The sequence below is a fragment of the Mastacembelus armatus genome, chromosome 3, assembly GCF_900324485.2.
Source record: "Mastacembelus armatus chromosome 3, fMasArm1.2, whole genome shotgun sequence".
Taxonomy (NCBI): Eukaryota; Metazoa; Chordata; class Actinopteri; order Synbranchiformes; family Mastacembelidae; genus Mastacembelus; species Mastacembelus armatus.
The window spans coordinates 12,571,513-12,713,354 of NC_046635.1; the positions used below are offsets into that span (position 1 = coordinate 12,571,513).

Sequence of the window (141,842 nt, forward strand, 5' to 3'; positions counted from 1 at the left end):
TGTATTTAATCCTTTTTTTCCTATCATTAAAGTGTGTTTTTCATCATTTTTTATATGAGTATATACCCTATTGGTCTGTATGGTGTCAGGAATGTGAAGTGAAGCAAATGCACATCTTCATCTGCTTGGTTTCCGCTCCTTGATACTTGTATTAAGACACAAACACACATGTACAGGGATGCATGCACACACGCACCCTGGCACCTTTCTTTTTGCCTGGCTGGAATTCGTAAACTCTGAGTTTCAGCCAAGCTCCTGTTGCTGAGGGGAAACCAGCTCCACACTCATCCAATCCTCCTGCCAGCTTTCCTGCTAATGGAACAGCCCAGTGCACCCCTGTCCACCCCTGCTACAAGAAAACATTTGGTACATCCCATTGGTGCTTCCATAGCTAGTTTGTCACTGACTCAGTAGTATCACAGCAGTCAGCCAAAAGGCAGCCTGAACACACACACACACACAACAAGAGGACATAAAAAGAGAAGAAACGAAGAAGTCTTCAGCTAGTCTCTCTTCTCTCAGTCTGTTTTTGTTCTCCTGCATTCCTGATATGACCCTGTTCAGCCCAAGATGTGAGTATACCAGGGTTTATCCTTTTGTGTGTATGCATGCATGTGTTATTGGATGCTTGCATGCAGCAATGTGTTTCTGAAAGACATTATTTTCCACTGTGTCTCCCATTTTCAGCTTACCCCTGCCATTTTTATCCTTTCGATTTACAAACTTTGTCTAAATATTCAGCCTTTATTTTGATCATCTCTCTACTTCCCATTGAATCCCCTGTTCCTTTTTACTTTTTCCTTGGAGCTGTTTTCTCTGTCTTCCTCCATACATTCACAGTGATCCAATCAGGTTTGGAGAAGGGTCTGTGGAAATACCAGGGGAGTTTATGATGTAAACAGTGTGATGCATGAAGGGATCCTTCTGTCAACTTCATGCATACACCACACTGATACATATGATCAAAGCTCATCCTGATCCTCACAATGCCAAGGTCAGCTCTCTCCTTCTCTGGGCATAATAGGTTAGAACAGAAATGTCCTAAGGCTTAATTATGTTGTACTCCTGCCCTCTGGTGATGGATTAGATATATATGTGGATTTTTTTTCTTCAGATGCAGGATGAATAGATCTTTTTTTTTATATACAAACAATTCCCATTAAGAGTATTTTACAAGGCCTGCAGCAGAGTGGCTATATCATTGCATAGTGTCCACCCTTCTTTAAAAAACATCTTCTGGGAAAGCAAGATGTTCAGCAGAGTTCAATACTGTGGAAGTGAAACTCACCCTGGGCTGTTTATGTGTGGTTTTCCCACAATGTGAGATCTAAATCTACAAGTCAGTGTATGTATTGGGACGGCAGTACTACATTTCCCTCACTGTAATGCAAGAGGTTTCATTTGCATAATTTTCTGCTGCCATGATGTAAAGATCCAATCTTTCAACATGTCATCTATTCCTATCAACCCTCTCCAATCTGCTTCACTTTCTTTATGTTAGGGTTCTAATATTCTATATAATATACAAATAATAATATATCTTTTACGTGTTCTAATATAGGGTTCCATATTCACGGTGACAGTGATGCCTGTGATTACAAAGCATTTATCTCTTAGAGTGGAAACTAAAGCCTCAGGTCTGCCACTTAGCATTAGGTCTCACCTAGGGTCAGTTGAAATGCAAGAAATAGAGAAGATGTAGGATGATAAACTACCTTCTCTTCATATATATAGAGCCAGATTGTGAATAATAATAAAAAATTATGTGGCAGATAAGGGCTAAAAAAGTGTGTGTGTATCAATATGACAACAAAACAAGGATTTCTTTTCTGATCTACAAAATGTTCTAAACATCAGCAAAATGCACAACAGGGATACATATAGAATAGAATAGAATACGAAGAAGCCATTTCTAATTAATTTCAAGTTTACAGCAGAATACAGTGTAGAAATTAATTATGCACAATCTACAAAAACATTTTGCTCTTATGTGTCTGCTATTTCCAAGTGGTGTTTTGGTACTTTGCTCTGAGCACAAATGATCAAAAATTGATCAAAAATGTTTTAACACTTTCACCACCAATTAGACTGAGAGAAGAGTCAGGAATAAAGAGAAATCTAAAATACAGAAAAAACTAATGCAACATATTTCATAACAATATAAAATTGTTTCTTAAATCTGCCAATCAATCAGTCTCAGCTGTCCCACCTTAAATGATTGATGTAAAGGCAATCCCTTTTCATAGCTTTAATTTTTTGTCTCTTTGGATGTGGAAACTGAGAAAAGAATGTGAGTTTGATAACAAAGCATTGTTTTTCTTAGATTAAAATACAGCTGGAAAATACTTGTCAGTCATGAGCTCAAGCATTCGCATTTTGTTCTGAAGTTAGTTGTGTGATTTTAAATGTTGATTGAAAAATACATTAAAATGCATGAAAACCCCCATTGCATGAAAAATTAAAGAACCAGGAAGAACAAAAATGATGATAAAATTTATCTGATCATATTATCATTACATCTCCTACACGTCCTTGACTTCAAAGTGTACGGATTAAACTGGCATATAGTCTTAATTTGTAGTTTGTTATGCACATTTACTCAGTTTTGGCATGCGTGTGTGTCAGTATGGATTTCATGGCAAATGATAGTTTTAAATCAGCAGTAGTAGTATATATGTGTGTATGTGTGTATGTGTGTATGTGCATGCACTTGTGGTTATTCAGAAGACAAGGCTGCTTGCTAAAAAAAGTCTATATATGTCTATATGACATTAAATACATACGGTGCACAAATTCCCCATATTCATCTGCTTCTGCAGTGTCCATGACTGTCTTGATGTTTATTACTTGAGTTTTAAAGAATGAGTCAGCCAAAGTCTAACTACCATTATTGCATGTATAAACAAATTATAGAATGCTAAATTGACTCTGATAAAGAATCAGTGTATGCAGGGAGGTCGAAAGACAGGTTTACACAGAGCAGCTTTCCTGGAGCTGGTTAAGAATTTAAGGACACATCCCTGACTGACGGTCTTCAAAGTGCATCTAGTCAGCTGAAGCGCTTGCCACCCACTTTTCTTGCTTCCTCAGGAGATTCAGAAAGATAATCTCCACATTGTTATTTTGTAATTTTATTTTGTTCATTATGAAGCGAAAGTCTGTCTCTGATGCCAAGACACAAAGCAGTTGTGACTGTAGACCATGGCAGAGGCTGAGGCTTTATAAATTATTATTACTGACTGTGACCTTGATGTCTTCCCTGGTGACCTTTGCTCCTATTTTACATGTTGTCCATTGGATTAGACTAATGGCTTATTTCTGCATGATTTGTCATTTTTTATTTAGCAGGATTGCTGATAATTGTAAAAATCATGATTCAAAATATAATAACATGCCATTCATAAATTATACTCTCACAAGTTTTGTAACAGGGAGCATAATGCAAAATAATTTTGATGCATCATAACATCTATGTTAATGAATACTACACAAGTGCTGTCATTTACTTAGACTAGCATTTACTGTCATATGCTTTTAGACAACTGGGATGGAACAATGTACAAAAAATAATATAAAATTAAATTAAAAAGCCAAAAATGAGGAAAGAAATGCCTAGGTATTATATTGGTAAGACTTTAACATAAGTGCATAAATTGTTGGGAGAGGTTTTTTAAGAAACACTACATAATAAAAATGTGTCTTATATAGTGTACTGCAAGTCATCCATGTTTATATAGTGAAAGTAAAATGTAATTAATATGAATAATTGGTAATGAAACACCACAAGCATCAAGTATGAGGGGATTTTTTTTAACTGGACAAATTTACTTTACTCAAATCTTAAAAAACAAAAACATGTTTCTATGTAAAAGCATTGACACTGTGTGTGTGTGTGTGTGTGTGTGTGTGTGTGTGTGTGTGTGTGTGTGTGTGTCAGTTCTGCACTGGAGACACTAATTGTAGCCTATAGGATTTTGTTTACCAAATAGCAGTCTGATTACCTCCTGACATTTTGCTCCTGCAGTGCAAGACAGCGGTGCCCAGCAGCATCCTCCCCTCTCTTTTTGCGTAATGTCTTCATCATGCAGTCAATCATACAGCTGTTAAAATGCTCAGTAAAAATCAGAAAAACTAGGGATTTCTTTCCAGCACCACAGAATCCTACATCTGTGAAAATGAACAGTCCAGTGTCTCTTCTCATGAACTGTTGCTGTTTTGTCATTTAGTGAAAATTATAACGCACGTGTTTTAGACTGTTTTGCCTGAATGACGTTAATTATTTACAGTATTATTTTCTTAAATATTGCCACTTTAATGTGTTTAGAAATATTTATGAAATACCCTTATATCTGATTTCTATGCATGTGTGCATGGAAAGTAATAGTTACTGTAAGGCATCAGCAGTAGGGGCTGGATCTTCACAAGCAAAAGCACTTTTGGCTACAGAGAAACCATCCAGCAGGTCACTGTTTGACTATAAACTGTCTGAGAATTATCTCTGCTGTGGGAGGTAAGGGTGCATACACGTGTCTAAATTTCTTTTCACACATTCATACCCATACTTAATTAATTGTAGCTTCCGGCCATTTGACAGTCACGCTGTGTGAGTGTACGTGCAGCTGGCCCAGTCACACTCCATTCACCACCCATCTGTCCATGTCAGTCCGGCCTCCTCTCCTCTCCTCTCCTCTCCTTTCCTCACCTCCTCTCTCCTCTCCTCTACTCTCATCTCATCTCATTTCATCCTTTCCTCTTTTTACACTTCTCTTCTTTTTTACTCACCTTTGGTAAATTGAAGCCAAGCCACCACAGCATGTAAGGTGTACTGGTGTATTCTATAATCAAGATGGCTTCTGGTTAATTGGCTCATTGGAACATCTGTATGGAGGTGCTTGCAGGAGAGACATACAGAGACTGAAATAAATGGGGTTTGGCGCTGGAGAGTCTAAAGTTGCACCAGGATTCTGATGTATGCTTGCTATTGGGAAACAAGAATGGAGATGAAACAATCAGCAAAGAGTGTTAGGATGGATAGATAGATTGTTAGATGGATAGATCACTGAGTTAGATGGCTATGAAACAGCTGCAGTCAGTTTTAGCTGGTCTTTTAGACCTCATGTCAAACATTAACAGCTACTATAGATTAGGTTAATTTTGCTAAAATGTAGAACAGAATAAACAGACTGTGCAGGGTTTGCAGGTATGACTGCTTCTCAGTCTATACTTCATACGTCTGCTTGACTGTGTTACAATTCTTTTTACCACATCAGTGCAAAGTTAATTGGTTGTTCTTCCATCTAGACACAAGCATGAGTGGAGAGTTGAAGTCCAGCCGCTCCAGGGCAGCAAGTAAGAGAGCCAGTAACTCCACTTATGGGTGAGTATGAAATAGAGTACAAACACAGTCCCATCCCCATATACTCAGAGATAATCATATGCTCCATTATTTGTTGCAGCCCTTTATCTGTAACTCAATGGCTCCACTTCAGCATTGCAATCAATGTAGCATTATTCATTATTAGCCTCATACCAGCTGTGTAGGTAAGCTGCTATTGATTTTAGCCGAAGGTGCTGTCTCCATAAGTCAATTTTTTAATCTATCTGTTGATGTAGTGCAAACATATGATTGGAACTGATGACTGTTTATTGCTGGCGGTTCAATATAGCACCATAGAGTACACTAACAACTGCGCACTTAGATAGCTGGTGGAGGGAATGGAGGGTGGTGGGAGAGAGACAACAGCATGTGGGCCTGTTTGGATTCATTCATGCCTTCATTACTCTTACCTACAGCTCTCCTTGAACTGCATCCTTTATTCTGGCTGCACCTTGGTAGCACTGAGTCCTCTAATAAGCATAAACCTACAGAAGGTACTCTGTCTTTGTAGAGTTTGAGTAGATTCTCATTTCTTAAGTATACCCTCTTGACTGACAGTGCACTTTGTCCTGCATGTCTTCGGGAAATTCATACTGTATGTTGTCCTTAATTCAGTACATGACGTAGAAACAGTAAAAAAGGCACTTACTGTAAGATTCAAAAATAAGATTTATTGGCTTCCTGAGAAAATACACTGACCCACGTAGTGAACATAGATGGAAAAAAAATAATGAAATTGCTGTGAATGGCTTGCATCTATAGGGGCACACAAGACTTTTTGCTGACAATGAAGATAGTGAATGGAAAGATTATAGCAACCTGGGTAAACATAATAAATAATACTGAAATACTTTGCTGGATATCCACACTAGGACACCGCCATGGAAAAAGGTTAGAAATAAAAAACAAGAGTAGGAAGTTAATATTAACAGATTTGATAATATTAATGTCATGCTCAAGACTAATCAGCAAATGTCATTGTTATTCTCCACAACTGGAACTCCACATGTTTTTTAACTCCACCATAAATACTGATAATTTTTTTCCATTCCTAACAACTCTATTTCCTGTCCTTGGGTTAGTTTCAATTATATCATACAGTAGTCTGTAGCATTATAAATGATATATTATATAATACAGTAGTATGTAGCAGTATACATGATATATTATACTATATAGTAGTATGTAGTAGTATAAATGATATAATTTGTCCCAGCATGTCCTTCCGAGCAGTTCATCCAGCTCTCAACCGGTGCTCGCCTCTTCCACGTCTGCCTAACTTTAAACCCCCAAACCTTATTTACCCATTCCACCATGTAGTTATTCAACAGCATGCAGAATTGCATTAATGAGGTTAGTCATGCAGCACGCACACAAAATGACTAACCACAAGTGGAACACACCTGGGGTATCAGTGCTGTTATAACCTAGGTCTGCCTGATTTTTAACAGAAATGAATTTCAAGTGACTTTAACTGCTATTTTTTTTACATAACAGTATCAAATGACAACGTGACATTGTGAAAGTGGCAGTAGTAATAAACCTAGAGAATTATCAATGAATACACAGCCACTCTTGGCTTTTAAGGAGTTTTATATCTATTACAATTACATCTATTACAGCACGTTGTTTAGAAGTCTACAACTGAGCATAACCTGCTCTGTACTAAAAGGCAGACAGACAAAGATAGTGGTTGCCAGCTGAACATTGTGGAGAGTTTAGCACCTAAAAACAGATATTTCTTGCAGGAATCACTGGCGAGAAACAAAACTAATGTAGATGACTATTTCCCAGAAATCGAAAGTCCAGTATAGCTGAAACCACAAATGTAAATCATGGCAAAACAGCTACCGAAATTCTCTCTGTCCAGACTCCAGTAATCCTGCCTTGTTCTGCTGGTAGCAGTGTGCCTCTACTCCTCCCTCCTCCCAGTGTCCAACAAGCACTGCTGTCTGTGGCCTAGATTACTTGTGACAAAACTATCTAACCAATCTCTCAGATCCCAAAGCAATGTCATCTGCCGATGTAACATCATGTGTGTTGCAAGCATTTTTTAACTTCCTATGGTTACAAAGTTAGGTTATGAATCATTCAATACATTGATCACAAGCTTTTAGTTTACGTCTTAATGTATTTCAAGTTCTTTTTCGTTTCATGATAGCAGGAACGTTTTCTCCTATGCATTTCTTCCCACATCTACTCTTTCATATGTCTCCCTTCAGGCCATTTGTTCCAGACCAGCCCTGACAGCAAAAAGGTTTTGTCATCGCTTATCATCCATGCCTCCTGACTGTCACAGGTCCCCTCTAGCTTGGTGAGCCCCAGCTGTGGTAGGAGGGATGGGGTAGTGAGAATGGCAAACATTTCGTAGTCCAGATGCTGCTGCCGCAGCCGTGGCCTCTTTATGCTCCAGTGTACTACTACAAAAGCTCAGTGTACTGTGTGGCCTGTATGGGGAGGCTCAGGTGCCAGAGAAAGTGCCTCAGAGGTGTATGTGTGAGCATGTGCATGTACATATGCAACTGACCCATGATTTAAGAGGTATTGTTATTAAGGACAAAAGGCTTCTATAGTTCCACACTTTGTTTTTGTTCTTTCTGTCCTTCTGTCTCTTCAGCAAGTAAGTGCTGCAGAGGAACTAAAGCAGTATTAACTCCTAAAGCATATCTCAACAATCAATCCAAATAATTTACTTCAGTTCTGTCTCATTGGTGTGCAATCCCCTAACTATGGGTCCTATCCCATCCTTGTGCTAGTGCACTGAAGAGAAAATTCCCTGTCCTTGCAACTTCTGATTGGATGAACACACCTGATCCAGGTAATTAGCAGTGCAGACGGCAGAGATAGTTAGAAAACAAGCAGGACAGTGGGCCTTGAGGACTGGAGTTTGACACCTGTGGCCTTAACCACTCAGAAGTGGGCCCCAATCAACTGAGTGCCTCAATCACAACTGCATTACCCACAGATATGTAGCAGTTTGGATGGGATCTTCCCTTCCTTTTCTCTTTTCTTAAACAGCATTATACCATTCTAAAGAGAAACTTTGCTGAAGAAGACTGGATCTTGGGACAACAATGGTTCCCATATCTGTGGTGAGTGTGGTTCCAGCTATATATTTGGGGATGACCTGCATCCCAGTTGCATGGGTTGCATGGGAGCCAAGCACACTAGCATAGTGCTTACTACCCTGAGCAGCGTACACTTTCTGTAAGTGGCTGTTTCTGGAAGAGATTGTGTGCCTACCAGGGCACTCACTCACTTCTTCAAGTTGGCAGCTAATCGCAACTTCTTGCCCCCCGATTGTGCTGTGCTGGGGAAGTGAGCAAGATGGCAGGGTTCATTGTTGCTCTCTGTGGCATGCATTGCTGCCTGGTAGACCATGTTTCACAGGAACATCTGTCTGCATATCTTCCCAATCCCATAGTCAGTAAGGAGGGTCCTGCTGGAGGATCCCATCAGCCGCAATGCCCTGTTTGGTCCCTAATTTCAAGAGCTGGCGAAGGGGCTCCAGTTAATTGCTGATGAACCCAACACCACTGAGGAAATTAGATTTTTCCCTGAGGCTGAGGAAATTCTGACATGGTGCAGGGGATATATGTGTTGATATGATGACTAAGAACTGGTCTATTATTAATAAATGTTAACCTCCGCCTAAAGGGCACATTTTCCTCTTTGGTGAAGCTGGCCCCTGCTTCTCATAAAGCAGCCATGCCTTATTCACCTCCATGTCTCCACAGTTGTCTTGGCTGTTCTCCCTGGCGACCAAAGTCTGGCTTGTCTGCAAGAGGATGCTTGGTGATAATGGAGGTGGGGTCAGCCTTCCTACACCTCAACCTTTTGAAGCAGGGCTTCCCATGGGTCATTTCAAGTTCAGGTGAGGGCTGTGGAGAGGGTTCACACTATGGCTTGTGATGGACTCACACAGTGGAGGATAGACTCATCTACAATGGCAATACTATCCAGTTTCCGTTCATGTGCTCCTCCTCTTCGTCAAAGCAATGCACATCTCCAGGTAGCTATGTCCCATAGGGGCCTTTGTCAAGGGGACTGCTGCCTTCATCCAGACCTGGTCGCCCATGTGTGGAACAGATTTGGTGAGGCAGGAGTGGATCTCTGCGTCATGCGGCAATGCACACAGTGGTTTTCTCTGCAAACACAGGGCAATCCCTCTCTGGTTCGTCTTTGGGAAGATCCTATCCAAACTTCTGATATGTGGATAATGCGGATTCAATCAAGGCACGCAGTTCGGACAGTGGTGTGGTCCACTCTTGGGTGGTCATAGACAATTTACTCTTCAGTGCGCTAGCACGAGGATGGGGTAGATCCCATAGCAGAAACCCGCTGGGCTGTGCCCAATTCACAGAATCTTGAGTTAACTTACATAACCACTTTTCTCAACCTATAATTTTACCAAACTGCTCAGCCCATGTGTCTCCTCCTGCCCTCATGTTTCATGCAAACCTTCAAGGCATTCTTTGCCAACTTTAATGGGTGTTATTTAGTTTGTGGACATTCCTCTGTATAAATCCCTCGACTATGTCAAGGTTATTACAGTGCTCATTTTATCGTCTGCTTCATTTTGCATATCAGTGGAGAGAGGATGGAGCAAGGCAGAGAGGGAGGAGAGGGGACTGGCCCGTACACTGAGTGGCACAGCATACTGAGCATCTGGTCTCTGGTATTTTTGTCTGCTTCCTCAGTGTGCTTCATTCTTTTATTATTCTCTCATCTGTTTTAATTACCAGAGGGGTCATTCATAGTGGAATTTGAGTTAGGATGGAAACAATGTGGCAGAGCCATCTGTCATATAGGCTCAAATAAGTTGACATGGGGTATGAACTCAGTTGCCAGAGGCAGTGTGTGATGATGTCCTATGTGATCCAAAGTATGCCACAACTTAAAGGGTAATCTGATGGCAGATATTACAAAGCTAGATAAGAGGGTGTCAGGTAATGGGTCACATTAGGGCAACTAATGCTTTAAAGCTGTTAAAATAAACACAAAGGTTGTAACAAACAAGTATGGCAGTGTTGGGAGAAGATCTGTAAAACTACTGTATGCAGTTTCCTTTACACAGTGTATTTATAGTCACATCCTCCTCCATTTCATTTGTTTCCATGTAGGGCTCGTCATTTATTGTGAGAAATTGTACATGTGTCTAGTCAGAGGCTCAGCTGGCTGACATCTATAAAACTATCACAAGCAGAGAAAAAGCAAAGGGCAATTGGAGGCAATCTGCAGTAAGGAAACCAATGTTAAAGTTCATCCATGTTTATGAATAACCTCAATCTGCTGGACCTATCTCAGTGGCATCACTCTTATTGTCACAACACAGCTGCCTTCCAGCTGTTATGACACACACCCACAGCTTAATTTGTACACAAAACATCACAATCTTTTTTATGGCAGTTATAAACATTATTTTAAAAAGATGCAATGGACATTGCATAGGGTCACAGAGATCCATGCATTTGCTATACTGCTTGTATACTGCTCTGTACCTATAGCATGTACATAGAGCATCGTGAGGGGGCTGGTGAAGTTCCATCTGCCACTCTCTGGACAGGATGGGACTGTCAAGTAGTAAGTCATCATTATTTAGGGCATGGAAAACACATAAACAAACTAAATAGATGCAAAATAGTGCCTGATCTATACCCCCCATCCTTTACCCTCTTCTGAGTGTGGATAATAGATCATGATATGAACTGTGCATAGGTTGCTCCTGATCCATGCAAGAGTCCTTTGTGAATTCAAGACTGGGCCTGTCTGTTAAGGTACAATGACCATCCAGCAGACTACCATATTAATGTTTTTACAGGAAATTAACATAGTTGCTTCTGTGTTTGCTGACTTGGCCAAAGGTATACAGTATGTATAATGTATAATATTTGACAATTGTTAATAGATATTCAGAAAACCAACTATTAAAGGAGTGTAAGGTAAAATAGAAGAAAAATGACCTACTGCAGCATGACTGGTTTGTGTTGTTCATTTGTTTTATATTGAAAAGTTCTTATACTGCAGTTCACAGTGATGAATTTCTTGCCACTTAGTTTTTCCTCACATATAGCAAGACCATTCTGCTTGTGTCTGCACCTTGATAAAATGAAGTTAAATGAAGTGTGCAAAGAGTTCTAGGCTTGTGTGACTAATATAGCAGTGTTTTCATCGTGAGTAGCAATGTTGTTCTGGCCTTGTCAGACAAAATGTGACCAATCAGCTCTTATATAAAATAAGCATTAAGCCCATCTAGGCCTATTGTGGATCTGTGTATTCATGTCTATCATCATGGGCTTATTCCTAACTCAGCAAGGAAGAAAAACTGAACGTAGTGATAGCTAATAATGGTGAGGAACTGTGGCCAAATTCAATGTCAACCTCAGTAAAAAAATATGTCTTCTTTGTGCCTGTTTGTTTTGCTTTGCAGAACAAATAGTAATTTTCCAGTGTGCATAGAACAATTTTTTGTATCTTTTCCAAACCTACAATCCAACAATCACACCCATATTCACTCAATGGCTAGTCAGGAGGAGAGAAAGTAGGCAGAGTTTGAACTTCTCTCACACAAGTACTTGTGTGTACAACCAAATGCCAGCTGAGGAGAGCTTTTGTGCCCTTATCTACATCTGTATTTCACCCCTCTCTATGATGACAGGGTTTTCACTCTGCCTTTTAGGCATTTGGAATGGCTACCGTATAAACACTTGCCTTGTTCAGAGGACACTGTGCATGGAGTAGTTTGTCTGAAGTACGCACTGATTCATGTAGCCTCCAAAGTGTCCTCACACACTATTGGTGAGTGAGTGAGGGACTTTTTGCCTGTCCTGTAGCCCAAAAAGAACCCACTAGTTATTCATCAAAACCTACTGTACCTTCCGCTTTTACTTCAGCATCAATTTTAATGTAACTGTTGTTTTCATTTTTCTGTCCAGCTTTTCCCTCTGCCCTTCGCTGACTCTCTCTGCATGGATGCACAGGTGATGTGCTGTCTGCAGTCCATTCCTGTGAGACATGGTGGGGGCTGTACTGTAGGTAAAGGTCAGTGCAGTCAGAGGTGGATGTACTGCTGGGGAAAAGGTCACTTTGTGCAGAGCAGGGAGGAGAGTGCATCTGCTGGTTTCAGGGCCAAAGCCTTTGAGAGAGCAGAGAACAACTAAAGATAGGAGAAAGGTGGATAGAGAGAGGGATGAAGAAAGGAGGACAGAGTGATATAGTCGCTGCAGAAATGATGATCTGTGGAGATAAGGTCATGAACCAGTAAAGGTGATGACAGCAACTCTGGGTATGATAGCAAAAATGGCCATGACTCCATAAGTGAGAAAATATTTTATTTTTCTAGTCATTTCAGTGTGTGTGTGTGTGTGTGTGTGTGTGTGTGTGTGTTAGTTTACATCCATATATTATGTGGCTCTGTGCATTACAATGGTAGGGGAGTTATCTCTTCTGTCCTCTACGCTCATCATTCTACAGGGCTTGGTCCCTCTGCTAATGAAGTCATCTCTATCCCTATTGCCTACTCTACACTGAGAGGAGAAAAGTACAGGGGAGGGAGGAAAGGAGGCATGGATAAAGATTGCCACAAAAGGGTTAAAACATGCAAGGTGTGAAACAGTTGAAAGAGAGAGTAGTAGATAAGGAGAGAAAAAGAGAGGAAGAAATAACAACAGTCAGAGAGAGTGAGGGGTGAAAAAAGCAAAGGAGGGAAAGCAAGTGAACACTGCACTGTGTGTCATTGGCCCCCTGGCGTGAACAATCCATCTCAAATTGATCTTCCAGCTCGGCCCAGCAGGGCATTCTGAATCAATCTCAAATTGATCTCTGTGCCAGAGGTCGGGAAAACTAGCAGTGGAGCTTATCAGAAATATAGTGGTGCTGGGAGGATCTGACAGGGAAACTTATCACACTGCACAACAGGAAATGGGCTCAGAGCCCCTGGGGCAGCAAGAGGACGAGCCTGCTCCCTGTACACACACACACACACACACACACACACACACACACACACACACACACAACCACAAGCATACACAGATTCAATGTCTCTGCATGTACCCAACGCAACCATACACTGACATATGCTCCCCAGTGTTCAGCACAGTACAGCGAGAGTATACTGTGCATAGACACAGGCAACAAACAAACTCACTCACACACAGACACAGCCCAGGCATCAGTACACAACTGGAGGCGGCCTCAAAAAAAAAAATAAAAGGCTTGTCAGAACACAATATGTCAATATATTTTAAGTTAGACAGGTGAGATTTGATGCCTGGAGCTCTTAATGACTTATAACACATTTAATGTGTCCTCAGCAAGGCTGTGTGAAAAGCCAAAGGAAGGACAATCAATACTGGCTTGCAGTTCAGCAGTCAGCTTAGGGGAGCAACCTGTCTCTTCAGGCTTAGTAAAAAATAAAGCATATAAACAATATAATTGCTCAAAGTGACTTTCACCACACAGTATCTCTGGACATATTTTTTGAAAAAAATTCAGCCAGGGGAGTAGAAACTCTTAATGCAGGTGTCTCACTTAATGCATATATGCCTGAGCTTCGTAGTCACATTCAGTGTGTGTACACATAAAGTTGAGTAAGTGAACTATCAGCTGTCTGCTACTGAACACATTTACTAACTTTTGTAGAATACAGTGTGCTGTGATTACTGCCTAGTGGTGTTCCCATTTCTAGTGTTTCTAAGGGATTTTGGACTTCTTGGACTGTTTTTCTTACTTCTCATCACAGCCTGTGTCACCAGATTGAATCTGACAGCAAGTTGTCAGAGCAGGACCAGGGACCAGAACGCACAGAAAACAAACTCAAAGTTTATTTTCATGACAGAGGGAGCTGCAGAATGACACAGAGGTAGGATGAGCAGAATAATATAGGCAGTGAGGGTCTCAGGGACTCAGTGAGTGCAATGGAAAAGAGTGAGGAGGGAAAGGGTGTGTTTGAGCATGTTAGCATTTGTAAGGCAGCAGGAGAGCCTTTTCTGTGGCCTGGACTGGAAAAGCTCTCTGTCAGCACAGAGGGGTAATGGGGGTTAGTGGATGGGGGAATAAAGATGAGTGTGTGGGTATAAGTGGCTGCATGACTGAGGAATACTACAATCCATATGTGACCCCTGTGACCCTCGGGATTACAGTGAAAAAACTAACCACACATAATGACAGGCAACTCAGCTCACTCATTTAAGCATTTACTAAATTTAATTTTTAAAATTGCCTATATTTTTAAATGTCATGAATCCATAAATATCCCAGAGGAGGCAGCAACCAGAAAATCAACAGAATCAGTTGAATCATGACACAAAGCTAGATCATCACCCTGTTGTGGCTTGTCCTTCTTCTTGCACACGTTCTCTGATGACCAATTTATGCTAATTAATCCTTTGGTACCAACAGGCCAGACCTTTATTTGATCTTTGGCCTGTGTGTCTTTGGGACACACAAACTCAGTTTAAAGTCACCTCCCTGCAGCTTTACACTTCATTTATTACTGCAGTGTAACCTGTGATGCCTACTGATAAATGCCCTTTAAATATCACACTCCGACACCTGCCCTCATCCTGGTGTTTTATCAGTATGAGGACCATCTGTTGTCTGAAGTCATTACAATACTGATAAGGCGAACCATAACTATCACCACTACATACCAAACATCCATATTTACCGTTATAATTTTAATGAGAACCCTAAACCTAAATTTAAAACCCAAAACAGACATTTTAAAATTGACTTCAGGCAGAAAGTGAAAGAAATTTTTACCTTGTGTTATTCACACAAATGTCACAGATGAATAGTTTGTGCAGTGCATGTTTAAACACTGCAAACATCCAATGGTAGCTAGCTAGCAAGCGTGTTTACGGGAGTGTTTCTGCATGTGTTGTGTTCAGCTCAGAGCGCCACTAAAATCTAAACTCCATGGGCTAGATGCAAAAAAAAAATCTATGTGGAGTTACAACAAAATCAATGCAAAGTGAGTGAGAAACTATTGACAAATAAAATAACAAATGGGGCAGTTTTATTTTGGCCAGTCCAGAAAATTATATACTTGGCAATTCAAAATAGTTATTCACAGCAACAATTGTATCAAAATCCAATGCAGTCATCAATCAGACCATTGATCTGCAGCATTTTCCACAAGGCCCTAATCCAACTAAGGATATTAAAGGGATAGTTACCACATATGGTAGCCCTATAGACACTGTTCTGAATATATGTCATAAATTGTAATTCTTAAGCATAAGACTATTTAAAACAAGGACTATTTGGTTCTCACAAAACAAACATGCACAAGCACTCAAGATACTGTACATTACATGCTATCATATGTGATAATCATATGGTCAATCTACATGCATCTATCTGACTACTTATTTCTGCTACATAATTCGTGGATCTCCTTAAAATTCTTCTAATGCCTCCTTTTCTGCAGGACCAGACTGTTTAGTTTTTCTCTGACTGAACAAACACGGTGTCTTAAAGTCATACGCTTGTCTCCCTCCTCTTACATGTTTTGATTCCTCTGCCTCTTTCTTTCTCTATCTTGAAAGGAATGTGGCAGATACAGGAAGGTTGTTGACAGAGCATGACTGCTGTTGGCTGAGGTTAAAGTTCTGTCCAGTGAGGATCGCATATCGCAGTGTGAGGTTGACTCAGCAAATGTCAGTCCTGTCGATCACAGATAAAACCACAGACAGCTCTTCTGAGGGCTTTTCTGAATGGCAGCATATTATTTGTCCTAGGTATTCCCTAAACACTTAGATCCTTTCTTGCCGTCCTAGGAGAGACATCTCTGTCTCACTCACTCTTTCATCACACACACAAAACTTTGGTTCTTCTATGACAGTGCCTTGTTTTTTTATACTCTGTTTCTGGTAGTGAGCAAAGAAGTTAATTTTAGCTGAGTGTAGCCATGCTACTTTGTCTTTCATGCAATTGAGCTGAAATGACTTTTAGCTTTTAATTCTTTGGTAATTTCAGGACAGCAGCACAGTTGAGCCCATGAAAACATGTAGGGGCTTCACAGAGTTGAAAAGGCTGGAAGGATTAATTACTCCAGGCAGTCTTGGGTAACCTTTTAACTTTGTGTCACTTCTGACAGGAATAGTCACCCCGGTTAGAGGAAGGAAGTCTTGATATCTGTGCTCCTCATGCTCTTTGCAGGTAATGGATGGAGGGGAGGGGTCTCTGTGAGTGCCCTGCATGTCACTTGTCATCTTACTGCTGTGTAATGCTGTTAATTAGCACTAAATATCCTGAAATTTCCAATTAATGCTCCCAGCAAGACCATGAGCTTTTGATGAATGGCGCCAAGCTAAAGCAGTTGCCCCCCCTTAGAGCAAAGCCAACACACATACCTATACAAAGAATTGCATGCACTGCAGCACTAGGTAGGTGCCAAGTTAATAGCCTTTGTTTTCCAATTATTTTTTACTCCATAATGAGCTCTAACACCAAGTTTCACATACCTTTTCAAAGTAGCATAATTTGCTCATTTTGCTATGTGTTGAGTTGTGTGCAGATGGTCTTAAGTCATGCAGAATTGGACTTATCCAAGAAGATCTGGCCACATCGCCTAAGCTACTGAGGGGAGCACATTTTTACAGCACATGCATAAGCTGAACCCACAGTTATCTACAAATGCACCTTTTTATAGTGGGTAGGCATACATACACCAACATACTCTACATGTACACACACACACACACACACACACACACACACACACACCTTATACCATACTTGTATCCTAGTAATTTAATTTAAATTCATAGGTTGAAGTTTTTGGCTCTGTGGTTGATTTTTTTTTTTCTTTAGAGTTTTAGCTTTGCTTTGTATTTCTGTGTCACATAGATGTCAGGCAATTCAAGCATCTGATCAGACTGGATTATGAAAAGTGCTTTTTGACAACAAAGCATGTACATTGTTATTCATTTATTGATGCAGAAGGATATATATATATATATATATATATATATACACACACACACAACTGCTATAAAAGCTCTATGGACTTTTAATCACTGTAAACACCTGTAACACCTTCTGATTTGAAAGCCAGATTATGATAATCTTTTGTTTAGAGAGGCCATAGCCATTGACAGTCCTCTCCTCTCCTCTTAATCCTTCTCCATACTGTGTCTGTAGCATCACTGTTTCCTTGTCACTGCTACACTTCCTTTATGTTTCTAGTGTTTTAGAGCTTCTATTCTGTCTTTCGAATCCCTTCAGTTACTGTGTGATCAAAGCTATGCTGAAAATAGGGTTTAAATGTGATGACTGTCTTTTGTCCTATGTGGGAAACCATTTCAAAACAGTCTCTTATGACTATGTGACTTATTTGAATGAAAGTGATGCACTGCATTTGAGTTTACAATCAGCTGTCACTGAGGTCTGGCACACTAAAAGCACATGCTGATGTATGAGACTTGGTCATTATTTACAACTCTGACATTCTTTAGCTGGTTGGCTAGTCAAAGCGTAGCACACCGGTGCTACTCATCCCTGCCATGAGTGATCCTACAAGCCCACTGTATCAGTCAGGAATGTCCACACCCTGACAGCTGTGGGAGAATCTGACTCATTCTTCTCTCTCTGTCCCTATCCTACTTGCCTCTTTAACAAATGCTCCACTCATTTTTTTACTCTCCCTGTCTCCTCCACTGTATCCACTTATTTGAGAGCTCCTCCTCCTTCCATGTGAGTGCTAGTTTGCCACTGACGAGAACCTATGAGGTCACATAAAGTAAGGGATGATAGCCCAAAAGAAAAAAACATCTTTCTCCTATGGGACACTTTTTTTTCAATCTGCAGTTACCAGATGTGTATCTTTGTATGTGTTTTCTGATGTGTACTGCCTGTTATGCTCCAGCTCTAGCCTGCCTCTTGTTCAATGCCTTATCAATGCAGCAGTATTTCACAGCTCCTCTCTATCAGAGCACTGCTCTCCTGTTCCTCTGACTGCCGGTGTGGGTGCAATCAAACCTGAGGGAGCACCAGCCATTGAGAAATACTTAAACTAAAATTAGGACGAATAAATATAGTCAAACACATATGGAACCCCAGAGTGTTCAAAACTAAAAAAATAAATAGGACACTATGTAATAATTACTTATTTGAACAAAAAAAAAACAGATTATTTGAATAAAGGCACACAATTTTATATATGACCATGAAATTGTAAAATTGTTTTATTATGTAATTGTTTTCATTGTGCTATCCTGTTTTTTAAATTGCAGCAGGTTTTATTTCAAAATGTCATTTTACCAATGTTGACTTTTATTTCACAATATTGTTTTACCCAGTGTCCTTTTTTATTTCAGGAGAATGGCTTTGTCTGTCAAACAAGGCCAGGAGGGCCTTTACAGTATTTTACAATTTCATGGTCATATTATAATATATTGTGTGTATATAAGTGTATATTTATTTAAATAATGTGTATTTTTACTCAAATATGTAGTTATTTCATAATGTCCTACTTATTTATTTAATTTTGAACACTCTGGAGTTCCATAGACACATACTTCTTATCTATGTACCTCTATTTCTCTGACTTAATAAATTATTCTTAAGCCATTGTTGATCCTTTTTGTAGAATATAAATTTATAAGCTCATTTAGTTGCCATTACTCTAGTACGTTGTGCCATGCCCCATAACTGTATATTACTGCATGTTCTGCATGCGGTACATATACTATGTAATATTGATGTGGTTGATTGACCGCTATTGTGCATAACATTGGTTAAAGCAGCAGAGTATTTGATTGCTACAATTTATTGTAAGTAGGTTCTCAGGAAATAATAAAAAACAGGCTTCTCAAATACTCCCTCATGATGAGTAATGAAAGTAGGTTTAGGTTAGGGTTAGGGGAACAGTTGGTAAGAATAAGCCCCCCCAGTGACCCTCGGGGAGAAGAAGGTATAGCTAATGGATGAAGATGGTTACCTTCATTCTTACAACATAATGCAAAAAAAGAGAAAGTTTTGTTCCAATCTTCTGCATCTGTGTGCATATATGTAGTGTCGTAAATGCTGATAGGTGTAAATGGAGTACCCAAGGCTTTTATTAAAAAATAAAAGACTGAAGAAGAAATTGTGCATGTGAGTGAAACAGAGAAAATAACAGTGACAGTGATTAAATGAAAGGGAAAGAGGAGATAGATTGTCTCAGTCTGTCCTCTGAGAGGGTGTGAGAGGGAGAATGAGCTGCCAGCACTCCCTTCAGCTTCCCCTCCTCCCTCATCAAAGCCTCTCCACTCTCATCCTGATCATACTCACCGCTAACATCCTGTGTTATCCCTTTTTTCTCTTTTTCTCGCTGTCTCTCTACTAATTGTCAATCCATGAACACAAATGTAGTTTTCTTATTTTTTGGCGTGGCAAGAATAAAAACCCCACTGCACAGTTTTTACACACAGTAATCTCATTTCATCTTCACTGCATGCTGTTGTCAGCCTCTGTGTGTAGGTGTGGGTTGCATTCCAATGTGTTCTCTCTTCATTACTCTGAGTTGCTGTGTTTTCTGTATATTTTACCATGACTGGATAGGGGGCCATGTTAATTAGTGAATAAACTCAGAAATGCTGCAAAAGTTATCCAATTCCAGTGGTGATTTGTTACATTTTCTTTATACTGTATATGAAAACAAACTATAGTTTAATACATTAAAAATAGTCAGCAGATAAGTCACTAAATTAATACTCATATGTCCAAGCTATATAGAGAAACAAAGGTTTTGTTTAGCACTTGATTCAGCTAAGACTTAGATGAAATACCCAACATTGTTCTCACTGTAAAAATCAACAACCAAAAAGAAAATGCCACATGCCAAAATCCTAAAAAATAAAAAAAAATATATATCTAAAAATAAAGTTAATTCATATGGAATGTCAATGGAATAAGACTGAAGAAAATCAAGACCAATAAAATAGCTTTTGCTATATAATAGATTTATTTAAAAAGCAAAATAATAAATCAATAACATATTGCTTAGTCCAATTCAGGGTTACAGGGAGCTGGAGCCAAGCTGACACTGGGCTTAAATCAATAACAAATTTTAATTATTACACAAAATAGCAATAAGCAAGATTTACTTTTCCTATAGTATGGATGGTCCTGTAACAAACAGACCACACTAAACAACAGTTAGGGCTGAAACACTTTCAGACTGGCTTGACTTTGCCAACAACAAGTTACTAAGGCTGCATGCAGGTAACAGCAAGCAAGAGAGCCTGACACTACTGTGAAATAAAATAAACAATTAAGAGTGACCATGGGCTGCCCTTAACACTAATAAAATTGCAAAAAATTTTCAAGACTGATTATACAATGCAAACTGCCCTTGTCTGGGACATTTTACTCAACAGTCTGTCCAAAGGTTTCATCAGCTAGACATTTTCATGTCTTTTTGTGCTCCATTTTGACTTACACAGTGTAACAATCTGTTTTTGCTTTTACCTTTATAACACAGAAGATATGTGGCTCTGTGAGTCACTGCTGGGACTTTAAGGGGCAATGGAACATAGATGGAATGTGGAAAAGCTACTAACTAACTAGTGTCTTCATCTGCTTTGCAGTCAAATCCTGACTCGACACAAAATCCTCCTCATTATTTCAACTTTCCAATCCACCAGCATCTCTCACACATAGCCTCCTGCTGGCTGTTTATCTGTGTTTGCCAAATGAAAAATATTACCAAAGCTGCTGCACACAACTTTAAGTAAGAAGTGTGCAAATGAAAAAAAAATCAAAGCGTCCGCACATTAATCTTCATTGCAAAAGCCTAATTTATGCTGTACACTTCAGAACTTCGTCAGAGGATAAGACGTAGTACATTACAACACAAGAAACCTTCTGCACAGGGCTGAAATGCTTTTAGATGATAATTACAAGACTCATCCCAGCATTATTTGATTCTATCTCAGGATGCTGGATTCTGCAGGTCAGTTTTGCGCATAGGAAAATTAATTATAAACTATTTGCTCAGTGCAGCTAATCCATGTACACATTGTTTGAGTCCATATATCCATACAGACCCAGTTCAGGTCAGCAAGTAATACAGATTTTTTTTCTGCAGTGCTTGTGAAAGCAAATTTTTCACTACTAAAACCATTACATACAACCCCATAGAGGCAGGGCTATAATCGATACAACAGGCAATGGATAAAAACAAGCCTTAAACAGGATGATCTCATATAAAAGGTAAAGTTTTCCAAATTATAGGTGCAAAATTATTGATCTTCCTTAAGTTGATACTTGTATACAGTCCATGCAATTTGAAAATGTACTCAACTACTTCACCCTGTAGTACTACTTGATAGGTAATTATCAGAGTTCCATATTTAATTCTAAACACACCTCCTAATGGAGAGGAGTCAGTGCTGGAGAAATGTTCTCCTTGTGCTTTGTCTTTGTTAGTTTGAAGCAGCTGGAGGTGAGCTGCAGTAGCTTGGCTCAGGCAGGCATGCATAGAATTCCAGTAATCTAGGCTTGAAGACACAAAAGTATGGATTAATTTCTCAGTGCATTGAAGGAAAGAGTAAGTCTCATCTTAGAATTATTTCTTAACAGAAAAAAGCATGACTGAACAAGTTATATGTGAGGGAAGGAAGGGGGCAGTCTGCAAGGGTTTTGGGTCTCACTTTGTTTTATTGCATTACTTTTGCCAACTGTGTCTTTTATTGCTCTATTTACAGTGGAAAAAAACTTGTGGAAATCAAAGGGAGCAGAGGATTTCGGTGTTTAGTCAAAAATGCAGCGAGCTGGGGTTTACAGCAGATTTGATATAGAACAGCAGATTTCTTGGTAGAAACAGGCATGTACCCTCAGCATGGCAACAAAGCCATCTTTGTATTCACAATGGGGAGAATATACCAAATGTAGACACAACATTCACAGTCTGACTGCATCTGCTCCTATGACTGATCATGTATTCAGATGAGGTGTGAAAACAATGGCTATATTATGGAACACAATGAGGGATATGTTAACACTGGCAGAAATGCCATCGCACACATACCATGGGCCTTACCTTCATATATCTGCTACCACAGTGGGAATTAGGACCATATCCACTTGATTGTATTGCTAGAAATTAGCAATGTTCAAATCATCATTTAAATTGGAATAAAAGCCTGACTCTTTGTACCAGTTTAAGATTATAGTGATGTAATTAAAGACACTCCACCTAGATTAACAATATTTTAAACTTCATAGTTCATTATTAATGATGAATGCAATGTCCATGCCTGCATTTCATATGAGACCGCATCTGCTACAATGACCTGCTGATGCTTCTGGATTCCCTGCAGAATTGAATTAGAAAATAAAGGCCATGTAAAATCAATTTCACCCTTAAAACTGTGTTCTTAAAAGAACATAAGACCACAAAAAAAGTTATTTCTGTTTTTCACTTAAAGTAATTCCAAAGGCTAATGTAAAATGACCATCCCATTTCTGGCAGGAGGGACAACACATAATAGGTGCTGTAAAATGCTGAAAAATAACTGGAACTAATCTCTTCTTCTCCTGCAACAAACATGTTTTACATGGCTTTGTGTTATGACAAATTATATCTAATTGTAATTCAATTTTATTAAAGCCAGGAAATTGTAATGCACACATTGCTTCATGGACTGCAAAAAACAATCCTGAGCATAGAATATCTCATCATTTGTGTGTTTACATGTTGGCAATAGCTAATTTCATGCAGTCATTAATGTCAAGCTCAACATTTAGCATCAAGTACATTCAAAATAGTAAAGAGTAATAATAGTGTGTCTCCTCATTTGGATTTTATTTTTATTTTTAGGTGCAATCTATTTGTTACCAAAGATATCACCACAATCAAGAAAACAAGTCCCACATATTATGTCACATTTATTTATTGTCAGTGAGATTTCAATTGATTTTGTCAAGGCTGTAAGCCAAATTAACTGTATCTCTAATAATTAATCTTGCTCAGTTTGACATACACACCTTTGTAAATGGATGGTTTCTGTCTGGTGGCTGTTATGTGTGTATGTTGGAGGAAATCTTTGGGATGCTTTGTCCATAAAAAGCAACCTGGCCTTATGCACACACTAACACACACACACACACACACACACACACACACACACACACACACGCTGAGGCTCAGATGATTTATAGCCAGCCACGTTTAATGGATTGCTTCAGCACTTGAAAAATTATGAAAAGAAATTAATTAGCCTTTAGTGACCCTGCTGTCCAACGGCCTTTCTCTGGCTCTCTCTCTCTCTCTCTCTGTCTCTCACACACACACACACACACACACACATACAGAGCAAAGCGACCCAGGCACTCTGTTCTTCACTGTGAGTGTAAATACAGTCTAAATGGGTTGTGCTTGCCTGTCATATGAAAATGCCTATGTCATATAATGGTTGGATTTTTTTCATTTATTACAAAATGAAAAAAGTAATTATTATTCAGTAGTCAGTGATTAAGTAACAACTAATTGATGTACATGACCTTTATTATTTACATATCCTGTAGTATCAACATTCTATTCTATCTACAGAATTCTTTATAATCATTCATGTTGTGTACAGTATTATGTATTACAACACAGACATTAGTAGTAATAGTATCAGTAGTAATAGTAATAGTTTAATAGTAGCACATATTCATGAATAATAATGAAATCTGAGAATAATTAAAAAAAACAAGGATTCAAAGAATAAGTCTCAAATATTCTGCTGCAGAACACTACAGACTACAGTGGTGAAGGTAAACCAGTGCACAACAATCTGAAAGAAACAAAAAATAGAGTGAAGAGCAGCTTAGTTCCCCTTCAGTGAGGACTTTGGAGAATAACTGTTATTTTCTGTCTCTCTTTTCTGGCTGAATTCACTTGAAGAACCGAGATACTGCTTCTGTTTTCTTCTGGCTTTCTGCCTCTCTTTAACCATTACTGATGTAAACATAGAATTTCTCAGAAATACCCTTCTCACTATTGTGTCCTCAAATTTACAGGAGTCAACATGTTTCAACTGGTTTAACAAAATGAGCTAAAATAACATGTAGACCTCCTTCCTTTTAAATAAGGTAACAAAAGGCAGTCTTTAATGGGACTGAAATTGTGCTTTGCATTATTGGCAAGAGTGCAGTTCTGACATGAGCACTTGGTATAAATAATTTTGTATTTCCTGTCTCCTGAGCTCCGAAAAACAGCTAGTAGACAGAACAGAATGTGAGCGTAACACTGGAAGAGAGAATGCAGGTCCACCCCCAAATAAGCCTACACTTCACATTCACAAAATACACACGGAGATTGGGCTTTTTTGCTTCTCACAGCCTTGTGATATTTGTCTCTGTATGTTTGTGCATGTTTTAAATTCTTACTCTGGAAAAGTATTTGGTTTAGTGTCCTGCTATTGATCCTGATATAGATAAAAATCTTCTTTGAGATGAGCTGAATGTCGACAACCAAGAGAATCATCACCTCCCTGAGTGACAGATAAGCAGATGGCGGGGACTGTGGCTGTATTAGTTTCCCAAATATCTTGAAGTGTCCTGAAAAATCACACATTTTTAAGTCAATATTCTGGCTGCCTGTAGCCTATCACTTATATATGAATCATAGCAAGTCATTCTAAACAGTATCAGAGAACTGTTACTGCAAACTCTTTAATAGGTTTTTTATTATCTGTACTTGTCTTTGATCACATGACTACTTGAATGTGAAAGGTCAAACCCATATGAGAAAACAATGAAGAAATATCACTTGACTCACCTCAGCTCTACATAGGTTTGTCTATGTCTAAGTGTCTTTTAGCTAATTGTTTTGGTGTTCTGATACATAGGTAAACCAATGTCTACCTGTTTGCTCTGTCATTGCAGTAGTTTTTGGCTGCAGCATCAAACTGGCAGACAGACATGTAGTAGTTAGCAACTAGCTATTAAATGCAATGGAGCACTGAGTAGCTAAGGAGAATGATATGGTGTGGAGATCAAAACAAGTGAGTAAATGGTGAACACAAACATGACCCTAAATAGATGAGGATGCTTGAATCTGCTAGTAGAGGAGTATTATAGAGAGATGTATGATGATGGTGTATTTCAAATAACTGTAACCATAGGGTAAACCACAGTTTGCCTTCATGTTTCTGTTATTTGTGTCTTTTCCTTGCATCTTAGTCCTGCCCATATAAGATGTGAGGAAAAGATACAAGGTAATAATGTAGGAAAAGAGGAATCAAAGAAATACATTTAAAGAGACATGAAACATCCTTTCCTCTGATGCTTCATCTGAAGCATCATATCACAAATTGATTTCTAATAAAAGGGCGTGTTGATCCATTAAAACCTTTGAGAAAGGACAGTCTTATGTTTCCTCGCTCCTAGCAGCTCCAGGAGGCCTCCTCGATCCTCTACTGTCAAAGTAGAAACAAGAGATTTGGGACAGTCTTTGGGTCTAGCAATGAGAGGAGAGCAGATAAGAGCAATCAAAAAAGGGAACTAGGATTAACCCATGGGGAGAACCATTTTCACTTTTGGGCATTCTTGGGTTTGCCATCAGGTGTAAAATTAAAAAAGTGAAGGAAGTAATTTTGTGAAGAATGAAAAGAGAGCTTGAGATAGAAGTTCACATCCTGCACATGATGTTGGGGTAGGGGTGGTGCATGCAGAGCCAACAAGCACACATTGTGATTCTAGCCATTCATATCAAAATTATATCAAATACACTAACAATGTGAAAGGGGTCAATAATAAACCTGTCCCCCAAGGCTGAAGCTCTTGGTTTTAGAAAATCAATTTTATATACATAACATGGGTTATGTTCACAACCACACTGCCCAAAAATAAGTTTAAAGTCATACTCGGAAAAACATAAATACTAAATAATCACATATCTTCTTTATTATAATATATTTGCATGATACAGTAAATAAATCCTGATATTGTGATGAAAGCTTTTGAGTGAATTGCATTCACTTAAACTGCAAGACTGATTGAGAGAGAGAAATGGAGTGTGGTCAGTTTGAACAAAGAGAAGGCATGGCAGGCAAATGAAAGAATGACAAAGATGGATAGAGAGAGTAAGTCGGTGAGAGACAGAGGGAGGGTGAGCAACATGGAGAGATTATTAGCCACTCTGTGTGGGGATTAGGGAAGAATGCTGAGGTCTGACACACCAGAATGTGATCTCACTATGGCTTAGTGTCACTTTTCACTTTCACTTCCTCTGGTTTGTTCCACAGGTACACACCGGTGAACAATGGCTACCAGACCATATAAGTTTTTCTCTTGTCACATCACTCTCCTATTTCTGATTCTTTCATACACACACACACACACACACACAGACCCACACACATGCCTCACAGCTTGCTTCACCAAGCTCACACATGGAGGTGTTCAGTGGGTGGTTCAGCTGGAGCATGAGACAATTTCTATGGATTTTCCACCTTGGATGCTGCAGCAGAACAAATCCAATGTCTTTTTCCAGCTGGCTGGCGATCATGAACGCTGTATTCTTTCCAGATGAAGTGATTGCAACATATAACTGTTGCAACTTACACACACATCCTTTACACACTGTCACACTAACCAAGCTTACTGTTTGCTAAGACAAATATGTGATAGCCTGGTAAAAGTACAACATGTAGCTTTGACAAATACTTTACTAACTGCCGCCACTTTCTTTGTTTCTGTCTCCATTTCTACTGCAGATCTGAGTTCGAGCTGGACTATGACAGCTATCACGAGGACTACTATGACAGGTAATGTCAAGAAAGTTGCGTATGGCAGCTCACACACTTTGTTTGCATGTGTCACAGGAGGCTACAGAAAGACCCTAGAGCAGATTCTTTATCCCTGTTGTCTTCAGTAGACTCTGTTTCCCATCACTGTCTGCCACACAGCTGTCAATCATCTTTTCTTTGCTTGCAGTGTTGCCTACTACTCAACAGCCAGTGGCTAACACATCACACACACATATAACATCACAGAATTGTTTATACATAAACTCAAAAATCTATATTTCCACTGGACTGTTACTCCAAAAATGTAGATGTTTCTTTCAATTTTAGACACAACACATTAAACTTTACTTTCATGAAATGATAAAGCGGATATAAATGTGTAAACCGCCTCAATAAGGCGATGGGCTGCCACAAGTTTTTAGAAAGAGCTTCACAGTTCATGAACTCAACTGGAGGGTTAACCACTACATTTTCAACAGCTATTCCCTCATTTGGGGCTCTGATGATGATAACTGAAAGTGATCACTAACAGCAAATCATCCACCGTGCTTAAATGCATTATTATATGATTCTTATTATTTTTATAACCATCAAAGCAGTCAACCTCATCCCCTGTATGTGCCATGGGTCTGTTTAAGTGTGTTGACACGTAGTCAACCTAAACTAAGAGAAAACTAAAACAAAAAACAAAAAAAACACACAGTTTCTGCCTAAATAAACTTTTATTTTCAGTTGTCAACATGTAACTGACGCTAGAAGAGAAACAAACACCAGACTAAAATAACAAAAAAAAATCAGTGAAATTCAATAAAAGCTAAAATTCATTACTTTTGACTAAATGTTACTAAAAGTCAATATATGAAAAACAAAGACTAATAAAAATGAAAATCACTGCCAAACATGATTGTCTCTGTTGTGTAAAAGTAGGTTACAGTCACTAAAGGTCATTTAAGGTTAAGTTCTAGTAATTTGCAGTTTAACTATATATATAAAATGACTCTTAATTCACTGAAAGACTTCGACTGAGAACATTGTATGGGACCTATCATGTCTCATGGTTAGTTTGCAGTATGTGTTTACTGTACCATGAAGAGTACAGTCTTCTGTGGTGGGCACTTAAATGCAGTGGTTAAGTTGATGAGGCAGTTAGACTGAGCTCTATAGAGTGTCTCTGTGATATTGGTCCTCCAATAAAATTGCTCAGGGACTTTCCTAAATCCCCCAGGCCTTAGTCATAAATACTCCACTCAGCACATTTGAGTAAAAGAAGTTGAGAAAGGCAGTCACACACACACCAACACACACACACACACACCTTTCTCACGTACAGTATATCACTGTTCTGTTGCTGTGAGTATAAACTGTCATCTTTGGTTTCTTCCTTTGTTTTGCCTTGCTCTGAATGTTTCTGTCTTTGCTCAGGAGTGAACACTCACCACTGATTTAGTCTTTGTTTTTAACAAAGTGTATGATTATTTCCCATGCTGCGCTGATACAACCACTGATACCAGTGTGTGTTGAAATGAAAGTATATGTGTGCATATTTCTGTTTGCCTCTGAGCAGGAGTGCATGGGGACTGTGACTACGTGCATTTTTATTCCTGTTTGTTGTTTGTGCACATCAATGTGGAAAGCAGAGAAATGACTGTTTTTGTCCTCTGTCCTCTGCGTGCATGAGAGAAAAGTGCCTTTCAACACACAGATAACAGCTCGAGCTGACAAAGCTGCTTTCCTTGTGGGGTCTAATCCCACAGAGACAAACACACTCTCTTACTTCTCTGTAATCCTCACTCGTCTACAGTCTCTCATTGTCTGAATTTCCACTCTCTGAGATGATATTTCAAAGCTGGTGTAACAACGCATTGTCTACCTGCCCTAGCAAACTGCTCTAAAGGACTTTAAACTCTTATAAGTCTGGTCTCTGTGTCTCCCCGCAGGGGTAATGTTCAAAGCCCCTAATCTCACACACTTATGGTGGCCTAATACACTTCATCCTTATGTGACATTGTGATGTCTGTGTGTGAATAAAAAAGCAATAGGAAAAACTTTTGAGGAAGCAGGCTGCTTTTGACTGACTAAATAACAGCTCAATCAGTAAATCTACATCACCGTCTGGCTCAAAGACCTTGCAGCTGACAGCTTGCCTCCCTCTTGTTGGCTGGTGATTTACAGCAGAGGAGCTTTTTCCTGCCTGGTTTTGCAGAAATCATTTAGGCTGTGCTCAGACTGTCCTGCATCCGGATATATCCAGATTGTGACTAGATGTAGACAGATTTCTGTTTCTCAGGAGAATAATAATGCATCTATAGTGATTCTGAATACAAGTGTCTAACTATTTTGGCAATATTTTTAAACCAAATCATTATTGAAAATTTACAGCTGCCACAACCACACAGAAATATTTCTGAAATCCTTCATATATTTTGATTGTCACACAATTCCTGCAGATTTGTCCAGTGATGTTTGGTTTCAGTTTCAGCTGGTCACTGGGTCAGTTTGTAGTGGTGAGGTCAAATGTTGGGTCAAATCGATTTCTTTTTCAATCCCATCACCTTTGTTTCTATTGAAACACAAACGTACATGCACAAACACACATGGTGTTCTTTCTATAACCACCACAGAGTTTGACTGTGATACACCCCGAGTCACTAGCACTACTAGCCTGGCGGGGAGCTATTGATTGGCCTTGACAGAACCAATTACATTCTGTGACAGATAGAGACATGGAGCTGTCCACAGGGAGCAGGCAACACTACTGCACAAGAAAGAGAAAAACCTTTAAACACTAAAAGAGAAAGGAACATACAATATAACTATATTTATCTATGAACAGCTGCTTTTCGTCATTGCTGTATCTACTTCCATTCCTTTGTTTTCAGAAAGGGCTGGGTGAGATTTGACTGTTTTGATGAGTTTTGGCACAGATACTTTTTGACACCTTTAAGAAAAATATTTTTTAAATCAAACTTTTTTTTAACTTAAAAGCAAAACAAGTTAAATACAACATACATACAAGAACTGTTATATGTATAAAGGTTCAGTGTGTAATATTTAGAGCAATCTATTAGCAGAAATGTAATATGGTATTAATAAATGTGTTGTCATGTGCACCGGAAAATATTAACTGTTGCATTTTCCTAATCTTAGAATGTACCATCCCCTGCACCTGAAAACTGGGCTGGAATCTTTAGTGGGGTGCTCAGACGATTCTGTAATCTCACCAGTAGATGCCCATAAATTTTTGACATTTTACACATTGTACCTTAAACACAAAACTATACTAACTACCCTATTAGAAACATGTAAGTAAACAAGAATACTAATCTGACCTTTCTGTACATCCCTGTTTTCACCACTTGGTACCAAAAAGTAAAGTATAAAGGTTTGATAACCAGCGCCATGGATATACTGTAGTTAAAAATGAGTTGTTTTTAAATAACCACTACTGAATTTTCAGGGTGTATGACTACCAGCGTGTGCCGGCATCCCTGTCTCCCTTACCCCTTGGACCCAGTTTGGCCAAACGATCCCGTTCATCCTCCCACTCGTCTGGGCACAGACGCAGTCGAGACAGAACCCACTCTAAAAGCTCCAGAACCCACTCCACTAATTCAGCCACAGCCAAGTGTAAGTAATTGAGATTTGGTTGCACTTAAGTTGCACTTAAATAAAGTAACTATCAAACACACACAGACACACACACATGTCTTCTGCCCAGAAGAGGAAATAGTCAAGTTCTTTGAATGACAATTTCAATGCTAAACAGAAAGCATATAAAGCAGGCATGCAATACTCAATAAACAGAAACCACTAGTCATAAAATATCTTTATTTCTCTCATCCTTTTAGTTCAAAGTGATCAGATTCAAAATATGCTTATTACTGCACCAGATTACTAAAGATTTAATAAACTCTGCAAAAGCTCTTCAAGAAGAAGTAGGTCACTTCAGCTAGAGACAGTATCAAGTGTGCAGATATGAAATTGATAATAGCAGTCAGTCTTCAGAATGAATATGTATATTGCCCAATATATCAGACTATTCTTTTAAAGTGTTCTCTAAAGATATACTTAGGTTGTGTCATTTTCTAGTGTCCCTCATAGTCTCTCTCTTTCTCTCTGTGCAGTGGGCATGGAGGAGTTGCAGGTGATTAAAAAGGAGCTGACTCTGATAAAGACACAGATCGATGGCCTGCTTGACAGTCTTGACAGGATGGACACGCAGAGGAATGACCACAAAGGTGAGATGCTCATTCAGGAAGACAATACAGTCAGGTAGGTGTGAGATTGAATGATAGATAATCTATTCACGCATCAAAAACATTTTAAGGAGGACTCCAGCAATATGCCACTTTTAGATTTCTGCTTGATTAACTCCTCCAGTCACAACCCCAATCAAAAAATGATTCAGGATCTGTGCCGCAGGGAAACTGGGAGATGGGAATTCACTGCACCAGCGAAGCCACTCCTGTTTTACCTGACAAATCAATTATTTTCCTCCAGTCAGGATTTTTTTAAACGTGAAATCAAAGGCAAAATCAGCTGGAGTGGGGGTGTCTGGATTTATGGTTGTGTTTGTGAGCAAATTATGGAACATGCTGAACAAACAGTATGGTTGAGGTAACTGACTGATGAAGCTTCAAAAAACACTCCAGTACCAGGGGCAGAGAAGGACAGCAGATCAGTAAACACAGACGTAAAGCTGTTTCTGCCCTCGTGTGGTCAGTTGAACACAATACAGCATATGCCACCAAGCGCAACAGCCAGTCAATGAATGGAACAAAGCTTTATCATCCTTTCTAATGAAATGGTTTTACTGCAATTAAACTTAAAGTCAATGTACAACAGTAATTTCTTGCAGTCTTTCTTCCTCTGAGTGCCAGTTCCTCACTGTCAGTGTTGTAATGCTTCAACCTCAAACCTAGAAAATATTATCATAAGATCAGCTTGAATATACAAATATATAGTTTACTGAAAAGGGAATGTGTTCTGTGGTTAGTGCATGAATACCTCCAGAAAAGTGTGTGTGCATGTGTGTGTTCTCCACACTACTTTCAATGACCTTGGACGATTGATAGCTCTCATCTTCATATTAATTTATCTCCAGCTCCTCTTGATTCACCTGTGCCTCACTATCAAGCCGTGCTGTCTCTCGCTTCCCCCTCACTATCTCCTCATCTGTCCTTCATCCTGTCACTCCCACTCTTGTTTTCTGTCTGTCATCTATTACAAATCCAGTGGGATGTTTTTTGTCTTTGACCCACAGTAATAACAGAATGAAACAGAAGTAAAGCTTTACACCCCACAGTTTTCCCTAAACTCCATGCATACATGTGTGCACTTCGGTGTTGCAGGGTCTCCACTGACAGAGGACAGTCCAGCTGGCTCGCCGTACGCTCTGTCAACCAGCAGCCCAGAGCACTCCCTCTCTCCACCCAGCTTCCGCCATAAAATCCACAGGGAGAGCCATGACCTGAGGGAGCCTGATGATGACCACCACACGGTAAATGCACCACAAGATTATTTGCATTTGTTTTTTTTAAGGAATGATGGACATTTGCTATTATATTATTTTTAGAAAACCTTTCATAGGCTGTAATATTTCTGTTTTGCAACATGAGTGCACAACAAGTACAGAGACATACTTGCATAATAACTTAGTCATCCTGAGCTTGCAGTTTAATGAAATTACTTTTTTTTTTCTCAGTATCCTGTCTCACTGTCTGTCTGTCACAGATGAGCAACCACAGCTCTGACCCTGAAGAGGAAATATGAGGGAGGAAAATGAGAAGACGTAGAAGGTGTGGATTATGCGCCAAACATTGAGGAAGAGAACAACCACCACGCTTCACGCCATTGCCCACCAAGACACCCAGGGTGTACATGTCAGAAAACACAGTACATTAATTATATCACAGGGGCTCAGTTTCCATAACTGTACTTTACTTAAAATAAAAACGTTCATACAGATGATTTACACAATAGATTTATAGCTGATTAACAAGAATCTTTATGGTTGTCCTGAGAGAAGGAGCGTGATTTTACTGTATCTAGAGCATAATTATAAGCAGCATACTGGGGAATTTAAGTTATAATAGTGAGTTTGCACAAACAACACTATTCCAGTAATAATCAGAATATTGCTGGGTTAATCCAAAGGAGTCAATTCTCTGATTAAAATCTTTTGTAACCAGCTTAACAGTTTATCTTATTTGCATTCTGCCTGAAAGCAGACAGGATATGCCAGGATCAGAATATACATACAGAAATAATTTATGTGTAGTCATCGGGTTTTGCTAGAAGTGTGAGAATGTATTTGACATTTTAGTAGTTCCTCCAAAGAAATTTTTTAAACCTTTCCTCTTTTCAGAATTACATATTTCTGTTCATAAAGGACAACATCAAGCCAGAAATATTAATGAAGCATGGGTTTTTATAAACTATGTAGACAGCTTACTTTAATGTTTAATGTTGCCCTTTTCAGAATAAGAGTATAACCAGAATATTATGTGTATTTACTATGAAGTGAACATCCTCTTTGTGCAGCTCAAAGTTTTCTGAAATGTAAAAGAAAAAGAGATGTGTATACCCTCAGATTTGATCTTTGTAGAGTACTTTGTGTTGACACTCAATTAAGGCCTCTTTATTGTCTACTACCAAGACATTAGAATTTAATTATTCAAAACAAATTACTATAATCACTTAGAGATAAATACTGATCATTCAGGACAGAAACAGTGTGCTTCTTCTCTGCTACTTTCTCTACTTTTAATGTGTTAGAAGAATGTTACAGCTCTCTTCCACAATTTTGGCACTTTAAGACAGTGTACAAAGGCCCAGGTCAGTGTGTAATATTGTGTATTATTGTAAACTTTGCTGTAATTGTTCAGCTGTCTGATTTTAATCTTGCTTTAGGATTTCTCATATGTTTTTTAAAGAAGATAATGATGCTATCATAATTCTTATGGTGTTACGTGTTTTGTTTGGAATCTAAAGATAAGCCAAGTGGAAATACTCGTTGTCACAGTAGTAAAAGTATTTTCATACTGACCCTAAATGCAGCTCATGGTGGTGTGTTTTTATTCTGAAAATTCAAGGCAGATACAGAGGAAATGAGTGAAACAGAAAGAAACATTTGGAAATCATGGCAATTTTGTCAAATGATGAAATCATTTGACCACATCTCTGAAAAGTGCAAATTATATATTGAAAACATAAATTTTGTCATGGCAATAATTAAATTCTATAAAAATAATTCATAGAAAATACAAATGAATGCTAATAATTTCAAGTATCACCTTGAATAGTGGATCACTAAAACATGTGATCACAACTCCACGCTGAGCAAGTAGCCCATGCAACACTGAAAAGACTCCAAAAAAAAAAACACTCTATAAAAAGACTTTATTAGAATAGAAACAGAAACTTTCTTGTTTTAAGGATGCAAGTGTGAGCTTGCAACATGTCACAACTCTTCGCTTCTAGGCCAGGCTTTCTTCACCCAGGGGGTTCTTGCTGATGAAAGCAAGAAATGTCATGAGTTTAAATTCTGAATACCAGAAATTGTGTCCAAGCACAAAAGGAAATGTAGTTTCAAATCGTTTATGTTCATGCTTGAGATTTATTGACAACATAACGTCCTGGGCAGCATGGTGGTTTGATGGTTAGCCTCACAGCAAGAAGGTTCCTGGTTTGAAACCTGTCAGGGGCCTTTCTGTGTGGAGTTTGCATGTTCTCCCCGTGCTTGCGTGGGTTTTCTCCAAGTTCTCTGGTTTCCTCCCACAGTCCAAAAACATTTAGGGTTGATTGGTGACTCTAAATTGCCCATAACAGTGAGTGTGAGTGTGTGTGGTTGTTCATCTATATGTCGCACTGTGACGGACTGGTGACCCGACCAGGGTCCCCTTAAAATATAACCAGTGAAAGACATTTCACTACTTTAGGCACATTGCTCAAAAGCACATGTGAGATTCAGAAAAAACCTAGCAGTATTTAATAGTCACCATTATTTAATTTGATGAAGAGCATTGCTCTGTCCCAAAAGATCCATTCATCCATCCATTTTCTATACCCACTTATTCCTTAACCAGGGTCATGGGGATCTGCTGGAGCCTATCCCAGCTCTCTTTCGGGTGGAAGGCAGGGGTACACCCTGGACAGGTCACCAGTCCATCACATGGCCACATATAGACACAGAAGACAAACAACCACACACACTCAGTCCTATGGGCAATTTCGAGTCACCAATCAACCTGACACATGTTTTTGAACTATGGGAGGAAACCAGAGTACCCGGAGTAAACCCACGCAAGCACGGGGAGAAAATGCAAACTCCACACAGAAAGGCCGGGTTGCAAACCCACGACCTTCTTGCTGTGATGCTACGGTGCTAACCACTCAGCCACCATGCTGCCCCGCCCCAAAATAAACCTCAAATAAAGACAAAAAAAACATAATATTAATAATCAGAATGAGAGGCTGGGGTGTGTGAGAGAAGGTAGAACACAAACTGTATTAATCTGTGAAATCCAACAGGAAGTTGTAGGTTTGTTTTTTATCAGAAGATTTAAAAAAAGACTTTGTTCTTTTTAGTATTATTATTGTACTCATTTGCATGAGTCTGAACCTCAGAGCAGTTCAATTTAATCATCCATTTCCAGAGTTCAAAGTGCTGAAAGCAAAGTGTGACAAAAGAAGCGCTTGCACAACTGGGCTTCTGTTGACAAAAAGATAAGTGCAAATGCACTGGATGTCATACTTAACAGGGCAGTGTGCAGAACTTTGTGAAAGGAACGATTGATGCTGTTAAATAAACCATAAAATTACATTTATCAGTTAGAACTGCTGGCCTAGTTTGGATTTTATTTATCAGTGCAGATGAGTGTGAGTAGACTGCAGCAACTGAAGAGTCACATTTTGTTTGAAAATAAGGTAAGGTAATTCATGTCATAAATATATTATTCATGTAATGACTACATATTAAAGTGGTTACAATAATTTGATTAATGCTGTGCATTGTACATGCAATGTGTTTTATTTCAACATACAGTACATTGTATTTTGTAGCAACTACATGAACTCTGGTGCTGAGGAAATATATTTTGTGAGAGAGGGTACAACAGGAACAGTCAACAGTTTCTTATAACAAGTTACTGGATTCAATAACTGTTCTAATTTGTAAATATATATAACAATATATAACAAATTCCAGTCAAATTAGTATTAACAACCTTGTACTGTAGCGATTAAGTGGCAACTGCATGTCCCTGTTATTCAGTCACCAATAATAAAATATGCAAATCTGTATAACAAATGCAAACAACTGCTCAAATAATGTTTCATTACATTGTTTTTCCTCTCTGTCATATTTGAAGGTTCCTGCTTTTCACAGATTTTTTTTATTACTAGCAAAGGAAGCAGGAAGCACGCTATATTCATAGATACATCAGTATGCCACGAGGTGTTGACATGGCAGTTGTCATAGATTTTGATAGAGTTGCCCTGTATAAATTTAGATGGGACTGTCATATACTGTATATTGAATTGTTCCAAAGCTATTAGCTGTTATTGATTCTCCCTGCTGGCTATTTTTGGTATTACATATTGAAACGCTGTTAATTCAATTGGTTTTGTTTAGTCTTATGATGAGGAAGAGTTAGTCACTTCTGCTAAAACACACAGCATGACCTGCAATGTGGACAGCTAATTCTTTTATGTTTCCCAGCCACTGTGTGCCTTCAAAAGCATTGCTTGTAAGTAAAGTGCTAATCTGATATTCCAATGTTTACAATAAGACAACTTAAAACATGATAAAAAAAAGTGAAAAGAGCTAATATTTTAGAAGTCTAGCTAAAGTGGTCTTAAAGAATTTATAGCAAAGGGCGAATTGATTCCTCTGTTTAATAGAAATCAAATGAGCAAGCAGAGATTGATTGATTGTGCTGTTTAATAGAAATCAAATTAGCATGTAATCATTTACAGAGTAAATTATTTAATAGAAATCAAATCTGTCTGATTTATCCTCAAGGTCATGCAGACAGGGCAAAAGAGGTCTACATTATACTGGATGACAAGAGCAACAGAACTCTAGTCTGGTCTGCTTCTTTCAATCTGTGTCAGATCAAGAAGTCAGAAACACTAATCACATACTCATCATGGAGGCTTCTAGGAGATGAGCAACTGGATTTGTAGCATAGTCTTTAGATCGTGCAAGTAGTATGATGCTTCCCACTCTTATTGAAAGCAATGACTTACCAGAAGATTGTTCTAAAATTCCTTCCCCTCAGACTGCAAGGCATCATGCTCACCTGAAATGTATTTCCCACAAAATACCACATTTGGATCCAGAAGCACAAATACTTATTTTCCTGGGACCTGATATTCTTTGTTCACATATGGTCAGAAAGCAATGCAGTGGTCTGCATAACTTTGGGTGGATCATAATAGGGGATGCCTGCCAACACACTTTAAAATAGACATCTATCATGTTATATTTCCTGCACCAGTCATATAGTTGTCAAAGAAAAAATTGCAGTGCCACATGGTTTCTCCAAGTGCCAGACCTACCTTGGGGAAATGTGCTTTAGGAAAGAGCGTATTTGAGAGAACCCAAGATTAATGGCAACACTCCCATTCAAGATACCACATCTTCCAAACAACAGAAAACAAGCAGAAAAGCTTTGTTTCTAACCTTCCTACTACACTCTCCTGCTCTCAGTCTAACTTGGTACCCATAGCTTTGAGCGTTTGTCATCGTGGGGATCCCTATTACAAGCTGTAGCATCACTATGGCGCATTGGACACCAGCACAAAACAGGGATTAATACGGCAATAGCCATGTGTTTAAAGAGGGTGCTCCTCACACTGTGGGATTCTGGATTACCGGTGCCAGAAAATCTATCCAAGGTGTGCTCCGCAAATGTGTTAAATGTATCAACCTTTGAGAAAAATCTTTGAACAAAAGCTAATTTCCGCCCTGACTTTTACTTATGTAGGGCTTGATGTGGTTGGCCCCCTTAACCATCACCACAAGACAAACATGTGGAGGCCATGCCAATAGTAAGAGGTGGGCAGTACTATTCACCTGTATGAGTACCCATGCAGTGCACATAAATGTAGGTCAATGTTACACATGAAGTCTTGTGGAACTTAATGACTGAAGTCACATCAAATCTTAATGCCAGGCCTTTGTTGCCAGTTCTTTCAGATCCTAAATCACTGATTCTGCTGATACCATCCCTCCTGTTAACATAGAAGACCTGCAATCCTCATCCCCCTCCAGGAATTTTTCATGCTCAGAACCTACCTCCTCCAGTGGAGGCAGGTTCAACATCTTAATAACTGCTTTTGGGACAAATGGAGAAAAGAAGTGCAGAACTGTGGCTTGATGGTTGCTTCACAGCAAGAAGGGTCCTGGTTTGAAACCTGGCAGGGGCCTTTCTGTGTGGGATTTGTATCTTCTCCCTGCGCTTGCATGGGTATTCTCTGAGACCTTCTTCTAATACAGTCCTGAGCACTAAAAATGATTAAGGAGATTGATTCTGTGACTGTTGGACTCTTAATATATGGTATTTAAAGTGTTTTTTCTCATTTCCAGGTGGGGAGTGTCATGTACATTGAGCTGTTCTAAAGTTATGTTACTGTTTCCCCCTGCTGGCTATTTCCTGGTATTACATACTAAAACTCTGTTAGTTCTATTGCTCTGTTTAGTCACATGATGAGGAAGAGCTAGTCACTTCTGGTAAAACACACAGCATGGCCTGCAATGTGGACAACTAATTCCTTTATGTTTCCCAGTCTTTGTGTGCCTTGTAAGTAGTTAAGTGTTAATTCTTATATTGCAATATAAAAAATAGCTAATTACAAAGCTATGTCTAAAGAAGGACAGAGCCAAATATTTGATAGAAATTGTTGTTAGTGGTTATTTTGTATAATTAAGCAGAAGTAATGGTTCTCACTGTTGGCATTCTTTATTGTTTGTTTCAGTTTTACAGGAATAGAGCTTTGCACCAGAGATGAGTGATAAACAGTAAAAACCAAGTTCACTTTACTTCTGTCTCCAACAATTTGTGCAAACATGTTTGCAAGTTCTACTAAAACAAATAAACTGAGACTAACAAACCAAGACCGATTCTGAAGATAGAGCTATTTATCTTGTCTAGTTGGAAATAAGCCAAAAATTATTTTTTGCATTTTCTTTAGATAACAGAAATGGCAGCTTCACCTAGTCCTCTGACCACCCATGTCCTCAACACTGCGATGGGTGTCCCCGGGGCGAACATGACACTCAGCCTCTATCGACAAGACCATTCCACTAATGCCTGGAGTCTGATAACCAATGGGTAATAACCTGGAAAACAGACTATAACTACAACAAAATTCACATTTTAGTTCACAGATCTTCAGTCTTAATATCTTAATGCCTCAGTCTTTAGTCTTAATTGTCTCAACAGGACCACTAATGATGATGGACGTTGCCCAGGTCTCATCACCAAACAACAGTTTACATCTGGTGTGTACAAAATGCGATATGAGACTGCTCAATATTGGGCAGGTATGGGAGAGACCTGCTTTTATCCCTATGTCGAGGTGAGGAAAGGCTAAAAAAGATTATGTATTAATATCTAGACATCATTAGCTGCAATTCTGAGGCAGAGTGCTACTTTACTTGCATGCCTATTTGTATCCTCACTTTGACTCATCGTATAATTGGGGATCTCTTTCATGCGGTTATGTTGCAGATTGTCTTCTCAATTAATGACCCTGATCAAAAATACCACGTCCCTCTGCTCCTGAGTCGTTTCTCCTATAGCACTTACAGAGGGAGCTAGAGATCAAGTGTGATGAACTCCTGAGGCCATTCCTGCATATATCAGCTGTCTCCACAACGCTGGCAGAGCCAGATCTGTCAAAAAAAGATTCATCTCAGCAGCAGACCTCCTTCATATATTGACTAAACACAATGCTATTTGAATAATTCAACATAAGTTGTTTTTTTTAACAGTTGCTTGATTTGCTAGCATAATATGTAACCACTGCTTTACAGTTATTAAGACATACAGTATCTTAATTAACCTATTATATACCATGTTTACTGCAGAATGTGTTTTTGTAATCAGCACTATTATGTACTCTGTACTCAAAAATAAACTACAAAACTCTCCTGTATAATACGAGAAATTAAATAACTGATTAATTACATCTTGAAATTTTCTTGTCTCCACAAATTAAATTGTTCAGTTCGAATAGGCCTCCACACCTTTTTTTCGGGTGAGTGGGGAGTGTGGCTCCGTGCTCGATTGCTTTAGCCTGTGTGTCCGATCAGTTCGATCTATTTTGATTACTCTCCCCTGTAGGGCCTAGCCTTCGGTTGGAGTTTAGTGTGCTTTTTATTACGTTGTCTCATCCCTTTTCGATCTTCTCGGGCTGTATTCCTGTTGTAAATCATGGCAGACGACGAATTAGAGGCAATTAGGCGGCAAAGAATGGCTGAGCTGCAGGCAAAGCACGGGGTAAGGACAAAGCATGAGTTGGGAAGCGTCTTTGCTCCCACCTTATAAGGATTTAGTGGGTTCAGTATGCAGCTAGCTAACATTAGTGTAACTAGAACCGTCATTACAACCTAACTGACGAAACGCATGTAGAGAAGACACAACTCAGTTATGAGAACCAGGCAGTATAAATGAATTGTATTGAATTCAGCAGTTAGTTCAATAAATCAAAGTAGCTACTAACTAACGTTATCTCGCTGGTCACTGCTAGTTATAACTCACACTTCTCTGGTGTTGGGGCAAAACCGACGCTATTTTGGAGTTTTGGTTAACATAACAAGTAGACAGTAAACTTGGTGGCTTATTTGGTATTTAGTATTTTTTTAATATTCTGCGACGTCCTAACCACTACTGTTGGATTTAATCTATGTTATTTTTTATATTATATAAATATAGTATATTAGTATGTTACTGGCCTTAAATCTTATAAACTATGGTCAACAGTGCCTGATCAATGAATTGGCCAGGTCGGTGTAGATCATCACAGATGTATCAGTATGGTCCTGGCTTTTTGCTTCAGGATATTATCTTGCTGACAGATAAGCCATCACCCCAGTCTCAGGTCATGTGAAATCTGGAGCCGCTTTTCTTTAAAGGCTTCTCTGTATTTGGCTGAATCCATCCTTCCCTTAGTTCTGACCAGTCTTCCTGTCCCTGCTGCTGAGAGATCCCCATAGCATGATGCTGCCTCTCCCATGCTCTACTGTGGGGATGGTATTAGCAGGTGACGAGCAGAGCCTGGTGCTCACCAAACATGGTCCTGTTTCTCCCCAAACAGCTCAGTTTTTCCTCATCACATCCAATTTTTTTTTACTTCATGCTTCAAGAGTCCTTTAAATGTTATTTGGAAAGCACCATGCAGGTTGGTCGATGCTTTTAACTCAACATGGCTTCCTTAACTGCTCTGCAATAAAGACCTGATTGATGCAGAGCTGCATAGATGGTTGTAAGCAGTGTGTGCCTTTCTAATCCATGTCCAGTCATTTTCCAGTAGACTCCAGTCCAGCTGTAGACACATCTCTCAAACAGTTAGCACAAACAGGATGCTGCCAACCACAATTTGTAGTGCCACAGCAAATTGTCTGAACACTTTTCAAAATAAGTGATTCCGGTTTTTTGTGAGTTCATTACCAAACATAAGGGAATACTGGCAGTTATGAAAGCCTCGTTTTATTAGATTGTACATCTTCCAACCTGTCTGTGACATATTATTTCAGGATGCGTCAAATAATCAGCAAGGAGAGGAGGCCAAACAAAGGTAAAATGTCTCATTCTTTTATAAGTTTAGTTATTAATATTTACTTAAATACCCTACTATGTTTATGTTTTTTTTTTTTTACAATTCTATAGTTTTTTTATCACTCAAAATACATTGCCTTTAAATGAAACTGTACTGAAACGAACTTTGTACTTTTATCTATATTTGAAAAATAATGAGAATTATAAAATAAGTTTTTTTTTTCAATTGATTTTTTTTTTTTTTTTTTTTTTTTTTTACAGAGAAACAGACATGAGGAACTCTATATTGGCTCAAGTTCTAGACCAGTCTGCCCGTGCCAGGTGTAAGTGTGCTCTCAATTTGATCTTTTAGCCTGTTGAAATTTTCCTTTAAAACTAACTCAGCAGTTCTTTCCATTTTTTCAGTGAGTAATCTTGCTTTGGTTAAGCCAGAGAAAGCCAATGCAGTTGAAAACTATCTTATTCAAATGGCTCGTTTTGGGAAGCTAGGAGGAAAGGTAAGAAAATAACATCTGAGATGAAGTGCTGTACATTGTTAAAATGTTTCCACATGCCAGCTGTGCAGTGAACAAATTTTCTCTTTTGTTCAGATTTCAGAATCAGGCTTGATTGAAATCCTAGAAAAAGTCAGTCAGCAAACAGAGAAAAAGACAACTGTCAAAGTGAGTTTCACTGAAATGACACATATGCTTGATTTGTTCTCAAGTCATGTCTTTCTTACATTTCTTTATGCTATGTACTTGTCAGTTCAACAGACAGAGAGTGATGGACTCTGATGAGGAGGATGATTACTAACTGTAAACAGAAGCCCTGGAATGAGTAATGAAATTGGGAGAGCACTTGCTTTACTGAGACTCTGATAGCATCATTGACCAGCGTGTTCCTGTTAGCTGAATCCTGGGATGCCACACCAGCTTCTGTGTCTCTGGAAACTGCATACCAAGAGGGAAAAACAATGACATAAAGTTGACATTGTTACAAATTTGCACTGCTTGTGTTTTACACTAGGCAGTCAACATTGACTCCTCTTGTCCTTTTCTCTAGGTTTTTTTTTTTTTTTTTTTTTTTCCCAACATGGCTGACTTCTGTTCTTCAAACACAGGAAGCTAGAGAAATGCAAAACCTGCTGCTGATGCATTTTGTCTAGACTGTTTTTCAGTACAATACATTGTCCTTTATTCTCATTTATTTCCCATTATCTTTGAACATGGCACTTATTTTTGTTTCTCTGATGTGTACTTTAAAGGTTTACATAAAAATAAAAAACGCCTTAAATCCATATGGTTGGTTTTGTCAGCCATTTCTAAAATTTAAGTTATGTCAAGCGTTCAGCCCAATTGAAAAGGCTCACTGAGGACACAGCTGACAGTAACATCAGCACCATCTTTGATTGCAATTTGCAATTTTGGATTTTATTTCAGAAACAAGAGTTAAACTGCCAAATGTATCCAACTACTTTTAAAATGACAAATAAAGGTTAAGAAAATGATTTTTTTGACTAAGAAATGCTTTGTTTTGATTTCAATAGCACTACTGATAATGAGTAAGCTCTGTTTTCAGAATAAATCTATAGCAATGAGCCACATTAAAGGAAGTAATTTAACTTGTTTTGGCTTTAGTTTATTAGCTGCATACATTTCTACAAATGCTATAATCTAGTGATGTGTTTTAAACTTTCTCTGAATTGTTCCTTTGCACTATTTTGCGGTTAGGTAAGAGGTAGAACAGGTTCTGCCTCAACTTGACTAGATTACTAGACAAGTTTATTCATAGTTTAATATTAAGATTTATTTATTTAATGACGCATAATGTGTGTATCGTGTTATTACAACTATAACAATATGACAAATGTACTGCAGCAATACTATATATCACAATGTATTTAAGCTTTATGCTTGTATTTCTTACATATTTCGAGATACAGTAACATTATTTACAATCCTTTTGTTACTTTTGTGTATCTTCATTTGCTGTCCTTTGGCTGTGGTAATACAAATCTGACTAGTGAGATGTTCCGAGCCAAACGCTGTGTGGGATGGTTCCTCTCCTTGCCTCAGTTTCGCACGACTGTGGTCAGATGACTTCTCATTGGCCATTTCAGCAGGTTAATGAAAATGGCTCGACTCTGATTGGTGGCAATGTTAACCACATGTTCAAAACTAGCCAATGAGGAGGCACGTCGAGAAAACGTAACAGGGACGCTATAACTGCTAAACAGGACAGCAGCCGTGTACATCGTATTTCATAACATTCAGTTACAGTTTTATTAAAATCGGCTTCTTTTACACGCAAAGCAATGCCTGGGGACAGTATGGACAAGCCAAACATAGTTACATGCACTGCTCCTGTGAATATAGCTGTCATCAAATACTGTAAGTCTCACTTCGACTTGTGTTCGTGTTAGTAGCTTTAGTGTAAAGAGACGTCCTTTAAAATCTTTTATAGCTAACGTGTTTGTTGTGTGGTGACTTGAATGTCATGTGTCACTGAATACTGTAGCAGTTATATTAAAAATGGATTTAGAGTCCTGTGCAACATCCACATCTATATTGTCCAGTTGTGTCACTGTCAGAGTAACGTTACCTCAGTTATGCACTGTGTATAAAACTCATTTTCTTTTCAGGGGGGAAGAGAAATGAAGAATTAATTCTTCCCATTAACTCATCTTTGAGCGTCACATTGCACCAAGACCAGGTATTTAAGCAACGTTTTTGTTAATCAGACTATGAACCTTTTGAGTGCAGGACAAGTCAGCGTTCTCAGTGTGCATATGTGCTTTCCTGAAATACTGACAACATACTGTACACTCATTATTTAGATTTTGGAAAATATGGACTTTTAAATGATTCCCAAATAATGGGAAATTGTATCATAGGATGTGCAGTTATGGATAGATTACTGAACTGGTCTACTTGTGCGAGTAGGGCCATAGGCCAGAGAATCATGGGGGGCTCTTAAACTTTCTGTTGGAAAGTAATACAAATGACTACAAAATCATTACAAAAATCCACAAAATGGGAAAACAAATTATGATGTGAAACTACAAAATGACTTAAAAATTAAAAAAAAACAACATTAAAGAAAGTAAAGATAAAAAAAATCACAACAAAGAGATGTAAATTGAGTACAAGTTGATACAAAACAATTACAAGACAACTCACATGAACTTAGCACAAGTTATGTGGTTGCACAATGTGTTTGTCTTATTCATGTGGAAACATCAAGTTCTCACAGGATCCATTAGTGTGCAGGCTTTATTCAAATTTGACAATGTATTAGTGATAAGACTGCTACAGTTTGATAAGATCTCCCTTGACTTACATCTGCTCTTTAGCTGAAAACAACCACAACAGTTGCAACCAGCCGATCATTTCAGGAGGATCGGATATGGCTCAATGGAAAAGAGGAGGACATAACCCATCCAAGACTACAGTCCTGCCTGAGAGAGAGTGAGTCCTGTCCGTTTTATATTTCCTCTTAAAAAGCACAGAGCAAACAAAAACTGGGAGTTAAAAAGAGTGCATTCTACAATTTCATTTTTTAATGCTCTGTATTTAGTTCGACGACTAACCCGGAAGAGGCGCAATGATGGAGTTCCTTGTTTGGATTTGAGTTGTTTGTCTCACAAAGTCCGCATCTGTTCTGTTAACAACTTCCCCACTGCTGCTGGTCTTGCCTCTTCAGCTGCAGGATTTGCCTGCCTAGGTGAGAATGTGTGTGTAAGCCATGTTTCAGTGCATAGTTGAAATTACATTAATAACACTAGTACCAATTTTATTTAAATTTTAGCATCGGCTATAAGCATAGTAGAAGAAAAGTTCAAACTATATTATGCTGCCTCTGTTAGCCCATTCCTCATTGTGGATGGTGGCTCTTTAACTAGATGAAGAATTTTTGTTATACAAGATGTAAATAACATAGGGAAGGAAATGCAGACAACTATCTTATGTTTGATGCATCTCCACTTTATCCCGGGCTCCTCTACTTTTATCCCTCTATTGTCCCTGTGTTGCAGTTTACACTCTGGCTCAGGTGTTTGGCGTAGAGGGGGAGTTGTCTGGGATTGCTCGGCAGGGCTCAGGCAGTGCATGCAGGAGTATGTATGGCGGGTTTGTCCAGTGGATCATGGGAAACCAAGATGATGGCAAGGACAGTCTAGCCCAGCAGGTGGAGCCAGAGACTCACTGGCCTGAGCTCAGAGTACTTGTATTAGTGGTAAGTTTGATTTGGTGTGTGTATGTGTGATTTTTTTTTTTTTTTTTTTTTTTATGTAACATGTAGAGTCCATGGACTGCTGTATAATATGCAGACTTGAAATGAAAATAGTAAAACATTAGACCAGGTGTAAGTCATGTGTTTTCATACAGGCTAGTGCAGAGCGGAAACCAGTAGGCAGCACCTCTGGGATGCAAACCAGTGTAGAGACAAGCTGTCTCCTAAAGGTACTTTGTTCACTCTGCAACATGCATAACAGTGCACTAACATTACAGTCATTATTGCTGTCTGAAAAAGATATTACTGATGTATTGATTTACATTGCATTTAAACACAACTGATACTTGATACTTTCAAGATGGTCAATGTCCATCGTTTCTCTGTCTGTCTGTCTGTCTGTCTGTGTGTGTGTGTGTGTGTGTGTGTGTGTGTGTGTGTGTGTATGTATGTATGTATGTATAGCACCGGGCTGAGTCTGTTGTCCCAGGGCGGATGGCAGAGATGATTGAAGCGGTGCAGAAAAAGGACTTTCCCACATTCGCTGAGCTAACCATGAAGGACAGTAACCAGTTCCATGCCACCTGCCTTGACACATACCCTCCCATCTTCTACCTCAATAGTGTGTCCCATCAGATCATCAGCTTGGTGCATCGGTATAACGGGCACTACAGGGACACAAGGGTGAACAACTTCATTGTTCTGTTGCTAAGAAAGTGCATAAAATATCTTCTTTTGGTATTAATCTGTTAATCCATTTGGACAACTGTCTGTTTAACCTTTTGTTTAAATATGCAATAAAAACAAAATAAAAGAGAGCAAATGTTATTTTCTGGTGTTTGCATGTAGTTTCAGTTATCTGCAAAACGAATAGAAAAGTTAGGTTATTCAGATATTCAATAGTTGGAAAATTGTTGGAAGTCGCATAAGTTACAGAAAAAACATGCAAACTACAAACATACTTTATAAATTCTCAATTTGTCTGCATGTGTCTCATTTTAATCCATTTCTTACAGTAAACGTGTGTAATGCAAGCCTCTGGACTTTTGTATGATCGCTACTGAGCATGTGCCTTTTTTTTTCTGTGTTAGAAATTTGCTGTTCACAGAGCAGAATTTTTCAAATGGTGTAATGAAGATATGAAACTGTTTATGTCCTTTTTAGGTGGCCTATACTTTTGATGCAGGACCTAATGCTGTGATCTTCACTCTGCAGCAGCATGTCCCCGAGTTTGTCCAGGTGCTTAAACATTTCTTTCCCCCAGAGACCAAAAGAGAACAGTGAGTTCACAGCACACTTACTTAGCCTGTAATGTTATTCAAGTAAATGTATGACCCTGTTGTATCAATTAAGATTTATTCTTTCAGTCTTTTTAAAATGTGTCATTGAGCATTTCATCCTTCCCCACAGGTTTATTAAGGGGCTTCCTGTTAACCATGCTGCTCTTTCTGAGGAGCTGAAACAGACCATTGGTTTAGAGCCCATGCCAAAGGGTATACGCTACATCATTAGTACCAAGGTACATACATGCAGATGTAATTACTCTCTGGCTCAGTTTTTTTTCATTACCTTAAATGGCAACTGAAAATCAGTGTTTGTGTTTCTTGCTATATCTACCTGCACAAAATACAGTAGAAAGACATGAAATGTCAGTTGTGAGATTGTGGTACTTTCGTAGAATTTTTTTGCACATTTTATCTAATAGTTCCTCTAATTAATGATGCAGCTCTAGAGAGACAAGCCAGTGTTGGACCTTTGAATGGTTTAATCTTACAGTACTGTTTATTTAAGTTTAGGTGTCATTACAACATGCTTTTAAATAATATTGTTTTTTTTTAGATGTCAGCACTTGTGGTCAGTGACGTGATCTTCTCTTACGTTGTTTTTAAGGCTGGACCAGGGCCATGTGTTGTTGAGGATCCTACCCAGCATCTGCTTGGATCTGATGGGTTGCCAAAGAAATCCATGTGATGTCCTGCAGCCCTAAGCAGACAAGCAAAAATCAGAAAACAGAAATCAAATTTGCATGTGTCATTTGTCCATAGGTTTTTACAAATCACACTATGTGCTCTTTTGCCATTATGGATATTAATATAAATTCCTTAATTTCTCAAACTGTGTTGTCTTCTAGTCTTTTCAAACTCCATCAAACTGTGTTCTAAAAATAAAATACAAATTCAATACAAATGTAAATTTATACAACTGTAAGAGATAAAATGGTAAGAAATGAGAAGTAGCAGGATATTAAAATGACATGGTAAAAAGGTAAACAAGGTCCATATAGGATGTGACATCAGTTTTATATCATACTTAGCAGAATGTGGGGGAGTTATACAGTTTGATGGCCACTGGGAGAAAAGATCTCCTCAATTTCACTGTAATCTGGCACAAACTGATTGGGCTCCTCTGCTCAACCAGCACAGTATGCAAGGGTGAGAGGGGTTGTCCAGTACAGAGAGGAGATTAGCAACATCCTGCTCAGCCACAACATATAGAGGGTCCACTCCAGCTCTGTGCCCAGCATAGAACCAGTCCTCCTGATCAGTTCTTCCAGCCTGTACATGTCTGCCTTTATAATGCTGCTGCCCCAACAGACCACAGCATAGAAGACAACACTTGCTACCGCAGACTCACAGAACATGCACAGCTAGCCATTGGAAGACATAAGCCTCCTGAGGAGATGGGATATTAAGATATTAAGATATTTGAATAGCTATGATGCCATCTCCAGATTAGGGTAAAAAAAAGAAAGAAAAAGGAATTAGTTGTATTAAAATGGAGTATCTCTGAAAAGATTTAGACCTCGCCCAGCGGGACTTTCATAGCATATTGTTGACGACGTAGGGTTATTAGTTTACCTGTATGGGAACTTTCAGCACTTTAGCCCCTCCTTTCTCTCTCTGTTCTGCCTCACTTCTCAGACATGACGCCTGAACAGGGACTGGCTAACGTAGGCCCTGCCTCCCACACCTCACGTCTCACAAATAGCTGTTCTTCCTCGTAGGAGCAGAGGTGTTGAGTCGTTTGTTGTGGAGCGTTTCAGTCTTCTGCAGTGAGTGTGTTCAGGTGAACGCAATGGGCAAAATAGAGTGGGCGATGTGGGCCAATGAGCAGGCTCTGGCTTCGGGACTGAGTGAGTATTAATAAAAACTTTGTCTGAAGCTGAAAAAAAATAGCGTTTACTGAGACGAATAGAAATTAAGTTGAATTTAAATACACTATTGTTTTAGTTTGTTTTCACGGCACATGCCACTCATTCTTTTTATTACAGTATTATAAAACAAAGTACTGATAAATGTTATTGTATTTTTAATAGAAACGTTTTGGGTGTAGTCAAAAGGTGCATGTTTTAATTTTACCTTCCTGTTTCCTTCTTTCAGTTCTCCTCACAGGAGGCATTGTAGGGGTGGCTGGACAGTTCAGAGGTTGGCAGTTTGCTGCTTATGCAGTGTATCCTTTGTAGTTTTCATAAACCCCTTTCACTTTTTGTACCAAAACTGCACAAGAAAATTACAGCTATACCCACTTAGTGGACTACTGGTCTTTAAATACCCTGCCATGCGGTGTAAGAATTCAAAAATCGGAAATATAAAAGCAGCAGGTGGCCAGTTATTAGTGAAATTTTGTCTTGTATTTAAACATATTAGGGCTTGAATTAATATATATTAAGTGTCAAACATGTCTGTCTCTATTAGGATACAAGAAACTATTTTTCTGCATTGGTGAAATGACAACCATTGCATTCTTGACATATTTTGCATATATTGTCCTTTAGATCAGAAACAATTGGTCCATTGATTTATTTCTTTTCTTTACCTGCTCAGTCTGTTCAGGGTAATGCATTCCAATTCACAGGTATTAAGTGACTTAGAGAAACTCTGTGATGAAGCAACCTTGACAGATAACTAGTGCAGCCGGAGTGTTTGTGTGTCTGCTCGAGTATCCTAGAAGTAAGCGGTCCAAGGGCACAAGTGTGGCGAGAACGTAAGTGTGTATTTAATGCTTTTGCAGCACATGGTCTGTGCTTTAATGGACAAGCTCTGTGATAGTTGCCAGTGAAACTTATTGCTCTCTCCTGCATTTTTTTTCCAGGGGCCAGTACTGCTTCACTGTGTGTGTAAAGGCCTTTGGGCCACTGACAAGGAACTATTATATCAGAGCTTTTTTACATGCTGCGTGAGTTCATTATATCAGCCAGTTTACTTTGTTAAACAGCATTCCTCTAACTCACAGTCTCTTAAAACAACTTGTCACTGCTTTTGCTCAAAATCTCTTTCTGTCTTTCTTAGAATCAGTGTACCTGGGGGTTTTATGCTTGCTACTGTTCTCGGATGTGTCTGCCTCGGCATTGCCAGCCTGATTTACCTTGCTGTAAGTTGGTAGCTTTTTCCACATTAATCTCCACAGTCTAGCAGGTTAAATGTTGTCACCTTTGATAAAATCTACAGCTGAGGCAAGAAGTGGCCAATGGAACAAGGAAATAGTAAAAGGAAGAGATTGTTTCATTATACTGGTACCTCTATTGAGACATTTCCCTGTAGTTTTGAAATCTGACCATGACAGGCGGGTGACAGAATTCTTCAACAATTCTAAATGTGACAACCTAAATTATTAAGCTTTCCAGGAAGTATAGTTTATCTAAATGTGATTATACCAACCCCAGTGAGAACACAAGCTAAGTGCCAGGAATATGAACAATACGTTTCAATCATGCCTACCCTCATCTTACATCTTACAGAACTGTATTCTTTTTCATCATCTTCTTGCTTTTCTAGGCTGCTATCCGAGGTGAACACTGGGAACCCATTCTTCCACATAAAGAAACCCGAAAGCCTGTTGCAGAAAGCATCAAGAATCCCCCACAGAATCCACCTCCAAGACCTCCTCCAGAGATGCGTAGGAAACGGGTGGACGACCTGGAAGGAGCAGCCTATGACAACCCTATTTCTGTTACTGCCAATGAGTAAACAGTCCAGTGCTTCCATCCTATGTATCTCTTCTCCTGCCTGCCTGAGACTGTGTGTACAATTAATCCCATAAAAATCAGTTATAGTAGGACATCGACATTTAGTGAAGCTAATAACCAGATAACATATTGGATCCACACCTTCATACCTCCGCTTGCAGAAAAATACCTTGGAAAGAGAGAAAGTGTTTCTTAGAAAGAATGAAGTGAGAACACATAGGAGATAATGTGTCATATTTTACATTTGAAATAAATTGCTATATTTACTGCTGTTATAAACCACAGCAGTACAAATGAATGTAAAAAACCAATACCTGTTTTGTGACCCGACCACTGTAAATTTTGATCTGTGTATTCTGTTGTGTTTCCAAGCAAGATCATGCCATCTATTTTGTACAGTCTGATATTAATGATTTTTAATGTTTTTTCTGTACATCAGTCTTGTAAATAAATCCCATGTGCCACCTTGATTCATTATCTGTCTTATGTTAGTACTTTCATGTCTTAGTTTTCAAGTTCCCTTTGAGAGCTATTTTAAGTAATGACTTTTGCAACTTCCTCCTTTCACAAACATACTGTATTTCAATACTTCAGAATTTCCTTTTCTCATCTGAGTATTTTGTTTCTCACATTGTTCATAAAATTTCATAGCATTGTTCTCTTATGTTAGAAAAATGTGAGTATAGTACATTTGGCTTAACTGCTCGTTGTTGCACAAGTTTTTTTTTTTTTTTCTTTTTTGGTCACAGTTGACCTGTTAAGCAGCTGGAGTCTGTGTGGAAACCACAGATGTAAAATAGTACTTCCCATTTTAGTTGGTGGGGCTGCAACATGAGACACACTACCTATGTCCAGTACTGATTATAAGTTTAATTGCTATAGTGTCTTGTACATCATCACTTTATAATTAGTCAATACAATATGATGTAATTCTCTAAATTACATTTATGTTCCATCTGCTGTGATTAAATTCATGACATTAAAGGTATTTAAAAGTTACCTGTTTTGTTCAGCCTCTTTTTGCTCAGGTTAGGTTAATGCTAACACCCCCTGCTACATGTATGATCTACAAACCGATGATATACAGAGCAGTAAATACATTGTATTAGATTTTCAGGAAAGGTCAGGCATTTGTGGTGTTTAGACAGCACCATTCACAAAACAACACAGTTTCAAAGTACTTATAGACTTTAACCATAAGGGAAATTTAAAACAATAGACTTCAACTGAGGAAGATTAGTAAGAAAAGTGGAAAAACAGAGATGAGAAAGTCATAAATTATTTATTTTTACTTAGGTTATTTTTAAGTTTTGGTTAAAAGGTCTAACATCAACATTTGTTGGTCATGTACCCAGAGAGATATTGACAAGCTTGAGGCTGACTCACCAGGTTTGTGGCGTCTACAAAATCAACCCAACCCACTGGGCTGCACAAATGATGTGGTCTATAAAAGGAAGAAATGAAGTGAAAATGAAGTTGTTTCCTTATTTCTTTTTCTACATCATCTGTGTATCAATCTTCTACTGTTCTGCTGTATATGGCCAAATGCTTTTGTGTTTAATCGTCTGTGCCAATTGTTTACACTAAGTGTATGTATCATTGACTTGCATTCTGTATTCCCTACTCTACATATTGCTTGTCTCTTTGGTGTTGTTTTACCCAACCATTTTTCAGTAGTGTTAGAAGTAGTGTTCCAAGTGTTAGAAATACCTCTGAATATAATGGCATCCAGCAAAGCAAAATTTAACTATGACCTCAATAATCAATACATAATTTAATTTATAGGCCTATATTAGAATAGAAAAGAATAGAATAGAATAGAATAGAAAGTGCTTGGTGAGTGCAAGTAGGCCTGTCTACCTGATTTATGTTGTCTGTTGTTTTATTGGAATATTAATAAATTATTTTGTATATGACCTTAGAGAAAGTAGTTGAAAATGAGTCACTACAGCACATTTATAGGGCTGTTGATTAGTGTTTATTGTCTCCCTGTACATGGACAACACTTTCAGAGTTGCTGAGGCAATATTTATAACACCTGCAGAGGGCAGTAAAAGACTCAGAGGCCTTGAAACGTTTAGAAGAAGAAGAAAAAAAACCAACGACAGACTCTTATGTTGTCATTGAGCTGTGTCTGTCAGGTAGCTACCTAAAACTGGTGTACTTGTGAATATAAGTGTGATTGTTCCGTGAGCAGAGGACAATGTCTACCCGGGCTCTGCGAAGGCTCAGAGGGAAACAGCGCGGCCAGGAGGCCTTGGACCTCGGAGATCTAAGTGTGGGTGACAGTCCGGAGGAGCAGGCTGAGGCTGAAGAGGAGCAGCTAGACACTGCTAATGTTTCTCCTCCGTCTAACAGGAAAAGTAATAACAGAAAGGCAAAGAAAAACAAGGCTCAGAAAAACTTTAGCAACATTTATGAACTGGTAAGTTGACTGAACAGTCCTCCATCTACACTTTAACTACATTCAACGTAACGTCAGTTGTGTAACAGTAGCTTTGCTGCTGACAAACTTTGCTAACAGAGGCTAGCTCAAGTCTCAGCTTATTTACCCTGCTGTTACCTTAGCTCGGTGTATTGTAATATAAGGTTAGGGTTTGCTGACAAGGTGTCATCAGAACCGAAAATCACTGGGTTTGATTGGGCTCATTGAGTAGCTGGTCTACAGCACCAGCCAAGGTCTACAGTGTGCTGCACAACAGGTACAGTTACCAGACTTAAGGTTATATACGACATAAATAAACATATAACGTATCACAGTGATTCCCCCAAGTCTGGTTTAGAAATGATTATTTACTGTATTTTAGATAAGGACAGTGTTAGACAGCTGTGTATGTGAATGTTTAAGACATAGGTGAATAGATTGTGATAAATACCTGTGATGAGGATTATATCAGTGATACTTGAAACACTTATTTTAATGAAATGTATATAAAAATAAACGAGACTTGATTTATGAAGCAAGGATCACTGTAAATCAGGACATCATCTTATTTTCATATCGAGCTGAGATCTTTGCATCAACTCTGTGCCTTGAATTGAAAACTGAAATCCCTTAGCAAAGTCATCATTCACGACTTGTTAAAATAGACTGTTCACACAGTAATTTTTGCTAATTTCACCTTTTTAATAGATATGTGATGCAGACAACGAGACGGAGGAACTGTCACCTGATGAAAAGGCAGAGAAAAATCAAATAAGTGGCTTGGATGAGAATGACAACAGTGACATTGTGCAACCAGGTCAAAAGCAACAGCAGACATCAACAGAGGTAAAGCAAAGGGAGAAGGATGTCTTTCTCTGACTTAGTTTTATCATCTCACTGTCTGTCTGATCTATCATGTGTGATCATTATCATCATTGCATTTATTGATCTGTCATCTGTCTTTTCTTTGAAAGTCTTTGTCTGCAGACAGAGTGAAAAAGAAGAAGAAAAAGAAGAAAATAAAGGCAGCGTCAGAGAATGTACAGGTACATTTTTAAGATTTATATAAAAGATTTATAAGTTTGCTTTGGCAAGATAGTTATAAACTATATATTGTTAAAACCATTTTAAGGCTAATTGCCATGTCTTGCAATTATTTAAAGTACAAGTACACAAAATTTGCTAAACTATAACTCCTTTTGGCAGTTAAACAACAGTTACATGTGGTCTAATTTAATTTTAATGTTTTTAGTGACTTTTCTTTCTGGTTTCAGGGGGCTGTACCAGATGGTAATACTGATTTACTGTGGGACAATTTGGAGCAGTCCAATGGTCTGAGTCTGCAAAATGCAGATTGTCGTGGCTGTGACAGAAGATCTGTGTTATATGTGGAGCACAGGTGAGGAGTACCAAGAATGGATTAAAGGACAATGTCCCTCTGGGCAGAGACACGTATAAGGCCCCTAATGCCCCTAATTGTCTTACACTGAGCAAGACTCAGAGTTTGAGCAAAAACGTGATGGGTAGTCAGTGTTTTCTTGTACTTGTTTTCTGTTTGTGTTTAGCCATTTTGTGTTAATTTTAACTTGTTCAGCATCTCTCTGTAGTTATTTTTTAACAATTTTTTTCTTGTTTTTTTTTCTTTCTTTAGTTCAGTGGTGGTCTTTAGTAGTCCAACCCTGGTGCTGCTTGTTTTCCAGGTATCCCTGCTGTACCCACATCTGATTACCTGGATCAGGTGTGTTCAGCCAATCAGAAGTGGGAAGTGCAGGAATAGTTGGAAAACAAGCAGGGAAGGGTGTCCTTGAGGACCAGGGTTGGGAACCACTGCTTTAGTTGTTTAAAATCTCATTGTCATCATTTTGTCTCTCTTCATAGTTTTTATTCACTCTATTTTCAGTTGTTTTCTGCAGCTTTTTAGAGGTTTTCTATCTCTTTCCTTTTTTTCTCATTTTGAGTGTGTGTTTTTATTGTGTGATTTTATTCATTTATTTTCCCACCAACCTGATCTGACTTGGGTAATAATGGACATCTTAACTCAATAATATATGTCTGTTTTTGGTGCAGTACTTCTAAAAAAATCTTTTGACTGGTGCAAGCTGACATGTTAAATGCTCAGCTGCTATAATATATGTTTACATGATTCCTTATTTCTACCATGTGGTGGCACTTGGCTCAAAGAAGAAAAGCAAAGTATTTTATTGATGTTTATCTCAGGGACTGCACTGCAGTGAATTAGCAAAAAAAGGTTAAAACTTGTTAACATATGTTACACATCTGGCCTTATGACACACAGTGATGTCAGAGCAGGTAGTTTAGGTTAGCTGTCAAACAAATCATGTGGTCATAGGAAAGCATGTGATGTTATGAAGGCATTTGTTTTCACCTGCTCGTAAGAAAGATGTCCCCAGTTTCATGTGCCAACCCAGCACAGTCACTAATTTATTGATGGAGTCTCTTTAATATTCATCCAATAAACGATTATCAAGGGTGTAGAACTGTAGTACTTTTTATATAACCACAATTCTTGTTTATTAACAGAAGATACAGTAAAATATTTTTAAGTTTTCTATGCTAACATAAAAAGTGGCTGAAATGAGAAAGTTTTGTTTGAGTTTGTACACTGACAATCACGTGATATGATGCTTGATTGAATGCTTGACTCATATTCTTGACTTACTTATGCTGGCTTTCATGTCTATGCTGTTTGCTCCGTGTGGTCACCAGCCAACTTGTCAGTGTTGCATCTCGAAAATCACAGGAATGTAATATCAGAAATATATGATTTGTTTGTATTTCTATTGCAGGGTCCAGAGCAGACACATTCTGAGACACTGATGTGTAGAATATCTAAATTAAACAGCCCCTCTGTTTCCGTTGGAATGCGTTTTCTCGACTGGTCCACATTGTCATTTATGCTGTCACTTTCTTTATTTCATAAGGAATCTCAACCCAGAGACAGAGCTGAAGAGATATTTTGGAGCTCGAGCTGTACTAGGGGATCAAAGGTAAAACGTTAAGGAGTCTTTTCTGTTTGGTTTTTTTTTTTTTGTTTATTTTTTTTAAATGAACTCACCCATGTCCCCTGTACATAATCAGACTGTTGTGCATTTTGTTTTATTTTGACAGACCTCGACAGAGAAACAGACAGTTTCACCGTAGCACCTGGATGACCAGTCCCAAGGACAGCTGGCCTCGCTTCAGCCGCCCAGGTACTTGTCATCTGAATTACTGGATATTTTAAAGGGCACTTCTGCAGAGGGGACATCTGTCTTAAGTGTGATCCCTGTCTAATATTTCAGCCTTACATCTCCGAAAATGTCGTACATTGACGTCATCGTAAAGACTGGCTGATTGTGTTCATACTGAAAGTCACCATTGATGCATTGTGTAATCTTTGTGTTAGTTAGTTATTCATACAGTGTTGAAGAATTGCTGATAATACTTGCTTTGTTAACACTGTTGATGGTACCACTCCGAACATCTCCCTGAGGTAACATTGTTACATCACCAATATAAACTATTCATTCTTGGATCTTGCTTGCAGCTGTATGTAAACACAATGCCAAATATGATGAATACATCTTCACCCTGCATCACCTTGTTATGTCTCCCCAGGAATCTCAATGACTTTACTGCAGTCAAAGGATGGCATTCACTACTTCACTTTTGAGCACAGTCGAGATTACCAACAAATACAGTTTAAGTTCTTGGATGCTGTCGAGTCTATGGATCCCAACAACATTGTGGTAAAAAGTTCACCCTCTGCTGTACATACTGGTTTCAAGTCAAGCGTCTGCAGTATTGATGTTGCCAGAGATCGAGAAATAATCAGTTCCAGGGTTGTGGAGCTGTATACACCAATCAACCATAACATTATGACCACCTGCCTAAGACTGTGCACAGGAGTCAATACCGCAGTAGGTTGACACGTATGTCACTCTGCAGCTCACTGCGTATCTTCTGTGAATCTGGTTGCATTCATAGTTCTGTTGTCAGGAAGAGCACACATCTGTCCACCATTCAATGAAAAACATATCAAAAAGAGTGAAAACTATTAGACAGAGATAATTTTTTAAAATAAATTCTCCTCACTCTAGTTGTGATGTCACTGGACACTGAATGCTTCTCTTCATAGACACCAATGTACATTATTTCAAACATTGCAACAAAGATTCACACAAAATGGGATTTTTTGAAAGGTATAAATGAAATTGGAAAGTTTAAATGACAGTTGGGTAACCTAGTCATCGGAGAACCTTGGGCAGGGTTAAGGGTGTTCACTGTTTGCCCTTCCTTAGACAACCTTTGGTTGGTACTAACCACTGCAGGCCGGGAACACCCAACAAGATCTGTAGTTTGGGAGATTCTCTGACCCAGTATTCTAGCTATCACACTTTGGGCCCTGTCAGAACCACTCAGATCCTTACACTTGCCTGTTTTTCCTGCTTCCAACACATCAACTTTAAGGACTTAATGTTCACCTACTGCTTAACCCAACACGCTGGCAGATGCCACAGTAACAAGATAATCAGTGTTATTCATTTTATTTGTCAGTAGTAATAATGTAATGGCTGTTTGGTGTAAGTGATATGAGGTGGCAAGAATGGCATTGTATGTCAATTTTATTTATATAGCACATTTACAACAGCTCTTGCTGCCCAAAGTGCTGGACAAACAGGAAAAAAAAAAAAAAAGATATGCATGTACACTATATACGTACATTACATACATACACACACATGCATGCATATACACATACATACACATATACATACATAAGCCAACATATACACACTTATATATACTCATGCATACATAAATACAATAAAACGTAAAAGAGCATGTGAAATACTAAGACCTAGTTCATTCAGCTAAAAGTCAAGCATAGCTTGCATTAAAAGCCAGTGAAAAAAGGTATGTCTTCAACCTGGATTTAAAAAGATCAATTGTCTGTGCAGATCGGATAGTCAGGGGCAGACTATTCCAAAGCCTGGGACCTGCCACAGAGAAAGCTCTATCACCTCTGGTTTTGAGCTTGGTTCTTGGGATAGATAAAAGAAGTATTGTTGAGGACCTCATTGTTTTGGCTGTGGCATATTCAGTTAGCAGCTCTGAAAGTTAAGAGGGAGCGAGAAAATTAAGACATTTATAAACAAAGAGCAAGGTCTAAAACTGCATCCTGAAACTAACAGCAAGCCAGTGTAACATAGCCAATACTGGACTTATATGATCATGCCGCTTAGCGCCAGTCAACAAGCGAGCAGCTGCTTTTTGAACTAGCTGAAGGTGCTTTAAGCAAGACTGATCCAGAACATAATAGGTGGAATTGCAGTAGTCCAAATGACAAGTGATAAACGTGTATAATCCGTTCAAAGACAGCAAGTGGAAGGTATGGTTTTACCTTGGCTAGCAATCTTAGATGGAAGAAACTTGATTGGACTACTGCACTCACCTGTCAGTCTAGCTTAAAGGAGCCATCTAGATAGACTTCGAGATTTTTTACATAAGGGTAACAGTAGGATAGTAGGTGCTGTCAACACTGACTAGAACACAAGTACTTCCAAAAGTCAGAATTGCAGTTTTCTTGTCATGAAAGGCAAGAAAATTTATGGACATCCATTCTTTAATATCTTTGAGGCAGTCCGATAGAGTACAGGTTGCTTATGGCAGATAGACCCCACAGGTAACATATACAGAGCAAAAAGGAGTGGGCCTAAGACTGAGCCCTGGGGGACACCACAGGAGAGAAGAGCCTTTTTTGAGCTAAAGAAGCCCATGTTAACAGAAAAGCACCTCCCAGATAAATAATAGCAGTAAGGCAGCAGAATTACCAGAATCAACCAATTTTTTTTTTTTAAAAAAAAAAGATCATTAAAAACTCTTAGGAGGGCTATTTCTATGCTGTGGTGTGATTTTAAACCGGACTGAAATTTTTCAGAAATATGATTATAGTCGAGGTAGGACTGTAGCTGTAAATAGACCACCTTCTCTAAGACTTTCGATAAAAAAGGAAGCTTGGAGATCGGCCTGTAGTTAGAGAGAACAGTTGGGCCAAATTATGTTTTTTAATGAGAGGTTGTACTAAGGCATGCTTAAAAGATGATGGAACACAGCCAGTAGCCAGCAAGATATTAATTAACCTTAAAATAAAACGCCCAACACTCTCAAAAACATTTTTAAACAGTTTAGGTGGAATACAAGTGTGGAAAAGAAGTGAAGAGACGTGCGCAAGTAGGTTGGAATGGGTGGAGGAAAGTGTCAGATGTGATGTGTGACAAAAGAGTGTCAGCAAAAATAAAAAGGAAGGTGTACAAGACAGTGGTGATACCAGCAATGTTGTATGGTTTAGAGACAGTGGCACTGAGAAAAAGACAGGAGGCCGAGCTGGAGGTAGCAGAGCTGAAGATGTTGAGGTTCTCTTTAGGAGTGACAAGGATGGTTAGGATCAGGAATGGGTACATCAGAGGGACAGCTCATGTTAGATGTTTCAGACATGTCCTTTGGCATGTTCAGAGGAGGGACAGTGAATACATTGGTAAAAGGATGCTGAGGTTAGAGCTGCCAGGAAGGAGGCCTAGAGGAAGACCAAAGAGGAGGTTCTTGGATGTAGTGAAGGAGGACATGAGGATAGTTGGTGTGGATGCAGAGGATACAAAGAATAGGGTTGAATGGAGGCGGATGATTCGCTGTGGCGACCCCTGAAGGGAGCAGCCGAAAGGAAAAGACAATCCATAGGACAATGAGATGGTCATAAAAGCTGGACCATATCTGCTAATTCAATAGAAGACACAGGCTCAAACTGCTTGAGGACAGCTGAGCAGACGGGGGGAATAGAAGGGTCCAGGGCAACAATGTCTGCTCTGTATTTCTTGGACAGTTGTTTTCTTACATGCAGCTCACCAGGATAATGTCTAGCAATGTCTGTGCATGTCTGAAAGGATGTCGATTCATCAGGGTTAATGTGCTACTCATTTTTCCTTTCAGTGTGAAATTCGAGTAAACAAGCTCCTTGATTTGTTAAAGTGTCGTCACGCATAACATTTAAGTTTGTTTTATTTCATGTGTAACAAACGTTAAGGTTCATTTTTGACAATAAAATCAATGAAAGTCCAATTAAACAATTAATCAAAAACATAATCAACTGATTCATTGATTATTAAAATAGTCTTTTTTTGCAGCCTATGTGAATATACTGGCAACTATGTTAGGTCATCCTAACAGAGAATATGTGAAAAAATGTTCATACCCTGTGACCATGCTATGACTAATCTATGAATATGTGAATATCTGTGGTGGATTGTATTACTATTCCTGGAGGTTCATGCACAGTGATCAATGTGTATATGTTAATAATGAACAGTTTGCAAACATGTATGTGTAAATGTACTTACAAACCTACAGTTGCAGAGATAGTTGTACCACATGATTGGGGTTCAACCCATACACAATTTCTACTGTTGACAGCATTTTGTCAACTCTTAATTTATGTCTTTGTCTGTCTCTGTAGTTTTGACCATTAACTTTTGTTCCTTTTCCCCTAGGCCTTGCTACAGCTCAACCCATACCATATTGATTCCTTGCTGCAGTTCTCTGATGTCTGCCGAATGCAGGAGGATCAGGAGATGGCCAGGGACTTCATTGGTGAGTATCATGGGCTCTTGAATTATTTTTTTCAGTATATGTTTACAAATCCATAAATGACAATGTAAAAATGTGTTTCTATCGGTTTTGAATAATGTATAAATAGTCAAAAACTGAGATGTCTCATTTCAAAAAGTATCCAGAACCTTAATTGAGGTTTTTGTAGAAGCTCCTTCGGCAGCAATTGGAGATTTGAGTTTTCTTTGATAAGCCGGTACAGGCTTTGCAGACTTAGATTTGCCAGTTTATCCCAGTTCTCAGGTTCTGTCACTTAAATCGTATGCCTGTGAACTTCATGTTTCTCCACAGATGGGATTTAAGTCAAGGCTTTGGCTGGACCCTTCAAGGACACTCAGACACTTGTCTTAAAGCAACTTCAACATTGTCTTGATTGCATGCTGCATAAATTCTGCAAACCTTTAAGGTGTTGTTATGTGTACATAGAGATTAGTTTAAATCTGTATCTTTAGAATTAACAGAGAAATCATCTAAAAACTCTAAAGTTTAAATTTAATATTATATCCATACACATCTAAAAATGTGAGCCATTCTTGTAACTGATAGTGGTGCTGTGGGTATTCTTATGTGTTAGTTTGATAAGTATATTGCTACAGAATAATACCTTTTAATCAGTATTTAAAATTGATGTAACATACAAAAGTGCTAAAGCCAAATTAGTGATGACTGGGTAATTCCTATTTTAATTTAATTTATTAGTGCTTTAGTGGTCAAGCTCAATGTACTTTTGTAAAGTGCAAATCAACAAAACTGCTATTGTTAGAAATTCAAAGTTTGTGCAAAGCTCAATAATAGGTCCATTATCACAGGTCTTCCTGTCAACTTTAATAGTTCATGTAGAAGACCAAAGGGATACTTTAACAATGAGTGTTTGTGTTCTGTCTTGGCTAATTTAATAATATGCCAATGTTTGAATTGAAGTAGGTGTATGTTTTTCATTTCTAGTTTTTTTTCTGACACAGTCCAACACCTGCAATGTTTTAGCTATTTTCCACTGCACGCCATAAATGATGCTATACGCAGCATGCGGTTACCTTCGTCAAAGCGTTACTTTTTTTGGTGTTGTGGATAGATATGAATAAAAAACCTGATTATTTGTCTCATTTTTAGGGAGGGCGTTGTACAGTTTTGAGTGTGCTGTTCATCCTTTATTCAGTCTGACATCTGGGACCAGCAGACTTGATTATCTGAGACCAGAAAACAGGTTGGGTCTTTCTCTTTTTCTGTTTTTTGAGTTGGAACTCAAATTATTATTGTTTTGTAACAACAGTTGTGTTATAAGGACTTAATTGTTGTGTTATAAGGATTTAAGGCAAAATGCAAATTTATAATTCAGTATTCTCGGTTTGCAGGGCATTTTATCTTGCTCTTTATAAGCACATGATGTTCCTGGAGAAGCGAGGATGCCCACGGACAGCTTTGGAGTACTGCAAACTGATCCTGAGGTACAATTGCTAAAGCTCTTTGAAAGACGAGCTATAGAGTTAATGAGAAACAGTGCAATATTTGTAGCACATTTTAAAACGCTGTGTATGTTAACCAATAACTTTTACCTTAGTTTCAGTTATTAGTGTACATTCTTAGTTTCTGCTTGGTTCTCATTATCTCTAACCGGCACCCTCTGTCTATAAAATGAATGAAGGTGTCAGATTGTACAGCTCTTTCTCCTTGTTATGCCTTTAGTTTCTTTGTTTGACATCACATTGAACAGTATTACATATGATCACATGGCTAGCTACTAAACAAAAAGAACTTTTATTTCACTGAATAAACAACCAGAGAGCAGACATCAGATGATGAAGAAGATATTCCTAAGATAATTAGCTTTATATTCCACCAGGGGTAATGCTGTACAGGCACAATGGGATGTCAGAACATCACATTTCATCCATTACATGACAAGGTTATAGTGTGGTGAGTTTATCTACTGATCAATGTATACAATTTTAATAAGGCAACATAATAAATCTTACTACCAGTTTCTAATGTGTGTTATATTATTGTTGATGGGGTGTTTTTTTTTAAGACATTAAAATGTGTTTCCACTTTTATTATACTATATAATGGTGTAAATGTAAGATAATGAGGTAAAATGGTGAATTAATTGACCTTGGTAGTAAAGTCCAATCAACAGTCAGTGTAGATAATTTAAATGTCATTACAAGACACCAGAAAAGCCATACCTGTTGCAGATGGCATTTACGTAACACCTTATAACCTTACACACTACTGTCCTCAGTCTGTGATAGCTTGAGCTTGAAGGCCATAAAAAATGACAGTTGCTTCTCTCCAGCCAGCAGTGACAACATCACCATTTGCTTAAAATGGCACTGTGATCGATAAAATCTTAAAAAGCAGTATTTGAAGAAATATCTTACATGCAGGCTGCTTAACAATATCAGCCTACTGTTGTTTTTCCCTTGATATATCATTGTGCATGCTCACACCATATTAAATACATTGTGCTGGACATCAAAGAAAACCAGAGCTGTTTGGTCACTCCATGTTCACTTCAGTTGGTTAGTGGCCCAAGCTTCAAAAGTTATGCTTAAAGGAAATAGAGCAGTAATGATGATATGTGTTTTCTGATATGTTTTTTAATTCTCCCGAAAGTGGAACTATTAGAATTTAAGCTGAATGTCTGTTATAATCACAAGTGCATTATGAAGACTGAGCAATGCTTCAGAAAGGTGGAGAGATGTTTTATGTTCCATCCTCAAGTGTCTGTTGAGACTGTTTGATTCAGATGTGTCTTTTTGTTTGAAGCTCTGGTGCTTGTAATAATTATTTACTTGTGGCCTTATTTTCAGTTTGGACCCAGACTCTGACCCACTCTGCATGCTTCTGATCATTGATTTCTTGATGCTGCGTTCCAGAGAGTATGAGTCTTTACTCCAGTTGTATCAGGACTGGGAGGTAAAGTGTGCTATCATGTGCATATTTTTAAATGTGATTTTTAAGTTAAAGTTTGAAGTCAGCGTTTCAGTCGGACACAGAATTGTCTTGTTTTTGTCTTATAGGAGCACAGAAATTTGTTCCAGCTTCCGAACTTTGCTTTCTCCACTGCGCTTTGCTATTTTCATCTCAGTCAGCAGGAAGATATGGACCCTGAGGAAAGTCACAAGCAAAGATGCAAAGCTGACCAGATGCTGCAGAACGCCCTCATCATGTTCCCTGGAGGTTAGACAGTCAAAACAGCACCACCCTATGAATAGTTTAAACTAATTGCCCTTCAGTCACTTTTTCACATGATTTATGGTGTGACTAAACTGACTTCTTTGACATAATAGGGGTTTCTTGCCGTTCACATTAAGGAAGCTGTAAATGTGCATTATCATGTACTTGTGTTGCTGTAAATATGTTTTCTGCAGTCTTGATGCCTCTACTGGATCTGTGCAGTGTGCAGCCAGATGCTACAGTCACCTCACATGCCTTCTTTGGCCCAAAGAGTCAGATAATGTATATAGACCCTTTGTTTTCTGCATTATCCTGCATTTATTACCAGGGCAATAGACCCTACTGATATAATATAGTATTATATAATGTATCAGTCATTGTTTTATAGCCATTAACCATAAGAAATGCAGTGTTATTGTTATACATCTTCTCCTGGCCTTTATTTTTGTCTTTATTTTGTATAGATTTGTTTTCTTTCTACTCTAACTTTAGTCGGCTTACTTTCTGTGTCTCTAGGCAGCCACCAGCCCTGACTGAACTGACAGCTCTGTATGTGGGGAGGACTTACAACCTGTGGAGGGAGGCACCAGTAATGCTTTGGTTGGAAGAATCTGTGAAAGAGGTGCTGCGTCGAGTGGATGCTAAAGACCCTATAGTGGATGATTGCCAAGACAAGTAAGAGCTCTGTGATAATTTTCCATTCTCAACAGCATTCATTAATGACAGACATAACTTTAATGCTGGTAAATGAAGCGATCATGCCATGCTGCAAACTGGGTCAAACACTGTACTTGAGTATTTAAATAAATGTTGAAGCCTTCACCTTCATACCCTGTTGTAGGAGACAGCAGAGGTACCGCAGTGCACCAAGGAACATCCATCGCCACGTCCTCCTCTCTGAAATCAAGGAAGCCACCTCAAGTCTGCCTCTAGTAAGAGATGATCAGCAACCACAATTTAACACAATAGCTTGTGCAGTGCCCTTAATTCACTCACCGGTAAATACTACCTATGTTCTCAGCATCCTCAGGGATTTAAAAATTTCACTATTAATTGTGAATCTTCAGCAAATCAATTTCCTAATATATATTTTTCCTTCACTCTCTGAAGTCCTAGTCTGAGGTTGTCTTTATACAATTTAAATGACTGTATTCTCCAGTGCCTTTAGTTTATAAATACATAACACTTTTTATAATTTCTGAGGATCAGAATTGAGATACCCATACTAAAAATTCACATTAACCATTTTTTTTCTTTTTTTTTTTCTGTATATGAAACCATTTGATTGATCACGGTGTCAGATTTGTTATGGAAAAAAAACCTTTTTAGCTGATAAATTAGTTTCATTTTAAGTGTAGTTGCTCCATACACAAAACACTGCTGCTGGACTTCTTAAAACTTCTGAAAATTGATTGGCTGGGACTTTGCAGATTTTTTGGGCTTTGAATCATAACTATAGTCACACAGGGAAATATCCCAAAGGAAGGCCAGGAAGAAGCTTAATGTAATACTGTATGCTACCAATACTGACTCACTAAGACCTTCAGACAGTCATGTAATCTGTGTTACACAGAGGATTGTCACAGTCTCCACTGAGTATATTGGCCAGTGATTCCAAATCTGGCTTTGAAAGTGGTTCAAGAGAAAATCAACAGAATCCTGATCACCTCGGGAGAATTCATGTTTCTTCAGAACTCTCTGTGGAAAAAACTATTATGTTGCTTCTCTATTTGATATCCTCAGGAGGTGACCACTCAGCCTATGATGAGCTTTGACCCTCTGCCACCACTGGACTCAGTAATATCATATACGCGACCAGAGAGGTAATGCAGTGCCCCCATATCTATTGTACAGTCAAAAATGACATTAATATCTTGGTCTACAAACAAACATAATCAAATGTGTGTTTGTGTCTCTGCATATAGGCAGCATACTGGTGCATCTACTGAGAGTACATTAGCACTATTTTTCCGGTCTCTGATGCCAAACTTCAACCTTCAGGTGAGTTGTGTAGATTAGGCATGATAGGGCTTAAAAATAAATTGATTGGGGATAACTCTGTTTTTAAAAAAAAAAAAAAATCCATAAAGTAAATGCACCATAACTGATTTAGAATGTTACAATGTGCTTTAGAGCTTTAATTATCATTTGTGAATTTGAGCATGTCCCTCTGTAACCTGAAGAATAAAGGGTTATGATGTCATCTGAAAACGAATACTGGTATGGCCAAATATCAAATTACAGAAAATCATTGTAGGACATAAATAGACTGCATAGTGTGCATAAAAGGATATCATGTCATAAATAGCTATAAGCCTTACATTCAAATAAAAGATAATTGTCTCTGAAATTGTGTGAGTTCAGGGTCAGAGATGTGTTCACTCAGAACTGACCTGCTCCACAGGAAATCAGCGGATACAAATTGTCTCCTTGATACTCTGATTTCCTGTCAGAGTCGTCTGTTTTTAAGGAGCTTCCTGTTCAACCCATATGGCAGGACCCTCCAGGGCTGGAGGATGGATCTGGGAGCCATCCTTGACTGATGGAATATTTCTTCCACATACTCATGATGGTTACCCTAAAGGGATGACAACTAAAAAGTCTTAAAGAAGGGATTTAACCTCATTCTGTCCACCATTCATTTTATGTCAGTGAAGAACAAAACATTACTCATGAAGCACAAAATAAACAGGTTTCCCTTAAAGCACAATTATTATGGAATAATATGTCAATTTTGAACGTTGCCTTCAGTTAAAAAAACAATCTTTCTAGTCAGTCTAGTGTTGAGCACATTCCATTTTTCTGTCACATGAACTACTGCTGCAATAGCCGGCCTTCTTTGTGAGAGCTGAATTATCAGATGCAAAACTGCTATGCTATGCGGCCGATATTGCATTTGGAAATATTTTTTTTTAAAAAGAAAATTGAGCGTACAGGACGCAAGCAGCAGCGTCTACCCACAGGGATTCATGTAAGGGACCACCGTTCTGGTCTGTCATTTCAACAGCAACATATGAGTGTTTGCTTTTTCCTCTAATTTGCTCCACATTATTTGCCCCTTACACCTTGTTCCCTCAAAATGGACCGTAGTTTGTCTGAGGTCATGTGAAGCAGGACAGTGAGATGTAGAGTTTTTCTTATCCCTGTAATTAACTCTTATAGTACTTGGGGTAGTAGTACTATAAGTAACAGTAGTATTGCTGGTATTTGACTAAGATTTGATATGATATACAGTGTATTCACACCCCCTTCATATTTTTCTGTTTTTTATGTTGCAGCTTGATACAATTGTTTAAATAATTTTTTTCTCATTAATCTACACTCAGCACACATAATCACAAAGTGAAAACAGAATTTTACAAATGTCTGTAAATTTCTCCAGTCGGGGCTTTGGCTAGGCCACACAAGGGCATTCACAGAGTTGTCCCTAAGCCACTCCTGTGTTGTCTTGGCTGTGTGCTTAAGGTTGTTATCATGTTGGAAGTTGAACCCTCAGCCCAGTCTGAGCTCCTGAGCAATGGAACTTTGTCCCATCTCCATAAAGGATCTCTGGAGCTCAGTCAGTCACCATTGGGTTCTGGGTCACCTCTTTTACTAAGGCCTTTCTCCCACTTGCTCAGTTTCGCCACACGACCAGCTCTTGGAAGAGTCCTGATTGCGCCTAAGCTAATTTTCACACTTAGAATGTATCTGAGTACTTATGTCAATGTGATATTTTAGTTTTTCGTTTTTAATAAATTTACAGACATTTCTAAAATTCTGTTTTCACTTTGTCATGATGGGGTACTGAGTGTAGATTGAGGAAAAAAAATGTAAACAATTTTATCAAGCTGCAACATAACAAAATTGCACCGTATATTGTATGCCAGGCACACTCAAACATCTTGCGGGTGAGCTCTACATCTTAATGTTAATGGATGGGCCCAAAGCATGCTTCCATCAGGACAGTTCCATCCATCCTAATCATGTTATGCATTTACAGAGAGGAAACGATACAATATAGATAAGGGAAATATAGTTAAGACTAGGGACGCTACTGAGTTCTTCAGTTTTATTGTAAAGATATGATTACGTGTCTAGAAGGCAACGTGACTTTATTAGATATCACAGGACACCTGCGGCACTAACCGTAAAGTCAGGGTGTAAGAAAGTGATACAGGCAGTGATGTTGAATCTTTCAGTTTGACACATGCCAAGATTGAAATCATTTTGATTCAGGACCTTTGTACTCTGTATCCATTAATGTCTGTCTTGGTTAGGGTGGACTGAGGCAGGAGGATGATGGCGAAGTGGCTCGAGCTGGTCAGGAGCTGAACCAGGAAGTAAATCGTCTGTTGGTGGCCATGAGAGACATGCTGGCAAACATCAGGTTTCAAGAGCCACCAAGAGAGGACCACCCCTACAGAGATGAAGAGGAATGGGACTGACAGAGGGATGAGTGAAGTGGTATAAAGAGGAATAATAGACACATTTTAAAATACAAATGACCTTAAAAACATGATAATATTTAATGACGTGTATAATAATTAAGAGAGGAGATCGGTAACTGAATAGTATTTTTTAAATTTGTACAATGTCAGAAGTGAAAGTAAGAGATGGTGGTGGGACTTCAGAATCAGAAAACATGTTTAGTTAATCCTGTCATGCCACTAAAATTGCCAGTGTTTAATTATAATAATGAAACATTTTACATTTTCAACAACTCATTGTCACTTGAACTGTACCTTCACATAAAGGGTGCTTCTCTCACTATAATTTCTGCCTTTGTGAGAATTTTTCATTTACCCAAGCAGCAAATATTTTCACGCCAGGTGGTGATTTTGGATCACACTCACCATTTTTGCTTGGGAACACCTAAACACACCTTTTCATTATGTCACAGAATCAGAAATTTTAATTATCATTACCTGAGATCACAGACCCTGTCGCTTAAAACCCATTGATGGGAAATCAGTTAAGCACATTGAAGTCAGCATTAATTAACTTTCAGCATCTTAAAATTGCAAACCTGAATACTGAAGCCTAATTAGTTCTGGGTAACTCACTTGTAGCTTTTCTGGATTGTGCAAAATATGTAATGGTTTCCTTTGGCACCAGTAAATCTGTTTTTTCCCAAAATAATACTGTATGGACCTGATTTGTATTGGCTTTAAAGGTGGGAATTCAGTAGATTCCACAGCTTATTTTAGCTTTTAACTGTCTTTGTCGAAAACGGTCTATAGTTCATTGATGTCCTGCTACTGAGATACACACGTTAAGAGAAATTGTCTTTATTTTTGCTGTAATCCTAATCATCTTGTACAAATATTACTGTGATGTACACAAATTTTAAGTAACTAAAAGGAGCAACATATCAACAGGAGGAAAGAAACACTTAAGGCTAAACAGGCAGATGAATCAGATTATTTTAGTATTAAAAACAATGAATTATTTATAATTACCACAAAATATTTTACTGGAAAATGACAGTCTGAAGATCTCACACGCTTTCTTGGACTGTGTTGTTTTCTTGCTCTGTTACAATATGTTCCCTCACTCTTGCTCTGTTTGGTACTGATTTTAGTTTGACATAACAGTATTTGATAATTTGTGGCTCACTCCACCCAATAATACAGTACAGAGAATTGGCTAGATTTTTTCAGTAGTCTGCTGTTTCCCATCAAGTTATATCCAGTGCAAGAGAATGGCAGATATTCTCTAAATTTGGCCTAAATTGATGTTAATATTTCCCTTGTGCTTTCTGTCAGATACTGGTAACCTCACTCGATGATGGCTGATTCGGTGCAGTTAAAACGACTTGTATTTAGGTTTTTGTTTTTTTTTTTCATTTTTATTTTATTTGATAAAGGATGCTAAGATGCATCAGCCTGATGATGCATAAAGCCCTTATACAGTGGGTACGGAAAGTATTCAGACCCCTTTAAATTTTTCACTCTTTGTGTCATTACAGCCATTTGCCAAAATCAAAAAAGTTCATTTTATTTCTCATTAATGTACACTCAGCACCCCATCTTGACAGAAAAAAACAGAAATGTAGAAATTTTTGCAAATTTATTAAAAAAGAAAAACTGAAATATCACATGGTCATAAGTATTCAGACCCTTTGCAGTGACACTCATATTTAACTCACATGCTGCCCATTTCTTCTGATCCTCCTTGAGATGGTTCTGCTCCTTCATTGGAGTCCAGCTGTGTTTAATTAAACTGATTGGACTTGATTAGGAAAGGCACACACCTGTCTATATAAGACCTTACAGCTCACAGTGCATGTCAGAGCAAATGAGAATCATGAGGTTGAAGGAACTGCCCAAGGAGCTCAGAGACAGAATTGTGGCAAGGCACAGATCTGGCCAAGGTTACAAAAGAAATTCTGCAGCACTCAAGGTTCCTAAGAGCTCAGTGGCCTCCATAATCCTCAAATGGAAAAAGTTTGGGACGACCAGAACTCTTCCTAGACCTGGCCGTCCAGCCAAACTGAGCAATCGTGGGAGAAGAGCCTTGGTGAGAGAGGTAAAGAAGAACCCAAAGATCACTGTGGCTGAGCTCCAGAGATGCAGTAGGGAGATGGGAGAAAGTTCCACAAAGTCAACTATCACTGCAGCCCTCCACCAGTCGGGGCTTTATGGCAGAGTGGCCCGACGGAAGCCTCTCCTCAGTGCAAGACACATGAAAGCCCGCATAGAGTTTGCCAAAAAACACATGAAGGACTCCCAGACTATGAGAAATAAGATTCTCTGGTCTGATGAGACCAAGATTGAACTTTTTGGCGTTAATTCTAAGCGGTATGTGTGGAGAAAACCAGGCACTGCTCATCACCTGTCCAATACAATCCCTACAGTGAAACATGGTGGTGGGAGCATCATGTTGTGGGGGTGTTTTTCAGCTGCAGGGACAGGACGACTGGTTGCAATTGAAGGAAAGATGAATGTGGCCAAGTACAGAGATATCCTGGAAGAAAACCTCTTCCAGAGTGCTCAGGACCTCAGACTGGGCCAAAGGTTCACCTTTCAACAGGACAATGACCCTAAGCACACAGCTAAAATAACAAAGTAGTGGCTTCGGATCTGTGACCGTTCTTGACTGGCCCAGCCAGAGCCCTGACCTAAACCCAATTGAGCATCTCTGGAGAGACCTGGAAATGGCTGTCCACCAACGTTCACCATCCAACCTGACAGAACTGGAGAGGATCTGCAAGGAAGAATGGCAGAGGATCCTCAAATCCAGGTGTGAAAAAGTTGTTGCATCATTCCCAAGAAGACTCATGGCTGTACTAGCTCAAAAGGGTGCTTCTACTCAATACTGAGCACAGGGTCTGAATACTTATGACCATGTGATATTTCAGTTTTTCTTTTTTAATAAATTTGCAAAAATTTCTACATTTCTGTTTTTTTCTGTCAAGATGGGGTGCTGAGTGTACATTAATGAGAAATAAAATGAACTTTTTTGATTTTGGCAAATGGCTGCAATGACACAAAGAGTGAAAAATTTAAAGGGGTCTGAATACTTTCCGTACCCACTGTAAGGTTTGTGTCTGGCAAATGAAGAATCTGTCTCATGATGTGCATATTTTGACTTCTTGTCAAACCTCAGAGAGATGTTTTAAGAATACCAGTTGCAGCTCTCTTTTTAGCCTCAATCAGAGCATTTGTTTTTGTCCATATATTAAAACAAGAGCCAACATAAGGGCTTCTCAGGAACACACAGAACATAAACTCTGGAGACACTGGGGAAGAAAGTACATCTACACATACGGTAGCTGTCCATAGTGAGCCACATGATCTGTGTGGATGTGCTTGATGCTCAAATGATGTCATTGTTCCTAGTTTACCTAGAGCTATGGTTGTGGTTGTGAGAACGTTTCATGTGATCTGTCAGCAGTATAGAAAGGCTTTTACATCTGTGTGTGTGTGTCTGTGTGTGTGGGTGTGTGGTGGTGGTGGTGGGGGTCATCTATTGACTGTCAGATGTGAATCCAATATTAACACACTACGGTAAAATTACTCACTGCTGTGTATTTAATTAAAACGTGGACAGGTAGTGGATTTTCAATTTTAATGTAATATCCTTGATTGCTGCTCCAAAAACTGAACTGAAACTCTACAGGCAGTAATTTCTGTTGGAGCATTCAATCTAATCACCCTGTCCCAGTGAGCACTGACTTGAAGTCATGTAAATAAGTGTGTGTCGGACTTGAAGTCAGTGCTCACTGGGATAGTCAACAAACATAATTGCATAGGCTGAAGCAGTTTTTAGAGGTGTTGATGTCACTAAGTTTCAATGTGTAGCAGCTACTAACCATTTCAGTTATTAAAACATTTGGTATTCTTCATTTGAATGACCACACACTCTGGCTCCTTTCAAGCAGCAAAAATGTGTTTATTGGGCTGCACAATTTCAGCTGTGGTGTCTGTGGATTATGGCGCAGTTTACACAGAGTATCTGTTTATACCCAATTGATCCTTATGTTTACACTAATATGTTTTCATGTGCGGTTAAACTAAATGACTTCTGCCCACTGGTCTGCTCTTTACTCAAAGTTCTTTAGCAGCGGTTTCAGAAAATACTGCATATTTTCTTTAAGAAACCTGCATATGTCACAGGTTTTGAAAGCGGTTACGATTGCCAAGGTTTGTTAATCTGGGGATTTTATCCATTCAAGTCACAATTTGTTAATTACTTTTATATGTGTGTATGTATGTATATACACATTAACGGTCCACATTTTGTGATAAAACGCATTGCAAACTTCAAGTCAAAGTGGTTCAGCAAAGGATACTGTATGTCAACTGTTGTTTTAGTCAAAGTGTGATCAGTGACCTACAAGGAGATTGTCAGATGAAGTTCTTACATTGTTGCGCATGGTGCGTAAAACTCTTCTTTGACATGGAGATTATTATAATTGATAAAAAAACTAAACTACATTGGTACATGTAGCAGAAACGGCTGAACATTTATTCGAACTGACATGTCAAATTGGTAAAAGATAAAAAGTGAACATACAGAAGAAAACCATCGCCGCCTCTGCTCGCTTCTCCTTTTTCTGAGACTGCATTTACAGACAACACTGAGACCAGATCGGCGAGGGAGGAGTCGCCTAAGGTCTTTCCGAATTCAGCATCACTGAGAAATGTTCAAACAAACCACTGTCTTGTCCCGAAAAAACTTTGTTCACTCTCTCAATGCTGCTCTGAACAGTCTGAACTGCTTCAAGGTGTTATGCGGATGGGCGTCCTTGGTGCACTCCAAGCGTGAAAAGGCTGTGAACTGTGAGCGCACTGTTTTCAGTGAGAAAAATATTTTTATGGACTTCCGTGCTGGGCAAGTTGCATCCATAGCAAAGGAGACTTGCGTTGAAAAGGACGCACTTATCACGCGGGCAGATGCGCCAGCTCTCTGGGACAGATTTGTCTGCTTTGTGGATAGTTTACAGCAAAATTGTTGATGGGGTCAACAACTGAACAACTTGGACGAATCGTTTGATTTCTTTCCAACTGACTGTGGGGCAACCTGACTGCATCAGCTGATACTGAAGCGTCATTCAAACGGTTTGGACCAAACTAGAGAGAAAACTAATGAAACGTCCTTTCCCTTCTTGACACTGTGCTGCAGTAAAATCCACCAAAACTGCCCTAAAATACAGTTTGTGCTCATAAAGTGTCAGACATGGAGATTACCAACCGGTCTCAGCATAATCCCCACATTCTCCATGTGGAGTTCAACCCGATTAATGACTTTCTGGAGGACAATGAAACGAACTCCACCGCCGGAGAGCGAAACTCTTTGACCTGCGTGCAGATCCTCATCCCACAGGAGCTGTTCCTGGCGCTAGGGCTCATCAGCCTGGTGGAGAACATCCTGGTGGTTTTGGCCATCATCAAGAACCGCAACTTGCACTCGCCCATGTACTATTTCATCTGCTGCCTGGCCGTGTCCGATATGCTGGTCAGTGTCAGCAATGTGGTGGAGACCATTTTCATGCTCCTCAACGACTACGGTCTCCTGGACGTGCACCCTGGCATGCTGCGTTACCTGGATAACGTAATCGACGTGATGATCTGCAGCTCCGTGGTGTCCTCGCTGTCCTTCCTGTGCACCATCGCCGCCGATCGCTACATCACCATCTTTTACGCGCTGCGATATCACAGCATCATGACTACGCAACGCGCAGTCACCATTATCGTGTTGGTGTGGCTGGCCAGCATCACCTCCAGCATCCTCTTCATCCTGTACCACACCGACAACGCTGTCATCGTGTGCCTCGTCACCTTCTTCTGCACCACGCTGGTGTTTAACGCCGTACTGTATATGCACATGTTCGTCCTGGCGCACGTGCATTCTCGGCGCATCGTGGTTTTCCATAAAAGCAGACGCCCGTCCACGAGCATGAAGGGAGCGATTACCCTCACCATCCTGCTCGGGGTCTTCATTTTATGCTGGGGCCCCTTCTTCCTCCACCTCATCCTCATCCTCACCTGCCCTGCCAACCCGACCTGCAACTGTTTCTTCAGAAACTTTAACCTTTTTCTCATCCTCATCATCTGTAACTCGCTCATCGACCCACTCATTTATGCCTACCGGAGCCAGGAGTTGCGCAAAACCCTGCAGGAGCTGGTCCTGTGTTCTTGGTGCTTCGGTGTGTGACATAAAGTGAATTCAAGAAGAAAAGCAGTCCAGCAGAAGTTATCAGCTAAACCGGCTATCCATTCTCCCTGAATGCACACTGTGTCAGATGATGCCGATGCGCAGCACTGTGCGCAACCGACCAGGACTGTGTCGCTCATAGAGACTTTGGTCAGCTACATTTGTGGCATCAGTTTCATTTCAAATTTATTTATTGTTACCTTACACTCCTGCATTTAATCCTTATATCTTAGACTCTCTTTATTAAGAGAGTCAGTAGCCTACTAAGTAATCAGCATTTAAGTCTTTTCCTGACACATTTGAAAAAATCATGAAAAGAACATTGAAAATCTATAGTGAAGATATGTTAGACTGCTATTATTATACTGCACTATCTTGAGCTATATCTCAGATTAAATTAAAACCTATTTGTGTTTGAAACGACTTTGAACAATAGGTCTGCTCTCTTTATTACACCAAAAGTTTGACCTATTTTTAGGGGAGCTTATATTTGAACTTGACTGAACCCTAAAACAATTCTTTATCGAAGTTTTAAAGGTTGTGTTACAGAGAATCAATCACGACGTAATGTTTGTTTGATGATTATGATGTAGCAGCCCTGAGACTTCCCCCTTTGTATTACTTATCGCCTTCCAATCCGTCTGAAAACTATATTTGCCCATGGTCAGAAAGACAGAAGCATTACGTTTAATGGGAGTAATGTTGACATGATTAGATTTATTTCTGTTAGCAATGATTTGGTCCGATTAATTTCATCACGTGTGTTGCAAATAGAGCATGGAATAGATGTAGAAGAGCATGTCAGGCCTGGGGCATAAGAGGATGTAAGAAAAATGGCATGACAAAGTTGGATTTCTTAAAGTTGGCAAAATAGGGGCCCTTTCTTATTAAACAGGCCTATTTGAATTATGTAGGTCATTCAAGTGAGACTGTAGGACTGAGGCTTCTAGGGGAGTTTATTAAGTGCATATTCTTTAAACACTCATTTCTGTTTAGTATATTTTTATATAGGGTATCTGGAGCATATGTGAAAATCAGCCTAGATAAAATTTCATTTCATTTGATGGAATAGTCCAGACACCTCTTATGTATTACTTATTTTATTACTATATATTTTTTGTCCATTATGTGATATGATATCCTGTATAAGGATTTGTTAAAAATAGGTTTAGGTTCTTTTTAATATAAGGTAGTTCCCAAATGAAGAGAAGAAAACTGGCAAGGTCCCATGATAAGGTCTGCCAAGACAGAATTAATGAAGCCCCCATGTTTTGACATAGTCAACGTCAGACCAAAGCAATGGATTTGACTAGATCAGCCCACTGACTTTGAAGCGTGAGACTGACTATATAAATTCATGCAGCACTGCAGCACAGCATAAAATATTTAATTAAATAGTGAAATAATTATATATTTATGTTACATAAAGTAGTTGGTATTTTAAGTAATGACAAAGGAAATTAATTTCTATCTATTTAATAAATCATTTATGTATTTGTTGCAAATGTTAATGACATTTAAATAATTAATTATGTATTTATTTCATTTTTCCACTTTTGTTTATATCGAATTTGAATTAATTGACACATTCATTATTTAATGGTGTTTTTATTTCATTTTGGCACTTTTGGTCCTCCTTAAATGCCAACCAGGTAGTGTGAAATGAGCATGACAATACTGATGATAATATAAACCAGAGGTCACTAACAGGCGGACCGCGGTCCGGGTGCGGACCCAGAAGCCGCCCCATACGGACCCGGACGTACAGCCAAAACAGAAGGTTGTGATTTAAAACCTAACGGGGCGCTTCTATTTCCACCGGAGCAGCTTTTTTAGACTTTACAGTAGTGGAAACGCACAGACCAATTGCATGCGAGTTGAGCCATCCCACGTGATACCACTCAGCCAATCAAGTCTGTGCATCCTAGGCGGTAAATATTACGACTCTACAGTGTAAACAGCGCTAGAGGCAAGTTACACATGAAAACAGTGTTGCCAACTTAGCGACTTTGTCGCTATATTTAGCGAGTATTCAGACCCCTCTAGCGACACTTTTTTTTTTTTAAAGCGACTAGCGACAAATCTGGCGACTTTTTCTGGTGTTACTGGAGACTTTTGGAGACTCCGATGTGTCTGTACTACACCTTTCTTACACTTCTCAATTTGCCGCAGTAAGACGGCAAATCAGCTGCAGCCGCGAGCCCCTCCCCCGTCCCAAAGCCTTCACAGACGGCCCAGTCCTCTTGCAGCAGTCCCTCCCTCCCAGCTGCAGTCACAGCAGGAAGTGTTCACGCCTCTGCGTCCCGACTGCAAATGAATCGCGCGTGCTATCATGTATGTGCGTGATCTGTACTATACATAGCGTAATAAAAAAATAAAATAAAATAAAAAGTTAAATGTTCTTTGTCTAAAATAAATCTCTGCATTTGACTCAAACAGCCTCAGTCATTTACAGCAAGGCAAATGTATTTATTTCTGAGAACTTATTAACTGCAGGCCGTCATGCTACATTATATGGCACAGTACAAATATTTTGAGTGTCTCTTATTCTGTCCCTTATTTCTTATAAAGAATCACAATTGTCTCTTACTTTTCATTTCTGAAGTGGCAAAAGCGTCTATCACAATTACAGCATGTGCCACGGACATTATGCAAATCACACGATGACGTCATTCAGCGACTTCTAGCGACTTTTAGGACAGCCAATAGCTACATTCCTTACTGACGAGTTGGCAACACTGCATGAAAAGACAGTACAAAGAAAAAGAAAGAGAGCGATACATGTAGAAAACAAAGGGAGAGAAACTGTAAAGTGAGACGGAGAAAGAGCGAGAACTTAGTTAATGAGAGAACATTATACATATCTACAGCCATACATATATGTTCAGTTGTATGTTACATGACAATAAATATTGTCAGAAAGTTTTTGAATTGTACTGAATTCGTTTGATTTGACAGTCAGGTATTGATTACATGCAGATGTTGATAAAACTACTAGGCTACTTAAATATATATCACACTAACTAGTTAGACATTATGGTCTTCCGGACCTTTGCTTCAAGAAATTTTCTCTAACTGGACCTCTTTAAATTTTAGTTGAATACCCCTGATATAAACTGTTGTATGTATGTGAAGCGACCAAATTGGAACTTGGACACCAGAACCAGTCACATAAGTTGGCAACTCTGACACCACGGTCCTCAATGTCAATACACATCCGATATAGTGCAGTTGAGAACACTGCAGAGCTCACTATATGACACCAATACACTTTACTCATGTAATTTTAAACATGTAAGTGAACTGTATAGCCATCCCACTATTACATATCAGGGCGTTATCAATGTTTTTCGATAATCAATACACTTATGTTATCTTTGCTCTTTATTTATTTATTTTTTTAAATTTCATTTCTTCGATGACTATCTCCTTCCAGATAGCCTGGCCAGCCAGACCCACTTTTCTCTTAGTGAAAGAATGTGGGTCTGAACCCCATGCCTTAGGGAGTCTTTTCCTCTGGCTTCAAATGAGCCGGGCCAATCACACCCATTTATCTTCAATGCTGCGCACTTTACGCGTTACTTGTGAAAAATTCGAACTAGAATTCTACATATTCATGGCAGCAGCCCACGGTGAAATGCCAAATAAAACTAAAGCCTACATACTCCACTATCTTGCAGAACGAGAGGCGATTGAAAGAGCGTTCATTAACATATGCCCCAGCGATACTGGCTGACAAGGGGGGAAGATGTAACGTTAATCACACAAGCGGAGTCGAGAGAATATCCAAAATGTTTGAAGAAAAAATTCAGAGGTATGTACGGTGGCCGACAAGAGCAAACGTGCCGCAACAGCCTAAACACATGTAAAAGAGAAACGCCGCAACAGCGAAAATACATGTGTAGATATGCAATCCGGAGAAAAAACGTGACGATGGAGAGACATTCGTTTAATACCAGAACTGAGAAACCATTGAGGCTTACATGAGTACACCTCAGAAATAAAGCAAAAACATGTAACTTTGGTACGCTCACAGATTAATTCATCAGTGACATACTGGTGTGTGGCATAGACGATGACAGCATGCGAAGAGTGTTGCTCAGAGAAAGTGATTTAACTCTGGCAAAAGCGATTATCAGTTAATCAGTGAATTAACCGAGCAGCACGCAAAAGTGCTGGCTAGGGCTGTGCAATTGATTGAATTTTGATTTTGATTTAGATTTCAGGTCTCAACAATCACAAAAATTATGTAATCGAGAAAAAAACAATTATTTCGTTTTTTAAGTTATTTTGGCCTGTGTTCTTAATGACACGCATGCACTTTTCGCCTGAACTCTCTCAGCCTATCCTACCGGCAAAACAAGCCACATATGTGGTATCTGGTGTCATTTAAAAATCACTGTGAGTGAAATGGTGCAAAGACAGTGACAATGTCAAAGACAATGTCATAGTCAGACAAAGAGTCCAAGTGCAGATCTGCATCAAAAGACAATTTCAAATCCATCAATCAGATCACAGACAGTAGCGAGGAGTCAGTTCAAAGGACTGTGTCTTGGTGCCAGTGAAATTGATTGAATCACCACAGTATGATTAACAAGCAAGAAATACATTGCAGCCTGACAGTAAATGGCAAGCCCCATGAGCTTAAAATGAACACAGGAGCCAAGTGCAATGTCATTTCAATGGAAACGTACAAAGAAGTGAGAAAAAAATTAGAAAATCAAAGAAAAGTCTAAAGCAACATTAGTAGCTTATGTAGGCACAGTGATTCAAACAACAAGGAACTGTGATGCTGCAGTGCTTGACCAACAAACAAAAATCATTTCTGGGCCTGCCAGATTGTTTAAAAATGAACTTGATAACTCTCCTCAAAGAAGTGTATGGAATTTACCTCAACAAAAATGAAAACCTGTCACAAGAAATATTTATGGAGTATGTTGACCTGTTTGATGATGAGTTAGACACCCTACCTGTGGCATATTCAATGAAGATAAACCCAGACATCACTCCAGTGGTCCGGCCCCCTTGCCAAATACCTGGGGCAATGCGTGACAAAGCACGGCCTTAGGCGTCCTCACTATCTTATGCACACAGTAGAGAAGGTAGCTTCACGCCAGCTTCTTCTCTGTTCATTTTGGCAAATTCAGCTAGACTATAAATCCTCCCTATGCACCACTTGTGTGACACCCTTAGCAGATATCACTTTCTGTGCATGCTTTCTGGCATTAATCCAGCAGCAGAGGTGTTACAGCGGGCAATGGGACAGATCTTCACAGACTTGCCATATGCCATAATCTTAGACAACATCATTGTTGGAGGAAAAGGGGAGAAACAACATGACAAAAGGGTCTTAACAGAGCACGGCAAGTAAATCTGAAACTAAACCCACAAAAATGTAAGTTAAGGCTTAAAGAAGTCAGTTAGATGGGCCATCTGTTCACAGAGCATGGATTGAAACCAGACCCAATCAAGATACAGGCCATTACTGAGATGCTAGTTGCCTGTTAGTTGCCTTGCAACGTTTCTTGGGCATGGTCAACTCCCTCTGCAAATTCATCCCAAATTTCAGTGAACTAGCAGAACCGCTTCGACAGCTAGTCCACAGAGATGTAGCTTGGTGCTGGTCATAACAGGAAGCATTTGCCATGCTAAAAAAGTGCATCGCATTCCCTCACATATGCTCAAATCAAAAAGGAGCTCAGAGACCACACTAAAAAAGACAGCTCTCCGCAAAGCCTGGCCAAAGTAAATTCAGTGTGCCAGTGCCATTAAAACCTTTCTTTCCTGTCAGGGATAAGCTCACTACTGAGGACGGAGGACCTGAGGAACTGTTTCCGGGTAAGTGAATCAATTCCTATTGCAAGCGTGTCGTGCTGCATAGTTCGTCTACAGAATAGCAACAGACTAGCTTTAGTCTAACACACCTAAAGACTAACTAATCTCTCTAAACAATTAATTAACTGCTACACATTCCGGTACTAGTCAAGTACCTTTCTATTTTGACCGGTATTTATTGCTATTCCCAGACTTAGCATTCGTTAGCCTACCAGTTAGCTTAGCTAGCTAGTAACATGGCTTCTCCCTCTCTCTCTCTTTCCTGCTCGATGTGCCACGTTTAGTTATTCATCTGCCTCCTTTACTGATAATGATACCTGTAATAAGTGCAAGGTTCTGGTAGCTTTAGAGGGGAGGATCACTGATTTGGAAGCGCGGCTCTGCACCTTTGAAAAAGCCAGCTAGCCTAGCCCCGTTAGCAGGTGTGGTGCCACCGAGCTCAGGCTCAGGGTTTGTTAGTGGTCCAAGGTCAGCCCCGGAGCAGCCCGGAGAATTAGCCTGGGTGACGGTCCGACGGAAACACACTCCTAAGCAGAAGCCCACGGCTCATCACCTGCCTGTTCACGTTTCTAATAGATTTTCCCCGCTCAGCGACACACCTGCTGAGAAACTGACTTTGATAATTGGCGATTCCATAGTCAGAAACGTGAAGCTAGAGACACCAGCACCCATAGGTAAATGTATTCCAGGGGCCAGAGCGGGTGACATTGAGTCAAATCTGAAGCTGCTGGCTAAGGCTAATCGGAAATATGGAAAAACTGTTATTCACGTTGGCAGCAATGATACCCGATTAGGCCAATCGGAGGTCGCTAAAATTAATGTTCAGCCGGTCTGTAACTTTGCCAAATTAATGTCGGATTCCGTAATTTTCTCTGGACCCCTCCCCAGTCTGACCATTTGACAATCCACAGTGGGGACCAGGACGCAGAGACTCAGTCTAAAACGCCTCTCCGCAGTTTCCTTAGAGCCGTCACCCCCCCTTCAACCCACATAGAGATTGTGTCTGCCCCACATATAAATCAAATAAATCAGATGTTAACAGAAGAGGAATAATTCATAAAAAACTAATAAAAATGAAGACCACTCCTCTTATCGAACAGAAAAACAGAACAGTCAGATGTGGATTATTAAATATTAGGTCTCTTTCATCTAAATCTCTGTTAGTAAATGATTTGATAACTGATCACCAAATTGACTTACCCTTTTCTTACTGAAACCTGGCTGCAGCAAGATGAATATGTAAGTCTGAATGAATCAACCCCCCTCAGTCATAAAAATTGTCATGTTCCTCGAAGCACAGGTCGAGGTGGAGGAGTAGCTGCGATCTTTCACTCAAACTTATTATTAAATTTTCGTCCTCAGAACAGTTATGACTCATTTGAGAGCCTCACTCTTAGTCTCTCATCTCACATCTAAACTGGATAACACAGAAACCAGTTCTACTTGTCATTGTGTACCGTCCACCTGTCTCTTACTCAGAGTTTTTAACTGAATTTCCAGACTTCCTATCTGATTTAGTGCTTAGTTCAGATAAAGTCATTATAGTGGGAGATTTTAACATTCATGTAGATGTTGAAAATAATAGTCTCAGCACTGCATTAAATTCAATATTAGATACAATTGGTTTCACTCAAAATGTTAATAAACCCACCCACTGTTTCAATCACACCCTTGATCTTGTTCTGACCTATGGCATCGAAATTGAACATTTAATATTTTGTCAGATCATTCTTTAATAACTTTTGAATTTAAGATGATGGATCATGCAACATTTGGAAGAAAATTCCACTACAGCAGATGTTTATATGACAGTGCTGTTAATAAATTTAAGAAAATGATTCCATCTTTATTTACATCAATGCCATGTGCCAACACAGTGGAGGGCAGCTGCCTCAATCCCACTCACGAAGGCTGGAAAGGAAGTGGCGTTCCACAAATTTAGAGGAATTTTATCTAGCCTGGAAAAACAGTCTATTAACTTATAAAAAAGCTGTCCGTAAAGCCAGAACTGCATACTATTCATCACTAATAGAGGAAAATGAGAACAATCCCAGGTTTATTTTCAGCACTGTAGCCAGGTTGACAAAAAGCAGCTCTGTTGAGCCCAGTGTTCCCTTAGCTCTCAGCAGTGATGACTTTATGAGTTTCTTTACAAATAAAATCACAACTATTAGAGATAAAATTCAGCAGATGTTTCCTATACCTGCAATAAATGAATCCTCTTCTACAGTAGCTCTTGAATCATCTGTAAGACCTCAGTTATGTTTAGACTGCTTCTCTCCCATAGATCTCTCTGAATTTACATCAGTAGTTGCTTCATCGAAATCATCATGTCTCTTAGACCCCATCCCGACTAGACTGCTTAAAGACACCCTGCCATTAATTAACTCATCTTTATTAGACTTAGTAAATTTATCTGTAGTATCAGGCTATGTACCACAGGCCTTTAAGACTGCAGTAATCAAACCCTTACTCAAAAAGCCTAGTCTTGATCCAAGAGTCTTGGCTAATTATAGATCAATATCCAACCTACCATTTATTTCTAAAATCCTTGAAAAAGCTGTTGCTAAGCAGCTATCAGACCACTTACACAGGAATGAACTATTTGAAGATTTTCAATCAGGATTTAGAGCACATCATAGTACAGAAACAGCACTGTTAAAAGTCACCAACGGTCTTCTCTTAGCCTCAGATAATGGACTTGTTTCTATACTTGTCCTCCTAGACCTTAGCATTCAACACTATTGTCCAGAACATCTTATTACAGAGGCTGGACCAGGTGACCTCTAATAGAGGAACAGCATTAAAATGGTTCCAATCCTATTTATCAGACAGATTCCAGTTAGTTCATGTCCATGATGAACCTTCCACATGCACAAAAGTTAGTTATGGAGTTCCACAAGGCACTGTGCTAGGACCGATTCTGTTCACCCTGTACATGCTTCCTTTAGGCTATGTCATTAGGAAGCACTCTATTAATTACCACTGCTATGCAGATGACACTCAGCTGTATCTGTTTATGAAACCTGTTAACACAAACCAGTTAACCAGACTTCAAGCATGTCTAACTGACATAAAGGCCTGGATGACCAGTAACGTTCTACTTTTAAATTCAGAGAAAACAGAAGTTATTGTATTTGGGCCTAAAAACCTCAGAAATAACTTTTCTAAAATTATAGCTACTTTAGATGACATTGCCCTGGCCTCCAGCACTACTGTAACCTGCGCAGTATTGCCAAAATTAGGAACATCCTGTCTCAAAATGATGCAGAAAAACTAGTCCATGCATTTGTTACCTCAAGGCTAGATTACTGTAACTCATTACTATCTGGATGTCCCAGTATCTCCATAAAAAGCCTCCAGTTAATCCAGAATGCTGCAGCCAGAGTCCTGATAGGAACTAGCAAGAGAGATCATATTTCTCCTATATTAGCTTCTCTTCATTGTCTCCCTGTAAAATACAGAATAGAACTTAAAATCCTTCTTCTCACATACAAATGTATGATGAAGCTCCTTCATACCTTAAAGACCATAATAGTACCATATTATCCCAATAGAGCACTTCGCTCTCAGATTGCAAGTCTACTTGTGGTTCCCAGAGTTTCCAAAAGCAGAATGGGAGGCAGAGCCTTTAGCTATCAAGCTATTCTCCTGTGGAACCAGCTCCCAGTCTGGGTTCAGGAGGCAGACACTCTGTACTTTTAAGGCTAGACTTAAAACCTTTCTTTTTGACAAAGCGTATAGTTAGGACTGGCTTCAGGTAACCCTGGAGTTTTTCGTCTCCACTGTCGCCAAGTGCTTGCTCATAAGGGATTTGTTTTTGTAAAGTGCCTTGAGATGATTTGTATTGTGATTTGGCACTATACAAATAACACTGAATTGAATTGAATTAGGCTACATCTAAAATCTCATACTTACTACTAAAATCTCATACTTACCTACTAAGTAGTATGCGAAAAGCAGTATGAGAGGCATGTAGTATGCCCAAATTCATAGTATGAGAAAAGCAGTAGGCGAGAAGTATCCGCTCGAATTCTTAAGTGTGCACACGGCGAGAGTGGAGAGGAAAAACTCCCTTTAACGGAAGAAAAAACCTCCAGCAGAACCGAGCTCAGTTTGGCGGCCATCTGCCTCGACTGGTCGGGGTGAGTGGATAGAGGAGAGAGAAAAGAACAGCAACAATAAACAACAAATAGACACTGCAGGTTGGTGGGACCAGTAACTGCACATCAGCAATATACAGCTCCAGGACCAGGGACACCTGCAGAAGGTACAGAGAGAGAACAGAGAGAGAGGGAGATAGAGATTCTTTGTATAGGTCAGAAATAGAGTTAGTGTGGCTAGAAATTCCGTGTACCTTCTGGAGGTCTTTTCTGCTATTACTTTTCTTAATCTTGATACTTTTTATATCAGTCAACTGTCCTCAACTTTTTTATAATGGTTTTCTATGGGGAAAACTTTCAACTTCCATTAAACTTTCCTCTTTATTTCAGCTTCCTGATTTGTCATGTTTCTATTTGGCTAGACACATAATTTAAACCTGAAACGGGTCGAGACCCTTTAAACTTTTAGTGTGTATGTCAGTTTTATCTTCTATACTTTTTGATTTCTGGCAGTTTACATTTTAAGCTTTGGTAATTTTTCAACATCTCCATTGAGTATTATGGAATCCTCTGGCAGGCTAGAATGGTTTTTCCTCTTCAGCTTTTTTTTTTTTGTTTTCTGTCGTTCCTTTGTCAACTTTCAGCTTTCATAAACCATTTATATATGGAAATAGTTTAGTATAAAACTCTTCTTTCATGTAGTGCTATTCTTATTTTGATAGGACTTACTGGTTTTCCACCAGGTGGCCATAACCACAGAGTGACCTCCATCCATCCCTCCATTATCTATACCCATTTATTCCTAACTGGGGTCACAAGGATCTGCTGGAGCCTATCCTAGCTTTAGGCACAAAATTAATCCATTTTTAATGTTGGTCACATCTACTCCAAGCAAGGCATGGTCAGAAGTTCACAATGAAAACTTATATTTATTTATAGAAAGTTACTGAACCATAATGATTGTTCAAAATTAAACTTTAGGCTTCAATTCCAGGCCAGTTCAGTCTCCTGCAGCATGCCCTCTCTTTCAAAATAAAATCCAATAAATGCTTTAGGCACCAGCTGAGGACATATTCAGACTTTCACAATGAAAGTCTACAGTTATTCAGAGGAAGTTACTGCAATTTTCCAAAGTAAGTTCAAAATACAAGTTCAGGTTTTAATTCAGGGTTATGTGGATGCCCAGCATTATCCTCAGCTCTCACAATAAAAGCCTCCCTGCTACACTGCTTCAAAATAAAATTGAATAAATAGTAAGATGAGCTTACCAAGCACTTTGGCTCCTGGCAAAATGCTTTATAGGCACCAATGCAGGTCATTCCTGATGTCAACCTTGTTCATGACATGACATCATGACCTCCTTTGTTTTTTCTTCTTTTTCCAACTACCAATTATTTTTATGTTTCTTTATTTTCTCATTTCTCTCTGCCCTCACTTTTCTTCCATCCATTATCTATACCCGCTTATTCCTTAACCAGGGTCATGGGGATCTGCTGGAACCTATCCCAGCTCTCTTTCAGGTGGAAGGCAAGGGTACACCCTGGACAGGTCACCAGTCCATCGCAGGGCCACATATAGACACACAAAGACAAACAACCACACACACTCACACTCACTCCTATGGGCAATTTAGAGTCATCACCTTTCTGTCTTACATTTATTCTTTCAACACTCTTTTTTTATTCCTTCTATACTTCCTTCTTCATCTGTTTCTTTGTTTCCTTCCATGTCCCTGTTCTTATGCTTACTTCTTGCCTTTTTCCTTACTTTCATCATCTTCATTTTCCTTCATTTTCTTTCAACTTTGTCAATGTCCTTGCCTCCTTACTGCCATTTGCTTTTATTCTCTTTTTTAAGTGTACATTTTTTTTCTTTTATCCATTTTTATATTTTTAAATACTCAGCATATTTTCAACAGCGTACCAACTCTCCCATGTAATGTCTTCAGAAATTACCTTTTCTAGTTTAAAAAGATATCTACAATAATAAAACACTATTGAATTATGGCAAGTAGAATCACTAACACAGTAACGTAAGCTGTACTGTAACAGTTGTCTGCTGAGTATTGGCTGCTAAAATATTGACCAAGGTGACCAGTGTTATCAGAGAATTTACTCCTTGATATTTTTCTGTTGGGTCTGAATTACAGCCACTTTGCCTTTTCTGATTCAACAATAACTTTATTATCTGTGTTTTCTTCATTTGGTATAGAGTTGTTACCAAGGATTATGAATGGACAGTACATTTGCCCGGTATCTACTACATGAAGTTTTAATAAATACGTTCTGTTAAAACTGTGGTGCTCAGTGCTTTTGACATGTCAACACATGTTGCAAATGGTTAGAGATATAAAAAAAAAAATCAACATGTAGTCCATGTTATCTTGAAACTGCAACAGGCCTGTATTGCACAGTTTCTGTATAGAAGAAAAATATATTTGAAATCTGTGAAAATGTTTACGTTATTTGTCACAAATAAATAGGCCAGAAACTTGTGCTGTATTTTTATATATGACTCTTTTAATGTATTTTCTGTGATTTTCTTTTTTTTTTTTTTTACATAACATTTTTGGTTAATAATTTGGTTTTGCTAATTAAAGGCCAAATACCCAAAGTCTTTCATTTCTAACAAGGTAGGTAAGTACACTGTAAATGATTTCCGTATTATTACAGTATTCACAACAGTTTTGTATTGTTTAATCTCCAGCCTTAATAAGCATGTTAGTGATCCGACCCATAACAGAGGCCACACTATGGACCTTGTCATCACTAAGGGTGATGATAAGGTCACTACATTTGTTCAGAAAAGACACATAAATGAAAACACCAGGACACTGTTCATGGAGATGACTAGGTTTGAAAATGCCACTTTTTCTTATGTTGAAGATTTGTTGAATTCATATACTTCAAGTGTTCTAAATGTCATGGATGTGATTGCTCCTGTTAAAGATAAAGTGATCAGGAACAGACAAAAGGCGTGATAGAGAAATGATGACTCGGTCAGGGCACAGAAATGGAGTGCTGGAAGGCTGAATGAAAATGGCGTAAATCAAATCTCCAGGTTCATTATGACATTTATAAGGAAATGCTGTGTGTGTTCAATGAAATGTAGAGAGAAATTTATTTTTCTGTAATCATCAGCAACAGTAACAACTCACGTGTCCTCTTTGCTACAGTGAGTAGATTAACAAATACTCCGTCTCCATTGCCATCAGAACTAATTTCAACGTCTAAATGCATTATTTTTTAATGACAAGGTTCAGGGTATTAAATAGCATATTAAACAAGCAATAAACTACACAACACAAATAACAACTGCAGCCATCCAGGAGACACTTGTTAGAATTGACACACTTTATACCTGTCAATGGCAAAACAGTTGAAGAGACCCTCTCTAGTCTGAATTCATCCACCTGCTGCCTAGATGTTTTACCCACTAGATTTCTGAAATCAGTACTAAGCAGTTTGTTACCACAACTCACTCAATTAGTTAATAACTCATTACAGTCTGGAATATTTCTAAGGGCCTTAAAAATTGCTGTCATCAAGCCTCTCCTAAAGAAGAGCAGTCTTGATGCCACAGTACTGAACAACTACTGGCCCATATCAAACCTGCCATTTTTAGGCAAAATCTTTGAAAAAGTTGTATATCAACCTGCCATTGATATACAACAACAACTTACTGACTTTCTCCTGTTAAACAACTGCTTTGACGACTTTATGTCAGGTTTTAGGCCCCATCACAGCACTGAGACCGCACTCATCAAGATGACAAATAACATTTTGTCTGAACACCGATGCTGACAGGGTCTCTGTCTTAGTACTGTTGGATCTAAGTGCTGCTTTTGACACAGTGGACCATGTGATCCTGTTACAAAGGTTAGAGGACTGGATAGGGATATCTGGTAATGCCCTTAAATAGTTTAAGTCCTATCTTGAAGACAGGAAGTACTTAATTGAAATTGGTAACCGTGTCTCAGACCAAATGGTGCTGACGTGTGGGGTCCCCCTGGGGTCTATCTTGGGACCCCTTTTGTTCAATCTTTACATGTTTCCTTTAGGCCAGTTAATACGCAGCAACAATGTGTCCTACCATAACTATGCAAATGACCAATATGGACCAGTCACCTCGAGTCTCTTTTTCTAAAATCTAAAAGTCAGGTTAGAAATCTAGGGGTAATCATGGACTCAGACTTGAATTTTAACAGCCAGATTAAATCAACAACATCACCAGCATTTTACCATCTCAAAAACATTGCCAGAATCAAAGGGATCATGTCTAAACCAGACTTGGAGAGTCTTCATGCATTTATCTCCAACAGGTTAGATTACTGTAACGGCCTGCTCACAGGGCTCTCAAAACGAGCTATAAGGCAGCTGCCACAGTACAGAACTCTGCTGCTCGGGTCCTGACTAGAACCAGGAAGTACAACATCACTCCTGTTCTCAGATCTTTGCACTGGCTTCCTGTTGCTCAGAGAATAGACTTTAAAACAGAACTGCTTGTGTATAGGTCTGCGTGGGTCAGCTCCATAGTACATCTCTGACATATTGATGCCATATGAACAATCTCGAACTCTGAGAACATTAGGGACAGGCCTTCTGCTCGTGCCCAGAGTCAGGACTAACCATGGAGAAGCAGCGTTTCAGTTTTATGCAGCTAAAATCTAGGAATAGTCTTCCTAATGTTAGACAAGCCTCATCTCTGTCAATATTTAAGTCCAAGGTAAAAACTTTTCATTTTAACTCTGCATATGACAACTGAAAGTGTTTGATTTGCACTCATTCTCCTTTAATTTCATTTCAAGTTAATCTTCTACTATTTGCTGTTTTTTTTAATGAAGGTTGTTTTATATATTGCAATGCTTTATGTATTCCTAAATGGATAAAAGTTCAGCATATTCGCTGGAGTTAATCTTTACCTGTTTATGACATTTCTGGGAAATGTTATCAAAAAAATTACAATGTCATTTATTGGCCTCATTAGATGTTAAAGGAACAGACTGAGACTTTTCAAGTTGGTGTTAATATAATATTGATGGGTCCCTAGGTACGTAAGAATAGGTCTTCCTGTCATTTCTCTCTCTCCACATAGTCTATGCTTTCAGCCAGAACTGCTTTGCAGCACAGTAGAGTTCTGGGTGTAAAGATTCAGGGTCTGTGTTGAGACGTTTCAGTTTTAAAACAGATTTTTTTTTTCTATTGATTAATTTCTGCTACATATTTTTAAAATTACACAATTTTTTTTTTAGGTTTTTTTTTTTTAGCAGTTACATCTTCAGTTGTTCTTTTTTATTTTATGTCAGCTAAAAAAATTATTTTATTGTAATAAATAGAGTAGTGGCACTAAAATAAATTACAGTATGAATTTCTGTGACAGTATAATATACTACTGTATTTAATTTTACAGTATGTATAAAACAATTGTAGTTTGTTTTTGTTTTACAGTAGTTGTATCGCTATATGAAATACAGCAACTACTGGATAATTATTGCCAGTAAGTTACTGTTAATTTAACAATAAACTGTTTACAGTATTTGTGGCTGTGCACACTTAGCACAGCGGGATGTTGTCACATCCTTGAACTTGAAACATATTAACATGCAACATGAACACTTCTCTTGCTTTATAAAAAAAATGCAATATAACATTTACTTTTAGCAAACAGATGGCCCATTGATAGATACACAACAGAGACATTTTGTAAATGCTCTGTTTTTTAACACATGATCAGAATCACTTACTGTGCTGTAAATAACAGCATTGTGAGGGGATTTCCAGCTGGAACAAATATAAATCCTCATCCTGTCCACAACCAATAAATTAAAGCGCTTTAGTTTTTAAAATAGTTCCACAAATTACTAGGTATAATTTAGTTCACCCTCGTGGGTATCTTCAGACATGCAGCCTACATATTATTTTTTTATTATTGCCAACATCTTTTTAATTATTACTCACTGTGTTTTGTCAATATTTTTTGTGCTGATTGCAATGGTGTGGTTATTTTCTCACCATAATTTCACCAGTTGCATCTGGGGTGTTTCAGCATAGCTTTTGTGTTTACAGTGGATTAAACAAGATATGAAAAATAAATGAATAGACCTCCAGTGTGATAATCAGTGATCTGTAGCTAAAACAATTGGTCACCCTGATCTAATAATAATTTCTAGATGTTACTTGTTGCAGGGAGATTGTGCAATGATGTTGTTTGCTTGAATACTGTATCTATCTGCACAACTAAACATCAGCAGTCCAATTCTGATGACAGATGTGTCTTGAGTTCAAGAGTAATTATACTAAATCACTACGCATTTAACTGAGTGCTTTACATTATAATCCCCAGAACTACTGGAGTGAAAACACTTGTTACAGGTGCAGTACTGTGTAAATGGGGAAATAATTTGCAGAATTTTTATTGTTTTGAAAGAAATTACTTATTTACAAGAGGAAAGAGGGAAATTCAAGTTGGTGGTTAATGCAATGGTTGATATTAGTATTCATTTTCTCACATTAATTTACAATGTTTTTCGTGAAAAATATTTGACTTTAAAATGTCAAGTAAGGACTCCATGTACTGTATCTTTTCTTTTTTTATCTTACCTTATCTTTTCTTATCTTTAATAATTTCATGTAAAAAAAATATATTACGCTATGTAGGCCTGTGTGTGTAAGTGTGTGTGCAGCTATAGTTGAATATTTCTTTTTACTCAAGAGTTAATAGTTAATGTTATAATCCTATTTGTCCTATTGTATTTTATATTATTTTATATTTTATTTTATACTTGTATCTGTGGGTTATAATGAGTTGTAGAGAGACATCTATATCTGTCATTGCACAGATTAAAGCTAGAAGCAGACTTGTCTTTTGTCTGGATATGCTTGGCATTTCTCTCAGCGTGAACACTCTGACAACACCATATGCCGCTCCATCATTGCCAATTAAGTAAATAATATAATAAGTGAGCAGACATAGACATTATAACATAGGTACTGTATGCCACACTGATTAGCCTGAGGGATGACTAGAATGTAATTTGTATGGAGCAGCATGTTTACAGTTACAACTAGGAATATGAATACTTCATTTATTTAGCTCCATAAAGCAGCTCTGTTGACAGCCAAGACAAATCTCCACAGATGCTACCCAAACAACAAACACACTCAGGTTAAACTGATTCAGGGTTTTACATATGACCAGAAACCAAAGTTCTGATCCTCAGGACACAAATAGAAAATAAGAATAGCTTTGATTAACATTTCAAAAACATAGACCTTAAACACAGGCTACCATATAATTAAAAATACTGAAAGAGAAAAATCAATTGAAAGAAGCCGAGTGTGTCAGTGGGCGATTTTATTCTGCCTTTATCTTGAGTGTGTGACAACAAATTTTCTTTTTACAAGTTTTATTTTTAACTGTTTGTTTATTGTTTGATATTTTTCAATCTAGAGGCCTACTGATCCAATATGTGTGACCACCAACTAAAATGATACATTATGCATTGACCTTTATGCTTGGGTTATTAATTTCATCTCTGGGGTTTTCCTTATCTTGACGCCAACTTGGAAAGCAGTGACTTGCAGAAACCTACTTTTATGTAACATAATATATTCTGTTATATATTCTTAGTAACACACTGAGTTGGTTTATAGTGTAAAACAGGACCATCATTCAAAAGACCAGCATTACTATAAGAGTGGAAAGAGTGGCTGTATTGAGGGACTTGAAGGTTTTCTTAGAAGTATCCCCCTTACTAGGTAAATCCAGACCCAGTTTTAATCTTATCTTCCATGGCTGACACAACTCTGATGCTGACAGGGTCTCATTTTGAATTTATGAATAAAGTCTAAAGTCCATGCTACTGAGTATGTCTAAGTAGACAGATTTTGTTGTCACACTTCCAGATGACTCGCCATCACATCTCATTACTGTTGCACAAGCTCTTTGTAGATCACCACCAACCCCAATAAGTTGTTCAGTATGTTCCATTTCAGGAGCAAGGGTTGAGTAAGAGACTATTTGAAGGACCTGGCCTTCCTGCCTTCAAGCATCTAATCTCCTCTGAGAAGCAGTCAACTTAAGTTTTCCTGAAGATGGCACTCAGGATTCCTGTAGTCTTCAGCTTCTATTTTATCTCTAGTCCTAGCTGTCCCTATTGTGATGCATCACGAAAGATGTGTGCACAGTAGTTTCATCTGTCTCTGGTGCTGTGTAGCATCTTGGCATAGATATCAGGGCTAGATTCTTAAGTTCCCACTCATGCCAGGCATGCAGTATGTCTTCAGGCAGTAGAGGGTCATCCCACTTTCTCTGTTTTGACAACAGATGCTGAATCAGGACCTTTGCTCTTGTTTTGAATGGCAGAATATAACCCAGAAGGTTGTATAGTGACCAGCCAAAACACCATAAATGTTCTGCATCATCAACGATCCATTCTCCAAAGGATGGTGGCGATAACTCATTGTGTTACGATGTTGGGGTGTGATGGTGATGAAGGAGAGACGTAGGACCCAATGCAGGACAAACAGGAATCTCTTTTATTTCCAAAATAACTTTGCCACTCGGCATTCAGGACAAGCAACAATAACCACGCCGCTCAGCGTTAAACAAACCCTTTCCTCCGGTAACATGCACAAACAAATGTCACATTAACTTCGGGGAGTGCTCCGACGAAGAACAAAAAAACACAGTTGACATAAATACATTCAGAGCAAAAGCCTAAACTAAACGCGGGTGAAACTAATCAAACTAATGAGACAAAGTCCAACCGGAACTCAGGAGAAAACCACATCATGACATCATTGTATCAGTTGAACATTGCCAGTTCCGTTATAATGCCAGTTCCTGTACATCATCATGTTTTTGGGAAAGCCACAGCTCTGTACCGTCTGATCGAGCTTCTGGTGGGAGGTGACTAACTGTATCAGCAATATTGCTTGCCAGTTGCCTAATCTCAAAACTACCATCAGCAAGAAACTCTCTCAATCTGTCCACCAGTCGCCTTGCATCTTCAGGGGATGACAGGATTACAAGGCAGTTCTCCTCTTAATTGCAATTTGCACATCTTCTTACTCAGGTTAGGTGTTTAGCATAACATATTTCTTGAGCGAAGAATGCACAGCACGTTCCAAATGGAAGAACTTGCCATTCATACACATCAGCACTTCTTTCTCCATGTCACGCCATATGAATCGAAACAGAAGTTTGTCCTCCTCCAAGAGACAAACTTGGTGGAACATCCCTTTGATGTCTCCGCTTATGGCGACATTATGCTCATGGAATCGGAGGAGGACTCCAAAAAGGTTTGAACTGAGGGTGGGTCCAGGTAGCAGCGAATCATTCAAGTTCATCCACTTGAACATGAATGAACAATTAAAACAATCCTATTTTTCCCATTATGGCAGACCATATGATGAGGGATATAACAGCTTTCCTTGCATTCTGTGACTGCTTCTGGTGATATCTTAGCTACATACTTTTTTGGGACTTGGAAGTGACTTGGAACCATGTCCCTCTTTCACAGTAATGGTGCAGCATATCTGTTAACTCCATCCACTATGATACATATTGTTTCCTTCTCCAGCAGCTAGATAGCTTCTTCGTCCTCTTTAGATTGACTTGCTTGTGTCTCATGCTGGCATGGATGACTATCTATCTCCCACAGTCTGTCCATATTATTTAACAGTTCTGCAGCGGTGTCATAAACTGGGGTTAAAAAGCGTTGTGGGCGGAGATGCTGAAGGAGTCTGGTAGGCCCCTGAAGTACTCATCCCATTTTAGTTTTCATGGCTGCTGTGCTCACAAGAGAATAATCTTCCTTTGTTGGATTGCTGGTAACACTATACAGTACAAGGAGATGCTTTCTGTTGCATGTACTACAGGGTTTCTGCAAGATACAATGGGAAGCCTGAGGGGAGCAACCACATTTCCAGCACCGTTTGTTGATTTGAAACCAGTGATTCTTCTGATCCTTAGTGAGCTGCTGCAAGTTAATGCACTGACTGAGTAAGCTTACAGTGGTATCACAGTAAGGGTGGAATGCCTTCTGCTTCGGCTGGGTTTTCCTGGATAGGAGTAATACTTACCACTGTAGTTGCCTCATTGATGCTGTGCAGAATAGTGGTAGTTTGAGCAGTCTTCTATCTGTCTTTCCGCTGGATTCCGTTCTCATACCTTCTCTGTTGGATCAGTATTACCCTGACACCATGTTTTATATTGAAGCCATTGAGAGAACACAGCGAGGGTATATACACTCCCTGGCTGGTGGCTTAGATAATGAAGCCATACATATCACAGGTCGTGGCCTGTAGTTTATATAAGCCATAACCCTCGACAATTACATAAACATCTAAATCATAGATACCAAATCCAATATAAATACTTTGCTTAGACTAAGTTGTCAATTTTCAGTCTAAGTTATTGTAGCATCTTCATGCTGAAAATACACCATGGAAGACAATATGAAAAACAGGAGCAATTTTTTATAATATAGCATAATTTTATTTAATTAACAACAGGCTACTTATTGTATTTGCTACATTGAGTTGAAATGTGTTAGTGTTACAGTCATTTAATACTGGCACACCTCTATAATGTTAAATAGTCTTTGCTAATATTAGCAGAATATATGGCTTGTGGTGCCTTCAAATATACCGTAGTAATCGTTTGATAATTCAATATAATAAATCATAGATTCCCAACATTTTGTACTGATGTTAAGGAGCCTGTCAAACCTGTTTGTCTAGGAAACACAGCCTACACCAACTAGTTTGACTTGGAATTAGTTGCAGTGGGAAGAGTTGTTCCATACCTATAAAATTTTAGACAGCTCAAAAAAAAAAAAAACTTAATAGTATCAATAAGAACATTTGTAAAAACTGTTTAATTTTAATTGGGGATGACTTTCACTAGTAGGTAGGCCAAGGTATTCTCATTTTTAGACAGACGTTTCAGTAATGTGTTCAATTGATTTTCTTGATAAACTGATAAAATGGGATAACTTCGGAACTGATGATAGTGCTACGAGTTGAAACTTACATTTTTATCATAAAAAAGTGACCAGTGCATTAAAAGAAGGAAAATTGGAAGGTACCTGCTACTCATGCATAACATAACATACATACATACATAACATTCCCCTACACGATATACTGACCAAACAGAGTAGCAGCTGCAGTGGGAGCCTCACCTAGAGGTTGAGGAGATCCTTTGTCCCCACAGCCATTAGACTTTTTAATTGTAATTGTTGATATATTATGTTATGTTATTTATGTTATATGTTATTGACTGGGTGCCTTTTTCTGTTTATTATATTTTATAGTGAAATTTCTATGTTAAAGTAAATATAAGAGCTGCTGGACAATATGAATTTCTCACATGGAGGATGAATAAAGTATCTATCTATCTATCTATCTATCTATCTATCTATCTATCTATCTATCTATCTATCTATCTATCTATCTATCTATCTATCTATACCGTTTACAGTGGAGACGGAAATACGTCAGTTTTCAAAGTAAATGCATGAAACACTACTTCCAAATCAGTTCTTATACAACCCAACGTAAACAACACAATAACACAAACATAATTATAACATTATAATTTTAATGTCGGTATAAAATGCAGATAACAGATTGGAAGCAGGCTTAATTCCTCTTTTAATTATTCTTATTAACCACGCAATGCTAACGTATGGTCGTCATGAAGCGTCTATTTTGTAAATGAAAACCGGAAATGGGTTTTTAAACGCGTAAAAACTTGACGCTTTTTGGCTTGTGATGTTGCTGATGACAGCGTCAAAACAACAGTTCATATTAGCCACACTCGTCGATCATAAATTATATTTTACAGCGGTTATTTCCATGGTAATGAATAAGGTCAACAACGGGGTAAGCTTTCAACCAGGCCGAGTTGTCAAAGTAGCTAACATCGGCATCAAAACGACTGGCGTGAGTGGTTTGTTTTTAAAGCTAGTTAGCCTGCTAACGTTAGTTAGCCTGTTGTTGACATCTGTGTAGTGTTGTTGATTTGGCACTTATTATATAGCTACAATGCTTTCTATGTTATATTCTAACTGACTGTTTAGCAGCAGTAGTCGAAGCATAGTAAAGGTTGCCGCTTAGCAGAAGACCGTCAGCAACAGCAGCAGCCCTCATTGGTTACAGTCGGTGAGGTGATGCTTCAGTGTGTTTCTCAGCCTTTGCATTGATGGCTTGCTTGACTCCATATTAGATTTCATTTTCACAAAAAGCGAAAGAAATCCTCTGTATTTAGATAATTATTTAGTAGCTAATGAATTCCTGTATGCAGCAACAGTGCTGCTTATTCATCTGAACAGAGCACACTGACATTTAACGTATTGCAGAACACTTGCCATTGATAACTATTAAGAAACGCACAGATACATGAGGTTTGTTGTAGAGAAGTGTAATAAAAGGAGGTGTCAAAATCAGGTTACTCCCGAATCTGGAGTAGCTTTGTGAAGTCTGTCATTGGGCTTGGAGAATACATTTTGTAACATAAAATCTGGGCAGACAGTCAGGATGGAAGTAAGCTGCATTTTAGGAAATGAAGTGACGTGATTCTCAAGTTTGGGCTATGCTAGGGTATATGTAGTAAAAGCCAAGATGCTGCATAAAGTTTTATCATGAGTTTTAAATTTTCTCATGCAGGTCCTACAGCTTTCAAATACATAACTAAATGTCTGCATCACTCACTCACTGACATACTGATTTTAATAAAGTAAAAGGTACAGTATCTCTGGTATGTTCAAAAGCATCCAAAGCATCCTTGAGCATATCTTTTCAATCAACCTTAAAATAAGATACTGCTTTGCATGCATGTATTTTGTACCTGTTAACTAGGTCTTCTGGGTGGAGTTTCATTGTTCTTGAACAGTTCCTTGATTGCCACAGAGCAACCATTTATCAGTCCATTAAAACATAATCATGTGCCTCCTTCCTGCTTCAGTTCATAAAAAACAAGAGAAGAGAAATTAACGAACCTCTCAGTGTGACTTTAATGCATCTTGTCTTCCTTAGATGTAGCCGCTGAAATGGCGTATGATGAGAGACTTGCACTTTTCCGCCAAACCCGCCTCAATCCTTTTGATCGTGGAGAGGAAGAAAATGGTCCCCAAGAAGGCAAGACGCCCCCACAGCATGGTAAAGTCTGCTGAAGGTTCTCTCAGGCCATCTCAAGAGTAGGATAATTTCAGTAGCTTACTTCACTGAAAAAATAAAATTGCCTTTTGCTTTCAGACAGCAACTAATTTGAGACTTTTGGGCCATTTTTGTGTAAAAATAACAAATTTTACATGCCTCCCCTGAGTAGAATAAAATACTCAGCTTTCCTTGGCTTGCTTGCTGTAGGACTACTATGATAACGATAAAATATATCTATCGATTGAAAAGAGTTGTAGCAATTTAATATATAGATTTTCTTTATATTTTGCCTAATTATGGTGACAACTATGCTGAGGCTGCTAGCATGTCATTATGGTTTACTCACTGTTGGGACAAAGTATTTCTCTCAAATATTTACACAGGTTAAACTTTTTATGCCGTCTAGAACAAGCCAAGACATAAAAACAAGCAGACTGTGAAGTAACCCTGGAAAAGGAAGTCGTAAATACTGTAGCTGACCCAGAGGAAACGAAAAGCATAAGTGTAAGCAGGTCTTCAGTCGCACTTCCTGTATTTTAGGATTTGGGAATTAAAAACACTGTTATTAGGTGACAGTAATTCTGACAGGCAAGACCGATACACTGTTAACTAAGCTGATATCCACCAGAGCTTTTTTTCTTAATTGTCCTTCATTGTCTGATATTGAGGAGCTGAATATATTCAAGATGTTTTGTTCTGAGGTGTATGCAGGTAACAACAGCATTTGTCTCTATTTTTCAGGAAGTCTGGCAAAATGTTTGATCAGCACAGTTTGTTCTGGATCATTTAAAAGAATATAAATCTGAAGCTTGTTTGTCTTTTCGAGTTTTGTTTCATGTTTTCCCTCATTTTTTAATTGCTGAGATTTGCAGTTTTGCAAGATTTTCATTAAAATGTCACACAGCATACTTAACATGCTTAATGATTAGTAGTATTACTCACAAGACTTGGTTTGACCCCATATAAACTTTTGCAAGTTTTAAAAGTTGTCTTCTTTTATGCTTCATCAGAAACTGTATTTGTACTAAACTAGTTAATAGTAGCAGCAGTAATAACATATTGCAGTGTATGATATAGAAGAATAGCACAGTGATGACAGATAGCAAGCATGTTTATGTGAGTAATGCTGTGATCAGCACTTCAAAGTTCATTCAGTTTAGTGTGTAGCAGCTTTAATCCCACAGTAGGAGTCTTTTCACTCAGCTTGCTTACACATTACCAGAACTGATAAGACGATTACCTGTGATGCCTGTAGTTCTCCATTTTGTGCTGTTTGTGCTTCTTTAAGGCTTCTTGAATGGTGAACCAGAGTGTAGGGATTATCTTGAATAACCACAGTCATGTGTGTAAAATTAGCATAGATGATTGAGTGCATTTATCAGAGCATAGTGTGTCTACTTCCAAGAAGAGCAGTGCTTTATGCCACATTACCCTCTTTCAGAAGCGAAACCTGAGCTGTTCTCTGGAAATAGAACCCACAGTTCAGATCGGACCATGGACCTTGGTCTAGCTGAGGACCATTTCTCAAGGCCTGTGGTAAGTCAAGCATTCTTGAAGTGAAAGTTAAGCACTGCTGTTGGTCTCATCTCAAAATAACTGATCACATGCACATTTAGATCCATTTGGTTGTTTTTCATCTGTTTCAGGGTTCTTTTGTTGCTTCCGACATTGAACAGCTGAAACTGGCCATAGAGGAGTGTAAAAAGCTGATCTTGGAGCTGCCAGAACATTCAGAGAGACAGAAGGACACTGTGGTGAAACTTATCCACCTTCGTCTAAAACTGCAGGAGCTTAAGGTTGGAACTGAAGCTCAGCTTCGAGAAGTTCTTAATTGACTGATTTCATCTTCATGTTTTTGCTCCTGCATAACTCACAGCTGTGTATTTGTGTGTTAGTAATGCACAAATTGCAGTTGACTATATAGCTAAAGCTTATGCAGTCCTACAAGTCTTTCTTTCATGAACACATTGGTTTTAGCCAGTTTCTTGTATAAAAAAAAAAAAAACGCCTTTTTGCTCTAACAAGCATGCCCTGAATCTAATTCTGCATTTAAGTGTGTTTGAAAAATATAAAAGTAAAGGATTATACAGTGGGTACAGATAGTATTCAGACCCCTTTAAATTTTTCACTCTTTGTGTCATTGCAGCCATTTGCCCAAATCAAAAAAGTTCATTTTATTTCTCATTAATGTACACTCAGCACCCCATCTTGACAGAAAAAAAACAAATGTAGAAATTTTTGCAAATTTAATAAAAAAGAAAACCTGAAATATCACATGGTCATAAGTATTCAGACCCTGTGCTCAGTATTGAGTAGAAGCACCCTTTTGAGCTAGTACAGCCATGAGTCTTCTTGGGAATGATGCAACAACTTTTTCACACCTGGATTTGAGGATCCTCTGCCATTCTTCCTTGCAGATCCTCTCCAGTTCTGTCAGGTTGGATGGTGAACGTTGGTGGACAGCCATTTTCCGGTCTCTCCAGAGATGCTCAATTGGGTTTAGGTCAGGGCTCTGGCTGGGCCACTCAAGAGCATTCACAGAGTTGTTCCGAAGCCACTACTTTGTTATTTTAGCTGTGTGCTTAGGGCCATTGTCCTGTTGAAAGGTGAACCTTCGGCCCAGTCTGAGGTCCTGAGCACTCTGGAAGAGGTTTTCTTCCAGGATATCTCTGTACTTGGCCACATTCATCTTTCCTTCAATTGCAACCAGTCGTCCTGTCCCTGCAGCTGAAAAACACCCCCACAACATGATGCTCCCACCACCATGTTTCACTGTAGGGATTGTATTGGGCAGGTGATGAGCAGTGCCTGGTTTTCTCCACACATACTGCTTAGAATTAACGCCAAAAAGTTCAATCTTGGTCTCATCAGACCAGAGAATCTTATTGCCATAAAGCCCCGACTGGTGGAGGGCTGCAGTGATAGTTGACTTTGTGGAACTTTCTCCCATGTCCCTACTGCATCTCTGGAGCTCAGCCACAGTGATCTTTGGGTTCTTCTTTACCTCTCTCACCAAGGCTCTTCTCCCACGATCGCTCAGTTTGGCTGGACAGCCAGGTCTAGGAAGAGTTCTGGTCGTCCCAAACTTTTTCCATTTGAGGATTATGGAGGCCACTGTGCTCTTAGGAACCTTGAGTGCTGCAGAATTTCTTTTGTAACCTTGGCCAGATCTGTGCCTTGCCACAATTCTGTCTCTGAGCTCCTTGGGCAGTTCCTTCGACCTCATGATTCTCATTTGCTCTGACATGCACTGTGAGCTGTAAGGTCTTATATAGACAGGTGTGTGCCTTTCCTAATCAAGTCCAATCAGTTTAATTAAACACAGCTGGACTCCAATGAAGGAGCAGAACCATCTCAAGGAGGAGCAGAAGAAATGGACAGCATGTGAGTTAAATATGAGTGTCACTGCAAAGGGTCTGAATACTTATGACCATGTGATATTTCAGTTTTTCTTTTTTAATAAATTTGCAAAAATTTCTACATTTCTGTTTTTTTCTGTCAAGACGGGGTGCTGAGTGTACATTAATGAGAAATAAAATGAACTTTTTTGATTTGGGCAAATGGCTGCAATGACACAAAGAGTGAAAAATTTAAAGGGGTCTGAATACTTTCCGTACCCACTGTATAAGCTAATGGGTCCAGTAGTTTTTACTTTTAGTTTGAACTTGGCTTGTAGCAAAAATGTGTTGTGTGTGGGCTAATAACACATTTTAAATAAAGGCTTTCTTCAGCTTTTATTCTATCACCTTTGGATTCTTATCCATGGCAGCGTATGATACAGATGTGAGCAGACATTGTAGACATTCTTGGAGATTGAGTTAATAAACATGTTTGTGGATATCCCCAACTTTCTGCAAAACATCCTTAGCTTCTCAAAAACAGTTTCTGTTTCTCATGATTTACTATGAATAACAGAAAGAACAACTTTACTTCAGTTAGAATATAAATGCATATGCATATAAAAAGAGAATTTTGTGATTTTATGTGTCTGTGTTTCCAATATCCAGTATTAGCATTTTTGTGGCCTATGAAGGGATTTTCTACAGGGTCAGCCTTTCAATGACATAACAGTCAGTTTATCCACATTTACAAAACCTCTGTCATTGGTAAAATTAGGAAATAGAAGTTGTCTTTTTTGCAGTAATTCATATCTTTCACAGCTGTCCTAAACCTTCTTACTACTGTGTTTGTGGTAAATGAATTTTGTGTTTTCACTGTCCCTTGAAAGGACCCAGAGGAAGATGAGCCTAATCTGAGAATCCTACTGGAGCACCGTTTTTCTAAGGAAAAGAGCAAAAGCGTGAAACAGACCTGTGACAAGTGCAGCACTATTATTTGGGGGCTCATCCAGACATGGTATACATGCACAGGTGAGAGAGACTATACGTTGTACAGCATGAGTCTAATATAGTACTGTGAATATATTTTAGTTCCACAATTGCAAAACATTCACTGTGCACAGAAAATTTTGTTTAAAGGGACTGTTCGAAATTCAGACCTCCATGCATGATCATATTAACTTTAACTGAATATCTCCGTTTTGTAATCTCAAAGCTTCATTAACAAGCTCATGATATGGTACTTCTTCAAAGATTTATCTACATGCCTAACTATGCTACAGTCTGAGTTGAAGAAAGTCATTTTAACTTACTGCCCTAATAATCAACTAGCTGGTTAGAACACGAATTTTGTGGTTTTTACTATGCGGCTATTACTTTTTTAAAATTCAGTTTACTTAAATATTTTTAGAGTTTCATTTTATTTTGTCACACTTCCATTTAAGTTTCTCAGAACTTATTTCCTAAATCTTTGTGTACTTCTCCCTGAATCTTATTAACCAGCAATTCTTACCACACTAAGTGGGTAGTGGTAAATGTGTTGCACAAAAATATGTGATTATTCTTTTCTTATTTCAGGTTGCTATTATCGTTGCCATAGTAAATGTATGAACCTGATAACAAAGCCTTGTGTGAGGTCAAAGGTCAGCCACCAGTCAGAATACGAGCTCAGCATCTGCCCTGAGATTGGACTGGACCGACAAGACTACCGCTGTGCAGAATGTCGCACACCCATTTCACTGAGTGAGTTTAAATGGACTGTTTTGGCTTAATTAAATTGATTACATGACATGGCATGTCCACAAAATTGTAAAGAAGCTTTCTTCACAGTCTTCCAGAAATGGCTCACTAGAAATGACTGACAAATATTTTTGTACATATATTTGACATGGGGCATAATTTTCAGTAAATTTTTACTTTCCTAGTTTTTAGATATTTTTTCTACAAACAAAGTTTTGTTTGACAATTTGACTCTACGGTGGCATATCTGTCTTGTAGGAGGCGTGCCAAGTGAGGCCAGACAGTGTGACTACACAGGCCAGTATTACTGCAGTTCATGCCACTGGAATGACACAGCTGTCATCCCAGCTCGTGTCATCCACAACTGGGAGTTTGAACCACGCAAGGTATCCTAATTACTACAGTGAAATACTCTCAATGTGAAAAACATATCTCTTACTTATGTTTTCTTTGTCAAGTATAAGAAAATTTCAGTCTCATATAGAAATACATGTTAATGAAAGCATCTGACCTGCTTTCAAGTTCAGCATGGGTCAGTAGAAGGATCGCAAATCCAGGTCAGATGATGTGCATTGACCCAGACAAGCTGTCCTCTAAATCGGAGTCTGTGTCAGAGTGAAAGGGCTATTAGTGTGTTGATATGGGCATATTCAGCCACTCTGTGCTCTGACAGTGTCTCTTTTGTCAGGTTTGCCGCTCCTCTTTGCGCTACCTAGCCCTGATGATGTCCCGACCTGTGCTGAAGCTGAAAGAAATAAATCCACTGCTATTCAACTTTGTGGAGGAACTGGTCGAGATCAGGGTGGGTACTTCACTTTTTTAGAGGCATTAGTAAAGACTGTCCAAGAAATTGATATGTTCAGAGTAAAGCAAAACTCAGAGGTCTATTTTTGAGAGCTGTGTTTTAGACTGGAATCAGCTGTATTTGTTTTGTCACCCAAACTGTCCTGGCACTTTGTCATTGTGTTTTGCATGTGATGGTATTATGATGAAAATAAGTATTAGTATCATGTAGCACGTGCTGTGAGAGGGAGGGAGATGAGACTGAAACGTGTGTGTGTGTGCGTGCGTGTGCGCGCACGTGGGTGGTGTGTGCATGTGTTCGCTCGCATTTACGCGTCTGTGTCGGGATTTTCCTTTACAGAAACTTCGTCAGGACATTCTGCTGATGAAACCTTATTTTATTACCTGTAAAGAGGCAATGGAGGCTCGGCTGCTACTACAGGTCAGTATCTGTTCACAATTCCGTACATATTTACACGTTTAAATGACTCGTGCTGTTGAAGTGCTATCTACATTGGCATATATATGTTGCAACAGTAACACCCTGTGGTGGGAGTAGGTTTTGCAGACTTGAGAAAGTTGCTGATGTAAAACCTGTAGGGATACTGTGTTTGTTGACATGGTAAATTTAAGTTCAGAATCAGCTCAAAAATTGATTGAAGCAATTCAGAACTATATGTGCATTAACTTTAAACATAAATGGTTTAATGGTTTTTCCAGCAAAAAATGGTACAGTGTGTTTACAAAAGTGGTTTTAGATATCAGAGTACGATTCTCATGAAAGAGTTTGAAATATTTTCCTTCAGCAAGGTGGTCTCTTATGATATGCAAGTTGCCTACATGTATTTCAGTGTGGAATGAAGCATTTTTCTAAGCAGTTTTTTTCTGTGTTTTTGTTATTCAGCTACAAGATCGGCAGCACTTTGTGGAGAATGATGACATGTACTCACTACAGGATTTGATTGACATATCCAGTGGCAGACTCAGTTGTTCCCTTACTGAGATCCACACAACATTTGCTAAACATATCAAACTAGACTGTGAGGTTAGTTCATACATAAAGCACAAAGGACAATACTGGTTACATGTAGACTGAGAGGTAGCTTATTGCCTATGTTTATGTCACTTAATAACTTCCTACAAATTTTGTCTATATGGTAGCGTTGTCAGGCCAAAGGATTTGTGTGTGAGCTATGTAAGGAGGGAGACATCCTGTTCCCTTTTGACAGTCACACCTCACTCTGCCATGACTGCTCTGCTGTCTTCCACAGGTTAGTCACCACCCAGCCAATCACATGATTGTTGAGAGTTGCTGCCAAAAATGGAATTACAGTAATGGGTACAAAATGTTAAAATTAAAACATTTTCCCCTAATTTAGGATGGAGCCACCAGTCGTCCCAAATACACCCAGCTACCTGGCTAATGTAGTCTGCATATGAGGAATTAAAAAGGCATTAATGATGTTATTAATGAAAATGTTTTTGTCACACAGCAAACAGTAGGCGGCAACATAGTACAATTTCCCAGTCACCAAAATTATCCCTGAAAAATGAAAAACTAACTAAATGAACAAATCAAAATTAAGAACACAATATGTGTCATCTTTGGTGATTGGTGTGTATGTGTGTTTTTTCAGAGATTGTTACTATGACAACTCCACAACTTGTCCACGATGTGCGCGAATGAATGAGCGCAAACAGGATGAGGTGTCAGATGTCAAAGATGCTTAACTGTGGAGCGGACTGCCCTGATGTTACTGGATGTTGCACTTTGCCTCACGATCAAGAAAGTCTTAGTAGTTTTAACTTTTTGTCTTTGTATTTTGGTTTGTTTATAAGTAGTGTCTATCTTCCTGTACACTACATTATGAAGCAGGGTCCTTAGAAACCCAGATACATATATAAATATATGTATATGTGTGTGTATATGTGTATATATATGTATGTATATATATATATATGTATGTATATACATACATACATACATACATACATACGTACGTACGTGTGTGTGTAGATAAAATTAACTTTTGAATTCATACTGAAAATGTTCAGTATACATTGTATCTGTGTGTGTGTGTGCGTGCGTGTGCTTGTAAAAATGTACAAAATAAATCCCTATAGAGAAAGGCCACCGTATCTGTAGGTGGTCATGCATGCTGGAGTTGTTTATTAATCGCTGCTCTCCACTGCATTGACTTACCTGCCAACTTTGCTGTATACAAAAGTGTATGGTTGCCATATACAAAAAAGTTCCTAAGTTAATAGATAACTCCAGCTTTTAAAGACAAAAATATATTAACTAGATATTCGCCTTTTGCGTTGCATATTTTAATTTTCAAAAGAAAGTCCTGTAAACACACTTGAAAGAGTTTTTATTGAGCTATTACTTCCAACCTTCAGTTTAGTAGGTTTGACACAACAAAAAATTCAGTGTTAATTTACAACAGGAAACTGATTAAAGCTGTTAGATCATGACAACTATTGTAACTTTTTTTTCTATGCTTTCCTTTCATCGCAAGCTCATGATCTGTTGATCTGTTTAACATTTCGTAAGGGTTTACAGAACTCTTCAAGGTCATAAACAAATAGTTCCTTTTAACATTCAGTTTTCAGCTCACTATACAGCATTCATCTGCTTTAGGGTTGTCAGTTATCCACTGGAGAAAATTCTAAGGCTTGTAATTCCCAAGACAGGTTGTATATACAAATAACAACTGAGTCCATAGTTCAAATATCAATGCAGTTAATGTGGCCACAGATATGTAGTCAAAGCATGCAGTATCAGTGTGTTCTTTGTAAGAAAACAATGGAAGTTAAATGTACTTTTCCTGTTATTCAGAACTGTGCAGCCATTTCAGACAGTTTGATCTGTGTTTAATCCAGCTCAGTGCAGTGTGTAGCAAACAGATGTGAATACTCATAAACAGTGTGCCTAAGATGTCAGGGTACATACAGCTGTTACCCAAACATCTTAATACACTTACTATTGATGGTTAATAGCACATTTTTTTCTAGCAATGACAAAGATGATTAGTGACATCTTTGGTAATGTGTAAATGTTAAAATGTATTTGTTTTAAAATAATGATTTCTGGCTGTGTTATCTTTCAGCATGATGTAATGTATTTTTTTCCAAACTAATAGCATGGTGATAAAGGCCATGCCCCATTGTAAAGTCAATGTGGAGTAGTGCATGAATAAATGAAGAACACTAGGTCTGCCATGTTACTTTCAAGTCAACTTTAACCTATTGATGGATGAATCATGAGAAATGGTACAGTCCATTATTCAACTGTCAATGAAAAGTAACTCAAAAATGCAACAGGAAGAAATATAGCAATGAAATGTTTGCAAACAGAAATGATTTGATGGTTTCCCATTGCATTTGTTTAAATTGTGTCTCCAACACATGGCAGTTTGTGTGCAGTTAGCCTGCAGAAATGTTACTACTGCTGACATTCACAGTGAATCTTTAGCAATTGAGAATTATCTCACAGCTTGTCGGTGTTAACACTGTTACTGGCTTTGGTTATTGCATCTTTAGCTTTCAGACAGTTTATTCCTAAATTTGTCCTCATGGCAGTACATGGACATACTGTAGTAGTAGTAGTGGTAGTAGTTTTTTTTTGTAAAGTGCCTTGAGATGATTGTATTGTGATTTGGCGCTATACAAATAAAATTGAATTGAATTGAATAATAAGATGACCTGTCCAAGGTGTACTCCTGCCTTCCACCTGAAAGAGAGCTGGGATAGGCTCCAGCAGATCCCCGTGACCCTGGTTAAGGAATAAGCGGGTGTAGAAAATGGATGGATGGATGAATAGTAAGAGTAATAAAGTAAGTGCACAGTGACACCTGTTGCCCAGTCACTGAACTCAATGCTTTAACAGATGCTACCAGCAGAATAAAACACATCAAATTTGGGTGTTAACTGGGTTGAAATTAGTAGTACAGTGTTGAATAAATGTTGAATAAAAGTGGCTGCACAGTGACACAAGAGACCCAGTATACATTGTTAAAAATATGTGAAAACAGCATGTCAATTTGCAGAACCAGTCATGATGGGAAAAAAAATAAACTAGCTCTGTATAGCCACTTATGTATGAGTAGCTTCTGGCTCCAGTGGAATTAAGGTGATAACATTTTCTTTAAAATCACATTTAATGATATTTAATTATAGATTTATTTGTTATATTATATATATAATATTACATATGAGCCGCACGGTGGATGAGTGGTTGCCTCACAGTAGGAAGGTCCCAGGTTCATAACCTGGCAGGGGCCTTTCTGTGCGGAGTTTGCATGTTCTCCCTGTGCTTCTGTGGGTTTACTCTGGGTACTCCGGTTTCCTCCCACAGTCCAAAAACATGTATGTCAGGTTGATTGGTGACTCTAAATTGCCCATAGGAGTGAACGTGAGTGTGTGAGGTTGTCTGTCTTTGTGTGGCCCTGTGATGGACGGGTGACCTGTCCAGGGTGTACCCCTAATAGAGAGCTGGGATAGGCTCCATCAGATCCCTGTGACCCTGGTTAGGAATAAGCAGGTATAGATAATAGATGGATGGAAAACATCAATTAGTTGTCAAAACTGTGACATAAGTAAAAATACAATTTTAAAACTTTTGATATCATATTTACCATTTGTTTAATATACAAAACTAAGCTTTGAGCTGTGTCGAACAGTGAAGTACAAAGCAGAGACAGTTTGGTCACTCTGCTACTGTTATGAGTTGGTGGTGTGATGATGAATGAGGAGTGGAGTGGACCCAAGTGCAGAACACAAAAAGGCTTTATTACCATGGACTCACCAGACACAGGCAAAAAAATCACTAACGCCACTCTGCGTTCGGGACACAAAACAAAAAAAATGGAGACGGGAAAAAGTTCTCAAACAAACAAACAAACACATGTACATTATTATAATAGATAATACAGATAATAGCTGTACATGTACATTATTATAATAGATAATAACTGTACATATATACAATGCAATGCTTCGACCAAGAACAAAGAAAAACGGGATATAAATACACTTAGAACAAAGGACTAATGACAAACAGGTGAAACTGATCAAACTAATGAACAAAAAGATACCCAAGATCAACACAGGAGAAAACAGGAAGTTAACCAAAATAAAAGTCCAAAACCGGAACTGAAAAATATACATCATGACAGCTACACATTACCAACAAGTGACAATTTCCCACTTTGACACAGTTTAGGTCAAAAGTGCAAACTTTGCTAAAGGCAGTTCAAATATGTGGTCACTTAGCACTTCTTTATCCATACAGTTTTCTATTATAATATATATATATATTCTATTTCTTTACATATGAAGTTCTATTTTTATTTACTTATATTATTTATTATTATGTTATTTGTAAGTTATTATTAGTATGATTTGTAGAATTTATATATTATTTTCTGTATTTCCCGTCCAGGTAACTTACTGCAGATGACGTTTGGCTTTCTAACATTAGCTGTTAGTTAGCTCTGAGGCTGAAAAATAAGGTTTAATTATACATTAATTATGTTTAATTGTACATTTCATGAAGAAGCATACTGTGTCTAACTATAGTAGACATTTACAACAGAAAGTCTAAAATAGATGTTTTTTGTCCAAACAGGGACGCTATTTAACAGACTCCCACACACGCACAGCTCGCGCGCGCACACAAAGAAACAAAACATAAGCATCCAAAAGACACATTTGAAATTTTGGAGCAGGATTTTATTCTTTTCTGTTATATGAATCAACTGAATTTATATCGAATAATGATTTATATTGAATATGATTATGAAGCGACGTTCGCTGGAAAACAACTGGCTTATTTTATTTTATGTTGATATTTTCTTTATATGAAAGAAGTGAGTTTTTCCACCACTGTGAAAAATTTCCAATTAATGTATGTTCCCTCAAAGTTGTATGGCAGTCAAAAGTGTGTTAACTTTAGTACTACAGCTGTATAGAGCAGTGGTCAAGGACTTCAAATTCCTTCAGACCTTATGCAACTTTTATGCAAAGTACGCATTAGAAACCAAATGAAAATATAATCATCGTGTAATTTTAGAATTCTTGCAAACGATAGCATCTTTATAAACAAGACTCAGTACAGAATGAACACTATGCACCCACCCGAAATATACCCTACGGACTACAGTTTTGTAACACTAACTCTCGCGAGACGAGGATGATTGTCGTGGTTGAGCGCATACTTGTTGACGATGGCTCGGTGAGGGCCAGTCCGGTGAAGTGAAGCCGAAGAGGAAACGGGCAGACGGGATGGGTTTCCTCTACATGAGCACCGGGCCCTTTCGGAACCGAGTGCGAACGGTTCTAACATGGAGGCGAAACTTATTCATAATTTCAACTACTTTTTGCAAGAGCTGCGCACTCACCGCGGTACGGTGATGTTGTTTTTCTTTTTCTTATTAGAATAACCTGCTGGTGTCTTCTCATACAGTACCCGAATGCACCTTTTTAAATTAGATTCATATGCGTTGGGAAACAGTGTTGCAGGAGTCTGTCGTGGGAAGGAACAGTGCTCCTCAGACAGCAGACTCCAAAGCCTCTAAACAAAAGCTGTTTATGTTTCATTCTTCAGTTTGTACTCTCACGATATGTACACTTGATAATGTTGAGTTTATACATCGGTTTCCTCAGTTTCATAATGGTTTGTTTATATAAAACAGGTTAAGAAAATGTTAAGAAAATGTGAAACAAGCTAACAAGTTTTTACTAAAACTTGTTAGCTGTTTGTTCGTGGGCATCTAAATGTAATACATTTTTGATTGGGAATTTTGATTTTTCAGTTATTATCTTCTCAATAAAATGCAACAGAGGTTCACTCTCTGAGATTAGCTATCTAACCCGTTGCTGGCTTGCTTCAGTCATTTTTATGCTTTTGTGCTGAAGTAGATTGAACAATCAAACCAGAGAAACCTGAAGATCAGCCTGTTTTTTGCCTAATCATTATGCCATAAAAGGCTGTACCTCAGTACTAAACACTGGGATCCAAGCTGTACTGCAAATATCAGATTCTAAACCTGCTTGTTATGCTGAAGTAGATGGTGAGAGACCAATAGACTGATGAGGCAGAGATTTTATGCAGAGCTCTTTCAGGTTCTTTGTTGCTGATTTACGTTACGTGGTCTATGCTCTGTAATAAGAACAAAAGCATTAAAATGGGCATCTTTGACAAAGTTTATTTTGCAACAGGAGCATATCTACTCAGATACAGCATATATTGATACATTAGCAAAATGTTTATGTGTTTGTTAAAAAAATGATCTGGTGACATTATGTCAGTATTGTTATTGGCTTCAAAAATCAGGATCAGTTGTACTGGTAGTAATGTTTTGCAGTTAAGTGAGAAAAGTGTTTTTGTGTGAGAAGAATATTTTAGCCACCTCCAGAAGTGTTGATGACCTTAAAGAATATTTTTTTATCTGTGTTTAGTATACACAGGTCACAGTTACGTAAGAAAATACCATTTGAGCTTTATAGGATCATTTAGTGTCAAGCATAAGTGAATTATCTGCTCTGACTTATTCAAATGAGGTGACAGAGTCCAGGGTGCTCAGGTTATAATAAGATTTCAGTAATTCATAATGCTGTTTGGGGAGCAGGACATGAAAGCTAATCTGCATGAAAGAGTCATATCAGCAGTAGACCTGGACTGTAGATTATCTAGGATGCGTTATCTATACCTATATCTATTCCTGTTTAGGGGCAGAGGGATCTTCTGGAGTTTATCCCAGCTGTCTTTGGGTAAAAGGCAGGGGTACACCCTGGACAGGTCAACACTCCACTGTAGGGCCACATAGAAACAAACAACCACACATGCTCACTCTCACTCCCACTGTAGGAGGAAACCAGAGTACCCGGTGCAAGCACAGGGAGAACATGCAAACTCCACACAGAAAGGCCTCTGCCTGATTTCAAACCAGGAACCTTCTTGCTGTGAGGCAACAGTGCTAACCACTCAGTCACTGTGCTGCCCACTGCAAATTATCATATTTTATTTTGTTTTACAGAATCTATTACATGTAACATGTTCATTTAATGGCTCTCTGCTGACCTGCCTCCACTGCCAACAATTCATTATATTGTATCTCATTTCAGATTACATCACTGGGCCAAAGGAAATGGGGAGGATTATATCAACACAGTTTCTCACTCGCTCGGTTGCTTAGCTCAAACAAATCACCAAGAGGTAATGTCATTCTTATCGCTGTTTCACTGTGTAATGTAGCTAAATGGGTGCATACAAGTATTTTCTTCTGTGTTTGTTGTTAGACTTTGAAGAAAAGTTTTTTCCAAAGAATGAAGAAAATGTTGGTGTCAACTCGGTTGAAGGTGAGAAAATGTTGAAATTATTAGAAGTACCACTTGTATGTTCTCTGTTCTCCATTCCGCTGCAGTGCATGCTTTCTTGTCTATTATTTAGATAAAAATACCAGAGAGAAAGTGACTCTTGCAAGGAAAGGGAGAGACACAAATGATGATAGAGATGAAAGACGAAGAAGAGGAAAAAAGAAAGATTCAAATTGGTGGACCCGCTTTCAGGTGCCAACCATGGTCAAAATTCATAATATAGTTATTGAAAAATTGTCATCCTTTTGTCAGTAATGCAATACAATATTATGCTTATAGAAGGTGAATAATTTGTGATGATAGTATTAGGTCTCTTTCCACTGTCCCACTCACTACATATCTAAGTCACATTCTCATAAAAATGTTTATGGCAAAATTAACGTAAGCTGATTTATTGTTTTTATGGGTGCTCATAATGGCTTGTTATTTCTTGGCATGCTGACAGTCTCTAACGTGATCAACCATCAACCTTCTCATACCACTTTCTTATCTATTAGCATGACTTCCCCTTGGATAAAACAGCTATTCAGAATCTTGCTGTTGGTGCAGCAGGTATGGCTTCAGCTTTCCTGTACTTTTACTTCCGAGAGACGGGGGTACAGATTTCCTGGAAGGACTTTGTGCATCACTACTTGAGCAGAGGCTTGGTAAGAGGAAGACAGTGTTTTAGTTTTGGTATGTTAATAATGTGGCTCATATCTGTATGTTTTTGTTTACATGTGAAAAAAGTGGTTCTTGTGCCGTCTATACAGGTGGATCACCTGGAGGTTGTAAACAAACAATATGTCAAAGTTCTTCCTGCCCATGGAGTGAACACATCAGAAGTGGTTAGTTGCAAGAAAATGTTGTCTTTTTATATTTTCTATTAGTCAGTGTCAAAATGGTGGGTCACGTGTGGCTTCCTCCAAAATATGTAAGGTCTGCAGTAAGGGGAAACATAGCATAGATTAAAGTTTATGAGTATATACTGTATATTATGGATGGAAAGATTAACAGATTTGAATGGATGCACAAAAACATGCATGGGCACAATTTGAGTGCATCAGTAGAGCAGCTGTGAATCAACGCAGTTTTGATAAGGCATTGGAATTTGCTTGTTAAATGTTTACATTGATAAAATCCTATCTATTTGAGTATTAAATGTTTTTTTTTTTTACATTTTTGGGTATTTTTCCTTTATTATAGAGGGCAGTAGAGAGATGACACAAAATGTGGGAGGGAGAGCAAGGGAAGAGATGCTGCACAAAGAATATGTGGCCTGGGGAGTTGAGCCACCATTGATATTTTGATTCCTCCTAAATTAAACCTACTTTACATTAATGTGCACTGCAGACATATACAATTGTATGTGCATTGTGGTTGAGCACAACAAACGTGACAGAGGGTGAGCGTAGATAGAAACTGCTTTCTGCTGCTCATTAATGAGTTAGCCTACCTGCTGCTTACAAAGTGTTAGACATGTTGAGCACATAGTTTTTCACATAGCATTTAATTGCTCCTCTTAATTTGGAGAATCCTTAATTTTATGAGCCAGGTGTATTAAAATTGTACTTTACTGAAAATGTGAAACTGACAGAGAGCACTTGTACAGAACTTATGAAAAAAGACCAATTTATGAAAGGTCTAAATTTGATTAGATTTGTAATCTTTTCAACCTTTTGTGTTGAATGAGGTCGTGATTGGGGTGGGAATTTTATCGTATCTCACTTGTAGTTGCTGCATGTATCTTTATGTATCTATGTATCTTTAATGTATCGGATCACTGACAGTGTATCAAGTTACATATTGTATCAGCCTCACACAAGGAATGCCCAAACCTACTAATTATTATTGTTTTTTCTTTTATCTATATGTTTCAGAGTTATTTGTGGTTCAACATTGGCAGTGTTGACTCATTTGAGCATAACCTGGAGATCGCCCATCAGGAAATGGGTCTTAACTCTACACACAAAGTACCTGTATACTATAGCAGTGAAAGTGATGGGTGAGACAGTAGAACTTTCATCATAAAGCAAATTGACTTGTATTCACATTGGCTTTTCTAATGTGAACTTAGGCCTAATTGGGATTCTGCTTCTTTTTCAACAGGACACTCATTTTTAGTGTTCTCCCAACCTTACTTGTGGTTGGTTTTTTACTGTTTTCCACACGACATGGACCATTGGCAGGTGGACTTGGTGGTAGTTTGCGAGGAAGCTCTTTTAGTATGAGTGAATCCAAAGCCAAGGTAATTAAAAACAACACTGGCCTGAGTTTCAAGGATGTTGCAGGCTATGAGGAAGCCAAACTGGAGATAATGGAATTTGTCAACTGCCTGAAGAACTCACGTCAGTACCAAGACCTTGGGGCCAAGATCCCAAAGGTGTGTCATATTTTCAAAATGGATGAATCATTATCAAATCCCACAAAAACTTTATGGTGATGTGTGCTATCATACATTAAAAATCTAATTCCATATACTGTACCTCACTGACCATCAGGGTGCAGTGTTAGCGGGGCCACCTGGAACTGGGAAGACCTTGCTAGCTAAAGCCACTGCAGGAGAGGCCAACGTCCCCTTCATCACTGTCAATGGCTCAGAGTTCCAGGAAATGTTTGTTGGTGTGGGCCCTGCAAGGGTCAGTACTGGGATATAAAGGATTCATATGTCTCACATGTAGTTCATGCTCATGTTGGCCACACCATTTCATAGTACTTAATTTGATTGCTCCAGTGTTGAAACCTTTTCCTCCCCCGCATATTTCTTATATTAATGCCACAAGGAATTAGGGTAACTGCAATAGTAACAACTTCCTTTCTTATAAATCAGAAAAAAAATTCAACTAATTTTCTTTGCCCTGTCCTATCTTAGATAAGGGATATGTTTACTATGGCTCGAAAAAATGCTCCCTGCATTCTGTTCATTGATGAGATTGACGCAGTGGGTAGGAAGAGGGGTGCAGGGAACTGTGGTGACCAGAGTGAGCACGAAAACACCCTCAACCAGCTGCTTGTGGAGATGGATGGTAGGCAGTAATAATGCCTTTGTGCCTTTTCAGTGTTTGGTTCTGTCTTTCATTCCCATTGTAAAAATTTTCTTTTTTTTTTTTTTTTTTTTGTTACAGGGTTCAACTGTAGTACCAATGTGGTTGTTTTTGCTGGCACTAATCGTGCCGATATACTGGATCCAGCACTCATGAGGCCTGGACGCTTTGATCGACATATATACCTAGGTAAATTTTAGCACTTGTCTGTTGCATTTTATGCTGCCAGCTTCTACCACTAACTTCCCGACAAGTTCTCATTAAAAACGCCTTTGCGCACAGTTAAATTCTATTTGAATCATTTATTTTATCCAGTCTGTTCACAACTTATTCTGTGATATTATACCACATGATGATTTCTATTGTTTGTCTCCTTGACTGATATACCTCTTGACCCTGCACCAAATATATACAGTATACAGTAGACTATTTACTTAATGAAATGAATAACTTAGTTGACATGTCCCTGTGTACTCTCTTTCTGTGATGCAGTTTTTGTTCCTTTTGATTTGACTATGATCTAATAGCCTTTGTGTAAGGTTTCCATAAATGTTAGCTTCAATCCTATTAGATTTGTTTCTGTTTTTTTCTTCTCCCTGGTCATTTGAGATCATTAAAAGCATGGTGCATACTGTGTGCTTTTATCTTGTTTATAATGTGGTTAAAATGGTTGCTCTTTTTCCTGCTTACATCTGTTTTGCTTTACAACACCAGTGCTAGACAGTGTTAGTTTTCTCTTTGACAAAGAAAACAGTGTCAAAATGAGGAGGATTAGAAGGATTAGATAACTGGGGGCCACGTGAGGAATGAAACACACTGTTCCTGTTTGTACTGTTGCATTTCTCTGTTCCTCTAGCCTTTCTTTTGTTATATGTAAAGTCTGGTAGTGAGCAGTTACTTAAAAAACAGTCAGATTACTAATTCATGTTTGATCAAAACTTAATAATTAATTGCATCACTATCACTCAATTTTAAGCAAAAATAAGCGTAGGTTTAGCTTGTGTGAATAATTCATTGTGTTTAGACATACTCATTTGGCTATAAGTTAACCATTGCTTCAAGACTCAAATGTAATGAGCATTTCACACACACTCCTATGTTTGTGTCATTCTTGTTCATAAGAATTGGTCTATAAGCCATTCACTTTTTTCTGGAGGCTAACAGTGATGCCACTGATTGTCACTGATCTTATGACTTTGCACAATCACAAAAAAACATTCTGTTGTCAGAGCTAATGCTATAGTAGAGGGGGTTTTGTGGAAATACGTTTTCTGTCATGGTGCATTCTGTCTTCCTTTTTAAATTTTTTTTTTTGTTTATCTACAGGCCGACCAGACTTAAATGGCAGAGCTTCCATCTTTCAGGTGCATTTAAGACCTCTGAAGTTAGACTCCAGTATAGACTTAGAGGCTTTGGCCAGGAAATTAGCTGCACTAACTCCAGGTTTTACTGGTAAGACCCTGAGATATGTGTTCACATCTTTGGATTCATCCAAAAATCTTTCAATTCGTCTTGCATATGTTCTTATATTTTTTTAAATTCATGTGACCAACTTGACTGTGGTGTCGTCTTGTGTGTCTCAGGGGCTGATATTGCTAATGTGTGTAATGAGGCTGCTCTAATAGCTGCACGTCACCTCAGTCGTCATATCAGCACTAAGCACTTTGAGCAGGCAGTCGAGAGAACTATTCGTGGTGAGTTGACAGCCACATTTATGCACTTATATTATGCTTATTGGATATGGGCTAAAAACCAGTTAGTAAGAAATGTGATAGTCTTAAAATACTTAGTTTTCTGTATTTGATCTTCAATTATATACTGCAGGTTTATATTGATTGGTATTTTATATTGAACATTGCATGTTAAATTAATGCTTTAATTTGAAATATTCATTCAGGCTCTTAACACACAGTGGCAACATATTTTCAGTCGGAAGTTTATGATGTACATCAAGATAACACTAATGCAGTCTAAAGTATTGCAGTGTTGAATTGTGTCATGTAATACTGAGAGGTGTCTATGCCTGTATGCCTAAAGAGCACATCAACACTGGCAATTTACTGCTTGTACAAAATAGACATATTGTCCTTTGGTAAGACATTGTCCTTGCTGTCAGGTCTAGAGAAAAAGAGTCTAATACTGCAGCTTCCAGAGAGGATTACTGTGGCGTATCATGAGGCTGGACATGCTGTTGTCGGCTGGTTCCTAGAACATGCAGATCCCCTACTTAAGGTTTTCCAGCTATTTTCTACCTGTGTTCTCTCAGACTAGTTTTTACTTTCTACAATCAAAGATGAATTTCACCAAATTATTATATTAAGAATTTCATTGATTATGATGTACTTCCTTAGGTTTCCATTGTTCCCAGAGGGAAAGGTTTGGGTTATAAGTGGTATCTACCGAAGGAAGAATACCTGTTCACCCAGGAACAGCTGTTTGACAGAATGTGCATGATGTTGGGGGGTCGAGTGGCTGAACAGGTTTTCTTTCATCGAATCACTACTGGAGCACTAGATGACCTCAGGAAAGTCACACAATCTGCCTATGCACAAGTAATCACCATATTTTACAGAAAGCTTGCTCATTGATGTCTAAATCTGTGAACTAAAGTATGTGATTCTGGGTTCAAAGAAATTTGTTGTTTTTGAGATGTAGTTGTAAGTCATTGTTGTAAGTATGTTATTGAATTACATTTACTTTTAAAGAGAAGTTGTACAAAAATGTGGTAATGTCACATATTCAAGAGGAAATAACTAAAGTCCAAGATAACAATCATAATTAGTGATTTCATTGAGAACATTTAGTGACTTTTGAAAAATGATACCAACGGTGTACACAGAAAATATGTGAAAAAGTAAACATCATGTTAGTTTATTTTAGGATTTGAAATAAACTGATTATTTCTGCAGGTGCTGAGTTAAAGCTTACTAAACAAATTTACAAGATCAAAGAATTATGTTACAAATACTAATTACAGCTACATTTTCATTATGTTGGAACCAAATCTTATTTTGCTTAGAAAATATAGGATGGTGATCTTGAGGTGAAGCAGCGCTGACATTTACATGTTACATGTTACATGTTTTGTTGCCTCTTAACATTGCTAATTTGTCTGCATATTTGAGGTTGTAGAGTTTGGAATGAATGAGGCGTTGGGTCCAGTTTCCTTTGGCATGTGTAAGCAAGGTGACATAGTATTTGAGAAACCCTTCGGTGAACCTACTGCCCAACTCATAGACCACGAAGTGCGCTTGCTCATAGATGCTGCCTTCCAACGGACACTTCAGCTTGTCATTGACAAGAAGGAAATGGTGGAGAAGGTGAGAACTATTTTCACTGAGAGAATGATGTTTGATGCAGCAACTTACAGCTCCTTTGTGGTTTGTTTAAATGATAACAGGTGAGAGGACAGTGGCTAGCCTCAGCCACCATAATTTAAAGAGGTGTTTGTTGTAATGTAATCATCAATTTAAAAATACTACTATTAGTATCTTTACTATCTTATAGTTTGATTTTTCTACCACCACATTAATATTTATTGATGACAAATTTAATTTATAGTGAGTACTAAAAAAAATAGCCATAATTTCTGGCCATGTGTTGCAGGTGGCAAAACATCTTCTAGAAAAAGAGATTCTAGACAAAACTGACATGATGGAGCTGTTAGGACCTCGTCCCTTTAAAGAGAAGTCATCATAGGAAGAGACTGTGGAAGGGTTGAGGGAATTTGATGAAGACATCCCTTTACCTGAAGGCTTAAAGAACTGGACCAAGTACAAGGAGCATGAAAAAAACAAATGATCTCTTTACCTTTAAGTAGCCCCTCAGCCTAAGGCAAATATTCCACTGGATTCAGGTGAATAACTAATTATTAGCACCATCTGACCCAGACTGCAGCCTGTCAAGGCTCTGACAGAAAACTCCCTGCTTCTGGTTACTGACAGCTGCAAGATGAGGGATGGTGATGTGTTGCACAGATCTTTAATGACCAAGGCTGCACAATGTGCTGTTTATCATTGCTGTTTTTATACTCCAGCAGGAATTCCAAAAAGTGACTCATCATCAATGTTAGGACAATTAAAAGTCAAGCTGAGCTTCAGGAAGAGTGCAGTTTGTAGCTTAGATTTCAGGTACCTTTAACATCCCTCTGGGTGCATGGGAAATTTATTTACATATGTATCTGAAAAGTCACAATTGATGTGATATCAAACGATATTACATATTGGTCAACATGCTGTGGTGGTATCACAAAGTTAAACTTTCTTAATCAGTCTCATTATGAGTATCAATGCCATTATCAATTACAGCACAGTAGGTGTTTGTCTTCTAGTCATAGAAGTCAGCAATAACTGAAGGTGGGTTATTTTAGCACTGACAGCAGCTGAGCAGTGAGAAAATATAAGCTATATATCTTATATTTTATCACTGCAAAGTAGACTGTTAACTCCCCACTCATATTACCTTACACTTTCGGTATACCGAACTGCCTCTGAAAATTCAGTAACAATAACAATAGTCATTCTACACTCTGATCATGCTAGATTTTTTCTGTTTTGTTTATGATAGGAAGTGCTTCAGTTAATGTGGATAAAACATATGAGAGAGGCTCAAAATAAAGTGAAGATTACCAGTCTTTTAGATGAATGTTATTTGTGTCACAATAATATGTATTGAGAATACATTGTAAGCTTCTTGTAATATTTTCATAACATGAAAACAAATTGCTGTTGTTCAGTCAGTCAGTTATGGGTTATGTTTCAATGTTTTCCTATGGTAACAAGCTAAGGTAGGTAGGTATTCATGCAACATTTTCACATCATGTATTTGAGAACCATTCCTTGAAGAGTTGGTCACACCCTGTTATCTAAATGGTAACAATTTCTGAATTGTTAGGCCAGTAGCTCCCTTGCTGAGTTCCTTGAGTGTGTTCCTTGCAGTATGAGTTGTGTGAGCTCAGTGTACAGTAATTTGCAGTCTGTCCTTGTACTGATACTGCTCCAGAGAAAGGTAATATAAAAGAGGCTACAGATCTATATATTTTAGGGTGGATTAAATGTTTAGTGTGTTTTATACAGAATGTTTAGGGTGTACAGAAAGTGTCTCCTCCACTGTATATTAACTTAATAAATCACAAAAACACATACTTTTTCAAGACTTTTATTTATTCTTCTACCATCCCATTGTCACCTTTTGATCCATTGTGTCACAGCAGTCAGAATTATTGGCACTCCTGGTATAGACAAGCTTAACATGAGATAAATAAATCAAGTATTCAGCTATAACATTTGTTTTGAAAACTGAAAATATTGCATCATAGAATCTAAATCTTTTGAAAGATGATTAAAAAATGTTGGCACTTTGTTGTTATTTTGGCATTCATGCAAATCCACCTGACTGGTGCAGTTCTGTCCTTACTACAAACTGCTTCAAGTATCATCCAACTACTTAATGCATGTCTCATAGTGGAATTTGATTTCCAACTTAAATTGGTTTAGCAGCAGCAATTGTGTCAGACATCCTTTTCAGGAAATGACAGGAAAATGTCAAAAAAATTGACAAAAAATATTGTATTTAAGTTTTAAAATGTATATTGCATATAGCTGCTACTTGGTCTGTTTATCTTTTGAGTCATCTGAACCAAATGCCAATAATTCAGTGAGAGAAGTGCAATATTTTTGTTTAGGCATTTAAAATAACACACATTCTTCATTAAACTGATAGATAGGGAGTATCCTCACTGAAACCCAATGCCACAGGTAAAGTCACCTCATTTACCTATCACATTTTCAAGCAACACATTAAAAAACAGCCTTAGCATGATGTTCTGTTTTGAACAATTTAAACTCATTAATGCTTCAACACATGTCCGGATAATTTAATGTGAATTACCAGGACATGTGTCTGAACTTCAATTGAAGGCTCTGGCCTCTCACTGTGGACACAGCTTTTAGTGCCAATCTTAAAGTCCAGGCTAGTTCCCACGCTGAGAGGCTGCAAGGATGGAGGTACTCTTATTCTGCTTACCCTATACCCTGCCTGTCATTCAAAAACAAAGCTTAAAATCTTCTGGTAGCCCAAAGTGCATTAAAAGCCCCTTGAATGAAAACACAATAATTGTGTGTGTTTGTATGGGAGAAAGAAGAAGAAGAAAGAGAGGAGAGAAGGAGAGTGTGTATTGCACATCTTATCTTTAGTTAAAGTACAGAGCACAGTGTCCAGAGTTCAACCTGAACTTTTTTATTCAGCACCACATTCTGTGACTACATGGTGGCAGATGGGGACCTCTTGGTCTCTCTCTCTTTGTGTTCTCACTCTGGCTGTGTCTGTCCGGGGTTGCTCTCACTGTTTCACATCAGATATCATGGCTGCTTTGGCCTTTCCAGCTTCATTAAGGGCTCTGCGGTGTCTGAGTCGCTGTGGTGCTTTCTCTCTCGCGGGGGCTCGACTTTACTGCAGCGCGTCCATGAGGGGGAGCGCATGTACCCCCCTCTGGGCAACACAGGCTGGTGGGAACCTTAAAACAAAATAGACAAAATGCATTCCTGTCAATAAGTCAAAGTCCTGGTTGGTAGACATAAATACAGATGCAGTAATTTTATCTGATAACGGAAAACAGACAAAAGGAACTCACCCTGCACACTCTTAAACTTGTCTAAATTTTTACACCCTACACCTTCTTACAACATATGTACTTAAAACCAACTCCAGTGCTTGGCTGTCAAAATGCAACAGAGGCCTTCTCTATTCTATTTGCTGCTGCTTTCTTTTTATCTGACCTTTAAAAGCCTTCAGTCTATCCAGCATTCCTGCACACACACATACATACCAGCCACTGCTAAGCATGTCCCATCTTTTCAAGATTATTGGGATCACTCTGATTAGGTTTTTATTTTTGTATAGGTTTTTAGTTTTTTATAAAATGATAAAGTGAAAAATGACCAGCTGGGATGGAGAATGGAAGTGATGTATCTAAAAACTATCCTCAGTATTCCTCAACCCAAAATGTCTCTCTTTATATAAACCAACACACACATAATCACCATAAATAATCTATCAGTTACAAGTGTTTTATTTTTTATATTAAACATAGTAAGATTTTTTTTTGTGCCAATTGCAGTTTCAGACCACTTGGTGGTGATCTCCAACCTACCAGGAAGACAACAAGGCAACAGAAGGAGTGAGTGGTAGAAAGCTGACAACTCTGCTTTTCACTGCCTTTCTCAGTCTGAACATCATACTATGTACCAGGCTTAGATATCTCCTCAAAGACACATCCATATCCTCACACACAGAGACTGTGAAACAATGAGAGTGATGGGGAGAAGAGAAGACAATATTGATCTCAGAAGATTGATGGTCTCTCTGCTGTATTTTAATTAGAAGAATAACAATCTCCTCAGCAGCATGGATGAATCTGCTGCATTTAACTTCACAAACACCTTCTGATTGACTGTTTATTTTGTTTGTGTAGTTATATAAATGTGTGTCTTCAATGTGTACCTACTATATGATATACTGCATAAATGCATGGCAGTGCAAAGTATGTCATCATATCTTTTTTCCATTGATTATGCATTATTCACATTTCTGTTGACCTGTTTCTGCCTTGGCATCTATCCTTCCATCCACCCATTATCCATCCATCCATCCATCCATCCATCCATCCATTTTCTATACCCGCTTATTCCTAATTAGGGTTACGGGGATCTGCTGGAGCCTATCCCAGCTCTCTTCGGGTGAAAGGCAGGGGTACACCCTGGACAGGTCACCAGTCCATCACAGGACCATATAAAGAGACAATCAACCTCACACACTCACACTCACTCCTATGGACAATTTAGAATCACCAATCAACCTGACATACATGTTTTTAGACTGTGGGAGGAAACCAGAGTACCCAGAGTGAACTCACATAAACACTGGGAGAACATGCAGACTCCACACAAAAAGGCCCTTGCTGGGTTATGAATGACCTTCTTCCTGTGATCTAACACAGGAACAGTGCTAACCACTAAGCCACAGTGCTGTCTGCCCTGGCATCCAATTAAAACTATTTAAACTCACATAGAGGAATAGCTGCACACCTAAGAAGTAAAGAACTCACATACCTCTCCACAACATAATCACATTTTCCCTCTCTCTTCTGTCTCTTGCTGTCTTGCTGTCACATACACAGAATACCCTATACCTTGAAGTTCTCTGCTGTATTCCTTCTGCACTGTTGGCTAGCAGCCATTAAATTCTCCATAAGCATGTTGCTGCATAACCTAGTGTTTCTGAAAAACTAGACTCTGCTGTTCTTGTTCTAAACCTTCAAATCTGTGCACATGTACATGCACACGTATACAGTTTGTAACAATGCCCTTCTCTTTCAGCCCATTTAAGGGAAACAACACTTATTTGTCCATGCTAATCCTAGCACAGCTCAATCAGTGTTTGTGAACTGGGGCAAATATTTTTCAAACATAACAATCTGCGCTGTAATGAAAAGCACGGCGAGGCCCCTTAGACAGCAAGTTCAACTGGAATCTGACCTGTTCAATTTAGAGAGCTTTTATAGAGCGTCTGCAAAATGTGGTATTTTCATCCTCAAAGACAAATCACCACTGAATGACATAAAACAAAAGGCTTCTAACTGTACAGCCTCTCTATGTGCTAAAACCTTCCCGCGTGCTTCATTTCTGGCTACATCCCAAACAGTGACATTGCTGCACATGTTAGCAGATTGGAGACACCTGCTGTGACATCATTTATTAAGGTGTGGCCTGTTGAATGTTTGCCTGCACTGATCTAATATCATAGCTTTTTGTTATGACATATGGTTGTGGTCTGTGTTCAATTGCTAACACGAAACTAGATGTTTCTTACTATACACTGGAACAATATTTTCATATGATTGAATCAGAGTGACAGATATGCTGGAGTGTAAATTAATTTCATTAGCTTTCTTTTTCTTTTTTTCCTCCAAATTTTCTTGTTCTCTCTATTTTTGTTCCCCCAGTTTCTGCATCACTTCATCCTTTCACAGAAAAGATGAAGAAATCCTTGGCCAAACCCTCAAAATAAATTCCTACTCTTAAGCACAAGTTACATTACTTGATCATGACAAACACCTTTGGAGAGAAACGCAGTTTTGCTGCTCCCGTGTGAAAAAAGAAGCCAAAGCGCTGCCTGTGGTGTTTCTGGGAAATGCATAAACATTATGGTTCATTTGAGTCTAAACCAAAACGCCCACCAACTGGACAAAAGCAAAGCAAAAGCACTGAACCTGTGGTTCAGTGTTTTTTCAGTGGAGCTGATTTTAGAACAAGGTGGTTGATGGTACACTAACTACAGTATGTTCACAGCTCACTGCATTTTAACTGAAGTACAATTGATTACATTAACAAATTTTGGTTTAACTGTCCATAAAAACATAAAATCTGAAATAGGCTTCAAGTTGCCAGTAGCTGAAAGTGACAGTGAGGAACATAGGGATCAGCAACAGGAAAATGCCAAAGACAGCAGAGTAAACAAAACAAATAAGACTAATCAAGGTAAAAAAGACAATCTATCAACCTAAACTCAATCTCTAAATAATGTGCTAGGCTGTAACTCAGATTATGCTAACTGTTAGAATAGCTTTTGCTTCTATCAGGGGAAAGTGAATTATTGAAGAATTCTGCATGTACTCACTGACCCATCTATTCCAACCCTCTGCCACCACCTTTTTTTTTTGTATATCTTTTTCCCTCTCCCTCAGTTCCTTCATACCCTCCAAATCCTGGCACATGCTCAGCAGTTCTTCACAGCTTAATAATATCTGACCCACATTTGCAATGCAAACTATCATACAAATTCATTTAAGTGCCTCAATCTGCTGATGAGGTTTGGGGCAAATAAACCAACTTACTTTATTTAGAGTGCCTTTGTCTATATAGTTTACATCATGGAGTTTTAGCAAGGTTGTTTAAGACTCTGCCAGAAATTACATGGCTAAATAATGAAGGACATTTTATGGAATTCAGATGAAACATAATAGCTGGTCTTCACAACAGACTTGTGCAATGAGTTGCTGTTTGGATAAATCCTTTCTCTCTCACACACATCACTGCCAGTCTGCAAACTATAACAACTGTATCAAAAATTTGGTTATAGCTGCAAATCTCTGTGCAATTACTTGCTCACTCAGCCTCCTTGGGAATCAAACCACTGACCGCCTGGCAGTCTAAAGGCAGCATTTATTGATATTTGCCAACTGTGTAATTGACACCATGTATATGTTCACACCACCTATTGTTGTTTGTGTATCAATATGAATGAATTTATGTCATACACCCAAAGGTTCCCAGGATAGAGGAAAGCTAAGAGACAGAAGTTAAAAGAGAGGGGTGTGTGAGACACAAAAACAGAAAAAAAATGTTTTCTGTAGTCATACTCATATGGCAGATTGATTTTTATTCATGATTTATGCAGGTAAAACTGCTAGAGTGAATGACACACATTGCTCATGGTCAAGATGTCATTATGAAATAACAATAAATGCCATTCTGAGTGAGCAAACATTTTCTGATTGTTGTGGCTCTGTTTTTCTCACAAGGCAGTTGAAAATGAAATTATTTAATATTATTACAGCGACAGCAGGACTTCATCTCAATTTGCAGAAAGCAGAGCAGCAGATTTGAAGCCTTGGACTGGAAGCCTTTTAGCGGCACCTGTATTGTATAGCTACTGAAAGGCATCTGTGGTCTGTGATTAATAGCTGAATAAATGTGGCGGAGAAGACAGCTGAAAAGGCAGGACATACTAAAACCGTTTAGTTTGCTTGGCTGTCATTTAAAGTGTATTGAGGTAAATATAGTGTATATAAGCTATTAGTATATCTGACTGACATGTTGTTACTTGAGACTTACGTTTGTCAAGTCATAGTCTTTTAAGTGCATTTGCATACTTCTTTACTACCCTGAAAAAAGCATTAAACTTTGTGAAACTTACTGTATTGCCATTAATCAAACTGAGCTGAATCAAATTGTAGTAGAATGTGGTATTTAACTATACGTGAGGAAATATGTTGAAAAAAACCTTGAATCTGATTTGGATTAAACATGTCACCTTAATTTGTGATTCATTAAAAAGTAAAATATTCTAAATCCCTCAATTTCGTTTTTATATGGTATGCTCAACATTAACATCAAGACTGATGGTAAATATTGACTGTATATGAATTGTGTTTGACACTGTAGTCTAGACTGGCAAGTGTTTTATTTAAGACATAAAAACCTAAAGTTAACAGATGCCTGCAGTGCCAAATCACTCTAATGATCTATTGCTATAATCCATCCAGTAAAACTTAGTTAGTATACTAATGCCAAAATGGTGATTGCAATATCTGGGCAACTACATGCCTGACTTTGCAGTTGTGTTAGCACTAGCAGCAGTGAGAAGAAAACTTTCATTTAATTTCAATAATTGGCTGTGAAGCCAGAGACAGCAGTGTACACTACAGATGGTCAAAAGGGGCCATAACTCACACTTAATAAGGTGTGCTATGACATGGAACATTACTGATAAACAGAAGAAAGGAAAGAAAAATACTGATGAAGAAGGAGACATGAAATTTAAGATAATCTCAGGTTGTAGGAAGAATAAGAAGAAGCACTGTATTGGGTACAGGTTACCCAGGATACAGGTTTTTAGATGAATTTCTCTCCACTAGTGTGAAAAGTATATTTGATCATAATGGTGGAACTAAACAATCCAGAGTTACGATCTCTGCAAGCAGGTGTGGTCAGCCTACTATGAGATTCTCTAAAAAATTATATTTGAAATTTTTTTGTTGATCTGTCTATGCACGAAATATACAATAGGCCCTACTGCATTTGGCTGATTTGGTTAATGTGGGACTGGTGTGATCCAATTCATATAAAACATGTTTCCTTTTACTCCCACATTTCAGAATGAAAGAATTCCCAGCTGTGAGCCAAAGTGTTATTAATTACTATAAACTAAATGAAATTGTTTCTCCTGAGAATTATAACAGTAATAGTCGATGTAAAAAGGAAGTTTAACAATGTTAAACACAGCTGTACAGTTACAATGTGTTAAACTCAACTGCTTTGTAAAGGCAATTTATTCATAACACTTTGAAGGTGTTGCATGATTTCAAATCTTTATGGCTTAGCAGTCTTTTTTAGGACCCTGCTGGACCATTATGATATGAAACACACACACACACACACACACACACACACACACACACACACACACACACACACACACACACACACACACGTATATACATCAATATATTATTCTATGTCCCTCAGGTCACTGACTAACACCACACTTTTACTATCTTATGTTTCCCTTTTCACTCCTAAAAAGTCATCAAGATGAGGTAAAGGTTTGTTTAATGAAACTGCAGAGCAAAACTTGCAAAGTAAATAAGAAAGTTGTTTACACTACCTCGTGATAAAAAATCCATAAAATAAAATATATGGCTATGGATCTGCAGACCTGACTGCACACCTTTGCAATACAGTTAGGATGATTGGTTTGTTGCTTAAAGTGTGCAAATCACATACATCATTGTTACTTATGATTTGAACCTGTATTTGGCCAGATTTGGTAAGAAAGTGCTGTGAAGATTCTAGGTAAATTCTACGTCACAGTCTCTGTTTTCAGTCCAAACCTGGATAATTGTAGGTGTAGTTTTTAGAATGTAAAACGTTCCCCTTCTTTTATTTTGATTATTTGTATTTATTGTAAAAACATATGCATTTTGCTTGTTAGCAGGCCTTACCTGCTGGGGACTCATTGTGGTTCTCCTCATCAGAGTCAGCAAAAACTTCAGCCAGTTCCTGGTCAGACATGTCAGTCAGCTCAGTCAGATCCAGGAGGTCAAAGTGCACCTCTAAAGAAGACACACTACTCAGTGGTTCTATGAGGAAGAGAGAGAGAGAGAGAGAGAGAGAGAGAGAGAGAGAGAGAGAGAGAGGGGTGGGAGAGGAAGAAAGTTAAAAGAGTGAAATTATCTACACATTTTTTACTGACATTAGAGAAGAAAAGCAGCTCTTTAAAAGAAGTGGTAAATGTACTACTGTACATTTATTCCAAGAAGTTTCTCAGCCTATCATGTAAAGCAACTTTTGAATCTCCATTGTACTCACTGTCAGATCAATAGCTGGCTCTTGTGGTACTATTGTGAAAGTGATTTCAACAAATAGCATTTTTACTGTTTTACCCCCTTTTCCTTCTTCAGAAATATTTCAGACACTGTAGCTTTCTTTAACCTGCCTCTGAGCTCACAACTGTAGTCTGTGAATGACTCTGTTTAAGCATGACAACTGTGTGTTATCACAGGCAGTAAGTCAAAAATTGAACCAAGAGCTAAATTCAGCAAAGATGTAAATAGCCAGTTCTTAAAACACATTTTTTTTGCCTGGGTGTGCTGCACCTGTTCATTCCTGAAGTCTCTGATTCTTTAGCAGGCCGGACACAACAGGATTATTTTCACATGAATGTTTCAGACTCAGCATTCCAGTCAGCCTGCCTCCAAATCAGAAATTTTATGTAAACTAAAATTTATTCAAACCGTCTTTAATACATATATAAGGACCCTGGAACATTTGCTTCTGCTTATCTCAGCATCACCAAGCAAGCAAGTTAGGAGCCAATTCTGTGTAATAAAACTGAGCCTATCTACTTTATACAAATGTTAGGAGACTGCAGGTAGAGGTGTGCTTGTATTTCCTTATTAATCAGGAGATACCTGCCTGCCATGCAACATCAAGTCTGAATGAAACCTTTGTGGAAGAAAATATCAGGTTAGGCGACAGGTTGAAAGCTGTTGCTATCCTCTGTCGTTTGTATGCTCTCTTCCCGGCTGTTTAAGACTATTTTTCAGGCTGAAGAACCAGTGTCCATTCTCTTGCTGCTCTTTGTTTTCTGCTACATTCACTCCTCTGCATTACCCTCTTGAGAGAACATATTGATTTAAAGAAGACTTATCATCATGCTGAAGCAGTGGCTGGTCATTGTGCCATGTTTCAAATATATTAAAAATGCTCAACACAAGAAATGCCAGGAGACACATGGCTTCCTTTTCGAAAAGTGAGGAAGCAGTGACTATGAGAGAATAAAAATAAGAAATGAGCAATGAAAATTTAGGAACTGAAGGTTCCTGCATGCAGTGGAGAATCTGCCATATGATGCGAAAGATAAAGAATTGTTTTTGTTAATTCATTTAATATTTTTACTCCCTTCCTATTTTTTCTTGACTCTGCTTGTGATTATATATAACTTTTGCACAAGCTAGAAGGTGCTTGTATATACAGAAAGCTTGACCCGCTTTTCAGGAAGAGTGAAGAAACTGGAGGTGGTGAACCAGGGAGGTTGGAAATTGTGGAGGAGGAGATGAAGAGAAAAGAGGAAGAGGTAGGATAATGAGAGAAGAGGGAGCAATGAAGCTGGGTAAGAAAGCTAATATAAAGAAATAAGAGGGGAGGTGAATGGAGAGAAAATACATGACATGGAAGCAAGGCAGTTCCCAGGATAATTTTCTGCTATTATTTGCAGTTGGTTACAAGATTATTCCCATTCTGCTGTGCTCTTCCAGCCACCTCTCCCCAACCTCTTTCCCCCTCTCTTACACCGTTTCTCTTTGAATAATTGATCAGAACGTTTTCTCTCCCAGGCAGGCACACTGAAATAACTGCCCCTGTCTCAAAAGCCAATCAGTGGAACTCTGAGACACCAGTTGGGAGTACGAATTCACGCTGAGGCTTGAAAAATGGAGGACTTTGTGCCTGTAGCAGATGGATGATGTAATAGACCCCTACATCCTTTTACAGCAAGAATACAGCCTGGTGGCCTGTGAAGTTCTGATCCATTCTAACTCCTACTTGACATTTTTATTTTTATTTTCAGCATGTTATAATAATCTTGGCTTTTGTAGTTAGCGTGTGTGAAATAAAGGTCCTTTTAATTCACTGAATATTCAGTCAATTTCATATTCTACAAAAAGGCTTTAATTTAATTTTTGGTTCATTTTCCCCCTCTTCCTTTCCCTGCATGTAAAAAGATACAGATGGGTTTGATTGAAGGAACAAAGAATAAGGAGGGTGGGTAAGAGGGAGGAGTTTACATTTGAGAGAAAGGATAAGAGAACAGAGGGAATGTGCCTTGCATGTTGAATCTGTAATCCCCTTCTCTCCCTACTGGCCCAGTATGGCTCTGAGGTCATCTGTTCAGCCTGAACAGCTTGTAATGACTGGGCTCTGACAACTGAGATAAGGCTAAGCTATGGAGATACCATATTAAACATGCAATGCAAAAAATTATTTATCTGAACATCTGCAGTGACTTAACATACAGGTTACTTTCCACACCCAATTTGATAATGTTAACTATAAATATTGTAACTAGGTCAAGGTACACTAGATGAAAATACTTGGTGACTCAAGCATGTTTCTGTGGAAATAAGCAATACTCAAAGTTGGTTGAATCCAAATTTCTTTCTTTTGTTTAACTGACAGTTTCTGTGATGAAGGCTAAAGGCAGATAAACATTTTTCTGCTCACACACCACTAAGCAGTCATCATACAATTTTTTTTTATTTTCAATTAGTTTATATTTTCTGGGCTACTTAGATGTTTGTTTAGGGTATAGGTGCTTTTGCTCTGGGATCTTGAGTAACTGTGATCCTGCTTTTTGGATAGAAAACTGCAACACTAGGACATAATATGTCTGTACCATTTGGAGTGGAGATGCAATGTGATGCTGCAGGACTATAGACAAAACCTTAATGAAAAACCTCCATAAAATAGAAAAAAATGGTTAAATGGTGAATTCCTGATCTCTTAAGGTTAGTGTGATAACACTGAATAAGCACAAGGGCTGATCATTCTGTTGTAATTGAATCACAGAGACAGACATTAGTCTCTGGATGAGCTGTCTCAGAAAAAAATGTTTAGTCAGTGAAGGAGATAAAGACTGCCTTGTCACCCATGTAGCACCAGTATTCATGTTTCTGTGCCCTGGGCTCTGGGCTCTGAGTTTGGCATGTACAGGGAAGCTTTTGTATGGGAGTGATGCACAATGAGCCCTTTCAAGCTAGAGTGGTCTTTAAGAATGTGTAACCAGTGTACCTGAAAATAGGTGGTGATCTATCAGTGGGCTTCAAGATCAGAGGTACTCAACCTGGACTCAGAGAAAATGTTAATAGTCTATTATTCTACTGTATGTGTGGAACTGATATATTAGTGCTCCACAAACCTATGCTATGAGATTCAGCATGTGTCACTATACTTTACTGTAGATCGAACCAGTAGTGGTTGGCACCGGTAAGACTCTTTTAACCTCTTTACCACTCTCTCACATTTTTTATATCAGTGTGTCTTTACCCAATTCCCTGGTACTCACGTCTCTTCTCAGTAATGTGCAGCAGACTAGGAGTATGCCCTGGCAGGCCGCCCTCTTCCTCCCCTGCTGAGTGCTGGAGCAACTCCTTGGATAGATCCCCTGAGCTGGAGGGTTTCAGCAGCTTCTGGATGTCTTTATTGGGCTCTATCAATGCACATAAACAGAGCAAGAATGTGAGTGAAGAGAATAAAAAGAAAAAAGATGCTGACCATCGGTTTCTAGTCTTCTAATAAAAGATTACATTAGAGATGTTGGCTTAATTGCTCTACTTAGCTCACTGGACATGTCAAATAAGACTATTAGGTACTCAAGTACTGAGTCATGACTGAGCCATGTTCAGTGATCGTCCTCCATGTGTAACCAGTGCTAACTCAGACACCAGGCAATGTTAATCCACAGGTAAGTATATCATCTATTGTGATACTTAAATATCACAGTTGCATGTCTGTTTGCCCAGTCAGTCATAGACTCTATTCTCCAGCTTCTGTCAAATTTGTCTTAATTTCCATTTACACATTTGTGTGTGTGTGTGTACTCACAGTGTTAAAAGTTTTATAGCTGAGATTCCTTAAAATAAGATTGGTTTACTGCAACAACAGTTGTTATATTAGTCTTATTTAACATTTCTATAAAGTAAATGCATTCTGACAATATGACAGTGATCTTCTCCCATTCCAACTGAAAAATATGTTAAACAGCCATTCAAAATAGAAAACATTCACACAGGCTATTAACAAAGTATGAAAATAGAAGGCACTTAAAATAGCATCCATTCAAAAGCTGGAGTGTGCACAAACTCTAAATTTGTTGAACTTGCTCAAGGTTAAATATCTACTTGTTTGAAAGCACAGTGGTTATGTGAAGAAGCTGAGTCAAGTAGAGATAGGAGTACTGCCACACATTTAATTGAAAGAATGCAAACAATTATAACTGTAACACAAACTACTGTACCTCAATTTTTCAAGTAGAGGCAGGTTTTTCTAAGTGATGTGGTGCTAGACTATAGTGGTGTCCAAATCAAGCATGTCATCTTTATTAGACTTAGTAAATTTATCTCTAGTATCAGGCTACGTACCACAGGCCTTTAAGACTGCAGTAATCAAATCCTTACTCAAAAAGCCTAGTCTTGATCCAGGAGTCTTGGCTAATTATAGACCAATATCCAACCTCCCATTTATTTCTAAAAACCTAGAAAAAGCTGTTGCTAAGCAGCTATCAGACCACTTACACAGGAATGAACTATTTGAAGATTTTCAATCAGGATTTAGAGCACATCATAGTACAGAAACAGCACTGTTAAAAGTCACCAACGATCTTCTCTTAGCCTCAGATAATGGACTTGATTCTATACTTGTCCTTCTAGACCTTAGTGCTGCATTCGACACTATTGTCCACAACATCTTATTACAGAGACTGGACCAGGTGACTGCTATCAGAGGAACAGCATTAAAATGGTTCCAATCCTATTTATCAGACAGATTCCAGTTTGTTCATGTCCATGATGAACCTTCCACATGCACAAAAGTTAGTTATGGAGTTCCACAAGGCTCTGTGCTAGGACCGATTCTGGTCACCCTGTACATGCTTCCTTTAGGCTATGTCATTAGGAAGCACTCTATTAATTACCGCTGCTATGCAGCTGACACTCAGCTGTATCTATCTATGAAACTTGTTAACACAAACCAGTTAACCAGACTTCAAGCATGTTTAACTGACATAAAGGCCTGGATGATCAGTAACGTTCTACTTTTAAATTCAGAGAAAACAGAAGTTATTGTATTTGGGCCTAAAAACCTCAGAAATAACTTTTTTAAAATTATAGCTACTTTAGATGACATTGCCCTGGCCTCCAGCACTACTGTGAAAAACCTTGGAGTTATTTTTGACCAGGACATGTCCTTTAACTCACACATAAAACAAATCTCTAGAACTGCCTTCTTTCACCTGCGCAGTATTGCCAAAATTAGGAACATCCTGTCTCAAAATGATGCAGAAAAACTAGTCCATGCATTTGTTACCTCAAGGCTAGATTACTGTAACTCATTACTATCTGGATGTCCCAGTATCTCCATAAGAAGCCTCCAGTTAATCCAGAATGCTGCAGCCAGAGTCCTGACAGAAACTAGCAAGAGAGATCATCCATCCATCCATTTTATAAACCCGCTTTTTCCTGAATCAGGGTCACGGGGATCTGCTGGAGCCTATCCCAGCTCTCTCTCGGGTGGAAGGCAGGGGTACACCCTGGACAGGCCACCAGTCCACAAGAGAGATCATATTTCTCCTATATTAGCCTCTCTTCATTGGCTCCCTGTAAAATACAGAATAGAATTTAAAATCCTTTTTCTCACATACAAATCCCTTTATGATGAAGCTCCTTCATACCTCATAGTATCATATTATCCCAATAGACCACTTCGCTCTCAGAGTGCAGGTCTACTTGTGGTTCCCAGAGTTTCCAAAAGCAGAAAGGGAGGCAGAGCCTTTAGCTATCAAGCTATTCTCCTGTGGAACCAGCTCCCAGTCTGGGTTCAGGAGGCAGACACTCTCTGTACTTTTAAGGCTAGACTTAAAACCTTCCTCTTTGACAACCTCAAAGCGTATACTTAGGGCTGGCTTCAGGTTACCCTGAACCATCCCTTAGTTATGCTGCTATAGGCCTAGACTGCCCGAGGACCATCGGTGCACTGAGCTCCCCTATCCTAACCCTAACCCTTCCTTCCCTTCCCCTCTCTTCCTCTCCTCCCCCCTCACATGTATATTCCACCATTGAATGTCACTAACTTTGTGCTCTCTCCCTCTCTCTCTGTTCTCTCTGTACCTTCTGCAGGTGTCCCTGGTCCTGGAGCTGTATATCGCTGATGTGCAGTTACTGGCCCCACCAACCTGCAGTGTCTATTCGTTGTTTACTGTTGCTGTTCTTTTCTCTCTCCTCTATCCACTCACCCCAACTGGTTGAGGCAGATGGCCCCCCAAACTGAGCCCGGTTCTGCTGGAGGTTTTTTCTTCCGTTAAAGGGAGTTTTTCCTCTCCACTGTCGCCAAGTGCTTGCTCATAAGGGATTTGTTGGGTTTTCGGTTTTTGTAAAGTGATTTGATTGAGATGATTTGTATTGTGATTTGTCGCGATACAAATAAAATTGAATTGAATTGGATAATTGCTCAACAAAGGGAAAAGGTACTACAAATGATATAGCAACAGAAAAATGTAACTAAAGTCATACTCTGTTTGCATGGAACTAAATTTTGCAAAAGCAAACGGTTGTTTTTATGATATCAGCATGAAAGTTAGTGTGGGAGTGTAACAGCTTCCTGATGGGTTTGACCAGATGGCTGGTGCCATTTCTTGCAGTATGTTCCTAGACAGTTGCATTTCTTGTTTCAGGTGAAAAGTGTGGTGCAGCCAAGGCAAGCCAGAACATGATATAGTCTGATTCCACTGTGGGAAGCCCATTGTTGATTGGGGATTATTGATTGATTTCCCACACAAACTGAAAGGCTAACATTACATCACCTGACTTAATGGAGCCATACCGGACAGCGCGCTCCATCTACCCGGATTTCTGCTGATCAGAGCGGACCGGAACTCAGACGCAATGGGGAAATCGCGCGGTGGCGGGACATGCTTTTACATCAATGAGAGGTGGTGTACAGATGTAACAAGTGTTGAAGAAGATCTGCTGTCCTGAAATTGAAGCGCTTGTCATTAACTGTAAACCCTTCTTCTCGCCGCGGGAGTTTTCCTCGTGCGTTCTGGTCAGTGTTTACATTCCCCAGCAAGCGCGCGGGTGCGATGAGCTGCATCAGCTGTGCTGAGGAGATCTCCAACACGGAGCAGCAGCACCCGGACACTGTTTTTATCATCCTCGGAGACTTTAATAAAGCACACTTGAGCCACAAGAGATCCCCAGAGCAGCTTTAGGACTCTCTGACCACTGTCTGGTCCACCTCATACCAACATACAGGCAAAACCTCAAATCTGCTAAGCCTGTAGTGAGAACTATTAAGACATGGACCAGGGAAACAGAGCAGGAGCCACAAGCCTGCTTTGAATGTACTGACTGGGGTGTTTTTTAAGCTGCTGCCACAAACCTGGACGAACTCACAGACTGTTGCATCTTACATCAGTTTCTGTGAGGATGTGTGCATTCCCACCCGGACTTTTTTAACATACAACAACGACAAACCGTGGTTCTCTGGAAAACTCAGACAGCTTCATCAAGCCAAAGGAGATGCCTACAGAAGTGGTGATCGTGTCTTGTATAATCAGGCTAGGAACACACTGAATAAGGACATCAGAGCAGCTAAGACGAGCTACTCCAAAAAGCTGGAAAACCAGTTTACAGCTAACGACTCTGCTTCAGTGTGGAGAGGCCTGAGGACAATAACCAACTACAGGACTTCACCCCCCTCCTCAATAGGCAATCAAACCCTGGTGAACGATCTGAATGAGTTCTATTGCAGATTTGAATCACCCCCCACCCGCTCTGATTGTCTTCCAGAGCAACCTTTAACACCTCCAACCATTAACCCCCTCTCCCCTGCTCCTATACTTCAGACCAGTGTGGACGATGTGTGTCGGCTCTTCAGGAAGCAGAAGAGAAGGAAAGCACCAGGACCAGATGGGGTTTCACCAACATGCCTCAGAACCTGTGCTGACCAGCTGGCTCCCATCTTCTCTCTGATCTTCAACAGATCACTGGAGCTATGTGAAGTCCCTGCATGCTACAAACGCTCCACCATCATCCCCATCCCCAAGAAGCCAAAAATCACAGGACTCAATGACTACAGACCGGTGGCTCTGACATCTGTGGTCATGAAGTCCTTTGAGAGACTGGTGTTGGCCCACCTGAAGAACATCACTGGACCCTCCCTGGACCCCTTGCAGTTTGCCTACCGATCCAATCGGTCCGTGGATGATGCAGTCAATATGGGGCTGCACTACATCCTGCAACATCTGGACAAATCAGGGACTTATGTGAGGATTCTGTTTGTGGACTTCAGCTCGGCTTTCAACACCATCATCCCATCACTCCTCCAGAATAAACTCTCCCAGCTCTCTGTTCCTGACTCTACCTGTCAGTGGATTACAAGCTTCCTGACAGATAGGCAACAGCTAGTGAGGATGGGGAACTTTATTTCTGGCTCCAGCGTCACCAGCATCGACGCCCCCAAGGGGTGTGTTCTCTCCCCACTGCTCTTCTCCTGCACCTCCCTTGACTCCTCTGCGAAACTCCTGAAGTTTGCAGATGACACCACTGTCATTGGTCTCATCCAGGACGGTGAAGAGTCTGCTTACAGACAGGAGGTGGAGCAGCTGGCTTTCTGGTGCAGTCACAACAACCTGGAGCTAAACATGCTCAAAACAGTGGAGATGGTTGTGGACTTCAGGAGAAATGCCCCCACCAACCCCCCTCTCACCATCATGAACAGCACTGTAGCATCAGTGGAGTCATTCAGGTTCCTGGGCACCACCATCTCTCACGACCTGAAGTGGAGGTTGCACATCGACTCCAATGTGAAAAAGGCCCAGCAGAGGTTGTACTTCCTGCGAAAGCTGAAGAAGTTCAAACTTCCACAGACGCTGCTGACCCAGTTCTACTCAGCTGACATCAAGTCTGTCCTGTGCTCCTCCATCACTGTCTGTTTTAGCTCCGCCGCTAAATCAGACATCCGAAGAGAAGGTCATCGGTGTTCCCCTACCTGGTGTTCTCCAAGATCTGTTCACCTCCAGAGTGAGAAAAAGAGCTCAGAAAATCGCTCTGGATGCCACTCACCCGAGCCACCACCTCTTCCAGCTCTTACCCTCTGGCCAGCGCTTCAGAGCTCCAAACATCAAGACAGCCCAGCACAAAGGAAGCTTCTTCCCTCAGGCCATCCAACTCTTAAACTCATAGCTCTCCACCATTCCCTTCTACCACCTGCACTATGACACTGGCACCTTTTTGCTCTTTGCACACCAATTAGTTCCCCTTACATTCTGTTTTCAGGTTGCACCTTTTGTAAGCACATTGGACTCTTGTTTGGTCATAAGTTATCTGTAATTTGTTTACTTTTTATTATCTGTGCATTTTCTTTTAGTTTTTTGTAGCATTTCTGTTTACTGTTTAATCCTTTGTAGCATTTGTATTTATGTCTGTTTGCACTGGAGTACCCCCCCTGTACCTAAACAAATTCCATGTGTGTGTGCACACACACTTGGCAATAAAGCTCATTCTGATTCTGATAATGAAAAGTTTGTTCAATTTAGAATGTCTGCCAGCAGTTTTGGTTTCTATTTCACCAATAATACCACCATCCACAGAAATCACCTCTTTAGGAAATGATGTTGAATTACTGTGCCTAACGTTACTACTCATGCATGTAACTACGCAGCCAACCGGCCATCCAGGCCCAAATCTTAGTCCTCAACTGTAAAAATGTGCTTTTTCCCAGGCACATGTTCCCAGAAGAGGACTGGGATGTAAGAGTTACTGAATTCCAGAGTCGCCATCTATTGCTGTGTAGAAAAAAACAACCTTTGTCAGTCTAGCACAGACTAAGTGGGACTTTACGTTTTTACTGTACATCTCATTAGGAAATACCTATTTTAGTGACAGCTGATATACATACTTTAGAAGACATTTTCACATTTACACATTTTAGACCTGGACCAAACTTAAATCCAAAACTCTGAGAAATACCGCTTGCCACACCTGTTCTAACTGTACACTATGCTCATCTTTTATATCCTCATACATGTCATAATGGGTGGAATTTTGGTGGAAAAATCTGTCATCCTGGCTAGGATGTAAATGTGTGACAAAAGAAAAGAGCTTTCAAGAAAGTCAAAGTGTCTTCTGCATTTAAAAGAGGTTACACAGATGGCCTGATCTAGCTGCCACCTGCCCAATATGAGAATGAGAATATAAGTTACTGCTGGTAAAGGGCAGTCAGCTATCACATGTGCCCTTCCTGGGGTATGTGTGACCCTGTCTCAAGCTATCAGCCGTCTGTTTATGAATCAGCTAGCCCAAGACAGACAGATGGGCAGAGAAGTAGCACTAGAGATAGATAGATAGAGAGAGAGAGAGAGTGGGTGGGTGGATGAGCATGAGGCACTGTACAATTGCCAAAAGGTGAATACAACTTTGTGTCTCAGTTCAATAAATCAGTCAGCGTTAGACTGTCTAGTAGAGGTAGGAAGAATTAACATGCTCTCTCACCATCTTTTTGCCAGGTCATTGATTAGGCCATTGTACTGATTTCTTTCTGTGTCTGTGTAGTGTTTTTTGTTCTATTTGTGTATCATTAATTCTAAGTCTTACAGGTATGGCTTGAAATGTTTGCTCTATTGATAATTTTGGTTCTTATTTGTTCAGTCTTAATGAACAAATAATATCCCAACTTGTGATGGACAGGTACAGTAATTATGACCATCAGACATTGTATGTAAACAGTGACAAGTGGAACAAAGCCAAAGTAGGGAAAAAGCTTCTTCCATAAGAATAAGTACTGTTTTTCAGAGTATCTGCTGAAAATTCAGCATGTAGTGCCTGCAGAGATATTGTTTAATCCCAAAATACAACATGATTGGGGTTAAATGTACATTTTTTCTTATTAAAGCAGTGGTATTATATGTCCTACATGAGCATGTCAGTTAAAACTTAGGTGCCTGACAATACTTAACCTACACTGTATAGGGTTAAATCATCAGCACTTTGAATGTTGATATGTCACAGTGTGATACTGGCACTGAGGCATTGTGCAGTGCTGTCACACAGCACAGGCTTCTCTGGATAGGCTTTATACAAAGGCCAAACTATTGTACTACTACTTCTATTCATCAGCCCATTGACCTACAATGCCTGGAGATAAAAAGACCTGTAGCACCAGCCCAGTGATGAAACATGAAGTTTGAATGTACAAATAAACCCTCCACAATGGGATTCTATAGGTGAGAAAAATTATCATAGACAGTGTACTTGTGCACTGCTGTATTTAAATCTAACATCTCAGTGTATAACACTTGATTAGACAGAAAGTATAATAGAGTGACATGATTCGAGACCAACTTATATAGCAAGACAAGAGGTTATAGTTCAGCTGTACTGACAGTGTCTCCCATATTGCAAACATTGAGACAATAACAGCAGGCAGTCTATTCATAGCACAACTCGTTCAAAAGACAAAACCAATCATGCTTATTTAATGTGACAAAAACCGTTGCAAAGAGAAAAGAAATAATAGAAAATGGCTCTTACCTGGGCTCCCTGCCCCTCCCTGTGCCTCCATGCAGCTCAGCCAAGAGTGTCCTGCTGTTCACCACACCAGCATCGGAGAGTGGAGGAGACAAACAGGGAGGGAAGAAGGGAGAGGCAAGGGGAGAGTGTGTCTGTGTGTGCACATAAGAGAGAGTAGAGGGGGTGGGTAGGCACAACGAGATCTCAGTTCTCCACAGACTGTGCTCCTCCTTATTTTTTGTCCTCTGTTGTTCTAGATTTCCCAGACAGGTGGTGTTGATTTCTCCTCTCAAACAGTCCCCTTGCCATGCTTTGCCATCAAACCTGCCTGAGTGCTACATTGCCTCACAGAGCGAGTCCACCATGCACAGAAATGGAACAGTAACATCGCAGCAAATTTCTAAGCCACTTGGTTTAGTCATGCAGCATTGAGAGGCTTGGTTTGGTATGTACAGAATACACTGAGGGTGATCCCAAGAAAAAGAGAGGGAGAACGAAAGGGAGGGTGGGTTGTCCTGGCAGCCTGCCCAGACTGAGACAGAGAATGGGGTGTTAGGGAGGGTTATGGACCACTGGGAGGGGGAGACTGTGTGTGCGTGTTTGTCGGTGAATGAGTATCCCTGTGTGTAGGATTGTGTTAGTGCATGAAAATGGCAGAAACCTCAGTGGGTATATTTGTAGGCAAGTTTTAAATCTGACAATGTGTCAATTGTCAAATATACACAGCTGGGGCATGGTGCCTGGATGGCAGCAAGGTAGATGGTTATTAGAGATACATTATGCAGCAACCAGACAGTACAGAATTTATTGTTATGGTTTTTAGTAAAAAACAGTGAAAAATAAGAAACACATCCATTGAATTAATTCTCTGTCTTACTTATATCCGAATCCTACAATCTCAGAAATGCAGGAAAAAGGCTTTATTTGATGGGAATCTGCTGGCAGAGGTTACCCTCTAGTGGTGGGATCTGACACCTTCAGGTAATCATGTCCTTGCCAGCAAAATGGAGTGCAGCATAAGGCAAAGAATGCCATAAAGGCATGGGAGTGGGTGGTGCTATGTTATAAAGGGCCAAGCAGGAGGTGGATCAGGTCATATTGTCACACACTAGTAGGAGATATAAACACTGAGATTCAGGAAATAGTGGTTCAACACAGCCCATCTAAATCCATTTGTGGCCATTTATGGCATTATAGGTGAGTCATACCTTTGAGTCTGGTGTCATTTTGCTAAAATTATCTTTGGCACATTTTCCAGTGCTTTTATAACTGGTGGTGTTATCTAGTCAAGCTGAGAAAAATAACCTTTCCAGATTAAATGAAACATCCCACACTGAAGAGAGAAGCCGAGTATGCTGGGGTTGCTGTGTTTCTGTTGAGGTAGCTCATGAAATCTTGGCATCATTTGCATACATAAAGTACTGATTAACTGTTTGTGCTTGTTTAGTGACTGGTAAGCTCAGAGATGTCCTGGGACATCAGTGGGTAGCAATTCAAATATACAAATATAACAAATATACAATGAGATAATATATACAAATATAAAAATATTTATGAAATGCAAAAAATATGCAATTGTAAACAAATGTACAAAAAGATATACAAATGTATATGTGAATGTATACAGTGTAAAAGATAACTAAAGATTGTGAGAAATGAGAAGTAGTTGCACTTAGCAGGATATTAAAGTGAAATAGAAGAAATAAATACTGGTAAAAAATAAGGCACACATAGTTGAGAAATTAAAGTGAGAATTGAAGTGACACCAATAGTATCACTTGGCAGAAGGTGGAGGGGTTGTATAGTTTGATGGCCACTGGGAGAAAGGATCTCTTCTGATGCCCATGATTTATTTAGACCAGTTGTTGTATGGTGC

General features: G+C 38.8%; 10 protein-coding genes and 1 long non-coding RNA gene across 25 annotated transcripts; 9 read left to right on the top strand and 2 right to left on the bottom strand.

Annotated features, from left to right (window-relative positions):
* Window positions 1–410: 410 nt before the first annotated feature.
* LOC113138304 (heterogeneous nuclear ribonucleoprotein C-like) lies at window positions 411–34,166 on the top strand. Of its 3 annotated transcripts, XM_026320624.1 has the most exons (7): window positions 411–572; window positions 5,302–5,377; window positions 27,076–27,126; window positions 30,566–30,735; window positions 31,233–31,346; window positions 32,460–32,608; window positions 32,842–34,166. In XM_026320624.1, the coding sequence occupies exons 1-7, from the start codon at window positions 551–553 to the stop codon at window positions 32,878–32,880; spliced, it is 621 nt and encodes a 206-aa protein (XP_026176409.1). In that variant the 5' UTR covers window positions 411–550; the 3' UTR covers window positions 32,881–34,166. The 3 variants fall into 3 exon arrangements, with proteins under 3 accessions (XP_026176409.1, XP_026176408.1, XP_026176407.1); XM_026320623.1 differs by lacking the exons at window positions 411–572; window positions 5,302–5,377 and adding an exon at window positions 9,094–9,251 and having other exon boundaries at window positions 32,813–34,166; XM_026320622.1 differs by lacking the exons at window positions 411–572; window positions 5,302–5,377 and adding an exon at window positions 9,094–9,251.
* A 1,684-nt stretch (window positions 34,167–35,850) lies between these two features.
* uraha (urate (5-hydroxyiso-) hydrolase a) lies at window positions 35,851–40,303 on the top strand. Of its 4 annotated transcripts, XM_026320565.2 has the most exons (5): window positions 38,588–38,915; window positions 39,091–39,133; window positions 39,307–39,446; window positions 39,558–39,693; window positions 39,846–40,303. In XM_026320565.2, exons 3-5 carry the CDS (start codon window positions 39,316–39,318, stop codon window positions 39,933–39,935), a joined length of 357 nt encoding a protein of 118 aa, XP_026176350.1. In that variant the 5' UTR covers window positions 38,588–38,915; window positions 39,091–39,133; window positions 39,307–39,315; the 3' UTR covers window positions 39,936–40,303. The 4 variants fall into 4 exon arrangements, with proteins under 4 accessions (XP_026176348.1, XP_026176347.1, XP_026176350.1 ...); XM_026320563.2 differs by lacking the exons at window positions 38,588–38,915; window positions 39,091–39,133 and adding an exon at window positions 35,851–36,036; XM_026320562.1 differs by lacking the exons at window positions 38,588–38,915; window positions 39,091–39,133 and adding an exon at window positions 36,774–36,857.
* Window positions 40,304–40,427: 124 nt separating this feature from the next.
* On the top strand, window positions 40,428–43,383 carry pdcd5 (programmed cell death 5). Its single transcript, XM_026319964.2, has 6 exons — window positions 40,428–40,616; window positions 41,873–41,913; window positions 42,156–42,217; window positions 42,300–42,391; window positions 42,485–42,556; window positions 42,642–43,383. The coding sequence occupies exons 1-6, from the start codon at window positions 40,551–40,553 to the stop codon at window positions 42,687–42,689; spliced, it is 381 nt and encodes a 126-aa protein (XP_026175749.1). The 5' UTR covers window positions 40,428–40,550; the 3' UTR covers window positions 42,690–43,383.
* Window positions 43,384–44,063: 680 nt separating this feature from the next.
* Window positions 44,064–48,093, top strand: mvda (mevalonate (diphospho) decarboxylase a). The gene is made up of 10 exons (XM_026319962.2): window positions 44,064–44,266; window positions 44,518–44,588; window positions 45,229–45,343; window positions 45,453–45,599; window positions 45,910–46,109; window positions 46,262–46,336; window positions 46,572–46,790; window positions 47,271–47,386; window positions 47,517–47,625; window positions 47,997–48,093. The coding sequence occupies exons 1-10, from the start codon at window positions 44,191–44,193 to the stop codon at window positions 48,075–48,077; spliced, it is 1,209 nt and encodes a 402-aa protein (XP_026175747.1). The 5' UTR covers window positions 44,064–44,190; the 3' UTR covers window positions 48,078–48,093.
* On the bottom strand, window positions 46,640–52,499 carry LOC113137946 (uncharacterized). Its single transcript, XR_003296422.1, has 4 exons — window positions 52,459–52,499; window positions 52,073–52,138; window positions 47,985–48,089; window positions 46,640–46,774 (listed from the first exon to the last, which is right to left on the bottom strand). It is a non-coding gene; the product is annotated as an uncharacterized LOC113137946 (long non-coding RNA).
* cyba (cytochrome b-245, alpha polypeptide) lies at window positions 49,080–51,542 on the top strand. Its single transcript, XM_026319963.1, has 6 exons — window positions 49,080–49,239; window positions 49,487–49,556; window positions 50,016–50,090; window positions 50,199–50,282; window positions 50,396–50,477; window positions 50,882–51,542. The coding sequence occupies exons 1-6, from the start codon at window positions 49,182–49,184 to the stop codon at window positions 51,071–51,073; spliced, it is 561 nt and encodes a 186-aa protein (XP_026175748.1). The 5' UTR covers window positions 49,080–49,181; the 3' UTR covers window positions 51,074–51,542.
* Window positions 52,500–53,153: 654 nt separating the features above from the next.
* On the top strand, window positions 53,154–69,457 carry tcf25 (TCF25 ribosome quality control complex subunit). Its single transcript, XM_026320248.1, has 18 exons — window positions 53,154–53,497; window positions 54,206–54,343; window positions 54,472–54,543; window positions 54,772–54,896; window positions 56,440–56,505; window positions 56,627–56,709; window positions 57,116–57,246; window positions 61,042–61,141; window positions 62,270–62,363; window positions 62,512–62,604; window positions 63,970–64,075; window positions 64,180–64,339; window positions 64,531–64,618; window positions 64,853–65,011; window positions 65,178–65,268; window positions 66,080–66,159; window positions 66,262–66,337; window positions 68,596–69,457. The coding sequence occupies exons 1-18, from the start codon at window positions 53,276–53,278 to the stop codon at window positions 68,761–68,763; spliced, it is 2,052 nt and encodes a 683-aa protein (XP_026176033.1). The 5' UTR covers window positions 53,154–53,275; the 3' UTR covers window positions 68,764–69,457.
* A 4,370-nt stretch (window positions 69,458–73,827) lies between these two features.
* On the top strand, window positions 73,828–75,181 carry mc1r (melanocortin 1 receptor). The gene has a single exon (XM_026320082.1). The coding sequence runs from the start codon at window positions 74,000–74,002 to the stop codon at window positions 74,975–74,977; it is 978 nt and encodes a 325-aa protein (XP_026175867.1). The 5' UTR covers window positions 73,828–73,999; the 3' UTR covers window positions 74,978–75,181.
* A 21,486-nt stretch (window positions 75,182–96,667) lies between these two features.
* On the top strand, window positions 96,668–107,305 carry def8 (differentially expressed in FDCP 8 homolog). 10 transcript variants are annotated; one of them, XM_026320332.1, is made up of 13 exons: window positions 96,789–96,806; window positions 97,959–98,081; window positions 98,488–98,585; window positions 99,523–99,617; window positions 99,728–99,877; window positions 102,310–102,451; window positions 102,998–103,162; window positions 103,418–103,545; window positions 103,848–103,961; window positions 104,304–104,384; window positions 104,847–104,987; window positions 105,104–105,213; window positions 105,580–107,305. In XM_026320332.1, exons 4-13 carry the CDS (start codon window positions 99,576–99,578, stop codon window positions 105,671–105,673), a joined length of 1,167 nt encoding a protein of 388 aa, XP_026176117.1. In that variant the 5' UTR covers window positions 96,789–96,806; window positions 97,959–98,081; window positions 98,488–98,585; window positions 99,523–99,575; the 3' UTR covers window positions 105,674–107,305. The 10 variants fall into 10 exon arrangements, with proteins under 10 accessions (XP_026176109.1, XP_026176114.1, XP_026176111.1 ...); XM_033325071.1 differs by lacking the exon at window positions 96,789–96,806 and adding an exon at window positions 98,823–99,423; XM_026320324.1 differs by lacking the exon at window positions 98,488–98,585 and having other exon boundaries at window positions 96,668–96,806.
* A 2,857-nt stretch (window positions 107,306–110,162) lies between these two features.
* Window positions 110,163–119,964, top strand: LOC113138247 (AFG3-like protein 1). The gene is made up of 16 exons (XM_026320546.2): window positions 110,163–110,350; window positions 112,073–112,163; window positions 112,247–112,306; window positions 112,398–112,516; window positions 112,822–113,151; window positions 114,184–114,308; window positions 114,413–114,686; window positions 114,805–114,942; window positions 115,176–115,329; window positions 115,429–115,536; window positions 116,674–116,799; window positions 116,931–117,041; window positions 117,464–117,579; window positions 117,699–117,899; window positions 118,473–118,667; window positions 118,954–119,964. The coding sequence occupies exons 1-16, from the start codon at window positions 110,231–110,233 to the stop codon at window positions 119,044–119,046; spliced, it is 2,361 nt and encodes a 786-aa protein (XP_026176331.1). The 5' UTR covers window positions 110,163–110,230; the 3' UTR covers window positions 119,047–119,964.
* Window positions 119,965–120,546: 582 nt separating this feature from the next.
* Window positions 120,547–140,295, bottom strand: dbndd1 (dysbindin domain containing 1). Its single transcript, XM_026320547.1, has 4 exons — window positions 139,988–140,295; window positions 131,749–131,892; window positions 128,129–128,266; window positions 120,547–121,861 (listed from the first exon to the last, which is right to left on the bottom strand). The coding sequence occupies exons 1-4, from the start codon at window positions 140,016–140,018 to the stop codon at window positions 121,707–121,709; spliced, it is 468 nt and encodes a 155-aa protein (XP_026176332.1). The 5' UTR covers window positions 140,019–140,295; the 3' UTR covers window positions 120,547–121,706.
* Between the last annotated feature and the right edge of the window lie 1,547 nt (window positions 140,296–141,842).

What these genes read in the sequence shown, in the direction of transcription:
- dbndd1 (XM_026320547.1), bottom strand. Translation starts at nt 140,018, where the DNA reads ATGGAGGCACAGGGAGGGGCAGGGAGCCCAG. An exon ending in GGGAGGGGCAGGGAGCCCAG is followed by an intron (nt 131,893 to 139,987) that starts GTAAGAGCCATT and finishes GTGCATTGATAG; the next exon opens with AGCCCAATAAAGACATCCAG. An exon ending in GCACATTACTGAGAAGAGAC is followed by an intron (nt 128,267 to 131,748) that starts GTGAGTACCAGG and finishes TCTTCCTCATAG; the next exon opens with AACCACTGAGTAGTGTGTCT.
- mvda (XM_026319962.2), top strand. Translation starts at nt 44,191, where the DNA reads ATGCCTGGGGACAGTATGGACAAGCCAAACATAGTTACATGCACTGCT. An exon ending in TATAGCTGTCATCAAATACT is followed by an intron (nt 44,267 to 44,517) that starts GTAAGTCTCACT and finishes TTTTCTTTTCAG; the next exon opens with GGGGGAAGAGAAATGAAGAA. An exon ending in GCTACATCATTAGTACCAAG is followed by an intron (nt 47,626 to 47,996) that starts GTACATACATGC and finishes GTTGTTTTTAAG; the next exon opens with GCTGGACCAGGGCCATGTGT.
- cyba (XM_026319963.1), top strand. Translation starts at nt 49,182, where the DNA reads ATGGGCAAAATAGAGTGGGCGATGTGGGCCAATGAGCAGGCTCTGGCT. An exon ending in CAGTTTGCTGCTTATGCAGT is followed by an intron (nt 49,557 to 50,015) that starts GTATCCTTTGTA and finishes ACAGATAACTAG; the next exon opens with TGCAGCCGGAGTGTTTGTGT. An exon ending in GGCACAAGTGTGGCGAGAAC is followed by an intron (nt 50,091 to 50,198) that starts GTAAGTGTGTAT and finishes TTTTTTTTCCAG; the next exon opens with GGGCCAGTACTGCTTCACTG.
- LOC113138304 (XM_026320622.1), top strand. Translation starts at nt 9,103, where the DNA reads ATGTCTCCACAGTTGTCTTGGCTGTTCTCCCTGGCGACCAAAGTCTGG. An exon ending in ATGGGTCATTTCAAGTTCAG is followed by an intron (nt 9,252 to 27,075) that starts GTGAGGGCTGTG and finishes TTTCTACTGCAG; the next exon opens with ATCTGAGTTCGAGCTGGACT. An exon ending in GCAGAGGAATGACCACAAAG is followed by an intron (nt 31,347 to 32,459) that starts GTGAGATGCTCA and finishes TCGGTGTTGCAG; the next exon opens with GGTCTCCACTGACAGAGGAC.
- tcf25 (XM_026320248.1), top strand. Translation starts at nt 53,276, where the DNA reads ATGTCTACCCGGGCTCTGCGAAGGCTCAGAGGGAAACAGCGCGGCCAG. An exon ending in TTAGCAACATTTATGAACTG is followed by an intron (nt 53,498 to 54,205) that starts GTAAGTTGACTG and finishes CCTTTTTAATAG; the next exon opens with ATATGTGATGCAGACAACGA. An exon ending in GCCTCGCTTCAGCCGCCCAG is followed by an intron (nt 56,710 to 57,115) that starts GTACTTGTCATC and finishes ATGTCTCCCCAG; the next exon opens with GAATCTCAATGACTTTACTG.
- def8 (XM_026320324.1), top strand. Translation starts at nt 97,973, where the DNA reads ATGGCGTATGATGAGAGACTTGCACTTTTCCGCCAAACCCGCCTCAAT. An exon ending in CAAGACGCCCCCACAGCATG is followed by an intron (nt 98,082 to 99,522) that starts GTAAAGTCTGCT and finishes ACCCTCTTTCAG; the next exon opens with AAGCGAAACCTGAGCTGTTC. An exon ending in GGGAGTTTGAACCACGCAAG is followed by an intron (nt 103,546 to 103,847) that starts GTATCCTAATTA and finishes CTCTTTTGTCAG; the next exon opens with GTTTGCCGCTCCTCTTTGCG.
- pdcd5 (XM_026319964.2), top strand. Translation starts at nt 40,551, where the DNA reads ATGGCAGACGACGAATTAGAGGCAATTAGGCGGCAAAGAATGGCTGAG. An exon ending in AGCTGCAGGCAAAGCACGGG is followed by an intron (nt 40,617 to 41,872) that starts GTAAGGACAAAG and finishes ATATTATTTCAG; the next exon opens with GATGCGTCAAATAATCAGCA. An exon ending in TTGGGAAGCTAGGAGGAAAG is followed by an intron (nt 42,392 to 42,484) that starts GTAAGAAAATAA and finishes TCTTTTGTTCAG; the next exon opens with ATTTCAGAATCAGGCTTGAT.
- mc1r (XM_026320082.1), top strand. Translation starts at nt 74,000, where the DNA reads ATGGAGATTACCAACCGGTCTCAGCATAATCCCCACATTCTCCATGTG.
- uraha (XM_026320562.1), top strand. Translation starts at nt 36,798, where the DNA reads ATGTGGACAGCTAATTCTTTTATGTTTCCCAGCCACTGTGTGCCTTCA. An exon ending in TGCCTTCAAAAGCATTGCTT is followed by an intron (nt 36,858 to 39,306) that starts GTAAGTAAAGTG and finishes CATTTTCTTTAG; the next exon opens with ATAACAGAAATGGCAGCTTC. An exon ending in GCTTTTATCCCTATGTCGAG is followed by an intron (nt 39,694 to 39,845) that starts GTGAGGAAAGGC and finishes GTTATGTTGCAG; the next exon opens with ATTGTCTTCTCAATTAATGA.
- LOC113138247 (XM_026320546.2), top strand. Translation starts at nt 110,231, where the DNA reads ATGGGTTTCCTCTACATGAGCACCGGGCCCTTTCGGAACCGAGTGCGA. An exon ending in TGGTGTCAACTCGGTTGAAG is followed by an intron (nt 112,307 to 112,397) that starts GTGAGAAAATGT and finishes TCTATTATTTAG; the next exon opens with ATAAAAATACCAGAGAGAAA. An exon ending in CACAATCTGCCTATGCACAA is followed by an intron (nt 117,900 to 118,472) that starts GTAATCACCATA and finishes TGCATATTTGAG; the next exon opens with GTTGTAGAGTTTGGAATGAA.